This window comes from Moschus berezovskii, chromosome 13 (genome assembly GCF_049115385.1).
Source record: "Moschus berezovskii isolate FMDL1 chromosome 13, NW_MosBer_1.0, whole genome shotgun sequence".
NCBI lineage: Eukaryota > Metazoa > Chordata > Mammalia > Artiodactyla > Moschidae > Moschus > Moschus berezovskii.
This window is the reverse complement of record NC_142472.1, coordinates 27,014,394-27,158,572: the sequence shown is the minus strand read 5'-3', so window position 1 is coordinate 27,158,572 and position 144,179 is coordinate 27,014,394.

Genomic DNA, 144,179 nt, shown 5'->3' with positions numbered 1-144,179 from the left:
GTTCCCTACTGCCTTCTCTCTTCTATGTCTCGTGAGTCTTTGAGGACTTAGAGTGTTCTGACTTATCTGTTTAGAGGATGAGTCTGTGCATGCACTAGTTATATTCTCTCTGTGTCCTTTTCTTTCTTAGAAAAGAGTCTGTCTTCAGTCGGCCTGATTTTTCCATTTCTTTGTTCCATGAAAAAAGAAAGGTGGGGGGGTTTCTGCTCAAGTAGGTTTTGGATGGGGTAGGACGCTGTAGTCTTAGAGAGTGAGCTCAAATATCAGTGATGAGATCCTGATTACCTTTTTATCATACATATGATGAGAAATAAATGCAGGTTTCAGTTTTAAATAATCAGCTAAACCAAAATTATTGGAAGTCTAAAAAAATAAAAAGAAATCCAAGAAAGGAAATCAGTGTGCCCGGGTGAATATCTCCAGATGTGAAAAGATGGCTATTTTTTGATTTGGCTACCACACAATATCTTGTTAAAGGATTAAAAAGGTACTTTTTTGAGATGAGGCTATTACTACCTTTCTACCCATGGGTTGGAGTGTTTTGCAGTAACTTGGCTAAAACAAGTATAAGTAGTGCCTTTCTCTTCTTTAGAGCTATAGAGCAAGAAATCTCTTTAGAGAAAGATATCAAAAATTCAGAGGCATATAATACCCTCTTCAGGCTATATAAGAGCCTATCTCTTTGAGTTACTTAAAAGAAAAGATATTGAACATAGATCCAAACTGTGAAGGAGTTCATTATCACATGAACTTGACTCTGTGTAGTTTCACCACTTATCCATCTCAGCCAACATTCTAAGCCAGGGAAACAGCTGTCTTTTGTCTATTATGTTTCCAACAATGAGTCCGGAATCTAGTACAATGTCTAGAATATTTAACACACTGTCACTAGACGAATCAATATTATTGTGTGTTTGTGTGAACAGAAAATCTGGTCGAGCATCTGCTTCATTGTCCTAGTCTGTACACGTATAATGATCTGCATATGGAAATGAGTGGCTATTGTGCTTTGCTTCCTGAGTTTTATGTCTAAATTGTAAATTTTATATATAATATTAATATTTTTATATATTTTAGAGGGATCTGTGGGTATATTAATTTTAGACAAACAGCAATCTCCAAACACATTTAGAACATAAAATTCAGAAGAATGGCTCCCTTAGTGCTGCCTGAAAACATCTCACTTGTTGGCAATAGAAAGCTATTTCCCAAAGCACCTTTAACCCAGACTCCCTATCTAAAAACACAAAAGCACATATGCATTCACAGTATTTCACAAAAGTCAATTAAGCTGTTTTAGAAGAACAAGGAAATGAAATGTCTTAGCAATAAAAAAAAAAAAAATGTAAATCAGGTTTGAAAGCAACAGACCATGTTGCAAATTGTAGTCTATTTCAGCCAGACTTTTTGTAGTAGCAAATTCAACACGCTAACACTCACTACCCAATACTTTCAACTTTAGTTTCTACATGTTATCCTTAGTTTATCAATACATAAGCCTCCTTTTCAAGACCTAGAAGAAATGCAACTTATTTCCTGCAGTTTTCCTGCTTCCCCATTTCTTCATATCATTTTAATACTCCATGCTTCTATATATTTGTTCATGCTTTGATTATTACATACTTTAAAAATTTAACCCGCAGTATAATGAATCATTTTTCTCCTTAAACTCTCCCACTTTCATATCATACTCTAAGCTTGCACAGATAATTGTCAGAGTCCTACTCACACTGCTACTCTATTTATCTTTCTTCATAAGCCCAGAATTTTATAGAAGCCTAAATAAGTTGACTGTATTTAATGATCTGTGAAAATGAGAAAAAAGAAAAAATTAGACAATGCTAATATTGATGTTAATAAAAATAATAACTAAACATTTACATGACTATTAAGAAAGAGTTGCAATCAGATTTGTAATTTAATCAGCTTCCCTGGTTGCTTGGGTGAAGAATCTACCTGCAATTCAGAGGACCTGGGCTTGATCCCTGCATCGGGAAGATCCCGTGGGGAAGAAAATAGCAACCAACTCCAGTATTCTTGCAGGGAGAATTTCATGGACAGAGAAACCTGGAGGGCTATAGTCCATAAGGTTGCAAAGAGTCAGAGAGGACTAACCCACTAACACCCTCATTTTTTTGTAATGTTAACAAATTCAAAATAATCAATTTTTTGTGTTAGCCATAATACTGCACATTTACATAATTATTTTAGATCCAGATACTCAGTATAAATCTACCAGGGATTTAGTCACATCACAGTGTTTACACTGGCTTGGCAAAAGACAGCTTTCAATGCACTTTACTGCAACGATTTTGGTTCAAGTTCTGACACTATCTTACAATTCTGTTTGTCTTCTTTTTCTATTGCCTCCTTTCATGGATTCTCTTTGCCTTTTTCTCTTTCCAAACCCTATCACTGAAAAATATCTCAGGAAGAGTCAAATTACTGACTCTAATTTTTCATAGTAAAATAAGAAGCCTACATTTTAATGCTTAAAGCATATATTAAGATGTAAAACTGACTAGTAAATATAATCTGTGACCAAAACTTGTTAATGATGATTGATCAGACAAAAAATTGAAATCCATTATATTTTTGTTCTAATAGGAGAGTTCAAAATATATGAGTTAATCACTGGATACCTCAAAATATTCACAAAATTATATTTTGAGAATATTAAAATCATAGGAATTATTTAATCCTGCCATTTTGTTAAAGAAGAAGTAGATACTGGAGATATCTCTGGGTTGTCAACTTATAGATTTTTAGAATCTTGAACATTATATAGAATTTCAATATAGTCCTTTTACTCCATAAAGAAGGAAACTGGATTCTGGATGCATTAAACACTTCATGCATTTTTCTGCAAGTAATGTATGTGCTGGCTTAGAACCTTCAGGCTGTTCTTCTGGCTTCTGGCTCTTCTTATTACAATGGAATTGTTTTTAGAACAATTGTATTATATTTTTTAAAAAGAAAAATACATCTTTTTTTTTCAAAATCAGAAAATAAGTACATAGAATTTTTGAAAACTTTCCATTCATATATAGTCTATGCTTAAGGTTCTTTCCAGTGGTATTTTGTTTTGCTAAGACAAACAACATTTTTCTGTCACTTGGGAAAGGCAAATTTTGGACACTTCCATCAGATTGGGTCCATGAAATACAAGAAACTTTCTGTATTGACTTGTTTGAATGTAGAATTCACATCTTGCTGTGTTTTATCCTGAATTTATGTTGCCACATCTGTCCATTCTCAGGCTTGCAGTAATGAAGATTTGCAGGATGTGGAGTATTTGAATATGGTTGGTAAAAGCCATTAATTTAACTAGGAAAAGAGCACCATTTGTGTTATTATTGGGTTGATACAAAAGTAATCGCCATTTTGTATTGTTGAAATTTGCCATTTGATATTGGAATGTTACTTAAATAAATGTGGTTATGTCATACATCATTTTAATACACACTTCTTGCTTTATTTTTGTTTGCTAATAACTTGTTACTTGTTGTGTATATTTATGTTAGAATAGGGAAATAATGTTAGACAAAAAGCAAACTCAGAGGATTTTATTATTCGAGTTCAAAATGGGTTGGAATGCAGAGCAGACAACTCACAATATCAGCAACACATTTGGCCCAAGAACTGGTAACAAACATACAGCACAGTGGTGGATCAAGAAGTATTGTAAATGAGATGAGAGCCTTGAAGATGAGGAGTGCAGTGGCTGGCCATTGGAAGTTGACCACTGATCCTCTTACAGCTATAGCAGAAGTTGCTGAAGTACTCAAATCAACCATTCTACAATCATTCACATTTGAAGCAAATTTGAAAGTTGAAAAAGCTTGATAAGTTGGTGCCTCATGAGCTCACTGCAAATAAAAAAAAAAAAATCATTGTCTTAAAGTGTTGTCTTCTCTTATTCTATGCAATAATGAACTGTTTCTCAATTGCATTGTGATGTGTGACAAAAAGTGAATTTTACATGACAACTGGAGATGACCAGCTCAGTGGTTGTACTGAGAAGCTCCAAATTCTTCCCAAAGCCAAACTTGCACCCAAAAAACGTCATGGTCACTGCTTGGTGGTCTGCTGCTGCTCTGATACTACTGTTTTCTGAATTCCAGTGAAACCATTACAGAAATATGCTCAGCAAATCAATGAAATTCCCTGTAAACTGCAAGTCCTGCAGCCAGCACTGATCACATAAAGGGTCCAATTCTTCTCCATGACAACACCCAACCACAAGCTGCACAACCAATGATTCAAAAGTTGAACAAATTGGGCTATGAAATTTGGCTTCACCTGCCCTATTCTCTTGACCTCTTGTCAATGAACTACCATTTCTTCAAGCATCTTGACAATTTTTTGCCAGGAAAATGCTTCCATAACCAGCAGGAGGAAGAAAATGCTTTCCAAGAGTTAATTGAATTCCGAAGCATGGATGTTTATCTTATAGGAATAAACAAACTTATTTCTCCTTGGCAAAAATGTGTTGATTGTAATGGTTCCTATTTGATTAATGAAAATGTATTTGAGCCTAGTTATAATGATTTAAAATTCACGGTCCCAAACCACAATTACATTTGCACCAATATGGATGTGAGAGTTGGACTGTGAAGAAAGCTGAGCACCGAAGAGTTGATGCTTTTGAACTGTGGTGTTGGAGAAGACTCTTGAGAGTCCTTTGGACTGCAAGGAGATCCAACCAGTCCATTCTAAAGAAGACTAGTCCTGGGTGTTCATTGGAAAGACTGATGCTGAAACGCCAATACTTTGGCCACCTCATGCACAGAGTTGACTCACTGGAAAAGACCCTGATGCTGGGATGGACTGGGTGCAGGAAGAGAAGGGGACGACAGAGGATGAGATGGCTGGATGGCATCACCGACTCGATGGACATGGGTTTGGGTGAACTCCGGGAGTTGGTGATGGTTAGGGAGGCCTGGCGTGCAGAGATTCATAGGGTCTCAAAGAGTCGGACATGACTGAGTGACTGAACACAACTGACTGAATGTAAGTAAATAAAATATAAAACACTTTAAGGAAGGTTGATGTAAGTAGTTCCAAAACAAATGTTTGAATTTTTTTTTTAAACAACCCAGCTAACAACATTAAAAGTAGTCTGTGTGCTAAGGTGATAGTTTTTAAAAAGTATTTATGTGTCTCTTTCAATTCTGGTTTCCTTGGTGTGTATGCCCAGGAGTGCGATTGCTGAATCATATGGCAGTTCTATTTCCAGCTTTTTGAGGAATCTCCACACTGTTCTCCATAGTGGCTGTACTAGTTTGCATTCCCACCAACAATGTAAGAGGGTTTCCTTCTCTCCACATCCTCTCCAGCATTTATTGCATGTAGACTTTTGGATAGCAGCCTTTCTGACTGGTGTGAAATGGTACCTCATTGTGGTTTTGATTTGCATTTCTCTGATTATGAGGGATGTTGAGCATTTTTTCATGTGTTTGTTAGCCATCTTTATGTCTTCTTTGGAGAAATGTCTGTTTAGTTCTTTGGCCCATTTTTTGATTGGGTCATTTATTTTTCTGGAATTGAGCTGCAGGAGCTGCTTGTATATTTTGGAGATTAATCCTTTATCAGTTGCTTCATTTGCTATTATTTTCTCCCATTCTGAAGGCTGTCTTTTCACCTTACTTATAGTTTCCTTTGCTGTGCAGAAGCTTTTGATTTTAATTAGGTCCCATTTCTTTATTTTTACTTTTATTTCCAATATTCTGGGAGGTGGGTCGTGGAGGATCCTGCTGTGATTTATGTCGGAGAGTGTTTTGCCTACGTTCTCCTCTAGGAGTTTTATAGTTTCTGGTCTTACATTTAGCTCTCTAATCCATTTTGAGTTTATTTTGGTGTATGGTATTAGGAAGTGTTCTAGTTTCATTCTTTTACAAGTGGCTGACCAGTTTTCCCAGCACCACTTGTTAAAGAGACTGTCTTTTCTCCATTTTATATTCTTGCCTCCTTTGTCAAAGATAAGATGTCCATAGGTGTGTGGATTTATCTCTGGGCTTTCTATTTTGTTCCATTGATCTATATTTCTGTCTTTATGCCAGTACCATACTGTCTTGATGACTGTGGCTTTGTAGTAGAGCCTGAAGTCCGGCAGGTTAATTCCCCCAGTTCCATTCTTCTTCCTCAAGATTGCTCATGTACTCCAATGTTCATTGCAGCACAGTTTATAATAGCCAGGACATGGAAGCAACCTAGATGTCCATCTGCAGATGAATGGATAAGAAAGCTTTGGTACATATACACAATGGAGTATTATTCAGCCATTAAAAAGAATACATTTGAATCAGTTCTAATGAGGTGGATGAAACTGGAGCCTATTATACAGAGTGAAGTCAGCCAGAAAGAAAAACACCAATACAGTATACTAACGCATATATATGGAATTTAGAAAGATGCAAATGATAACCCTGTATACGAGACAGCAAAAGAGACACAGATGTATAGAACAGTCTTTGGGACTCTGTGGGAGAGGGTGAGGGTGGGATGATTTGGGAGAATGGCATTGAAACACGTATGTTGTCATATGTGAAACGAATCACTAGTTCAGGGTCGATGCATGTTATAGGATCCTCGGGGATGGCATGCGGGGATGACCCAGAGGGAGGATAAAGGGAGGAGGGAGGTGGGAGGGGGGAGGGGGGTTCAGGAGGGGGAACTTATGTAAACCCGGGGCGAATTCATGTCAATGCATGGCAAAACCAACCAATATAATATTGTAAAATAATTTGCCTCCAATAAAAAATAAATTAATTACCAAAAAATAAAAATAAAAAGTATTTATGTGTCCTTATTTGGGGAATATTAAAAACTTTAAAAAACTTCAAGCAAGAATAAGGATCAGACATAAAGGCAAATGTGCAAAGGGCTGCTCATATTTATAGCAATACTGACATATGATCGATGTTATACCCCACAAACATGATGACATAAATTATTTGGAGGTAATGACATAAGCATAATAAATCATGCTATAAATCACCATTTTCCACATTGCATTTGAAATGTTGTTACTCAAGGAAAATTCATGATGTATCTTATCTCATGATTGATATCTAATGAATAAAGGAATGATTTAAAATGCTTAATCTTAAGAGTCTCTAAAATCAACACTTACTTGACTCATAAAAATTTAAATCTTGTACCATCAACTAAAAACTTCAGAAAGTTCCTTAAGTGTTTACTCAGTTAAAATGAACGAATCTCTAATTCCCCATCTGAGAATATGGTATGCTATGCAAGGATTTTTTGGATAATCCCACACACTCTTAACAAATAAATCTAATTTAAGGGAGATGGACTCACTTAAATTTTTGGAACACCCACCTCAACAAGAAATTACTTTAGGCCAAAAAAGTACTGGAAAACATCATAAACTGTCTTTCCTGCCTTCTTTGGACTTTACTACAGAGAAAGTTGTCTCAGTAGTATCTTAAAAACTATAAACCTACACCTTCCCCAAAATGATTCTTTTAATTAAATCTTCTATCTTTCTATAGTGTGATTATCTAAGCAGTTGAACTTGACATATTTCTACTATTAAATTTGTTAATATCTTTGTGATGTTTATTATCGTTCTTTGCATATCTCTAGGGAAATTTCTAAAATTCTAGTAGGCAGAGAGTCAATAATTCCAAGATTTTTTACACAAGGTGATTTATAATAAAGGGGAGTTTTTAGTCATTTGCAATAACAAAATAGAATACTGCTGCCACTTCTGGAAATGAAGAAGCCAAACAACTACTAGGGTTTCTGTAATATAGGGAAAGAAAGGAACAGTAGGAAGATCACATTAAACCAAGATGACATATAGCCTCTTACATATGGGGCCCAGAAGACCTGTTTCTATAACATGAAGGGAAAAACTTTATGGACCCAGATAGTATCAATATTTAAACCCAGGTACAGAGATGAACATTTGTAATTGGCAAAAAATAAGAAAAAATATCAATTTTTTTAGCCTAGTTAAAGAAATATCAATGTAATATACTAACATATATCAGTATGGTCTATAATTCTAAGATGTGTGTGAGTTAGACAATTAGTTGAGTCTGACTCATTGTGACCCCATAATCTGTAGCACACCAGGCTCCTCTCTATATCCATGGGATTCTCCAGACAAGAATGCCAGAGTGGGTTGCCATTTCCTTCTCCAAGGAAATAATTCCTTATTTCATAATAATTTATGGCAATCTAATAGAGTTGAAAGATACTAATACAGATAGTTGAGATTTGATGAGAAAATGTTTTAGATAAAAGAAAAGCTGGCAACAACAAAGCATATCTTCGAGTTTTTTTATTTGTCTTTGTTTTTTTAATATAAGGAAAACCATTAACCCATAATCTCACACGTCACTTCAAGGGACCATAGATAATGTCGGCCACCATAAACATTCACTCTGTACCACTTTGCTGCTAGGTTACTAAAATAAATAGATCTATGAGAAAGGAAAGTTGCATTTGTTAACACAAATAGTTATTTGAGATTTATGCAAATAGAGAGGACATTAGGGTCATTTTCTTTAAGTATTCTGAAAGAAATTGCTTATTAAAAAGTTTAAATAAAAAGTTAAAGAAGCATTCCTTCCTTTTTTCTCTCATTGTTTTTATTTTCTTCTTCTGGGAATAGGATCCCAAAGTCCATTGAAGGAAACTCAGAGAAAAGACTCAGACAGCACTGTTTCTCAGATTCACACAAATCAATATAATTTTCTTATTAGATTACAAAGTAAATACTAGGTAACATATACAGTATTTTGAGAAAATATTCTATGGCTTGAAATACACAAAACAGAGCCACAAAATTTGAAACTGGTATAGCATAATAAATAAAATTAATGATTATAGAATAAATACAGCTTCAATCTGATTCAGTTAGGAGGTATAAAGGGAATAGTTTAGCATTTTGTTAATTTAATTGGTAATTTTAATCATAGGATAGGATAATTAACTTGGTGAATTTTAATCACATACTTTTTGCTATTTCAATTTTTAGTAATTAACCATAATAGCAATGGATAAATTGTATAATTTAGATTTTTTCTTCCTTCTAAAATGATAGAAATTTATGACACAAAGATCTTATGGCCAAGCTTCCCAATGGGACTATGAGACAAAATAAAGGACACTCAGTTAAATTTGAAATTCGGATAAACAACAGTGACATTTTTTAGTACAAGTGTGTCCTAAATATCACATGGAATACTTAAATAGAAAACCTGTTTGACATTCATTTCAAAATTAAATTTAACTGTGCAACCTGTGTTTTCATTTACTATATCCTGGCATCCTTATCTTATAAATTCTATGACCTTATTTTATATTTCAAATGCATGTTTTTCTATTTACAGCAAGCCGAAATAAATAAACTGGTTCAGAACTTATAAATATGCCTTCATAGCTGAACATTTCACTATCCCTAAATGCCAAGTTAGAAATAAGAGAAGAAAGAAACAGAGATTTTATCCTTAACATGCAAAAGAGGGTGAAACTGTGCCTGAGATGTACTAGGAAGAGTGGGAGCATAAACAATATAGTGAAGCATCATCAGATAAGAAATAAATGATGCGGTATTGCTTTGTACATAGACCCTATGACATCTTTTCTGCAATCTTAATCAACGTAAAAAATATTTCCTACACCCAGTCATTTTCTCTTAAAATAATCACAAATATTTTATAACAAAATCACATTGGCCATAAGTCCTAAAGCAGGAAAATGAAAATGCCATCAATGTAGCTATTAAGTAAAGGATTTTACCCTCAGTGGAATTCATTTTTTTTTGTTTGTTTGTTATGAATGAATAAATAGGCCTTTGTGAACTGAATTGGCACAGTCAGAGATTACCGCTAAACCTTTTTTTGTGTTTGCAGTATGTCCATTGTGAAGACTGGAAGCTACAATTTGTTTGCATGTCTTTTTCAGTTTGATTTTTTTCCCCTCTTTTCAGGTTACTTCACCACTAACAAGAACAATAATGCCAGAGGAAAAGATAGCTTGAATGAGACTGTATGATTGCTTTTCCAACTAAAATGAGTAGAAAATGAAAACACTTTAAATGAAGTGTCTCAAATAAACATTTAATTTAGGATAAGACAGCAACTGCATGCATACCACCATATCAAATATTGAAAGAGCATTTATTGAAGAATTGAAAGACTCATTTGTTGGAAAATAAATGTAGCTCTAAAAGTGAGCTGCTGAAAGTAAATATGTAAAACCACATTTAAGCAGCATGCAATTAACGCGAATATACTAAAAAAAAATGAAGACCATGATGAGATTTGGAATTACATATTTCAACAAGAAACTGTTTCCTTTTTCATCAAGCATGAGTCTAGCTGTGCACTGGATGCTCTTTAACAAGCTGTAGATTTCAAATTGGAGAAGGCAATGGCAAGCCACTCCAGTACTCTCGCCTAGAAAATCCCATGGATGGAGGAGCCTGGTAGACTGCAGTCCGTGGGGTCGCTAAGGGTCGGACACAACTGAGCGACTTCACTTTCACACATTGGAAAAGGAAATGGCAACCCACTCCAGTGTTCTTGCCTGGAGAATCCCAGGGACGGGGGAGCCTGGTGGGCTGCCGTCTATGGGGTGACACAGAGTCAGACACGACTGAAGTGACTTAGCAGCAGCAGATTTAAATAAACTAGAATATTTTCCATTCACACATTAGAAAAAGTGGATGCACTGTTTTCTCAGACCCATCTGTGTTTCTTTAAATGTCTTTTCCTTATCTCCTCTACATGTTTAAATATCAGTGTCTCCAACCTTCATGACTTTATCCTTCTTAATTATCTTTTCTTAATAATTTTGGCTTTTTATTCTTTCTTCCCCCTAAGTCCTCACTCTTTCTGACATTAATATTTCCTCTGTTCCTTGTTCTTTATAACAGTCTCACCTTGCTCCATCCCTTTATTTCTAGCCACATAATTTACCTTTACATAATGCTGCTGCTGCTGCTGCTAAGTCACTTCAGTCGTGTCCGACTCTGTGTGACCCCAAAGACGGAAGCCCACCAGGCTCCCCCGTCCCTGGGATTCTCCAGGCAAGAAAGCTAGGCATTATAAATGCTTGTGTTGCTACTAAAACTATAACCCTAACAAGGAGGTAGAAAATTACATGTTTTTAATACATACAGAATTGGTATTGTTACTAGAGTACTTTGTAAACCGTAAAGTACTTAATAAAATTATAATAGTTGCTTTTATTACAAATATTGGAAATGGTGAGCTCATATCACACATGACTAGAATAATCATATAATGGTTATACTATATAATGAACTATATTTACAAAACCGTATATAACATATAACTATAACTGTATGTAAAATTATTTTAATTATACAAGCATAGGTCAATCAAATTAAAATATATTCCAGTTCAAAATAGAGTAAGTAGCAAATGCACTGATAAATGATTAGAATGTCAGAATATTAGGCAAGTTCTTCTCTTAACATTACCACTTTTATCAAATAGGGAGGTAGGGATTGTCAATGAATATACTTTTAGAATAAAAGTAGATTCTGTCCTGATTACTTTTACAGACAAAGACATTAACAAAATAGAATTTACAAATGGTTTGCATTCACCATCAAATGTTTTCCTTGCGAATATCAGTTATATTATTTTCTGTTAGTTCAGCATTCAAAAAATCAATTAAATTTAAAGAAATGGAATTAAAAATGATAAAGTGGTTTTAGTTGTCTGATCCATTGTTAAAAAGAGTGAACGTTAGTTACTTTATGCCTAGTTTAATCCTCAGTCAGGATATGGTTTATTTCATTCTTGCATTTTCATACACTAATTTTGAATATTTTTCACCTATATATGATCACAGTTTTTAAACCTTTTATATTGCCTTTAGATTTATGGTCTATTTTTCTAAGGGTTTTCAGTGGAACGTAAATTTCTTATTCAAATTTTTTATTCCTAATGATAAAATACAAATAAAACTCTAATTACAAAGCCTAGATGAAGTGACTATTCTGTCACTTAACTGATTTTGTTTTCATTCTTCCTGAACTTTAATCAGTTCTATATCGAAAAATAAAAGTGTAAACAAGTCTGATGGCTTGAAAGATACAATGGTAAGGGTAAGAATTACAAAATACCATATTGCACTTTAAACTGCACCTCATTTCAAACCATTATGTGATCTTTCAGCTCTATTTACATAATTTTTTACATGATAAATTTTGTTATTCAATTGGAACAAATTTCATTTATTCATTAAAAAAAATCTCCTGATTGATATAAAACTCCTGTTAGTGGACAGAACATAATTTTCCCCATTACAAATGTTTGGAAGCTGTGTTGGGTTCCTTATATATTTCCTTGTATTCCATTTGGACTTGTTTTAACATGCATGCACAGTTGCTGAGTTGTGTCCAACTCTCCACGACCCCATGGAATGTAGCCTGCTGGCTCCTCTGTCCATGGGATTTTCCTGGTGAGAATACTGGAGTGGGTTACCATTTCTTACTCCAGGATAGCTTCCCAACCCAGGGATTGAACCTACATCTCCTGCTTTGCAGGCAGATGCTTTACCACTGAGCTACTGCAGAAGATCCTTGTTTTTCCTTAAAATTGAAGCAGTTATATATTAAAAAGTGCTTATTTTAACAGCACATTTAAATATATAACCACATTAATTTAAACAAAAAGATTTTCTTTGAAAGGTATATTTACACATTCGAGATGTGCTCCCTCAATACATTATTAACAAACCAATGTGATCTTCAATAAATAATGTTTAGTTGCCATTAAGGGGAAAATCCATACTCTATATTAGGAATATTATGCTACTGACTTCTAGAGTTGAAGTAAATCTATGTCAGAGATACTTATAGTCATCAGTTATTTGATTTGAAGATATTAGTATGGAGAGATGAAGAATCAAAGATATTCTTCAGATCAGTCCTTAGTCTATTCAGATCTTCCATCATTATCTAATAGCATCAATAATCATATTTTGGAAGGATTGTGATTATTCTGGCCTGAATGTTTGTGACCCCCCAAAATTCATATGTTGAAATTCTAACTCCCAAAGATGATGACATTAGGAAGCAAGGTCTTTGGGGGGTGATTAGGTCATGATGGGGCCCTCATGAATAAGATTAGTCTTCTTAAATGGTACTAAAAACCTATTTACAAAACTGAAGTTGAATCACAGATGTAGAAAACAAACTTACGGTTATCAGGAAGGAAGGAGATTGGGATTGGGAGATTGCAACTGACATACACACATTACTATATATATAGAATAGAAAACTAATAAGATCCTATACTGTATAGAACAGGAAACTCTACTCAGTACTCTACAGTGACCTATATGGGAACAAAATCTAAAAAAAGAGTGAATATACGTGCATGTATAACTGACTCATTTTGCTGTACAGCAGAAACTAACACCATACTATAAATCAATTGTACTCCAAGAAAAATTAATCAAAAATGTATCAGTCATAAAAGAAATCCCAGAGATCGTTCACCACTTCCACCTTTTGAGGCACAGTGAGAAGACAATGGTTATGACCTAGCAAGAGTCCTCTTACCAGAATGTGACCATGCTGGCACCTTAATTTTGGACTTCAACCCTCCAGAACTTTGAGAAATAAATATCTGGGTTTATAAGCTACTCAGTCTGGTATATTGTCACAGCAGCCAAATAGACAAAGAGTGACAGTCTTCATTTTGAAAATGCTTGTTCTGAAATAGAAAATTTGAACATGCTCACTTCTCAGAGAGTGTATATACACTCCATGGCTTTATCCTTCCTTGCTCTTTCTGCACTTCCTAATACAGATACAAAAGATAAAATATCTGACCTCATCACTGATATAAATTGAAAAATAGCACTTTACAATATAAAATGGAAGATACGCTTCTAGCCTTGGGTCTTATTTTTCCGAACAGTATCATCTATGCCAGGATCTCTGGCCAGTTAAGAGACCTGCCCCCTATGTACACATTCTCCCTGCTTCACTGCTGTGATCAGTCTCTATGTCTCTACCAGTCTCTATCTAAGCCTTTCAATACTTCCCGTGGTGCTGGTACTCTCAGAAGCACTTACATTACCCATGACACTGACAGGAGATCTAATCTAAATCAAGCTTCTCTGCTCGAAGGCAGGTAAGAAAACAGCTCAGGCAAAGGCTTGGAACATAATAATTCATAAATTGAAGCAGAAAAATTTTATTTATTTATTTTTATGTAGTTAATTTATTTTTTATTGGAGGCAAATTATTTTACAATATTATATTGGTTGGTTTTGCCATACATTGATATGAATTTGCCCCTGGTTTACATAAGTTCCCCCTCCTGAACCCCCCTCCCACCTCCCTCCTCCCTTTATCCTCCCTCTGGGTCATCCCCGCATGCCAGCCCCGAGCATCCTATAACATGCATCGACCCTGAACTAGTGATTCGTTTCACATATGACAACATACGTGTTTCAATGCCATTCTCCCAAATCATCCCACCCTCATCCTCTCCCATAGAGTCCCAAAGACTGTTCTATACATCTGTGTCTCTTTTGCTGTCTCGTATACAGGGTTATCATTTGCATCTTTCTAAATTCCATATATATGTGTTAGTATACTGTATTGGTGTTTTTCTTTCTGGCTGACTTCACTCTGTATAATAGGCTCCAGTTTCATCCACCTCATTAGAACTGATTCAAATGTATTTTTTTTAATGGCTGAATAATACTCCATTGTGTATATGTACCAAAGCTTTCTTATCCATTCGTCTGCAGATGGACATCTAGGTTGCTTCCATGTCCTGGCTATTATAAACAGAAAAATTTTAGATTCACATTCTAAGTTCCGTCCTCAGAGCTGTCTTGTTAAAAGATATTCCTAAGCCTGTGTTTCCCATATGGATCAAGTTTAGAGAAATAAACAGCTGGGACCCAAGGCATCTGCATGGCAGGACAAAGCTTTTATCTTTCTCACAGCAAAGAGTTTCCAGACCCCAGCCAGGCTGGCACAGCTCTATAGACTAAAGAAGAGACTTTCCTTATTCATTTACTCACAGAAACCATGCTTTGATATTTTATATATGACTTTTCACACAAAACCCCCCTAGAAAATTACCCTTACATTTTTATACCTGAAAAAAAATGCAGTGAATTTTATTTTAGGGTACAAGTATTAAACTGCATTTGTCACAGATAATAACTAGAAACAGGATCTAAAACCTCATATGCTGGTCAATATGGGCCAACAGAATTAGTTTGTATCACTTTAGGATGGTGTATTATACCTTCAATGAAAATCAAATATCAGAACTAGAGGTTGAACTTCCAAAAGCTTCTAGAAGGTAAAATCTGTATTTCTCAGTGACCTCACAGCTCTTAGGCTGTAAATGTCTAACCTGGGAAGTATACTGACATTCCTTGGATGTAATGGCAAATTTCACCAAAGTCAACCTCAAAATATAAGTATAGAAATCGATTAGAAACCAAGAGCGTATAAGGATATTAGACTCTAGTGATTAGACTCTTACGGTTGCAGCAGTGCCATCCTCAAACATGATTTTGGCCAAAAGTGAGACTCTATACAGGACTAACATTCTCCAGGTATGACTTCAGAGGGACTCTTGAGCCCAAACAACCAATGGGCCTTAATAGCTCTCATTTTAAGGCACTTTGCCAACAGAATTGTATAATCATAGGGATTCGATTTAAGTCATAACTGAATGGTCTAGTGGTTTCCCTACTTTATTCAAATTAAGTCTGAATTTGGCAATAAGGAATTCATTGTCTGAGCCACAGTCAGCTCCTGGTCTTGTTTTCATTGACTGTATAGAACTTCTCCATCTTTGCCTGCAAAGAATATAATCAATCTGATTTTGGTATCCACTATCTGATGTGGTCCATATGTAGAGTCTTATCTTGTGTTGTTGGAAGAGGGTGTTTGCTATGACCAGTGTGTTCTCTTGGCAAAACTGTAACAGCCTTTGCCCTGCTTCTTTCTGAACTCCAAGGCCATATTTACCTGTTATTCCAGGCATTTCTTGACTTTCTTCTTTTGCGTTCCAGTCACCTATAATGAAAAATGACATCTTTTTTGGGTGCTAGTTCTAGATCTTGTAGGTCTTCATAGAACCATTCAACTTCAGCTTCTTCAGCATTACTGGTCAGGGCATAGACTTGGATTACTGTGACAAATAGATTCACGGGATAGACAGAATGCCTGAAGAACTATGGACAGAGGTTCATGACATTGTACAAGAGGCAGGGATCAAGACCATCCCCAAGGAAAAGAAATGTAAAAAGGCCAAACAGTTGTCGGAGGGGGACTTACAAATAGCTGTGAATAGAAAAGAAGCATTGAAACATGTATATTATCATATGTGAAACAAATCACCAGTCCAGGTTCGACGCATGATACAGGATGCTCGGGGCTGGTGCGTGGGCATGACCCAGAGGGAGGGGGGAGGAGGGAGGTGGGAGGAGGGTTCAGGAAGGGGAACTCATGTACACCCGGGGTGGATTCATGTCAATGTATGGCAAAACCAACCAATATAATATTGTAAAATAATTAGCCTCCAATAAAAAAAAAGAAAAGAAGCAAAACACAAATGAGAAAAGAAAAGATATACCCATTTGAATGCAGAGTATCAAAGAATAGCAAGGAGAGATAAGAAATCCTTCCTCAGTGATCAATGAGAAGAAATAGAATGGGAACAACTAGAGATCTCTTCAAGAAAATTAGGATTACCAAGGGAAGATTTCATGCAAAGAAGGGCACCATAAAGGACAGAAATGGTACGGATCTAACAGAAGCAGAAGATACTAAGAAGAAGTGGCAAGAATACACAGAAGAACTATACAAAAAAGATCTTCATGACCCAGATGATCACAATGGGGTGATCACTCACTTAGAGCCAGACATCCTAGAATGTGAAGTCAAGTGGGCCTTAGGGAGCATCACTACGAACAAAGCTAGTGGAGGTGATGAAATTCCAGTTGAGGTTATTTCAAATTCTAAAAGATGATTCTGTGAAAGTGCTGCACTCAATATGTCAGCAAATTTGGAAAACTCAGCAGTGGCCACAGGACTGGAAAAGGTCAGTTTTTATTCCAATCCCAAAGAAAGGCAATGGAAAGAATGCTCAAAATACAACTCAACTGCATTCATCTCACATGCTAGTAAAGTAATGCCCCAAAATCTCCAAGCCAGGTTTCAACAGTACATGAATCATGAACTTCCAGATGTTCAAGCTGGATTTAGAAAAAGCAGAGGAACCAGAGATCAAATTGCCAACATCTGCTGAATCATGGAGAAAGCAAGAGAGTTCCAGAAAAATCTCTACTTCTGCTTTATTGACTAGGTCAAAGCCTTTGACTGTGTGGACCACAACAAACTCTGGAAAATTCTTAAAGAGATGGGAATCTGACCTTGGTTCTCCTGACCTCCTCTTGAGAAATCTGCATTCAGGTCAGGAAACAGTTAGAACTGGACATGGAACCACAGACTGGTTCCAAATAGGAAAAGGAGTACATCAAGGCTGTATATTGTCACCCTGCTTATTTAACTTATATGGAGTACATCATGAGAAATGCTGGGCTGGAGGAAGCACAAGCTGGAATCAAGACTGCTGGGAGAAATATCAATAACCTCAGAGATATGCAGATGACACCACCCTTATAGCAGAAAGTGAAGAACTAAAGAGCCTCTTGATGAAAGTGAAAGAGGAGAGTGAAAAAGCTGGCTTAAAACTCAACATTCAGAAAATTAAGATCATGGCATCTGGTCCCATCACTTCATGGCAAATGATGGGGAAACAGTGGAAACAGTGATGAGCTTTATTTTTTTGGACTCCAAAACCATTGCAGATGGTGACTGTAGCCATGAAATTAAAAGATGCTTGCCCACTGGAAGAAAATTTATGACCAAACTAGATAGCATATTAAAAAGCAGAGATATTACTTTGTCAAAAATTGTCCATCTAGTCAAAGCTACGGTTTTTCCAAGAGTCATGTATGGCTGTGAGAGTCGGACTATCAAGAAAGTTGAGTGCCGAAGAATTGATGGTTTTGAACTGTGATATTGGAGAAGACTCTTGAGAGTCCCTTGGACTGCAAGGAGATCAAACCAGTCAATCCTAAAGGAAATCAGTTCTGAATATTCATTGGAAGGACTGATGCTGAAGCTGAGACTCGAATACTTTGGCCACCTGATGTGAAGAACTGACATTTTAAAAGACTCTTATGCTGGGAAATATTGAAGGCGGGAGAACAAGAGGATGACAGAGGATGAGATGGTTGGATTGCATCACCAACTCAATGCACATGAGTTTGAGTAAACTTTGGAAACTGATGAACAGGGAGGCCTGGTGTACTACAGTCCATGGGGTTGCAAAGAGTTGGACACAGTTGAGCGACTGAACTAAACTGAACTGCCAACAGAACACATCATGCTACTGTCTACAGATGACTGAATGTATTTCAAAACTAAGGTGTCAGTTCATCTTAGGAAATATAGAGCTTAGGAAATATAGGAATATATAAACTACCTACAAGGTGAATAACCAGGCATTTGACCTACTTTAAAGTTACATTTCCACTAGAGCACCAATGGAGTCTAACACATGAGATATGATGAGCTAGTCTATGCTGAATTTACCCCAGTTTACTTTATGGAAACATTTTTATTTTCCAGAATATTTGGCTTTATAACTAGGTTTGTGACCTGCTGAAAGTTCCATTGCTTTTTGCAGCAGGAGATAGTGATCATAATATAATAAACTTAAACCAACTCTGTACTTGAGTGCTAAATTACCTGCACACAAACCATCAGTAATTCTTTTTGAACACTACCTTCAAAATATATTCAGGATCCCAAAATTTACTATAACTTCTAGCGCTACCGGCCTTATCAGAATCACAGTTGCCTTTTGCTTGTATTACTCTAATAGCCACTCAGTGGGTTTCTGGTTACACTTTTGCCATCCTTCCTCTTTAGTTCTCAACACAGCAACAGCATTAATTCTTCTAAATCTTAAACCAGATTTCAAATGCTCCAATGATTCTCATTTTCACTCACAGTTTAAGCCAAGAAATTTACAACTAATTGCCTATGCAATTTTATGCAACTTCGGTTTGGAGTCATTTCCACTTCTTTCAATCTTTATTTTTTCTGCTTTAGCCACACTGTCTTCTTGCAGGTTTAAATATTCTCTCCTTCAACAAGTTGACCTCACAGTTCCCTTGCCTGGAATCTTCTTCTCTCAGATAGCTGTATGATTAATTGCCTAATATCCTTTGAATTGTCCCCAAATACTACTTTTTCTATGAGACATGCTGATTCTCCATTGTTATCCCTATTAAATTTCTCTATTCTTTCCATAGAAGACTTCAATTTCTAACACGCTGTTTAATTCCCTTTTTATTTTGATTGTTTATTATTTACTGTCAATATTCACCTATTATTATGTAAAGTACAACTAGGTAGAAATTTTCCCCTCTTCTCTGATTAATTTTAAGAACTTGAAACAGTGTTTCATATGTATTAGGCTTTTAAATAATTATTTGCCAAAATAATGAATAAATCTATGACATCAGGTTGTACATTATTTACAAACATAAGAATAAATGCCAAAAGAAACTTTTTGATTTACGACTTCAATAACAGAGAAATTTCTCTCCAATATGTGTGGCTTCATCTGTGTGTGAGATATACATGGCTAGGTCTGAATTGTGTAGTGCTCCATCCCCCACTGCTATCCAAATGTTGAAACCCTAACCCTAAACGTGACTGCATTTGGACATACAGCTTTTAGGAGGTAATTAAAATTAAATGAGGGAGAAGAGTGGGCCCTATTCTGATAGGATTGGTGCCCATGTAAGAAGAGGAAGATAAAAAGATACCTCTCCACCAGGTGAGAACACAGAAAGAAGGCAGCCATCCCAAGCTGTGATGAGAGCTCTCACTAGAAACTGAACTCTGTTAGATCTTGACCTTAAATTTTCCAGCCTTCAGGACTGGGAGAAAATAATTTTCTATGTTTTAAACCATGCAATCTGTGTTATTTTTCCTAAGGCAGTCTGAGTTATTTACACATATATGCATATTATGTGTTTGTGTGTGTGTTTGCCAGTGTTGAGATACTCTCATCACCTTATCTTTATTTGGAAGCATTTTTGGTCTAGTATTTAAATGTTTCCTAAGAGCATTGCTTGAGGACTTCTATTTGAGGTAGTGGAGTGTAGCAAATTTAGTCTATCATAAATTAATATTACATCATCATTTTAATTAGACTGTTTGAGTCTGAAAACATCCATTATACTACTCAATAGAAACTCATAAACTCTCCAAAAAACTCATGCAAATGAAAATAACACATTAGGGAGAATAGAATGGTTGCCTTGAGGAAAGAAGAGATGGAAGATATGATACAAAAAGGGAACAGATACATAAAAAAAGAAAGGCATCTGCACATACCAATAACAGTAATATGCCATGAAAACTTGCTTTGAATATGTTAATCTTCTTCACCTGAGGTTAAACAATATATTTATAGTCAGCATGTTATTAAATTTAAAGGGCTTGAATCAATTTAAGAAAATTTTAAAAAGACTTATGGGTGTTACCATAAGCAGTCATCTTGAGCAATACTGTGTGAATGGCTTAATTTGTATGGCTTAATTCGTATGCATTTCTTAACTTAAGGTACCAATACTATGTATTTGTCCCTCCTTACCTGTTGAGACTGACTGTCGTAGAAATATCCTTTCATTGACTCTTCTTGGGACTCACTAACACCTGCGACTTTAATTCTGTTGGTAACTGTGGAATCAAAAATAGAGGAAGAAGACATAAAGAGAAAACTCATGTAATTACAATTTTTCATTGCATGCCTCATCCACCCTCCCCTCCTACTCCAGCCTCTCATGTTAAACGTTGAAAACATATGCACAAGTGAAAAGAGGAGCAAGTTCTGTTTTTATTTCTCTTCTCTTAATGCTTTACACCCATCTTGTTCCCTGTTGTGATCCTATCAAGCTTTTCTGAGCTCTAATTTCTAAAGAGGGCAGGATGTAGAAAAACTGTGAAACATAAGAAGAGTAAAGAGCAGAGCAGAGTAGGTTTTCTCCAGTTGTGCCCATCAGTCAACTCAAATCACATTCTCCTTGACCTATCTATTAGCTTGAGCAATGTAGGACTTGCAATAAATGACTCAAAAATCTCAGTGGCTTAATCCAATAAAAGTTTATTTCCCACCCATACAAAGTTTATTTCAAATGTTTTTCGTTGGGGAACTTGTGGCTTTACTCCAAAGAGTGACTCAGGAATCCAGAATCCTTCCAACTTGTGATTTCACCCTCTTTGACATGTGAACCCCAGTGACACAAAGGAAAGTGAGAGACTGCAAGAGAGGTAAACGGTGACCCACATCATAACTGAACTGGTCTCACTCAGATGTAAAAACACGCTGTCTATTGACACTCCACATGCAGGTCCACAAGTCTTATTTCTGCCACATACCTCATCAGTGATTAGAATTTCGCTTTATTTCAAGTGTCTAGTTGTCCACTGTGTCACCAGTGCCTTTCATCAACCTAGAATTTATGTATAAGCTAATAGCTCCATGTAAAGCAGTCCGTGATCTTGAATGTTTGAATTGCATTGAAGAGATATATTGGTAGGGTTCTATGTTAGGCTCTGGCCACACTTTTTTAAAGAATTATTGGTGAGTAAAATGGTTTGCTTTTATGTTTTTATGAGGACAATAAAATACATCAGGGACATTATGGACCAAATAGGATTTTGTGGAATGGAATTAGAACTAAATCACCTCATGTAACAATTATTATGGTATTGTTGAAAATTTATATTTAATATTAAATAAAGTATATAAATTGATGCCTGAACATAATAATATTACGGAGGAGGATCTAAATGGATATATGTAGGGACATGATGATTTTTTATTACAGAAGCAGAGTGATGTCTGTGAGAGCACAGAACTGCTGCATATACATATATTCTTTCATAGGGTAATTTTTAAATATAACTTTGTTTATTAATTTCCTTTGGGAAGACAGCATTAGATTTTTTTTCCCCTACAGAGAAGAGACTATTTTATCTTGATGAGCTCAGGTGATAGCACAGTGTTTAGCTTATCCGTGGAGTCCAACACTTGCTAATTTGAATGTAACCCTTGGAAAGGGTTTTATTTGGGTTCCCATTGGCAGAATACACTGCCAATGCCAGAGATTTAAGAGAAATGGGTTCAATCCCTGGGTCAGGAAGATCCCCTGGAGGAGGGCATGGCAACCCATTCCAGTATTCTTGCCTGGCAAATCCCATGTAAAGAGGAGACTGGTGGGCTACAGTCCATGAGGTCACAGAGTCAGACAGGACTGAAGCAACTTAAAACACATGTATGCAGAGAACAACTAAGGAACACTGAAGAAAGCTCATTGATTTTCATAGGTATAATAGAGGAAGATATTCTGAATCTATTTATCTGATAATGCAAACAAACAACACATGAAACTAACACTGCAACCAGTAAAACAACAACAAAGATCATTTTAAAGACATTCTCTAAGGAAGCAAAGAAATTTGATGGAGTCATTTATTTAAGGGGTAAAGAGTCAGATATGACTGAGGAAGTGAACAACAACAACAAATCTATGAACTCTATGGTTTCTCTGGTAGCTCAGATGGTAAAGAGTCTGCCTTCAATGCAGAAGACACTGTAGACTAAGGTTTGATCCCTGGGTTGGGAAGATTCCCAGGAAGAGGAAATAGCAACCCACTCTAGTACTCTGTCAGGAGAATCCCATGGACAGAGGAGCCTGGAAGGCTACAGTACATGGGGTCACAAAGAGACAGTATATGGGGTCACAAAGAGTCAGTACATGGGGTCACAAAGAGTCAGACACGACTGAGTGACTAATACAAGCACATGCTGTTTTTCATTTTTTAAAATATATTATGGCGCTGGTATTTTTATGCTTTTCTAAAATGTTTTCTGATTATTCAATGATAATTGTATTCTGTATTTGCTCTATTTATACAGTGTGTTGGATTTCATGGTAATCCATACTTTGAAAGAATTCACTGCATTCATTATTATTTTCTACTTGCTTCTATTATATTGCTAATTTTTTAGAGCTTGTTTTGTGCCAAGCATTGTAGGCTGAAAGGAAAATGCACATGATTCCCTGGCTTCCAGAATGTAGGAATCCATGACAAGAGAAGAAGAAGAACAAAATTCACTATGATAAGGGCTTTATTATACATACAATAGTAGAACACACATTATATTCAATATGAGAAAGATAGTTACTGCTTGAAAGTGGGAGAGGAAGATGTAATAAATGGTGAAAAATACTTGAAAAGAGACTACATCACAATGTAGCTAGCTGTGTTACATGGTACCTTTTTATCATTGGTTTATTTTTTTATGTTTAGACAATTGAATTAATTAAGGGGTCAAAAGTAGGACTTCAGTTCAGTTCAGTTCAGTTCAGTCGCTCAGTCATGTCCGACTCTCCGTGACCCCATGAATCACAGCATGCCAGGTCTCCCTGTCCATCACCAACTCCCGGAGTTCACTCAAACTCATGTTCACAGAGTCTGTGATGCCATCCAGCCATCTCATTCTCTGTCGTCCCCTTCTCCTCCCACACCCAACCTTTCCCAGCATCAGAATCTTTTCCAGTGAGTCAACTCGTCACATGAGGTGGCCAAAGTATTGCAGTTTCAGCTTTAGCATCAGTCCTTCCAATGAACACCCAGGATTGATCTCCTTTAGAATGGACTGGTTGGATCTGCTTGCAGTCCAAGGGACTCTCAAGAGTCTTCTCCAGCACCACAGTTCAAAAGCATCAACTCTTCGGCGATCAGCTTTCTTCACAGTCCAACGCTCACATCCATACATGACCACGGCAAAAATCATAGCCTTGACTAGACGGACCTTTGTTGGCAAAGTAATGTCTCTGCTTTTTAATATACTATCGAGGTTGGTGATAACTTTCCTTCCAAGGAGTAAGCGTCTTTTAATTTCATGGCTGCAATCAGCATCCGCAGTGATTTTGGAGCCCAAAAAAGTAAAGTCTGACACTGTTTCCACTGTTTCCCCATCTATTTCCCATGAAGTGATGGGACCAGATGCCATGATATTGTTTTCTGAATGTTGAGCTTCAAGCCAACCTTTTCACTCTCCTCTTTCACTTTCATCAAGAGGCTTCTTAGTTCCTCTTCACTTTCTGCCATAAGGGTAGTGTCATCTGCATATCTGAGGTTATTGATTTTTCTCCCAGCAATCTTGATTCCAACTTGTGCTTCTTCCAGCCCAGCGTTCCTCATGATGTACTCTGCATATAAGTTAAATAAGCAGGGAAACAATATACAGCCTTGACGTACTCCTTTCCCTATTTGGAACCAGTCTGTTGTTCCATGTACAGTTCTGACTGTTGCTTCCTGACCTGCATACAGGTTTCTCAAGAGGCAGGTCAGGTGGTCTGGGATTCCCATCTCTTTCAGAATTTTTCACAGTTTATTGCAATCCACACAGTCAAAGGCTTTGGCATAGTCAATGAAGCAGAAATAGATGTTTTTTCTGGAACTCTCTTGCTTTCTCCATGATCCAACGGATGTTGGCAATTTGATCTCTGGTGCCTCTGCCTTTTCTAAAACCTGCTTGAACATCTGGGAGTTCACGGTTCACATATTGCTGAAGCCTGGCTTGGAGAATTTTGAGCATGTCTTTACTAGCGTGTGAGATGAGTGCAATTGTGTGGTAGTTTGAGCATTCTTTGGCATTGCCTTTCTTTGGGATTGGAATGAAGACTGACATTTTCCAGTCCTGTGGCCACTGCTGAATTTTCCAAATTTGCTGGCATATTGAGTGCAGCACTTTCACAGCATCATCTTTCAGGATTTGAAATAGCTCAACTGGAATGCCATCACCTCCACTAGCTTTGTTCGTAGTGATGCTTTCTAAGGCCCACTTGACTTCACATTCCAAGATGTCTGGCTCTAGGTCAGTGATCACATTATCGTGACTATCTTGGTCGTGAAGCTCTTTTTTGTACAGTTCTTCTGTGTATTCTTGCCACCTCTTCTTAATATCTTCTGCTTCTGTTAGGTCCATACCATTTCTGTCCTTTATTGAGCCGATCTTTGTATGAAATATTCCCTTACTCATTTACAAAACCCTAGTGCAACAGTGTCTGACTTTGACTCATATTAGTTGATCTAAAGGATTATGCTTCTGTTGAACTGGCAAAAAGAAATTACCTGATCTATTATGATGTACCCCGTGATCTTCTGATGGATGTTTTCAGGGCTATTGTGCACCGATCATAGTGATAACAAATATTATAGAGATGTCATATTTCTCTTTTTGCATTTATAGTTGTTGTGGACTTAATTATGAACCTAGTTTAATGCTTTTATAATCTTATTTAAACTTATAGCCTGTGCATTGAGGTAGATACTATGGCCACCTAACTTTCATACAAAGAACACTGAATCGTAAAAAAATTAAATGACTGACTTAAGGTGATGCACTTCGAATCAGGGCATAAAAAAGATATCATGCACTCTATCCTTATCTCTTAACTACAACTTTTCTACCCTTTACTTTTTTCCCTTTCGAAAATCATTTTTAATAGTGGTAGTGTTTTGTTAAGGTTTTATTGTAACAGACTTAATTGTTCTCTCAATATGTTCTGATAATTACTTCTCTGCTAGTAAGCATTGCACATCTAATGACTCAGACTTATTATATGACCTCAAAGGTTTGTTCAATTGTTGCACAAACTAAAATACATCTTAAAGGTGTTTTTACAAATATTATCCTTTGTATCATGCCCTAGACATGTATATATTCATTGATAGTATATCTATTAAGGAAATGGTAGAAAGCTATTTGTGAACTGTGTAATGGTAAAGTCAGAAAATAATGTAAAGTAGTTTTAGAAAATAATTAAAGGTATCACTTACTGTGATATTTACTTTATAATGGGACCCATGATATAAAAGATGCTTGCTCTTTGGAACAAAAGCTATGACCAACCTAGACAGCATATTAAAAAGTAGAGACATCACCTTGCCAACAAAGGTCCGTCTAGTCAAGGCTATGGTTTTTCCCGTGGTCATGTATGGATGTGAGAGTTGGACTGTGAAGAAAGCTGATCGCCGAAGAACTGATGCTTTTGAACTGTGGTGCTGGAGAAGACTCTTGAGAGTCCCTTGGACTGCAAGGAGATCCAACCAGTCCATCCTATAGGAGATCAGTCTTGGGTGTTCATTGGAAGGACTGATGTTGAAGCTGTAACTCCAATATTTGACCACCTGATGTGAAGAACTGACTCATTTGAAAAGACCCTGATGCTGGGAAAGATTGAGGGCAGGAGAAGGAGGGGATGATAGAGGATGAGATGGTTGGATGGCATCACTGACTCAATGGACAAGAGCTTGGGTAAACTTCGAGAGTTGGTGATGGACAGGGAGGCCTGGTGTGCTGCAGTCCATTGGGTCGCAAAGAGTCAGACATTACTGAGCAACTGAACTGAACTGAATTGAATGAGTATGAATACAGTAAGGAATGTGAAAGAGATTAAGAGCAAGAATTACAGAACTACTAAGACTGGGTGGACAAAAATATGGATACATCTACAGCTACATTCCTATCTATATACACACTTTTCACCAAAGTTTGGGGGGGGGGGTTTCCTAAATTTTCTCTCCAATAGACTAGCTTTTTCTTCCTTTATATTCTTACATGGAAAAAAATTCTCACCATTTATGTATTTTAGAGTTTATACCATTTACAGAGTTTAATTTCCTCTCTGGTAATCCCATTTCAAATTCTTAAATTTGATATCTTCCTGATTAAATCATATGTAATTTCCAAGAATTTTCAGTCATCCAGTCATTGTGGAATAAATGTCATGCAATGCACATATTGCTGCTTGCTGCTGCTGCTGCTAAGTCACTTCAGTCATGTCCGACTCTGTGTGACCCCATAGACGGCAGCCCACCAGGCTCTGCCGTCCCTGGGATTCTCCAGGCAAGAACACTGGAGTGGGCTGCCATTTCCTTCTCCAATGTGTGAAAGTGAAAAGTGAAAGTGAAGTTGCTCAGTCATGTCTGACTCGTAGCGACCCCATGGACTGCAGCCTACCAGGATCCTCCACCCATGGGATTTTCTAGGCAAGAGTACTGGAGTGGCTTGCCATTGCCTTCTCCGATATTGCTGCTTAGGAAACAGCAATAGGAAACAGCTTAAGAAATCTATGTGAGTGGATCCTATTGTGGTTTAGTCATTATTGCACAACCACATGGACTATAGCCTGCCAGGCTCCTCTGCCCATAGGCTATGCCAGGCAAGAATACTGGAATGGGGTTGCCATTTCCTTCCCAACCCAGGGATTAATCCCAAGTCTCCTGTGGCTTCTGCATAGGCAGCTGGGTTCTTTACCACTGAGCCATTAGGGAAGCAGTTCTCAGAAAAATAGAACCTACTCATAAGATGGGTTTTCATGATATTACATCTCTTGATTACTGGGTGCACACATCTTTTTTATCTAAATATGCATCTCCACTGATAAAATATTTTATCAAGATATAATTACCTTCAGTAAAATCTCAAGAACACCTCCACTTTAACAAGGCATCTCAAAATCTAACCAATCTATTGCATTCATATGCTCTGACACGAAGCCCCTCTTCTTTAGGCCCATGACACCTAGGTGACTTCCATATTTTTATTAGTATACTCTCATTTTTATACAAGTATTATGTTTTTATTCTGCAGGATATGGATACTTCCGATACTCCTAACATAATCATTAACATTGTTAAAGTGAGAGTTCCATATAGAATCAAAAACGTGCAAAGAAATAAGTTTCATATTGTAAATTGGCCAATGGTCTAAAATACGTAATATGCCCTGTTTTAGATGGAAAACAGTGTGCATGATAACATCAAGTATCAAGACCATCTATCAAACTTCCTTGGATGTCATTCTGGCTGCCATATATTTTCCTGGCCCAGAGGTTTTGAAGACCACCTATGAGAAAATAATCGGGGTGTGTGTATGTGTATGTGCGTGCGTGTGTAGGGCATATAGAGTCTGATATGATTGTTGTGTTTTCCTTTGAATCTGTGAATCAGGTGTCTGAATGCTTTGATTTTTTTTGGTTTGACAGTGATTTGTTTTCATTACCTTTTTTGTTTGTTCAGTTGCTTTTCCCATTCTTGACTATCTAAACTTGTGTTTAACTACAGGGCCAGTTTTATTTAGAGGAAGGGGGCAAATTGTTAAAAGCCAATAAAATTTGTACATATAAAGACTACCATTAATGCACTCAAATTTGAAGATGCTAGAGAACTGAATCTAACTGGCTTACCTCTGGTCAGATGCCCATCATTTTTCTTTTCTGTCAGTTATTGTCAGGAAGGCAGGTTAGGCATCAACCTTGTGGTTGTTAAGGACCTACCCTATGAACAAGCTGGAAACTTATCATTGAAGTATGGATGGGAAGAAATTCAATATGTAAATTCAGTAAAAATTCTAATACGCTATCCACTAAGACTGTGTAACTATTGATTAAATATGCAAGTAAAAGAGGCCACCCTGTGAATTTCCAGTGAAGAATTTAGCAGAAAAACTATAGCTCCTCATTTGATATTACCATTTACCACTTTTTCTTGAAAATAACAATAATTGCTGGGAAGTTATTGGGCAATCTTAGATATTACTGATAGTCTAATAGAACTTTCAATATTCTTTGTGGAACTGAAGTACAAATGGAGGAACCAAACTGATGGAGAAGCTAACACTAGAACTGAATTAGAAAGAAATCATGGCTGTTTTGGGGTATCACAGGAGAAAAGGCATGGTAGAAGATTCCGAGAAAACTATCAAAAATAACAATGCGATGTATTCTGTGTCCTTAGGACTTTTAAAGTTCAATCCTTGAAGTAAGCAAAACAATTTATCTTCTTTCTTACTATTTTATCTATCATTTTCTCTCCTCTATATTTTTTCTCTTGTCAAAAAAGAAATACTTTTCTTTACTGACGATATAGAATTTAAACTACCTGGACCCAAAGTGTCCATTGTGGAAAGCTTTATAGCTGACAGCTATATTTTAGCCAATGAAAGAACAATAAAATACTGGCTTCACTCCTCCTTTGGTCCTACTTTCAAGGCAGTGCACACTACAGTTTGAGCAGTAACCCAGCACACTCGCTATCAGTCTGTGCTGTTACTTTGGCCATCTTTCACTATCCTTTGGCTATCTTTCCATTTATATATTGGGAAAATGTTAATTATATGCAATCACCTACCTAATAAATTACAGTGGAATGATATAATGGAATTGTATAGGACTAGTAAAAACAATGAGAGAGTTCTAGAGACACTAACAAGAAAAAAATTCAGGGTATAATGTCCATTGGGGAAAACTTGTGTTGTAATTTTTGTATACATACATTTATAGTAAACTGCATATTAATATGCAAAAGCATAGATCATATTTAAATACTGTGTCTCTGGGTGATAACATGTCATGACACTTTCATAGCCCTGTGCTATAAGTGGTCCTCTCTGTGTATTTATATGTAAATTAGCATTTATAGTGTAGTGATTTTACTATGAGTGTGTTATACTTTTTGAATCCATAAAGTCATTTTTAACAAATAATTGGCTATAGCTTTTGTAACAGTTGTTCAATCTTTTCTACAAAATACATTGATAACAATACAGAGTGATGTTCTTATGTGTGGGCAAGGAAAAAATATAAATAAATGTAGACTTTTTTACTGATTTTAAATTTTTATTATATTTTTATGCTCAAAGTTTAATATTATAGAATCACAAATAACTGAGTTTGAATGAAATTCTTAAAAACATAGCTACATAATTAATTTACCACCATATGCTGAATTGCAACATAAAATGTTTTAAAGATATTATGATATAATATAACTGTGTGAAATAATCATAAAAACCTAAAATATGAATTGTGCTGCACTAATATTTTGATTCACCTTTCCAGAATAATAAACACTTTAGGCTGTCTATTTAGCTATTTCTCATTTTCCTTATTGACAACTCTATAACTTCACCCATTACCTTGCGACTTGGGAATATAGGCTGTGTCATTTGGAATAACACTGGTGATTTATCTAGTCTGGCATTCTCTGTTCTAAAAATAAATCTTGAAGATCATTCTCCCCTCTGTGCTTAAGAAGACAACATGGTTTAGAATTTACAAAAAAGGATAGAGATTAATCTTAGGCAAGAGTATGCCAATTGCATGTGACATTTATCCTCTCCAGCCAGATGGCAGTGGGATGGAATGTGGGTCTTTCTTTTTCCTTTATGTATTATTCACAAGCTAATTCAATGTTCAAATGATAAAACCAACAGCAAGCCTGAGCAATTTCACTGTGTAAGCCAGATCTTTCATTGAAAAGAAGGAAAGTTTCTTGTCCATATATTATTAGTAAAGTATATTTTAATAGTTTTAATGGCATTAATAACCAGAAATATATATATATATATAATGCTCTCTAGCAAACATTCCATGCGGAGAAGGCAATGGCACCCCACTCCAGTACTCTTGCCTGGAAAATCCCATGGACGGAGGAGCCTGGTAGATTGGAGTCCATGGGGTCTCGAAGTCGGATACGACTGAGTGACTTCATTTTCATGCATTAGAGAAGGAAATGGCAACCCATTCCAGTGTTCTTGCCTGGAGAATCCCAGGGACGGCGGAGCCTGGTGGGCTGTCGTCTATGGGGTTGCACAGAGTTGGACACGACTGAAGTGACTTAGCAGCAGCAGCAGCAAACATTCCATGAGCTGTTATATAAAATTAATGTTGTTTGTTAAGGAACTTTGAATCTGCTGGTCAGTTCTGTTACCTTCTTCCCTATCTAGAAGAAAAAGTAACCTTTGCTTTCTAAATGTTTCGAAGTGTTCCAATAATGATGGAACTATTAGTAGAGGCTGTCTGACTTGGTAGTAATATCACTGAGAATGAGAAACTCAGATACAGTAAAGAAAGTGGCATCTTTATAAATGAATTTGGCCCAGAATATATTAGAACAAGTGTGAGATAAGTTGTCAGCACAACTTTCCTGAGAAATGTATATTTTTGCTGTAATTATTTAGACAACTCAAAAGATTAGTTGCTGCAAAATATGTACTCAGGAAAACAAAAATGAAAAACATTTCAAATTCTTCTTTTAAAAAATGGACATTTAGTAAAAATATAACACTTCAGAATAATGATAAATATCTATGGAGTTGTTAATATTGAAAGGAATATATTAAATTTTTCAGTCTTCAGTAACTTCATGAAATAAATGCTGGATTTATCTTCCCATTTTAAAGGAAAGAAGAGTTTTAAAAGCTTCTTCAGAGACGTATAAGTAGTTAGCTGAAGAGTCAGGTTTGAATCAAACATTCTTGGTCTAGGGCCTGTGCTCTCACCAGTTTTCTTATCTTGCTTTTCAATGAAGACTGAGTGTTCTTTTAAAGGAAAATAACATTTCCAGAGGTGAAGGCATCGTCATTAATCCCTGGACTTTTGAGGGACTAAGAGGACACGTGAGAGCTAAATGGATTCTTGGATGCTAACGAAAAAGCATTTTGTTGTTTATACTAAATCAAGTTCTGAGGATGCTGACAGGTAGCATTGAGTCTGTTATGATATCTGGAATGAGGGAGCCACTTCATGACAAGTGCATTCTAGAAAATTAGACAGATATGTTGGGGAAAGAGGAATAGAGATAAATGAAGGTGAACGTGATCTAATTTACTCTATTAGGAGGGTCTCAGCTAAATTAGAGAATCTTCTACTGGTGATTCTCTGCCTATGGATAGCTCAGAATTTTATATCAGATATTTGGAAGAGGTCTTATTCCTTTGAGGAAATAAGTCAAATGTTGGTATATTATGGAAGAAGAAATTCCATTCAGACTCCTTTCAAGCAGCAGTTAAGGCTTTGAATAGTGTGCTCCTTTTACCTGACTGAATACATTTTGCCAAGATATGTTGTGGCCAGGTCAAAGACAATAAGCACCAAAGAAACTGTGTGTATACCTGTACTGGTCTTCCCAGGTGGTGCTAGTGATAAAGAACTTTCCCGCCAATGCAGAAGATGTCAGAGAGGCGGGATCAATCCCTGGGTTGAGAAGATCCCCTGGAGAAGGGCATGGCAACCCACTCCAGTATTCTTGCCAGGAGAATCCCATGGAGACAGGAGCCTGGTGGGCTACAGTCCATGGGGTTGCACAGAGTGGGACTGGACTGAAGCGATATAGCATGCTTGCCAATACTAAACCCATCATTTCTCATGTTATGGGAAGTATACTTTTCCCTCCCTCATTCTTCACCCTACATAAAATCTGCTCCTAATCCTTCTAATTGTTTCCCTTAATTTCACTTTCCCAGCAGTATCAGCCTCCTAGATTGAGCAACTGTGTGTGTGCTCAGCCACTTAGTTGTATCTGAGTGTTTATAACTCCCTGGACCACAGCTAACCAGGCTCCTCCATCCATGGGATTTCTCAGACAAGAATTCTGGAATGGGTTGCCATTTCCAATTCCAGGGAATCTTCCCTACAAGAGATCGAACCCAGGTCTCTTGCATCTTCTGCACCACAGGTGGATTCTTTAAAACCCTGAGGCCAACTAGGAAGTCCAAGAGCAACCTGAGTGTGTCTCAATTCTAAAAATAGCTTCCTCCATGCCTTGGCACCCATTCCTCTTGGGAAAGATTGAGGAAACTATTGATAAGAAAACCTTCAGTTTCAATAATTGTTAAAACATTATGTTATGTCAGCCTTTCCCACATAATTTGTTTGCATACCTTTGAAGGGGCTTCCCAGGTGACTCAGTTATAAGGAATCTGCCTGCCAAGCAGGAGATGTGGGTTCGATCCCTGAGTCAGGAAAATCCTCCAGAGAAGAAATGGCAACACACTCCAGTATTCTTGGCTGGAGAATTCCATGGACAGAGGAACCTGGCTGGCTACAGTCCATGGAGTGGCAAAGAGTCAGACACTATTTAGAGACGAAACAACAACAACAATCCCTTGGAAATCCTAAAAGCTCCTAGGTTAATAAAGACTATATCGATGTCTTATATAGCCTCTGGGTTAGATGCTTAAAGGTAATGAACAAAAACAGGGAATATAGTACAATAAACATTAAAGAATTTCTTTAATTTTAAATGTGTCAAGATTGAGCTGCTTATGAGACAGCTGTATAGAGGGTGTCTCATAAGTACTTAGATAAATGCAGTTAGAGCCCAGAACAGAGAGAATGGCAGCAAAATATAAATCAGAATCATCAGCCTAAAGATTCTACCTCAAGCTAGAGGATTTACATGATTATCTAAAGCTCACATCTGTATTTCTTCGCCTTTTTTTTTTTGAGTCCCGTATAGAACTCATTGTCTCTATTCAAGTTACAGATAAATTGAGAAGTAGACAGCAGATGTAGCAATAGACAAAGACCAAGAGAGATCATCTTTATGACTTATAAAACTAGATTGGAAGACACACGCTTGATTTAAGTATTAGTGGACTTGAGATCTCCCTAATTATACCAGAGTCTACTCAGGATATCACATTCAAGCAGAAAGTAGGGTCTGAAAATTATACCTCTATTTTGTTCTGCTGATTTAGTTTGAGTAAGAAGAAAGGAATAAACTGAAATTTCTGTGTCTAAGTATGTTCCTAAATTAACGGTCGTTAACAACTTTACATTAATGTTAGCTGGGAAAATGAATGGAGTAATGAACAAAGGAGGAAAACAGAAACTTGTGATAGACTGTACAGATTTTAGAACCAGAAATCTCTCTAATGGATCAGAGGTGTGACCTCTGATTAATTAACTAAATCTACTTCAAAATTCCCTGGTGGCTAAGAGGGTAAAGCGTTGGCCTGCAATGCAAGAGACCTGGGTTCCATCCCTGGGTCAGGAAGATCCCCTGGAGAAGGAAATGGCAACCCACTCCAGTACTCTTGCCTGGAAAATCCCATGGACAGAGAAGTCTGGTAGACTATAGTCCATGGAACACAAAGAGTCGGACACGACTGAGCGACTTCACTTCACTTCACTTCAAAATTCACACATTATTCAAGATTGAGTTTCTCAAATTATCTGCAAAATGTTCAATGTGGCCTATTATAAGTTCTTCAATGAAATCAAATGTCATTATGAGAAGTACTGAACTGAAAAATAAATAAATAAATGTCATTCACATAGTCATGTTATATATTAAGAAATCTCCTGGAGTAAAAGTAAATATCCAAAACCAAAACTGGTGGATGAAATTGGAGCCAATTATACAGAGTGAAGTAAGCCAGAAAGAAGAACATCAATACTGTATATTAACGCATATATATGGAATTTAGAAAAATGGTAACCTGAACCCTGTATAAGAGACTGCAAAAGAGACATAGGCATTTAGAACAGTCTTTGGGACTCTGTGGGAGAGGGTGAAGGTGGAATGATTGGGGAGAATGGAATTGTAGCATGTATATTATCATAAGTGACCAGTCCAGGTTCGACGCATAATTTTTCCTCTGTTCATTTCTTTGCATTTGTGCTTTTTTAATAAAAATACTTTTAACTGTAAAGAAAAAAAAATTATAAAAAAAAAAACAAACCAAAACTGTCTTGCCAGTTAAAGCTCAAAAATACTAAATGACAAATATTTAAACCTGACCTAAACCTATCTTGCATTTGTCTGTCAAAAATCCAGAAATTTGAAATCATCCCAATTCCTTATACAGATTAGTTTTAGTTTAAAGGATTTTCAGATTTAGGCAGAGTAGAAGAATCATTTAATAGCTTTAGCTTTTGTGTATTTCAGAGATCAAAGGGTTTATAGAACATACAAGATTTTGTTCAGTGCTAGCTCCTTTAGATGATTTAAATCAATCCCTAAATCATTTGCATTCTTACTAAGTCACTTCAGTCATGTTAGACTCTTTGTGACCCTATGGACTGTAGCCCACCAGGATCCCCTGTCCACAGAATTTTCCAGGCAATAATACTGGTATGAGTTGCCAGTTCCTCCTCCAGGGGATCTTCCCCACCCAGGTATCAAAGCCACATCTTTTATGTCTCCTGTATTGACAAGCAGGTTCTTTACCATCAGAGCCACCTAGGAAGCCCAACTCATTTTCTCCAGGCAAAATTACATACTCTGAAAATGGTGTTAGAAAAGACCTATTTCATTTTGTTTCTAACGGAAAACTGGCCAGTTCTTTCCTGAATCCATCTGTGTAACTGGTCAAAAACAGTCAACACACAACATTAGATTTCAGTTTTCTAACCACTGAGCTTCTGGTCAAGCAGATAGGTAATACACATTTCCAGTTACTACGAGTGACAGTTTTACGAAATATTTTGCCTCCTACTGCCAACTCCTCTTATTTTAGGCTTTTGTTATGGCAGAAACCTGCTTTCAGTTGTTATCCCTATTAATTCCCCCGCAAGTTTGTTATTTCTATATCTTCTGGCTCAACTGAAAGTTTTGATAGAGAAATAGTGACTATCTTTAGTAATGTCATTTTAAAGACTACTTTATTATTAAATTACCTGTGTCAACTTCCCTTTGGTTTGTATCAGTATTTTCATCATATAACTATTTTATTTGTTTTTTACTGTTCAGCTCTATGTGTTCTTGGACAAAATATAACTTTGGTTTTGAATTCAACTGATATCATCTTACAAGAATTGACTACAAAATTTATATTGATTTACAACTCTATGATTATATTTTGTGTTTTCTGTTTGTCCATATTGCTCTATGTGTTTTTTTTCATGGTAGACCCAAATAACAAACTTTAAGGGGAGCTAATCTTATTCTTAAACTGAAACTAAAAAGGGCAGGCACTGAGAAAAATAAAAGGCATCAGCATCTGCCTGTTTTCAAGAGAGAATTGTGAAGCTATAATATTCTCCTCTTCAACATAAACAATTTCAGAGAACAATGACCTTCTATAAAGTCGCTGTGATTATGATGGCATAGGACAAAAGACAACTTTATAATAATGTCTGAGCACACACAGAACTGAAAAGAATTCCTAACATAGGTTTTTGTTTCTTCATGACTTAGAAAATACTTGGCAAAATCCTTTCTCAGTGTCTTTAAAGATGTAAATTTTTAGATTCCACATGTAAGTGGTACAAGGGGACAGGGAGGTGGAGGGACAGGCTGGCTGCTGTTCAAGGGAAAAAACTTTGCAGAAAGTAATAAAACAAGTTACAGATCTCATGCACAGAATAGCAATATGGATAACGGCACCGTATTACAATAATCAAATTTTATAAGAGTCTAGAACTTTATTTCAACACTAAAATTAAATAATTGTGTTACATGCTAGAGATCCTAATTACTGCTATGACAATTATATTACAATATAAAAATGTATCAAATTGATATGTTATACAGCTTAAATTTACATACTGTTATATGTCAAATATATTTCAATTAAAAAAAAAGCAGCATCTTTTTTGTTCAGTGAATCACTGGCTTTGGATGGAAGCCTGTAGGCTACTGTTTTAGCTCATTTTTGACATTATTTATTTAACTTTTCCTGTCATCTTTTGATTAATTTGGAATTTATGTTTCTACCCTGTTAACGATCCTTCCAGAAATTTGGATATGTCTGTGTTTAAAAATCTAACTTGTTGCTTAATTTGTCTTACAATTAGCATTTTATTAAATATGTATTTCATAAAGTGTTAAGCATATTAGGGCTAATTTATTTTAATCTTATTTAGATATTTGCTGTAATGTTTTATGTATTCAATAGATATACCTATTTTTGGTGTAATTTTCTTTGTGTATTTATTACATCACAGAACTTCATTTGAAATTATATTCCTTCTCTGTGAATCATAACTTCATGCTTTCTTTTAATATTTAGCTTTTGGTAGCAAAGTCAGGTTTTATTAATTTCTAAATATCTTACTTTTACCCTTATTTTTTGAGTATTAAGCTGTAGGTTGAAAGTGATTCTATCTGTACAGATTTTTATGAAATGTCTCTGGCTTCTTTTATTTTTTAAAAAAATAATATTACCTTTTAATTTAATTGATATTTCATTCTTGGTAATCTGTTCTTTCTTTCTGAGGGTTTATATGATTTCCTAATCATATAGGTATTAGATGTTCAACAGATTTAAATAAATATGTCTAGGAGTTGACTTATTTTTATGGATTCTGCCTTTTTTGTTGTTGTTGTTCTTTCTGAATATGAAAATGGGTCTTGTTTACCATTTGAGGAAATATCTCAGATACTATCTCTGGAAAGCCAGCTAAACACATTAAAATTTTCACTTTAACCACCTTGGCCCTTACTCTGCTAATTAAATATTTTTGCTTTTTTTTTTTAATGATCTTCTACTTAACATTCTCCTCAGCAGTGTCTATTTTGCTTTTAATAATTCGCTACGCTGTTCATTTATAGTATCAATACTTTTTGGTTCTTTATCAGTCAATTTTGGTAATCTCTTATTACCTGTCAAAATTTCAAACTCCATTGACAGGGCTGATATACCTTTTTGCTTGCCATTAATTTTGGACTGTCTTCACTAGTTGACATCTGAACTTCATGTAAACTTCCTGCACTGTAGCTCTGTTTCTCCATCTCATGCTCAGTCCTCAGTCCTCAGTCCTACCAACCGATGGTACCCTTCTCTGTCACTGCAATATTTGATGCAGTTTGTTGCTTAATGAATCTCCCAGTGGTTTTTACTGTCCACCTGCCATCCTCCCCCAATTCTATCAACCACTACCTTCCCAAGGTCTCATCTAATAAAATCTTTGCTGACAAGAGGCATGATTCATGATGGATATTTTTTCCTTAAGCATTTAGTAACTTTTAATGGAGAATATTATTTTCCTTACAGGGCTTCCCAGGTCGCGCTAATGGTAAAGAAAAGTGAAAGTGACAGTGAAGGATACATGGACTGTATCCTACTAGGGTCCTCTGTCCATGGGATTTTCCAGGCAAGAATACTGGAGTGGGTTGCCATTTCCCTCTCCAGAGGATCTTCCCGACCCAGGGATCCAACCCGGGTCTCCTGAATTGTAGGCAGACGCTTTACCGTCTAAGCCACCAGGGGAGTCAGTGGTAAAGAGCCCGCCTGCAAATGCATGAGATGTATGAGAGGCGGTTTCCATCCCTGGGTCAGGAGGATCCCCTGGAGAAGGGCATGGCAACCCACTCCAGTATTCTTGTTTGGAGAATCCCATGGACAGAGGAGCCTGGTGGCTACAGTCCATGGGATCACACAGAGTCAGACACGACTGAAGCGATTTAGCACATTATTTTCCTTGTTAACGTTCTCTTAAAAATAATTATGTTTATGTTATATGTTATATGAAAGCGAATTCTGTTAGAAGGTTTTTGGTTTTAGGTTACTGATGCCTGAGCTCTGTGTGATCCAGATTTTAATTTTTTAAATTGGAATTTCTCAGGCAACACATAAAATGTGAATTTTGGGTTCCATACTTTTAATAAATGATGACATATGGTTATTCTCCAGAACATTAGCACACATTCTCATATGTTCTGTCCCATACAGAGTACAAATTTAAACATACCAGTCTCTTTTTCTGCAATTCTGCAGGACTTTAAAAAATTCCCTCCCTTTGAGAACATGGCCTAATTGAGACCCAGATTTTAGGTCTGAGTGACCACACGACTCTTCACATTACCCCTGTCACCAAAGTAAATTATGATACCTAGCTTCCAAGTCTTCAAAGATTGACCATATTGTAGGGTGTGGCTATTCTGCAACCTGTCTTACTCCACTAAAAGAGCAAGCACAATGTAAAATAATGTTTTAAAATCTATCAGTGTTTTTAGAGAAATATTGCTAAAGAAGTTTTCTCTATTTTCATCCAGAAGCACAAGTCTAGAGTTGACTGAAATGAGGAAGCTATTTTCTGTATCTGTCTGATGCCCTCATCCTTTTAAATCTATTACTAACTTCTTACATTTAATTAGATGCTAGAAGTTTCAGTGACTAATGGTTCTAGTTAGATATTTTTCAGAGAAGGAAAATTTATCAAAATATCTCTTCTAATAATAAACTTCCCAAAAATACCTCTCTTACTTTGCATTTCAGTATGCTGAGATACACTAAGATTAAAATTATTTTAAGGATATCTTCTGTATGAAATGTTTTTAAAAAATCACAAGGTATAAAAACTGATAAGCAAAATTTTAGTTATCTGATACAGTATAAGTTTATCTCTTTGAACTTAAATTACTAGTGCTACAACTCAAGATATATAATAATCTAGTTTAGATATGTTGGATTTTCTGCATGAATTATTTTTATAATACTATATATTCTTTTCATGACTTTCCAGGTGGCACCAGTGGTAAAGAATCTGCCTGCCAATGCAGGTGATGCAAGAGATATGGGTTCAATCCCTGGGAGGGGAAGATCCCCTGGAGTAGTAAAAGATAACCAAGTCCAGTTTCCTCACTAGGGAAATTTCATGGACAGAGGAATCTGATAGGCTACAGGCTACAGTCCATGGGGCTGCAGAGAGTCACATCTTTCTCTTCATGAGAGGCTTTCAAATTGCAATGCCATCTATAATACTAAAGTTTTGCTAATTTATCAAGTTAAATAGAATTGTTTAATCACTTCCAAAATCATGATCATGCATGTGAGACGACATATGTGTGCATATGTACTAAGTCACTTCAGGTGTATCTGACTCTTTGTGACCCCATGGACTGTAGCCTGGCAGGCTACTCTGTTCATGGGATTTTCCAGGCAAGAATACTAGAGTGGGTTTCCATGCCCACCTCCATGGCATCTTACTGACCCAGGGATTGAACCCTCCTTTCTTACGTCTCCTGCATTGGCAGGTGGGTTCTTTACCACTAACACCACCTGGGAAGCCCAAGACTATATATATATATATCTCACAAATGCATGTATATGAATGCATAAAGGCAATGCTTTTAGTTGTTGAAAATATAGAAGTGACATTTCACAAAAGCTATGCTACGCTACTTATATTTTACCAAGATCTTAACGCCTTTAAGCTGGTCAGAATGCTCATGGATAACTCATAAATGTAGATTATACTGCATAGAGCATTTCCTATTTCATTTTAACTTCAAGTCTCTAAACAATTAATTGAGGAAAACGTGTGCAGTAGATATTTTAAATTAAGTGTTATTGCGTCTATTAATAAAGATTTCATACTAATTGACAAAAGAAATTGTATCATTGCTGAGAAAAACAAACAAAAAATCACATATCAAGTAAGTATAAGAGTGATGTTAACGTTAATATGAAGAAAAAAAGAGCCAAAATGTGAAATGTGAAAAAAATTGAGACTATTCACCTATCAAATTTTGGTCATTTTTTTAATGAAAAAATTCAGGGATAACCAGGAAAACACTGTCTTATATTTCAGAAAAAGGTATCAATTGCTGCAACATTTAAAAAGTAAGTTAGGTAGTTTCTATTGAGAACTATTAAAGATTGTATTACCAAACCAGGTTTTCCTGCTGACAAGCAGCAAGCCAAACACAGAAACGCTGAGGTTTGTAGCACAGGAAGGGTTTATTCACAAGGTAACCAACAGAGTAGAGAGAGAATAAGTCTGAAACTCATCTCCTTGAAGGTGAGGTACTCTGAATACTTACAAGTGAAGAGTATAGTGTGGCTGGAGCTATGGTTGAAGGTAAAATGCTTCTTTATGGATACATGTTTAGAAAATGGTGGCATGAGCACGCTCTGAGGGTAAAGTATTGGCCTCAAATGACAAAAGGTCATCTTTCAGACAAGCAAGTCTATTCTGCACAGACTCCAGTAACCACATCGTTGTTGTTTGGTTGGTAAGGAGTGTCTGACTCTTTTGGACCCCATGGACTGCCGTACGCCAGGCTTCCCATCTCCCAGAGTTTGCTAAAGTTCATGTGCACTGGTGAAACTATCTAACCACCTCATCCTCTGCTGCCCTCTTCTTTTGCTTCTATCTTTCCCAGCATCAGCGTCTTTTCACATCAGTTGGCCAAATTACTGAAGAGTCAGCATCAGTCCTTCCTGTGAATATTCAGGCTTGATTTCCTTTATTTATTTATTTATTTTTTAGGTAATTAATTTATTTTTTATTGGAGGCAAATTATTTTACAATATTATATTGGTTGGTTTTGCCATACATTGATATGAATTTGCCCCGGGTTTACATAAGTTCCCCCTCCTGAACCCCCCTCCCACCTCCCTCCTCCCTTTATCCTCCCTCTGGGTCATCCCCGCATGCCAGCCCCGAGCATCCTATAACATGCATTGACCCTGAACTAGTGATTCATTTCACATATGACAACATACGTGTTTCAATGCCATTCTCCCAAATCATCCCACCCTCACCCTCTCCCATAGAGTCCCAAAGACTGTTCTATACATCTGTGTCTCTTTTGCTGTCTCGTATACAGGGTTATCATTTGCATCTTTCTAAATTCCATATATATGTGTTAGTGTATTGTATTGGTGTTTTTCTTTCTGGCTTACTTCACTCTGTATAATAGGCTCCAGTTTCATCCACCTCATTAGAACTGATTCAAATGTATTCTTTTTAATGGCTGAATAATACTCCATTGTGTATATGTACCAAAGCTTTCTTATCCATTCGTCTCCAGATGGACATCTAGGTTGCTTCCATGTCCTGGCTATTATAAACAGTGCTGCAATGAACATTGGAGTACATGTGTCTCTTTCAGTTCTGGTTTCCTTGGTGTGTATGCCCAGGAGTGCGATTGCTGGATCATATGGCAGTTCTATTTCCAATTTTTTGAGGAATCTCCATACTGTTCTCCATAGTGGCTGTACTAGTTTGCATTCCCACCAACAGTGTAAGAGGGTTCCTTTCTCTCCACATCCTCTCCAGCATTTATTGCATGTAGACTTTTGGATAGCAGCCATTCTGACTGGTGTGAAATGGTATCTCATTGTGGTTTTGATTTGCATCTCTCTGATTATGAAGGATGTTGAGCATTTTTTCATGTGTTTGTTAGCCATCTGTATGTCTTCTTTGGAGAAATGTCTGTTTAGTTCTTTGGCCCATTTTTTGATTGGGTCATTTATTTTTCTGGAATTCCTTTAGGATTGACTGGTTTGATCTCCCTGCAGTCCAAGAGACTCTTGAGAGTCTTCTCCAGCACCACAGTTTGAAAGCATCAATTCTTCGGCCCTCAGCTTTTTTTATGGTCCAACTCTCTTTAAAAATTAACCCATGTTAGTTCCACCTAGTTTCAACCATTTTGCTGTGCTACAAGGGAGTGTTTTTAACTAGCTGTTCTCTTATCTGTTGTTCTATAAGACAAGCTCGAGAATTTATGTTAATCATCGGTTTCTCTTAACATTATGAAGTGTAGTTTCAGGATTTTTTTTAACCTTTGGGGTATGGTTTCAATGTCATATATACTGACATAACTGAAGGTTTATGTAATATTTTTTACAATGGTTATTTTAAATTAAAATTTTTTAACTATTTAAATATCCAATAACATGTAAAACTTAAATAAATCCATAGATACATCTTTATTGAGATATTATTGTTATATGTCCTCAGTCACATATGATTATTGAGTAGAAGTACTACCTTTAAAAATTCATGGGAGATAGTATTAAATGAATAAATTGGGATAAAATATATATGTTATAGGAGTTAATTAGATAATTATCAAACACATACAATAGGCAAGGCTAGGAGAAAATATAGCATTATATGCCATTATAGCTCAGTTGGTAAAGAATCCGCCTGCAATGCAGGAGACCCAATTTGATTCCTGGGTTGTAAAGATTCCCTGGAGAAAGGAATGGCTACCCACTCCAGTATTCTGACCTGGAGAATTCCATGGACTGTATATTCCATGGGGTGGCAAAGAGTCGGACAGGACGGAGTGACTTTCACTTTACTATGGCTATTTTTAGGTGAAGTGTTGAAAGGTGATCTTTTATTTGCTTTTGTAATTTTTTATCTAGAATTGCTAAAAACATGGAATGAAGTAAATAAAATAGTTCTTGTCTTGTCATGTACAATGATGCTAGAATATTACCTTTTTTCCTACCATGCTGACAAAGTCCTTAAATTGTTAGGAAACACATTTAATTCATGGACCAAGATAGGTATTGATTACAAAATAACTATGGAATCTTAAAAATGAATGCCTTTGTATGTAATATAATGTGATATCAATAAACTTAAGCTAAGGCATAGTAAAAGAAAAATAACTTATTTTAGTAAGATAAATATTTATAACCCTGTATAAGAGACTGCAAAAGAGACATAGGCATTTAGAACAGTCTTTGGGACTCTGTGGGAGAGGGTGAAGGTGGAATGATTGGGGAGAATGGAATTGTAGCATGTATATTATCATATACCAGTCCAGGTTCGACGCATAAATTTTCCTCTGTTCAAAAAAAAAAAAAAAAAGATATCTCATTTAATATGACACTGAATTGGGTCCATCAAGAATACAAAGTCATAGTCATCCCAGATATAACTAAGAATTGAGATTGCTCAAGCACAGAAATAAGTATCCCACATGAATAAATAGCTTGTGTTCATAAAAGGACAAAGGTGAACATAGGCATTCAAGTGAGAGGGCTATGTCGCATTGGTGAAATATAGATGGGACACAGTAATAATCACTTTAAAAATTTTCAAACAATTTATTTTCTTGTAATATTTTAAAACAAGTAGAGAAAAACTAAAAATTGTTCAAATGTGTCTAATGAATGCTCCTAGTGGTAGAGTTATGATTGAGCATTGATAGTAGAATTTCTGACTTCTAAAATTACTGCATATAACTTTATATCATTAAATAGCTGTTTTTAAATCAACTTATGCCTAGTTAGGGCTTCCCCAGTGGCTCGGTGGTAAAGAATTTGCATGCAGTACAGGAGATACAAGGGATGTGGGTTCAATCCGTGGGTGGGGAAGATATCCTGGAGGAAGGAATAGCAACCCACTCCAGTATTCCTGCCTGAAGAATCCAATGGACAGAAAGGCATGGTAGGCTACAGTCCAAGGGTTTGCAAAGAATTGGACATGACTGAAGTGACCAACCACACACACATGCCTAGTTTACCAACTAATATAAAATTTTCTCTTCTGTACCGCTTCTACTTCTTATTCTGCTGCTCAGAGGTACTTTTAATTCATTCCTTTTATTTAGTTTTCAAATTTCTTTACATTTTATTAATATGTCACATGTTACAACTATTCATTTATATCTGTTTCAATTCAGATCACATTTTGTGACTAACTGCATGGGAATAAGTGATTTAACTTTTTAAAAACCTACCCCTTCAACATCCATTCAAATATACCTGATATAATTTTGATATTGTGAAACAGATGAGCAATTAGGGCTTACTATATTTGGAGTATAAAAATATAATCAATAGTTGAGCCATATTTGACTGATTTTTTTCCTTTGATAAACTATCTCATATTTATGTGAGACTATATGTATTTATATAATTTTTAATGTGCTTTGTGCTTATCAGTATTTTTTCATTCAACTCTGCTAGAAGTGATATTAACTACTGAAATTATACATTGTGTGTGTGTGTGTGTGTATTCCTTCCTGGAGCTATGCCTCACCCAGCTCCCCAGTTGTCAGATATTTAGGCAGAGCTGATATTCTGAGATGTACCTTGAAATTTCCTCTGCCTCTTCTCTCACTTGTGTTTCATCTTCGTATTCTCGGTCTTGTTTAATTCCTTCATTGTAGTAGAACATATATCCAGTGGGACTTTCTGATAAAATGGGCCAAATAAGAACAATTTTTTGATTCTCAAATGTCTAAAAAAGTCTTCCTTCTTCTCTCCGACTCTCCTTCATATCTATTTTATACTTTATTTTCTCCTTAAATTGCCCTAACCTTACTCTCAGATGATGATAATCTTGATCCATACATCACTAAGAGAATTGAAACAATCAGAAGACACCTTCAGTCTATCAGCTTCCATCTATCAGCTTGAATCTCAGCTGACAAACTGTTTCATCACTCTTGTTACTGACGATGCATTGTTCTTATTTCAAGCAAAGGTAAGCTCTCCATAATTGCCTGGTATGTCTTAGACCCAATTTAATCTCAAACTCATAAAGATATTGCTCCATCAATTTTCCCATATTTTTATCATCATCATCATTTCTCTCTCTCTCACTTCTGGGTCATTTTCATCAGCATACAACCATGCTATTATTTCTCCCAGAAAGAAAAATTGCCCTGATCTCTCTCTTCTTTCAACTACTATCTCATTTTTCTTCTCTTCTATGGAACAAAACTTTATATGTTTTTAAAACTTATCATATCTTGTTTATGTCAGCCTATTCTCTCTTAAACTGACTACAGTTAGATTTCTGCCCCATCACTTCATAATTACCAGATAAACTTCCTTTATCAAATCAGCAATGATTTTTTGTTGTGAAATACAATGAACTTACTTCAGCCTTCCTTTGTTGAAAATCAGTGGCATTTGACACTATCAATTAACACTTGTTCTGAAACACCTTCTTCATTTGGTTTCTGCGATATTCTTCTAATCTAATTTTCCTTTTACCTTTCTGGTTATTTTTTTAGCTGGTCAGTCTCTTGAGCTGGTTCATCTCACCAATGTAAAAATGTGCTTCTAGGCTTGGTTCTTTATTTTCTCTCCTTGCTCACTCCCTAGGCAATCTTAATGTACTTCCCTTATCTTCAGGTACCATGTACATGATGATAGGAAAACTGATGGAGTAATATTTTTAATAAATGAAAAGGAATGTGATACAAAACATACTAGGCAATCATGAAGAGTTTACCTTTTTCTTGGAATAAGGACAACACATTTTTTCTATGCTCACTACCTATGCAATCATATGCATTTTTCTTCTCTTTAACTACCATGCACATTATGATGACTATAATCAGACCTTCTCTTCTGTCTTTCCATATCTACATTTATAATGACCTTCTTGACATAGCCTCTTCAATGATAATCAGGCATTTCACATATACTTCTTCTAAATGGAGATAATGATGGCTCAACAAACATGTACATACTGTGATTGTGTCTATTCCACCAGAGGGCAACTTTATTATTTCAATTGTTCAAATTAAATATCTTGACATTATTTTTAACAGCTTTCTTGTTTTCACACTCTGGATCTAGTCCATCAGCAAATTCTAAGAGCTTAACCTTCAAAACCTGGCTTTCTTCTAAAATAGCCAGGATTCACTCATGTTTCCTCACTCCCATTGCAACAACTCGGTCTAAAGTCACCTCTGTCCCTGACTGAACCATTGCAGTACCCTCTTAACTGATGTCCTTCATTCTGTCCTGCATCATATTTGTGCTAAAATTTATGTCTAAAAGGTTCAAACTCTTTTCCAGCTTTCCATTTCATTCAAAGTTTACTCAAAATCTTTAATATGATCTTCAATATTTAGCATATAACCCCAATTCTACCCTTAGTTTGCTGATCTCTTGCCTTGATCCTCTTTTCTCTCATAGCTTAAAGCATACTAACTTCTTCCTATAATTTGGATATGCTATATCATATGTACAGTTCAAGTTCAAGCCTTTTGTTCCCTGTAGAACTCTTTGGAATACAATTATCCAAATTCTATGACTAGATTACTTGTTTTGTTTACTCAAAAACCCATTTTCTATGAAGACTTTATTTGTTGTACTCAGCACTTATCAAGGTCTAAAATTCTCTATTTTTACCTATTTATTTTGCCCCTACTATTAAAACATAAACTATGCTAAAGGATTTTAGAACTTGTTTTTCTCTTTAGCACCTATAACAATGACTGAGGATAATTTTGCTATTAATTGTTCAGTCCCTAGGTTGTGTCCAACTCTTTGAAACCCCATGGACTGAGGCACACCAGGCTCCTCTGTCCTCCACTTTCTCAAGGATTGAAGCATTATAGGTACTCAAAAATGCTTGGATAATAGGATAAGTACATGAGTAAATTGGGTTAGTAGTCTATATAATTAATTAAAGTTCAGGCATTTGATGGATCAAAATTTTGAAAAAAAGTGCTTCACTATCTTCTAACTTATGGTATTGATGTGATGAAATAAAATGTGTCATTTCTCCCCCTATTCTTAGATGATTTAAGGGCTTTCTTCTAAAATTTGAATGACATTAGGGCTTTAATCCTAATATTCTAATGTTTATATCAATGCGGGCTTTTCTTTGTTTATCCACACCCACCACTTAGTGGTGGGCAATTTTAATCAAGAAATAATGAAAATACCTTCTCTGGCATTTCCTGTACTCCCTGTTTTGGGACCTTTTAATAATCACATGGAACAGTTTCAGCACTGATTCTCTAATTTTCTTATCTCTTCTCTGCTATTTTCAATTTCTTGGTAGCTTTGTTCTCTAATATGACTTTTTTTTTTTCAATTTTATATCCTGATACTTATCTTGATTATTTTCATTACTGTCATTTTATATATATATATATATATATATATAATTACCAAAGATTTATTTACATGTCCTTGGAATATTTTCCTTTATACAGACTTTAGAGTAGATGGATAGAATACCATTCATAGAATTTTTTTTAATCTTTTCTACTCCATATATTGTCTGTTTCTACGGTAGTCCTTCATTGTGTTAGTATTCTTTCATATTGGAAGATTTCCTCAGTTGTTTAGTGATTCCTGCTTCTTTGTCTATAGTTGATTGTTAAGAACTCTAAAATCTATCAGAATCTCTGTGCGGGTAGCAGGGCTTTGGATGGGAACATTTCTGTCCTTTCTGTGCTCAAGGATGCAAGCTTCTACTCATTTCTCTGCTTTTCAGCATGTGTTACCATCAGCTCCATCTGATTCTTCCAACACGATTCCTGTTGAAACTCTTAAGAGAGTAAACCTCTAGCCTGGGTGTACCACACAAGGAAATTTTAGCTCCAGAGATATCTGTACTTTCAAGAGTACCAGTGCCAAACTTCCTGTGGATTTCTGGGATACTGCCCTGAAAATGGGTTTGTTCCTAGGCATGCTTATTTTCCTGCCAGTTTAAGTCTCAGTTTTTCCTTATCTGATAAACCAGTTGTCACTAGTGCACTTATCACCAGCTTCCAACATTTTGGTTATGTTGCTTTTTTTCCTGTATCTTTGACCTTGTGAATTTTGCTCCCTATCCCACTCTGCCTCTGCTTTTTAACCTTCTTTTTCTTACATTATTGGAATTTCAGGAAGCAATAGATAAAATCTATGTATTTACTGGCTACATTTTACCAAATTTGAATCACTTACAATCAGGAAACAAAATGCTTATTTCCTGCCCCCATACCCAAAAGAAAGCAGTGGTCATACACAAGAAAGTTAGAGAAGCTGAAAATTATATTTTAAGTCTGAGTTGAAAGAGTTAAAATTTCATACTAACATATAATGTTTATACCTGAGCAAGTGACTCTGTCCTATTTTTCAGGCACTGTGATAAATTTGCAAAAATTTTTATACTATATTTAGTCAAAATAAAACAACAGTAATACATAAAACATAAAAAACCAGAAACCGATAATGTAGGTTAGTGTTGATAATATATTATGGAAAAAAAAAGAGAAGCTGATAGTTATAAAAAAGAATTCTAGAAAATATATTTTTTATTTGTTGCCCAAATAGTAAACATGGGCCTTTATAAAGATTCTCAAATGACCATCTTGTTCCCCCTAAAGATACTGAAAGAAAAGCTCACTTCATAGCATACTGTTATGGTATTATCTTAGATAGTGTGACTTTTTGTAAACTGACCTTAATTTTTGGAGTCTATCCCATTAATACATTAATGACTAGGTTGAATTCAAAATTTTAATTCAGTGCCAAATGTTCTGTGTTAAATCTAAGTTGGCAAAATATTTTCTTTATAAAGTGGGAACAATTTCTAAAATTAAATATGAAGGTCCTTTGGTAACCATGAAAGTGTTCTTACCCTAAACAAAATTTGAATATTGTTACCGATTGTAAGAACTTGCTTTTCAATGGCATCATCAGAAAACATTATGTTCTTTTACTTCAATATCATGTAAGTACCAAATTGAATTTTCTGATGTAATAATACAACTTAGTATATGTGGCTTTATGGTACATTTAATGTCACAATGAGCAAGTAAACTAATGAAAAAATAAAAGCACCAATTTCATATTTTCTTTGCATTTTCACACTTCCTTAAGGTAGGGCAGCTCTTTTTAAAGCACATTTGGCATGACATCATTTTATTTTGTCATTAAACAAGACTCTAGAGTTGACAGAATAGTTAGACTGCATCCTAGCTTATAGAAAGATATATTAAAAAATAATAATATATAAGAAACACATGGCTAAATTTGTATTAGTTACAAACTTTAAAAAATTAATTAGCCCAAGGTTCTTTTCAATAATGTATCCACATTCCTTACTACATATTTTAATGTGTACATTCTATAATTCTTAGAATTTTATACACAATGGGTAAATATGCTTTCAAAACCTTAAGTATTTCCCAGTTTTCTAAATATACACATTTACATCCTTTGTGGTTTGGTTTTTAATTATAGCAACTTTAGTCACCAGCATATCAAGCATTTAAAAGAGGAGACATTCTGATGCTCCAAAAAGGCAGAATTTTAATCTAGTGTTTCTTTTTTTTTAATTTCATTGAAACATGTAAGGCAAATTTCAATTTCCTCCTTAGATCCTCTGCATTATTACCATTCTACGGTAGCTTAAAACGTAAGGTGAAAATAGTTTCACAGGTCTAGTGAAAATTTATTTGAATTCCTTTCTATTTTTTTTAATACTTATGGTAACAGTGACATACCCAGGCTCCAATAGAGGCTGCTGCCCTTGGGTCAGTCACATCTTTTGATGTGGAAACCACCTCCTTAGGATCAAAAGGAAGCAGCACAGCCTTGGGTTCAGATTTCTGTGCATTTCTCCTATTGAGAAGTCCCTTTATGAAATACCTATGGTTCAGTAGGGATTTGGAGGAAATACAGAACATTTGTTTTAGCACAAGTGCTTAGCCTGCCACACTAGACTAGCTCGGAGGGACTGAAGAGTCACTAAATGGAGGCGCTTCACAATGTGAGTTATTTAGGGCGGCTTAGAAAAGAACACAGAAGACAGGACCCACTTGGGCTTCCTGCTTACTCCAAAATACCTTCCATCATCTGCATGAAAAATATTTCAGAGCGAGTCAAGGAGAGGATAGTAAAGAAACAAACGCAGAATAAAGGCTCAGGAAAGCATACCAAGATAGGCCAAGATAGAAAACCCAATCTGGGTGCCAGCATGGCCCTCTGAGTCTCAGTGAAAGGATGTTTAACTTAGGTCAGCAATTCCATCGGTACTTTCTATTTTTCTCTGGCCACAGGCTACCTGACATAGATGCAGTGGAGTCCATCAAACATTTCTAAAGAGGTAAAACTTCAAAAGAGAATGGACAAACATTTTATGAAATTTCCTTTTACAGGTGAATTTTAAAGGCTGAACAGGGAGTGGAGGTAATCCTCCCAGGCTGCATCAGAAAGCTTGAACAGATGAAGTGAAAACACATCCTTTTGAGATTAAAAAGAAATCATTGCTGCTGTCTTGGTTACTTAATATTTTCTCCAATAAAAATCATTTTAATCAATTCACATTCGGTTACTCCTGAAATTCACTGTTTTGTAGCATAAAGAGACAGAGAGTATCCACTGGCTTTGCATTACTTCTATCACTTTTTTCTTATTGTTATTTTTGGCATTCCTCATATATATGATATGTGAAATTTTTAGTTTTCAGTTTTCCAAAACTGATTTCCCCACTATTTTCAGATTAATGATAAAAATTATTGATGCCAATTTTTTTGTACTAAGTTGATCAAAACAATTACCTTAAATTTCTATTTATTTAAATGAAGGACTGAAATCAAGAATCCATTAAAATAGCCCTCATTCCTATTTTTAAAGGCTACAACACAAATGTTTCTATTATAAATATTTGCAACATTGTAAACAATAACATAATTAGACACCTATAAAATTCTGATTTATTGATGTAGCAAAATTACAACACTCCTTACATTCTGGTTGAGGTAATACAGTTTCTATTTTCAGTTCCGTTCAGTCAGTCAAGTCCCACTCTTTGTGACCCCATGGACTGCAGCATGCCAGGCTTCCCTGTCCACCACCAACTCCTGAAGCTTGCTCAAACTCATATCTATTGAGTTGGTGATGTCATCTAACCAACTCATCCTCTGTCATCCGCTTCTCCTCCTCTCTTCAGTCTTTTATAGCATTGAGGTCTTTTCCAATGAGTCAGTTCTTCAAATTATATGGCCAAAGTATTGGAGTTTTGCCTTCAGAATGAATCCTCCCAATGAATATTCAGGACTGATTTCATTTAGGATGGACTGGTTGGATCCTCTTGCAGTCCAAGGGACTCTCAAGAGTCTTCTCCAACACCACAATTCAAAAGCATCAATTCTTCCGTGCTCAGCTTTCTTTATAATCCAATGCTCACATCTACACATGACTACTGGAAAAACCATAACTTTGACTAGATGGACCTCTGTTGGCAAAGTAATGTCTCTTCTTTTTAATATACTGTCTAGGTTGGTCATAGTTTTTCTTCCAAGCAGTAAGTGTCTTTTAACTTCATGGCTGCAGTCACCATCTGCAGTGATTCTGGAATCCAAAAAAATAAAGCTGGTCACTGTTTCCTTTGTTTCCCCATCTATTTGCCATGAAGTAATGGGACTAGATGCCATGATGGTTTTCTAAATGTTGAGTTTTAAGCCAACTTTTTCACTGTCCTCTTTCACTTTCATCCTGAAGCTCTTGAGTTCTTTTCACTTTCTGCCCTTTAAGAGTGGTGTCATCTGCATATCTGAGGTTATTGATATTTCTCCCAGCAATCTTGATTTCAGCTTGTGCTTCATCCAGCCAGGTATTTCACATGACATACTCTGCATATAAATTAAATAAGCAGGGTGACAATATAAAACCTTGTACTCCTTTCCCTATTTGGAACCACTCTGTTGTTCCATGTCCAGTTCTAACTGTTGCTTCTTGACCTGAATACAGGTTTATCAGGAGACAGGTCCAGTGGTCTGGTATTCCCATCTCTTTCAGAATTTTCCACAGTTTGTTGTGATCCACACAAAGGCCTTGGCATACTCAATAAAGCAGATGTTTTACTGGAACTCTCTTGCTTTTGCTATGATCCAACGAATGTTGGCAATATGATATCTGGTTCCTCTGCCTTTTCTATATCCAGCTTGCACATCTGGAACTTCATGGTTCACGTAACTTTGAAGCCTGGCCTGGAGAATTTTGAGCATTACTTTGCTAGTATGTGAGATAAGTGCAATTGTGTGATTTGCTAGCATGAGAGATGAGTGCTTATATTTTCAAAACCTCTTAAATTAGGGGAGTATTTGTTCCAGATGATTAAAATAAGCTAGGATAGAATTATTGTAAATGCCAGTTCCACTTCCTTTTGAGAGATTAGAAAATAACATTCACCATTTTAATCAATCAGTCACTACTCATCCTCTGCTAAAATGTGTCTATTTTATAATGCATTACAATGTCTTTAAAAAGCTCATTTCAAATATTATTATCAGGAAAAACTCAGAAGTACTTTAAGTCTCACAATTCTTTGGTTATCATTAGATAAAAGGGAAAAAAATGCCATCTATTGACTTGGCTTTTTCTTTTTTTGTTGTTGCCATTGTGAATTTTTTTTTTTTTAAATAGCTTTAGGCATGGTGAACTTTGTTAATTTCAAGAAGTACTCCTTGGTGAGTTAGGTGGCTCAAATGAAATAAGTCAAGAAAGTGAAAAATGTTCATGTTGTGTTTGATGCTTTTGAAATTTTCTGTGTCAAGATAGTTTGCCTATGGACATAGTTTCGCAATTTCTCTAAGTTGTTTTGCCACATCTGCCAACTAATTCCTTAGACACATTTCTCTTTATGGTGCTTTTTCAAAATGCATTGCTTAGTTCAGTTGAAACTTGTAAAACCTCTTAGTTTTTTTTTTTTAAAGAAATTGCCCTTTAACTTTATTTTGTTTTAAAGTAAAAAACTGATATATCACTTCATATATTTCACATGTTATCAAGCAAAGTTTTGTACTTTCCTCATGACCATATGAGCTCAGTCATCTAATCATTGCATTTGGAAAAACAATTGGTTATAATGGGATTTTTAGTTCTTCCTTTTTTCTTTTTCTGTTTTTTAATTTACCCTTAGGAGATATGTTAATTACCTTTTGTGTTTTTAACCTTCAGCAAAATATACTTTATTTTCTGTAGTGAGACAGCATTTTCTGTATTGTGCCTTTCATAGATATCATATATTTTTACTGTATAGGGGAAAGTATAGCATTTATTTACTGCCTACTCGTGACAAGCACCATGAATGATTTGAAATGCATACTCTCATTAAATACTAAGTGTATTACATATTAAACTTATTTAAGAATTAGAAATCTAAGGTACTGAATATGTAAAGCAATTTTCCAAAGTCATAGAATTAGTCATTGTCAGGGATAAATCTTTAAGTTAACATAATTGCCCAAAGTATATAATTTTTCTCGACTTTATAGTATTACCGATGTGGTTCAACCTGTATAATACTAAGCATGAAGTGACTATGTAAGAATATCTCCTGAGCTCCAAGACCCAAAGGGAGTAGATGCTTAATGGTGATACACAGAAGTGATGTGTTTAGTGAAATAACTCTGAGCTTAGACAAAAACAAGAAACTGATTCTTCTCATTAGAATCTCATTTAAGCATATCCTTCTTATGTAAAATCCCCCAAAAGAAGACACATAAACATCAAGAAAGAACAGAAAAGCAAGCACTGAATAGAGCAGAATTTAGTTTTTAAGTAAACAGTCATTCTAAGTGAAATAAGTAAAACCAAGTACAGTGGATCCTCACTGTTCATCGATTCTATGTTTGAGAATATATCTTTTCACTAAAACTTCTGTGTGACCCTCCCAGAACAATACTCATGGGATTAACATTTACAAACAACTATGCATAAAGTATGTAACCAACAAGGACCTACTGTATAGCACAGGAAGCCATACACAATTTATTTAATACCTATAAGGGAAAATAATTAGAAAATGAATATATATATATATATATATATATATATGCACACACATATATACAAAATACACTTATGGTATTGTATAAATTATGTTTGTGTGTATATATATGTGTGTGTGTGTGTATGTGTGCATAACTAAACCACTGTGTTGTATACCTAATGCAATATTGTAAATCAAATATATTCCAATTTAAAAAAAAAAAAGTAAACCAGAAACAACCACAAAACACTTGTGGTGTTTTCTGGTCATTTGGGGATATACACAAAATGACAAAAGTTCAAATTACTCAACACACATTTCCAGCTGACGTCAAATAAGATGACAGATTACCTTCTTTTTTCAGTTCTCATACTATAAACAATTGTTCTTTTTGTAGTCTATTTAGGTGCCACAGTTCTATTTTTTGTGCTTTTTTGTTGATTATTTCACTTTTATAAATTGCCCTCAAGGGTAGTATCAAAGTGCTGTCCGTCTACTAAAAGTGCAGGAAAGCTCTGATGTACCATCTAAAGAGAATACATATGTTAGATAAGCTACATTCAGTCATTAATTACGGTGCTGTGGGCTTTGCATGTGCGTGTGCTTGGTCGAGCAGTCATGTCTGACTCTCTAACCCTGTGGACTGTAGCCTGCCAGGCACCTCTGTCCATGTGATTTTCCAGGCAAAAATACTGGAGTGGGTTGCCATTTCCTCCTCCAGGGGATCTTCCCAAAACAGGGACTGAACTGGTGTCTCCTGTGTTTCCTTCATTGGCAGGCAGATGCTTTACCACTGAGCCACCTGGGAAGGCCATTGACTGTGAGTTCAATGTTAATAAAGCAATGTTGTATTAAATAAGGTGTCTTTCAAATAAACATATATAAAACAAAGCTATGTTTTCATTTATGGACAAAAATGTCAGGACTAGAAGCTTGCAGGAAACTAATTCTGTATTTCACTTCAGTTGTGTCCAACTCTTTGAGACCCCATGGACTGAAGCCCGCCAGGCTCCTCTGTCCATGGGATTCTCCAGGCAAGAATACTAGAGTGGGTGGCCATTTCCTCCTACAGAGGATCTTCCTGACCCAGGGATCAAACCTTTGTCTCTTACATCTCCTGTACTGGCAGGCAGGTTCTTTACCACTAGCACCACCGGAGAAGGCTCTAGGAAAGATGGATCAGTATTCACTGAATAGTGAATGATTCAGTTTTTGCAGAGACTTTATAGAACATAATTACTGGGAAAAACAAAAATTGAATATAGTTAGCATTCTTCCAAAACATCAGAGTGGGTAAATCTAGATTTGCAAGATAGTTTAAAATCATCAGCATTTTATAGTCTTTATAAATGCTAGACTATAATACTTTAGTCAGTATCAAGAGATATCACAATACAATATTATCTCTCATTTACTAGAAACAAAGTCATTCTGAATTTCCAATTGTACTTAATGTTAACATCTAAAATCATTTCTTGATATTTAACAATTGCTTTTCTAAAGGCAGTAGTATACCACTGTACTAAAAAATGAATTTTTATTCAGTCACTCCTCTTTGGAAGATTTTCTTATACTAGAAAAGGCAAGCAATCCTAAATATAATTTTCTGTGAATGCATAATAAGGTAGGTGATAATCTTTAAGTACCTTTGAAATTTTTCTTCAAATTTATCTATTAATTATTTCTCACTTATGTGACGTTGCTGTGTGAAATCATTTTATATATACTTTTATGATAATAAAACTTTAAACAACAATAGTAAATTAACATAAGCACTGATACATAAAAATGTAATTCTCACTCCGTGCATCCATAAGAGAAACTATTAATGATTTTTTGCAGAATGTAGTTGAATAAGATAATAAAAATTAATAACACATTTCCCTCTAGTTCTACTGGTGAAAAAAAAGTATTTAAGACAAATCTACTGTGATGCATTAAACGCACAGCAATGGTTCTATTTTAGATAAGTTAGTCTAGATATATTTTGGTAATTATTTTAAAAATAACCATCTATTTATTCTTGGTTCTTTTCATAGCTTTACACATAATTGAATAAGAGAAGACTAGTTCACAGCTTGCAGATAAACTATTGTTTGGAAGAAACTTGAATCATGAAAGGAAACATATTTGGGCAAAAAATAAATGTGTATATGGATTTTTACAAAATTTATATACATGATTCATTTATCTAATAATACACACTTTTTTATTTATAAAAATTCCAAGGCAGTATATTTTGAAGCAAAGCCTTTGAACAGTCACAAATAGTTATTTCAAATTCTATATGTTTAAGCCCTGAGGAAAATATAGAAAGATACATATTTTTTCCTTTTAAGATGGGAATTCTCTGGTTGAGTTAAGGTATAGTATAACAAAATTATTAGCAATTTTTTTAAAGTTCCATTCCGTTCCTTTCTGTCGCTCAGTCGTGTCCGACTCTTTGCGACCCTGTGGACTGTAGCCTACCAGGCTTCTCCGTCCATGGGATTCTCCAGGCAAGAATACTGGAGTGGGTTACCGTTTAGGAAGATATATAAAGAGTCAAGTTTTGGGAAAGTCACATAACTTCTCTGAATTTTTGCTTTCTCATCTATAAAATGGAGATAATAACCATAACCATTATGATTATTGGTTATGGGAAGCTAATATGGGAAGCTATTGGAAGCTAATTGATAATCATTATGACTAATATTTAATAATTGCTTAAAGACTGTTTTATATTATAAGCCATTGTTATCAACACTGGATGCTCTGCAATACAAAATGAATTTAAATTTAATATTACAATGCAATTTTTTCTAAAAGAGACAGAGGAGATGGCTACCAAATGAAACTTTTGAAAAAATGAAACATTTTAAGATATTATTCTCTTTATTCGTTATGGTTCCTTGACAATACTGTATATATTTTCATGTTTGAGGATATAAAGAAAAGAAAAAAGGCTGAAAAGGCACTGAGTAAAGATGATTGTTCTCATGTTCTTTTTGTTGAACAGTCACTAAGTCATATCTGACTCTTACACTCTAAGTGTAATAATTACACTACGTCCATAAGTCAGATACAACTTATGGACTGCAGCACGCCAGGTTTCCCCACCCTTCACTATCTCCTAGAGTTTGTTCAACTTCATGTCCATTGAGTCAGTGATGCTTTCAAACTTTCTCATCCTCTGCGGCCTTCTTCTCCTTTTGCCTTCAATCTTTCCCAGCATCAAGGTCTTTTCTAATGTTTCACCCTTCACATCAGGTAGCTAAAGCATTGGAGGTTCAGTCATTCTAGTAAATATCCAGGGTTGATTTCCTTTAGGATTAACTGGTTTGATCTCCTAGCAGTCCAAGGGACTCTCTTCAAGACTCTTTTCCAGAACCACAATTCAAAAGCATCAATTCTTTGGCTCTCAGTCTTCTTTATGGTCCAACTCTCATATCCATACAAGACTACTGGAAAACCACAGCTTTGACTATATGGACCTTTGTCAGCAAAGGGATGACTTCAGTTCAGTTCAGTTCAGTAACTCAGTCGTGTCCGACTCTTTCAGTTCAGTTCAGTCGCTCAGTCGTGTCCGACTCTCTGCAACCCCATGAATCACAGCATGCCAGGCCTCCCTGTCCATCACCAACTCCCGGAGTTCAATCAGACTCATGTCCATTGAGTCGGTGATGCCATTCAGCCATCTCATTCTCTGTCGTCCCCGTCTCCTCACACCCCCAATCACTCCCAGCATCAGACTCTTTTCCAGTGAGTCAACTCATCACATGAGGTGGCCAAAGTTTGGAGTTTCAGCTTTAGCATGAGTCCTTCCAATGAACACCCAGGATTGATCTCCTTTAGAATGGACTGGTTGGATCTCCTTGCAGTCCAAGGGACTCTCAAGAGTCTTCTCCAGCACCACAGTTCAAAAGCATCAATTCTTCGGCGATCAGCTTTCTTCACAGTCCAACTCTCACATCCATACATGACCACGGGAAAAACCATAGCTTTGACTAGACGGACATTTGTTGGCAAAGTAATGTCTGTGCTTTTTAATATACTATCTAGGTTGGTCATAACTTTCCTTCCAAGGAGTAAGCGTCTTTTAATTTCATGGCTGCAATCAGCATCCGCAGTGATTTTGGAGCCCCAAAAAATAAAGTCTGACACTGTTTCGACTGTTTTCCCATCTATTTCCCATGAAGTGATGGGAACAGATGCCATGATCTTCGTTTTCTGAATGTTGAGCTTCAAGACAACCTTTTCACTCTCCTCTTTCACTTTCATCAAGAGGCTCTTCCTCTTCACTTTCTGCCATAAGGGTGGTGTCCTCTGCATATCTGAGGTTATTGATATTTCTCCTGGCAATCTTGATTCCAGCTTGTGCTTCTTCCAGCCTAGCGTTCCTCATGGTGTACTCTGCATATAAGTTAAAAAAGCAGGGTGACAGTATAAAATCTTGACGTACTCCTTTTCCTATTTGGAACCAGTCTGTTGTTCTGTGTCCAGTTCTAACTGTTGCTTCCTGAACTGTGTGCAGGTTTCTCAAGAGGCAGGTCAGGTGGTCTGGTATTCCCATCTCTTTCAGAATTTTCCACAGTTTATTGTTATCCAAACAGTCAAAGGCTTTGGAATAGTCAATGAAGCAGAAATAGATGATTTTCTATTCCCTTGATTTTTTCCATGATCATGTGAATGTTGGCAATTTAATCTCTGGTTCCTCTGCCTTTTCTAAATGCAGCTTGTACATTTGGAAGTTCTAGGTTCACATATTACTGAAGCTGCGTTGGAGAAGGAAATGGAAACCCACTCCAGTATTCTTGTCTGGAGAATCCCAGGGATGGAGAATCCTGGTGGGCTGCCATTTATGGGGTCGCACAGAGTCGGACACGACTGAAGCGACTTAGCAGCAGCAGCAGCAATGAAAGGATTTTGATCATTACCTTACTAGCATGTGAAATAAGTATAAGTGTATGGTAGTTTGAGCATTCTTTGGCATTGCCTTTCTTTAAGATTGGAATGAAAACTGACCTTTTCCATCCTTTGGCCATTGCTAAGTTTTCCAAATTTGCTGACATATTGAGTGCATCACTTTAAACAACATCATCTTTTGGGATTTTAAGTTACTCAGCTGGAATCCCATCACCTCTAGTAGCTTTGCTTTTAGTTAACACTTACTATGGCCCACTTGACTTCAAGTTCCAGGATATCTGCCTCTAGGTGAGTGACAACACCATTGTGTGTTCATATATATATATATACTGAAACCACCATTTCAGAAAGAAACAAACTGATACACAGAGATGTAAGTCATATATATTCAATGATTTTTCTTTTCAGGAAAATCAGTAGTTAAATGAATGATTTCTTTTGCTCTCTGTATGGAAAGGAATTTTTCAACTTGTCTAATTGATTAACATCCTGTATATAATGGAAATACATAAGTTCCAACTTTCTGTTTCTGTAGAAAAGTTGGTTAAAGCTACTCTGGCATAAAGTTTTGCCTGGCAGATTATTGCACTCCACAGGTCCTTTGAAGTAATGACAAAGATGTAATTAATAGGTCACTTAGTTTGTGAACCTACATAAATTGCATTAACAGCAATGCTTCTAAAAACTTGTATTTATAAATCAACTGCAGATGTTGCTAAGCTGAAGTGGGTATGGTTTGGGACCTGAAAAGTGTGCATTTGTTACAACTTCCCAGTTGGTGTGGATGCTACAGTTCTGTGAACTAATATTTTGATCAACAAAAGCTTAGAAAATATCATCAAGTAGTAGAATCAGATTGGTCTGAGCCCAGCTTGAGCTCCAGTATCCTTTTCATGTTCAATAACTTAGAAAAAATAGTTGCTGCTGTTGTTCAGTCACTCAATTATGTCCAACTCTTTGCAACTCCATTACTGCAGCATGTCAGGCTTCCCTGACCTTCACTATCACCCAGAGTTTGCTTAAACTTATGTGCATTGAGTTGATGATGCCATCCAACAGTCTAATCCTCTATCATCCCCCCCTTCTCTTTCTGCCTTCAATCTTTCTGAGCATTATGTTCTTTTCCAATGAGTCAGCTCTTTGCATCAGGTGGCCAAAATATTGGAGCTCCTGCAACAGTCCTTCCAAAGATTATTCGGGGTTGATTGCCTTTAGCATTGACTGGTTTGCTCTCCTTGTTGTCCAACGGACTCACAAGAGAAAAAAAATACATGCTTACTGTATTTACACATTCTCTTTTTTAATAATTCATATAATTTTTAGTATTTAAAAATTTGGGCTGTACTGAGTCTTTGTTAATGCATATGGGCTTTTTCTATTTGTAGGGAGTGGGGGCTACTCTGTAGTTGTGGTGCATGGGCTTCTCACTGCAGTTCAGTTCAGTCGTTAGTCATGTCCAACTCTTTGTGACCCCATGGACTGCAGCATGCCAGGCATCTCTGTCCATCACCAACTCCCAGAGCTTGCTCAAAACTCACGTCCATTGAGTCGGCGATACCATCCAAACATCTCACCTCTGTCATCCCCTTCTCCTCCTGTCTTCAATCTTTCCTAGCATCAGGGTCTTTTCCAATGAGTCAGTTATTCACATCAGGTGGTCAAAGTGTTGGAACTTCAGCTTCAGCATAAGTCGTTCCAATGAATATTCAGGACTGATTTCCTTTAGAATGGACTGGTTTGATCTCCTTGCAGTCCAAGGGACTCTCAAGAGTCTTCTCCAACACCACAGTTCAAAAGCATCAATTTTTGATTCTCAGCTTTCTTTTTAGTCCAACTTGTGATTCAGCTGATAAAGAATCTTCCTGCAATGCAGGAGACCTGGGTTTGATCCCTGAGTTGGGAAGATCCTCTGGGAAAGGGAAAAGCTAATCACTCCAGCATGCTGGCCTGGAGAATTCCATGGACTGTATAGTCCATGGGATCACAAGGAGTTGGATATGACTGAGTATTCTTCTCACATCCATACATGACGACTGGAAAAACCATAGCTTTGACTAGACAGAATTTTGTTGGCAAAGTTATGTCTCTGCATTTTAATACTCTGTCTAGGACGGTCATAGCTTTTCTTCCAAGGAACAAGCATCTTTTAATTTCATGACTACAGTCATCATCTGCAGTGATTTTGGAGCCCAAGAAAATAAAGTCTCTCACTGTTTCCATTGTTTACCCATCTATTTGCCATGAAGTTATGGGACAGTGTGCCATGATGTTAGTTTTTGAATGTTGAGTTTTAAGCAGCGCCTTCTCTTATGACAGAGTACAGATTCCAGTGTTCACAGGCTTCATGACTGCAGCATGTAGGCTCAGTAGTTATGGCTCCTATGCTCTAGAACACAGATTCAATAGTTGTGGTGCATGGGCTTAGGTTCTCTGCAGCTTGTGGGACCCTCCCAGGCAAGGGATCAAACTGGTATCTTCTACATTGCCACATGGATTCCTTACCAAGGAAGTATCTTTTTTAGTTTTTATATTGATTGGTTAAAACAAAAATAACAACAACAAAAAAACCTGTAGCCTCAATTGGGTAACCTCTTTGGTTGCTAAAGATAATGGTAAGTGATCCAAGTTACAAAAAACATTAACCAGGTGTATTTTAGAGTAAATGATATATGTATCTGCCTCAAATACATTTTGGAATATGTAGAACATTATGTAATAAATAGAGTTACTTGCTGCATTTTAAAAATAGTTCAAATATATGTTTCTACTCTAGTCTAAGAAAATCTGGGGTGTGTTTTAAGTCCTACTAATTGACAGAATTTGGAACAGTCCTACAGCTGAGCTGGAATTCGAGGAAGGACCATAAAAATAAGCAGTTAAATCCCTGAAGAAACTAGAGTTAATCTATAAAATGAATGCTTGGTCATGTTTTCCAGACATTTCAGTTCTAGGTCATCAGCCAAATAAGCAGTTGATGCTAGGATTGTTTAGGTGCTATGTTTTATTATTTTAGGACAAGAGATGACTAGGCTTAAGTAGATTAAATCATTTGTCCAAATTCTAAAAGCCAGCAAGAGCAAAGTTAGGCTTCAAATCCAGGTTGTCTAATTCCAAGTCCCTCATTCTTCTGACAAATATCCTGGTGGTTATTAAAAAGTCTTCTGATACACTGATGCATTGAATTTGGCATTGGTAGCTTCCAATTTGATTTCTGAGAAGATTTTGGGGCCAAAGTTTATGCTTGTTTTAGGTATTTTTCTTAAAGCTTTATTTTATCTTAATTTATGACAACTTGAATAATATAATTTATTTTTTAACAAAGCATTTTAATCTTATAGCCCTTTTATTGCATCCAACACCAAATCTCAGTAAATTTAACATTGGAAGTGAATATTTGTTTTAAATTTTGTCTTCACAAGCAATTATAATAATACATTTCCCTGAATTCTTGATCTCCTACTATCTCCATAACAGATCAGTACTGACAAAGATAACTTTTAGCTTCAAATGAAGTAAGAATGTAAAATAAGTTCATTTCATATTTTACAATGCACTAGAACATTTTTGGAGTATTTAAAGAAAATAAAAATTCTAAGAATATTTTTCCCCCTTATGGGTTTTGTATGGATTTCATATATTCCAAAGTAACATAATAGTTTGCCATCTCCTTTTATGTCACAGTAACTGTAATTGAATCAGAAATATGAATACTAAAATTCTACCCATTTATCAGTGTTAACAGTGATGGATTTTTCCCTTCTTCTCACAATATAGAGACTTAGTGAAAAAGAAACTTTGCTGCAGTGCAACAGAGCTCCACATTTTTTTTTTTCATTTTCATTTGTTCAGAAGGGATTTTATTCAAAGATCTCATTCTTTACTGTGGAAGGGAAGAATATAATAGTTATTTCCCACATATCTGACCCAGAGAATTAAAAAGTTGATCTTTAGTGTGTAGTCAGGAAAAGGAAAAAAAAAAATCTGTGGTCTTCAGCAAAGGAAAACCATTCAGAATTCATGTGCTTTTACATTGTAATTGGAGCCACGACCTTAGCATAGAGTAAGAGATAAATACATTGACTTCCTTCCATGGAAAAGTTGGTTTCTAATGCAGAATATTTCTAAGTACTGGCTATCTTCAGATGCCCACCTTTCTCTAGCAGTAGCATTAACCCTGCTAAAAGTACTCCTTAATGCAGTCTAATTGACAGCCTTAATGTGAGGCCGAGCCACCTCATTGCCCCTTCTGCTAACTATCCGGGGTTTTGTTCCTAGACAGGGAATAGTCGACGGCTTCAATTATGCTGAGGTCATAAGATCATTGGCTGGTTACTTTTCAAATGATCACAATAACGTTTCCAAAGGTTCAGTCGTATAACTTTATATGGGAAGCAATCACTTACATAGGAAAGTAAGACAAGTATGAACTTAGTCTTTTCATGAAGCTAAAAATACTCTAGAGAAATTAAGAATTTGATGAACTTACATCGGAGAAAACAATCACATAAGTTATCATTGTTTATTTGGGGAAGCCCCTAATTATATCTGATCAGGAAAACTTATTTTAATAGTAGTACTTTCATTTTTATTGTATCCACCCTATTTGTATATCTACTTGTACATTAAAAAAAAAGTTTTTAAGAAGCTAGGCAGCTTTTTAAACAGTAGGTCATCTCTTTTTACAGAAATAAAGATACTTTATTTCTATATTACTGGATATATACATATAAATTAAGCCTTAAAATTAACAATTAAAAATAAGGTTTGAAAAATTTATGAGAAACATTTAAAAGTTATCTACATATCCTCTTTTTAGTTCAGTCTTTCATCAGATACTTTGGCATTGTAAAATTGTTTTAATTAAATACTGTAGGTTTTCTTAGTCATCACCAGTAAGTAGTAGAGGAAATCTCAACTGTGTTTATAGGGAGGAAGGTAGATCATTTGTTTATTTCATATGATGAATTCTTCTTTATAAACCACAAGTAATGTACTTCTAGTTGAAAAAACATTTATCACAGTCTAAATTTACAGTGCCATCTAGTGATGTATAAGAGTTACATCAGGTATAGAATTCAGGAAATATTACTGCTTCTAGAATGTTAACTTCAGTATAGATTTATGCTTTAATCTGGGCAATATGACTTATATTCAATATTAATCTAGTGTACAACATAACTTCATAAATTCTAAATTTTAAGACATTTTGTAACTTGAAAAATATTTAAAACTCAATGAAAATGTTTACCCTTGGCAACAGAGAAATTATTTTCATTGTAGATTAAGAATCAAATAGATTGCACTGGTCTTTACATTTAAACATTTGCATTTAATTAACACTAAATGACCATAATCAGGGTTACAAACACTCCCCAATAAATCTTTGTTGATGGATTAAATCAGAGAACACATAAAGAATACATGTTTTAAAATATATTGTTTCAAATGTCAATAAAAAGCAGTAACAGCAACAGCTTTAGAAATAAAACTCCTATTTTAAAAAGTTTTGTCAGTTTTTAGTACTTTTCTCTTATAGGTGTTTGATTTTTTTCTAGATTATCAAACTACACATTAAGTCTTTAATATTAAACATAATAATTCATGAAAAGAAACCCAAGGAACATAAAGTTTGGCAAAGGAGAGGAAGAAAGGGGAAATGAGAATAAAATAAAGATCAAGGAAGAGAAAGCAGGAGAAGACAGGAAGGAGAAGAAAGCTTTATTGAAGATCTCTGTGCCAGCTCCTGTAACAGATGCTATAACACAGGTAACTTCATTTCTTTCTACCCCATTTTAGTAGGAGGGCAACCAAGACTTGGTTAGGCCAAGTAACCTATTCAAGTTATTTTTTATACTAATTTTATTGTTTTTTGCAAGTGTTAAATATTGTTTATCATCAAAATATATATCATAAATGTTTCAATGAAGCAGTTGTAACAATGATAAATAAGATAATAAGCAATAACAATAAAACTAAATAAGTATAACTTATTTAGAAGTCTAGATTACATGTCAAAAGATCTACATTAGGATCATAAATTTATTGCCTATTTACTTTTCATAGGATCTTGGAAATTGACTAAAGCATTTTGGAAAAATAGCAAAGGTTACAATGTTCAATCATGTGTCTATTTCAAATCTAGTTTATCATATTAAATTAGTATTTAAGCTCATTCATGGCGGTCTAGTTATCCTCATGTTGCTTGATTATGATATTTGTCCACAAACAAAATGATTCTTTTGCTATAGATTAAAATCAATGAACCAACCAAAGAAACACAAAAAAATAAAAAGCACATAAATCATCCCAAAAGAGTCAAGATGGTTCCCCTTTAAGTATAGGATCTTCCAATAACTAGTGTCTTCCCTTTATAATCACTCAAGTTATTATGGGGAAAGGGCAGAGGTTTCAGGGGATTGCTGTGGATCTAACAGACTCTGGGGCCCCTTGATTCCACTTGACACAGTAGCTATATTCTAAATCAGTATTCTGTTATAATCACTGATTTTAACACTATTTGTGTTCATTTGTGGATTCAGTGTAGAAGGTGTTTTTCTTAACCAAAGCCACATGTTTTTAATAAATGACATGGATTCACATTATGTCCTCAAATAAAGAATACACTTCTTTTTTATTTTTAGAATTCCTATATCTGACCAAGATTCTGAAAGAACAGCATAGTTAATGCTTTCAGGGAGTTACTTGAAGGATACTGATACGAGATCTATTATATGCCAGAAACATGGCTTCAACTCCTATCAAGTCAAATAGCATTGTTTTAATTTAGTATCAACTTCAATGTGATGATGTTTCTGTGGAGATTTGCCAATTACCTGCTGTCATCATAGGAAGTGACTCTGGCTCAGGTATTTAGTCAGGGAGCAAGTCACGGGGGACATTCTAAAATGAGCAAGGCAATCTCTGTCATCAAAGACATGGAGAATTTTCTGTAGACTATGAGTTTGTGTGTTTCACCTTGAGAAAAAGAAGGTCATACTAAATGTTTTGCCTTAGAATGCACTGTTTTCAGTATATGAATCAGGGATAACTTGTAAGTAAAAATTGGCCATGAGCAAATTTTATTCCCTAACATTAGTTGTTTTTGCTGTTTTACAGTTCTCATTTCTAACTCCAATTTCCATTTGGAGAATCACTGCACCTCAATTTGTGTAACCTTGATAGAGTTGTAAATCTCAGTGCCTATTCTCACAGTGGAGAATCCTAGGGGAGTCCCCAGAGGGTCCCTCTATTGGATCAACCCTTTTCCCAATGCTTTCCTCCACTTCCAGGTGATAATCAGCACTTAGTCAATCAGATTCTCTAGCTGAGGATCTTAAATGTTTACCCCATAACCATGAACACAAAAAAAGAAATGGCTTTGAGCTCATTATTTGCAAATAAGAAACTCTGACCGAGCTTCCCCTCTCAACTGCATGATCATGACTCCTTACTGATTACACAGTTTGAACATGAGCATTGAGACTTGGGAATGAATTATTTAATCAGAAAATGACTCACTAGAACCCACGGAACCTCACTTTGAATAATTTGTAGAGTTCCTGGAAGTAGGCAATACACCTTCTAAGGGACGAGAATGGATATTAACAAAAAGTTATTTTCAGAGAGTTAAGTTTTAATAATTGTCTGCCAAATAGTTCTGACTTACAGACTCCAGAAATATGATATGGTTATACTTTTTGGCCCTTCTAGAGTTGATGGGGCCTCATGAGTAAGTGTGCGTGAGTGTGGTCAGAAGAGATAAGTGCCATGTCTGGGTCACACTTTTTAATTGCTAATGCAAGATCCTCCAGGACATACTTTGCCTGTCACTTAGTAACCAGCAAAGCTAAAATGGTAGCTCTTCTGTCAATTCAGGTCCCCCAGGGACTGTGTTGAGCAATAATCTGATGCCCCATGAAGGATGTGTCAACTTGGTGAAGAATAATCTTCTGTTGCTTTGGCTACTGAGATTTAGGGGCTGATATTTCAATATAAAACATCATAACACAGCATACCCTGACAAAAACAATCAGCTATCTTCACTAATAACATATGTCAGGGGCTCAGCTGAGTTGGAAAGAAAGACCTGAGTTGTCAGCTGTCAGTGAAAACAACAAGCCAAACTGAGAGTAACAGTTAAGCCTTTAATCACTAACCATGATATTTTAAGCTGGAGGTTAAACCAGAGAAAACACGTATATTTCCTCTTCCAATTTCCCCCTATTGAAGGTCCATTGGATCAGTTCAGTCATGGGCATGGTATCACAGAAGAGAGAGCCTGGAACAAAAGTTTCCTATAGTTTTATGAACTCAGGTGCCAAGAGCAAGGGAAAGGGAATGTCTAGGAGTGGGAAAGTACTGAGAACTGAGCCAGAATCAAGAAGTGTCTTCAAAAAAAAAAGAAAAGTGTCTTCAAGCTTTCCCTCCCCTCTCCCCTGTTAGAAGGCCTCAGAAGAGACACCTGAGGAAGGTCTTGGCCAAAGGCCCCAGATAAAAAGGATTCTGAGTAAGGAAATTGGGCTAGGAATTGCAGATACAGACCAGAGTATGGCCAGCAAGGAGGTCTGAGTTCTTGACTGCAACTCCCTTCAGAGAATGCAGTGAATTGACTCTGTGCTAAGCCAGTGTGGGGAGGACAGCTTTCTTCTATGATGCTACTGATAAAGACTTGAAATTACCTATAATCAGGTCTGAAAAATCACTCCTTGGATTTTTGGCCAGGAGCCAAACTTCTGAATATACACTTACAAGACCAGAAATGTATGTGCTTTGACACTAGAAGTAGGGAATTGATCATCATTATTATTTTTAATGACCAGAAATTTTTAGCCAATTAACTTTTTAAAGTTATAAGTTATCTAAGGTTTATTTAAGTTATCTAAGGTTTTGTAGGTCTTCCCTATAAATGGTGGCTCAGATGATAAAGAATTTGCCTGCAGTGCAGGAAACTTGGGTTTAATTCCTGGATAGGGAAGATCCCCTGGAGAAGGAAATGACTACCTACTCCAGTATTCTTGCCTGGAGAATTCCATGGAGAGAGGATCCTGGTAGGCTATAGTCTACGCGGTCTCAAAGGGCTAGGCATGACTTATCATCTAACATACAGTTGGCTGTGTAACAAAGTGCTCCAAATTTTAGTGGCATAAACAGTCATTTTAATTTGCTCATGGTTTGAGGGTAAGGAATATGGAAAGGACTAACCTGAATAGTTTATCTGTGATCCTTTTGGTGTCAGCTGGGGTAGTAGTGTCTGAATGATGACATTCTTAGATATCCTCTCCATTCACATATCCGCTGCCACGGTGTTTGTTAGTCTCTCTCTTTCTCTCTCTCTCTCTGCAAATTAAATATAGTTATGATAGCTTATCTTCCAGGGTCTTCCATGTGCTGTGATTTCTATGATTTCTCACAATTTGGTGATTCCAGGGTAGTTAGATTTCTTTTATGGTGGCTGGCTTCCAAGAGGGAGAAAAAGAAGCTAACAGGAGGATATCTAGAACTAACACAGAAACGTGTCTGCCCTTTATTTATTTATATTTTCTTATCAGTGTAGTCACAAAGCCCACTTAGTTTTAAAGTGGTTAGAAAATTAAACTCCACCTTTGGCTGGAGGAATGGCAAATCACCTTGTAGCAGCACATATGGAATGGGAGACATTGTTGTAGTTACCTTTGGAAAACAAATCTGCTGTGTATCCCATGTTGGTGAATTTAGGAAAATTGGAATACTAACTAGTTCAAAGAACATCTGTAGCAAAGCATTTATATGTCCTAAGAGCAAAAATATATACGAATTACCAGAATCAACATATACATATAATATGTTGTAGAAGAAGAAATAGGATGAAATGTTTATTTTAAAATGTAATGCTTATTTCTAAGGGAGGCTTTAGTTTTTTACTGCTTCTATAAAATTTCCCACAGACTCAGGGCCAATGGCATCTTCTATTTTGTATCTCACAGGTCTTAGCTGGTTTCTCTGCTCTAGGTCTTATAAGGCCAAAATCAAATTAACCACAGGTCTAGGTTTCCCACTAGAGACTGAGGAAGGATGCATTTCTTAGCTAATTCAAGTTGTTGACTGAAGTCAGTTGTTTTTTTTTTTTTTTTTAGTTATCAGATTGAAGTCCCTGTTGTATTGCCAGCTGTTAGTTCAGACCAGTTCCTTATACTTTCTCTGTGGACCCCTCCAGCAACAAAGACTTGAGTCATTGCTGTGCTTTCAATCCCACTAGCTTATTCATTGGCCAACTCTCTTCAAGTCCAGGTGAAGATGTGCTCGTCTTTTAAGAGCTCATGTGATTATACTGCACCTACCCAAGTAATCCATAATCATCTCACTATTTTAAGGTAGGAAATGTTAAGTATGTTTGAGAAACCGTTTAGCCATGTGACATAACACATTCTTAGGCTATAAGTATTAGGGCATGGATATAATTATGAGGATATTCTGTCTATCACAGAAACAATAAAAACACATTTACCTGGTCTAGACAGATGAAGAGGATACTTTAGTGCTACAGAAGTTGAAGATGTGACAGAAGGTAGACTACCATGAATTTATGCAGAGAATTTTGAACTAAATCTGGGTTGACTAGAGTTATAAGAAAGTCATTAGAGCAAAAAATAATAAGATATTCTTTGTATTTTTAACAGATAAATTTACTGCAGATGTGGAAGAGTATTTAATTAGAGGAAACTGATTCAAGTTTCAAATATCAGGAAGAAAAATAATATTATATATTGTGGCTTAATCATAAGCTTGAAAATAGAAAAAGAACATAATTTCAAGGGGGTACAAATGAAAGTATTTGGTGATCAACTTCTTTTTTAGTTATGAGAGAATCTCAGTTGACATACACTTTGTAAGTGTATCTAAAAAGATGAGAATGGCATGGAAAAATAATACTTTTGGTTAAAATCACTGATAATGATTTTGAGATGTGGTACAATTCAGTTCAGTCACTCAGTCCTGTCCGACTCTTTGGGACCCCATCAATCGCAGCACGCCAGGCCTCCCTGTCCATCACCAACTCCCAGAGTTCACTCAAACTCACGTCCATCGAGTCGGTGATGCCATCCATCCATCTCATTCTCTGTCGTCCCCTTCTCCTCCTGCCCCCAATCCATCTTAGCAACAGGGTCTTTTCCAGTGAGTCAGCACTTAACATGAGGTGGCCAAAGTATTGGAGTTTCACCTTTAGCATCAGTCCTTCCAATGAACACCCAGGACTAATCTCCTACAGGATGGACTGGTCGGATCTCCTTGCAGTCCAAGGGACTCTCAAGAGTCTTCTCCAGCACCACAGTTCAAAAGCATCAATTCTTTGGCGATCAGCTTTCTTCACAGTCCAACTCTCATATCCATACATGACCACGGGATAAACCATAGCCTTGACTAGACGGACCTTTGTTGGCAAAGTAATGTCTCTGCTTTTCAATATATTATCAAGGTTGGTCATAACTTTCCTTCCAAGGAGTAAGCATCTTTTAATTTTATGGCTGCAATCACCATCTGCAGTGACTTTGGAGACCAAAAAAAATAAAGTCTGACACTGTTTCCACTGTTTCTTCATCTATTTCCCATGAAGTGATGGGACCAGATGCCATGATATTGTTTTCTGAATGTTGAGCTTCAAGCCAACTTTTTCACTCTCCTCTTTCACTTTCATCAAGAGGCTCTTGAGTTCCTCTTCACTTTCTGCCATAAGGGTGGTGTCATCTGCATATCTGAGGTTATTGATATTTCTCCCAGCAACCTTGATTCCAGCTTGTGCTTCTTCCAGCCAGTGTTTCTCATGATGTACTCTGCATATACGTTAAATAAGCATAAACAGCCTTGACGTACTCCTTTTCCCTTTTGGAACCAGTCTGTTGTTCCATGTCCAGTTCTAACTGTTGCTTCCTGACCTGCATACAGGTTTCTCAAGAGGCAGGTCAGGTGGTCTGGTATCCCCATCTCTTGCAGAATTTTCCACAGTTCATTGTGATCCACACAGTCAAAGGCTTTGGCATAGTCAATAAAGCAGAAATAGATGTTTTCCTGGAACTCTCTTGCTTTTTCAACGATCCAGCAGATATTGGCAATTTGATATCTAGTTCCTCTGCCTTTTCTAAAACCAACTTGAACATCTGGAAGTTCACGATTCACGTATTGCTAAAGCCTGGCTTGGAGAATTTTGAGCATTACTTTACTAGCGTATGAGATGAGTGCAATTGTGTGGTAGTTTGAGCGTTCTTTGGCATTGCCTTTCTTTGGGATTGGAATGAAGACCGACCTTTTCTAGTCCTGTGGCCACTGCTGAGTTTTCCAAATTTGCTGGCATATTGAGTGCAGCACTTTCACAGCATCATCTTTCAGGATTTGAAATAGCTCAACTGGAATTCCATCACCACCATTAGCTTTGTTCGTAGTGATGCTTTCTAAGGCCCACTTGACTTCACATTCCTGGATACCTGACTCTAGGTGAGTGATCACACCATCGTGACTATCTGGGTCGTGAAGATCTTTTTTGTACAGTTCTTCTGTGTATTCTTGCCACCTCTTCTTAATATATTCTGCTTCTGTTAAGTCCATACCATTTCTGTCCTTTATTGAGCCCATCTCTGCATGAAATATTCCCTTGGTATCTCTAATTTTCTTGAAGAGATCTCTAGTCTTTCCTATTGTTATTTTCCTCTATTTCTTTGCATTGATTTCTGAGGAAGGCTTTATTATCTCTCCTTGTTATTCTTTGGAACTCTGCATTCAGATGTTTATATCTTTCCTTTTCTCCTTTGCTTTTTGCTTCTTTTCTTTTCACAGCTATTTGTAAGGCCTCCTCAGACAGCCATTTTGCTTTTTTGCATTTCTTTTTCTTTGGGATGATCTTGATACCTGTCTGAGATGTGGTCAGGCTATCCTTAAAGCGATATCATTGAGATAACCAGATTTATTAATAGATCATGAGTTCATGAAAGACATAAAATAGGCAGAGGTATTTATGGTTTTGTATTGCCTTTCCGTTCCGTCGCTCAGTTGTATCTGACTCTTTGCGACCCCGTGGACTGTAGCCTACCAGGCTTCTCCATTCATGGGATTCTCCAGGCAAGAATACTGGAGTGGGTTACCGTTTCCTTCTCCATGTATTGCCTTTAGATAGTAACAATTATTTTATATAGAATATATTTAGAATATTATATTTATTCATATATATATTCTTATATTTAGAATACCTATGCCTTCTAGAAGTCCTAAGGACACTTTGGAAAGTGTTTTCCATTTTGTCTTAGTCCATTTGTGTTTCTATATAGAAATGCCACAGACTGGGTAGCTTATAAACAACAGGAATTATTTTTTCACAGCTGTAGAGGCCGGAAAATCCAAGATCAAGGCAGCAGCCTTTCAAGGCAAGGACCCTCTTCCTGGTTCATGCCAGCAGCTTCCCACTGTGTCCTCACAAGATGAAAGAGGCAAGAGAAATCTGTAGGATCTTTTTCTTTAAAGCACTAGTCCCATTTATGAGGGCTCCACCATCATGAGCTAAGAGCTTCCCAAAGACCTCATCTACCACTAACATCACTTTTGGGGCTTCACTGTATGATTTTATTGTATGAATTTTGAGGAACCATGAATATTCGGACTATAGCACTCCTTTTCACAGAACATTTCTTCAACGATATATTACATACTTTTCCTTACTAAAATAATTGTGTTTTCTTCTAATTGGCTGGTTTTAATAATGTTTGATCAAAAGCATGTCTTCAGGTTTTTATAATTTATCTTTTTAGCATTTAAGTCTCCTTCTTAATTGGTAACTATGATTTTAGTTACAAAATCAGTGTTGTCTCTAGAAGTTTTATTTTGCAACATAAATAGAACTTGTCTATTGGAATTTACGCAAAAATGGAAAAAGCACTGTCAAGTGGGATTAGGCAAGATCTGAAATAAAGTTGATCTCTATACATAGGAACATACACACACACATATACCTCATGAGTTTAAAATTGTGAAAACGTAATAAAAAGAAGTCACAGAATTAATGAAACGCCAAACAGACTTATGTGGTCAATAGAATTTTGTAGTAGGAAATTATTTTAACCTTTTTAGCCTATTCAAACTGTCCTCAAATCAGGGTTATTCTGACATAGATGTTCAAAAGAAAGGTCCTAAGGAAGGCTATTGCACTTTTATAACTAATTCTATTGTTTCCATATCCAATTATTCTGCTTGCCTGTTTCCACATTTGTAGAGCAGTTATTTTAGGACTTTGTTAAACTTTTCCACAAGACTTTCTTTTTGAAGAGCATACTGAATAGAAAAATGGTCTATGTTGTAAGATCTGATATGTATGTATGTATATATACATATATATCAAAATATATATATAAAGATTTGAGCTGTATTGGACAGTTTTGTCTTAGATAAAATGGGTTATTACAGGAATTATTTTTATAGTGGTTGCATTTGATTTCTTTTTATCCTTGTTTAGTTCTTGTGAATTATAGTTTTATTTGAATTTGTTTTCCTGCTGGTTTCTGTATTTTTTTTTTTTTGAGTATTACTATTTTACAATGTGAAGAATTTCAGAAAGACCACTATGAAGTTTATAAACAACAATAAATAATGAATTAATATCCAAATTAATACAATAATTTAAAATTGGAACTTAATAGGTAAGGTCTCTAATGGACAAGAAAACAACAACAATGAGGGTATCATTTACTGACAAACTCATTATTGTTGACTTTGCTATTTGCTAAATGTCTCCAAGTCCTAGGACCCTGGCCTTGGTACACACTCAGGTATTTGCATGAGGACTATTGTAAAATGCTTGTATTGATTAATAACATTTAACACAAAATAATATCAATTTTGGACACATTGCCTGCCCATCTATGTTTGGTTTTCACATAATGCCATCTAATTTTGATTGCAGATTTGTAATTATTGATCAAATTTTGACTAATTCTATATCCACTTCCAAAATTTTCTTACATTTTATTCTATAATAGTGGGATTCATTTTTGCCTTTTTGCTCCCATTTCTAAATTATAAAATGGTGCCTTATTTCTTCTACTCAGGGAATTCTGCTTCACATTCTCATTCTTTGAGTGGACTCCATTTATTTACTGAAGTAGTTTCTTAATCTCCTGCAAAAAAGAGAACAGAGACAGAACTTGATTTGCACTATATTGATGCACACTTGACATATGACGGTTTATTTGGTTTACAACTGGATACAAACAATAACATCAAAATGCAGGGCAAAAATATATTGGCAATATTGGCTATTATTTATACTGAACAACAGTTTTATTTAGACATTAGGAAGAAATCAATATATTACTTGAAATTCAGTAGAATACATTAAATCTCTTTTTGTTTATTTTGGCAATAAAAGTAAATTGCAGAATAAAGAAAAAAAAGCTCTGCAGTCAAACACTAATCCACTTTTTATCTAAACTTATACATATGCATTTACACAGCCACACAAATCAGTCACATATGTAAGATATCTAATGATTTTCTGTTGCTTAAAATCTAGAATCCTATTTAATTCATAGAACATTAGAGCTAGGAGAACCTTAAACATTACATCATCTGAGCCTGTCTTTTCATTGCCAAGGTCATAGAATGAAAATGATTTAAAGTAGAGTCAATTCATCTTCCAAGCTCAGTTTCCATTTTACTAGAACAGTTTGTCCCATCTATATAGAAGACTAAAAAACAATATAATAAAAGCACATTTCTAAAATCCTAAGATCATTTTAAGGGATAATGTTTCCTCCCAAGTTCCGGAAACTTGTTATCTGACTTTTGATCCTCAACATATTAGAGGCTTTGCTAACATCTCTTCTGGTGCTAAATCATCCAACACAAGCAAGTTTTTCCCTTTAGTGTGTGAAGTACTTAGAATGAGTTCAGAAAATTAAATGCATTTGGTGAAAGTGATACTTATTTAATATTTTTAATATAGACATTTTATATAATATCCACATTTAATTTAGAGGAATATGATTAGAAGAAAAACATCTTTATTCTATCTATACTTGTAGAAAGAAACCACCTGTATAAGTTGCTGAATCATGAAATACTATAGGAAAACATAGGTTGAATGAACTGAGGCTCCATTTAAGAGTATTATACTTAAAACAAGTCTAAGTCCATAAGACATTTAAATTCGTTTATAATATATTTTGAAGTTAAGAAACTTTGCCAGATGAGCTCTATTTTGAACCACTCTACAAATTATTCCTTAATTTATGTATTGAATATTTCTTTAGTGCATTCTTAGTTTCTGACATTTTTATACGTTATTTTTTTGGACAAAACAAACTCTCTCCCATTGAGAATTCTGTTCCTGTGTCTTAGAAACTCAAACCTATAGCTTTTTTAAATTGAGCAAGAGCTGGATAAATCGGTAAATAAAATATCTTTTTAGTCAATTTACTTAGTTTTTTTTTTCCATCTGATGTAGACAGAGTATTAAATAACTGTGATTTACAAGTCGATGTATAGTTGACAGGATTCACCATGAAGCAATCAGAAATGAAGACTCTAGAGCCAGTCGACTTGAGTTCAGATTTGAGGACTGCCAAAGGAAATAAACCCTGAATATTAATTGGAAGGGCTGATGCTGAAGTTTCAGTACTTTGGCCATCTGATGAGAAGAGCCGACTCATTAGAAAAGACCCAGATGCTGGGAAAGATTGAAGGTAAAAGGAGAAGACAGCGGCAGAGGATAAGATGGTTAGATAGCATTACTGACTCAATGGACATGGATTTCAGTATCTCTGGGAGATACTGAGGGACAAGCAAGCCTGGTGTGCTTCAGCCAGTGTGGTCACAAAGTGTCAGAATGACTTACTGACAACAACAACAAAATTCCAGCTGTGGGAACAGATGATGCTGGGCATGAAGAGGCTAAATGACAGTATGGAATCATAAAGTTATCAGACTATTAGACAAATGAAGAATTTTAATTTATAGCTTTTAGAGGAGAACATGCTTTAGGCAGAAAAACTGGTTAGGAGTTTGTAATAGCCTAAGATAAAATTTAGGTAATTTTATCTTCTCCTTTTACCTATCAGTGGGCTCCTCTGATAGTTCAGTTGGTAAAGAATCTGCCTGCAATGCAAGAGATCCCGGTTCAATTCCTGGGTTGAAAAGATCCGCTGGGGAAGAGATCTTCCCCAGCCTTCCACTGGAAAGGAAGGCTACCAACTCCAGTATTCTTGGGCTTCTCTTGTGGCTCAGCTGGTAAAGAATCTGCCTGAAATGAGGGAGACCTGGGTTTGATCCCTGATTTGGAAGAACCCCTGGAGTAAGGGAAAGGCTACCCACTCCAGTATTCTTTCCTAGAGAATTCCATGAACTGTAGGCCATGGGATCACAAAGAGTCAGACACGACTGCGCATTCAGATTTAAAGATAAATTTTACAAGACTTTAAATAGAAATCTTAAAAATTTTAATTTGAAAACATTAACAATTTTTGAGCCACTTTTACTAAAACTTTTATGTATAGAGTCACTGAATCTACCCTATGAGGTGTCAATTATTATTATTCCCCATTGGAAAAAGATAAAGTGCAGTTTGGAGGCTGTATTAGTCAAGGTTCACCAGAGAAACAGAACTAATGGAGGATCATCTGTATCTGTCTATCTATCACCTATTTTATCATCATATACCTAGTGAAATATCTTGCTACCTATCTAGCTAAAGAGTTTAAAAGGAATCAGCATATGTGATTATGGAGGTTGACGAGTCCCAAGATCTTCAGGAGGTTGAAGACCCAAAAGAACAGTGTGAAAGCCAGTAGGCTTAAAACTCATCAAGAGCCAATAATTCAGGTAAAGTTCAAAGGCAGGAAAAAAAAATATTGTCTTCACTCAAAGCCAGTGAAGCAGAAGAAATTCTCTCTTGATGTTTTTGTTCTGTTTAGGCTTTCAACTGTTTGGACTTCTACTTCAAGTAGAAAATGCTTTGCTCCAAAACACATTCATTTTACAGAATAATATTTGTAAAATGAATTTCTCTCTCTCTTTTTATATTGCAACATGTCCTGTGCTTTGACTGACATTTTGGGCTCACATATGTAAAACGGTTGTTTAGCAATATTGAAAGCTTTTGGAAAAGTAGGAATTCAGTAATAGCTACTAGAAATAATAGTTTCTGCAGTACAAAATATTTATAAAATTTTTACTAGTTCTACTGAAGCTCTTTAAATAAACACTTCTGGATGTTCACATAACTTTTAGGCAGAGGGAAAGAAAATTTTACTTTGATACCTTAAGCTACAGTCAGATTTGGGATATGATATAATCACAACAGAATTACTATAAGAAAAAAACCAGGCCAAAATTTTTGACTTGGACCTGAAGGTATCTGTCACGGGCACACATCTGAGAGAATCAGGGCCATGACAATATTAGCACATTTATTGAGCACTTCCTTCTCCAGGGATCTTCCTGACCCAGGGATGGAACCCACATCTCCTATATTGGCAGACAGTTAGTTTACCCCTGAGCCACCAGGGAATCTCCTGAATCTCCTAAAGCTAGCTACCCACATATGTGTGTGTTCAGTCACTCAGTCATGTTGAATTCTTTGCAACCCCATGGAGTATAGCCCACAAGGCTCCTCTGTCTATGGGGTTTTCCAGGCAAGAATGGAGTGTGTTGCCTTTTCCTACTCCAGGGGATCTTCCCAACCAAGAGAATGAAACTGCATCTCTTTTGGCTCCTGCACTGGCAGGCAAATTCTTTACAACAGTGCCACCTGGGAAACCAGCTACCCACACACTCTGTACGTTGACTCATTTTACCTTTATTTTGGAAATATAGAAATGGAAGCAAGATGAATTTGTAATTTCTTCATATCAAAGTCACTGAGATAATAAATGTTGGAAACTGGATTAAAATTCAATTTCCAATGTACATATGCTACGGTGGTTGCCTTTTAATAGGAATGTGAGGACCAGACATAGATCCAGTATTGGCTAGGTTGAAGATGATACTATCTTCTTTGTATTTCTTTTCCCAATCCTTACTTCCTCTTTTTATCCTGTTTTCCCAATTCACTCTGTTTAGATCAGAAACTAAAAAAACAGTGTTGGGACAGCATCTTCAGAGGTCTATTTTCATAGTAACTAGAATTGTGAAAGGTACCATTCCAGTGAATACTCTGGTAGAAGTCAGATGAAAAGAAACGAAAAACAGAAGTTCTGAAGATATGGATTTCTCCAATGAATATAAACTGTGACAGGAAATAACAGGACATTCCCATTCTCTATATTGTCGATATCTAAATGGGAAGGAGTGTTTAAAACCAAGGCCAGTTGTTGTCAGATCTTCAATGTGGCAAACTGCCAGTACTTTTAGGATCTTAAAGTTCAGACATTTAACAACCTGCTCTCCATTTAGGTAATTTAGTTCTTGTGAAAGGAAGATTGGCAGGAAGGAAAGAAAGTAAAGCACTCTGTTTATCTGAAGAAAAATAGATCCTGGGCACTAAGTGCACAATCTTCTATCATGTTATCGTGACAAGACACTTTTCTCTACACATGGAAAGAATCATTTACAGGACAAAGGGTAATTGAGATATTGACCTTAACCACTCCTGGATCTTAGAAACTTGTCCACTTGCTATGTAGTGCCCATGACAGCTGCACCTACTTTATTAGTCTTTCAAAAAGAAGTCCCCTCCGATTGTCAAAGATGGAGTGTCCACACAATATGAAAATCACAAATACATACTTAAGATAAATTCTGAACTAGTGATGACAGGCATTTAACACATTTAGTAAGTGTTAGAAATAAAGTAAAAGCAACATGGAGTTGCTGCTTGTGAAGAAGTTACTTACATCATTATCAACTGATCACTTACCAATCCTTTTACTCATGTTTTTGATCATAAGTAACAAATCAAGTGCAATTTTAGTCTTATGTTCTTAAGAATAAGTTAAACATCGTGGGCCACTATAAAACCATATAACATTTCATTTTCAACCCTGAGTTGAGGAAGAAATAATCTACAGTATTTAAAATGGCTCTCTTCATTAAGTATCCATTAAGTTAGAAGGAAAGAAAATATATGTATTTATTCTTAAAATATTAGACAGCATGTCCATTGCTAAAAGAGACATGGATTTAAGTGTGATGTAATAGCTCGAAAGTTTTCTTTAAAAAAATCAGAAGAGAATGCTTTTTAAAGCAAAGACAGAAATCAGAGACCTCAATTATTTGTGTAATATTTTTAAAAGATTAAATGATGTGTGCATATGCATGCTTGGGTGGGCCTGGAAAAAAATGACTAATATCTATGTGGCTGTGGTTAATATAAATACAATGGCAATGGAAAACTATTGATTGAGATTTTATATCATGTGCTAAGAACTTGAATGGAATTCTGTATAGTTTTTTTCTCACTAAATCCTCACAGAAGACCTTTGGTGTACTGTGTATTACCTGATTTTTATTAATGGGAGTAAAGGAGCCTGAATGATTAAATGTATTTTACACATCACAGTTCACTGAAATTCAGAACAAGAGTCTCTCACTTTAAAGCCTGTATTTTTTCTCTAGATCATGTATTGTTATCTGTATCATGTATCTTTCATACCACTGCTTCAGTCAGATGCCTACACCACTGTTTAGTTAGTGCAAATCTTTGAAATGATATGCTAAAAAAAGTGAAACTGTACTTTAATCTCACCATTTTTCCTATTGTAAGCTGGAAGCAATTATCCATAGCCTGTCAACATTATGTAACTTCATACAGAAATTATGATAATAGTATGAAAAAGTATAAGCATTTTACAGGTTCTAAGAAGATGGGAAGTGATACTTAAATTATTTGTTTTCCTTTGTTGTCATACTTAGAACTGCTTCTATTATTTAAAAGAATTATACAAATGATGTCTGACCTGTGTTCCTGCCACGATTCATAAAAGTCTTATTTGGGTAAGGTATTTTCCACAACACAATAATCATAACAAATAAGGCAATAAAGGAGAAAATGGTTTTCTGGTATTATCAGCACTTTAAATATTTTATTTGGAATATATATCTTTAACTTGGGCTTCCCAGGTGGTTCAGTGGTAAGGGAACTGCCTACAATGCAGGAGAAGCAGGTTCAATCCTTGGGTCAGGAAGATCCCCTGGAGAAGGAAATGGCAACCCACTTAAGTCTTCTTGCCTAGGAAATCCCATGGATGGAGGAGCCTGGAGGGCGACAGTCCATGGGGTTGCAAAAGAGTCAGACGTGACTTAGTGACTAAACACAACACTTGTCTTTAATTTACACTCCTACATGCCATAATGAGGCTAAAGATGATGAACTTTTCTGCCTTTTCATAGTTTATTCCATAGCTTCTATTTTTGTTGCTATTGTTTTATTATTAGCTCAGCTGTTGCTTGCTTGCTTAGACTAGCCACTATTGGTTGACATTTAAGAAACAGTATTTCATACTTCATTGGTGAGAAGATAATGTGGAACAAGCTTTTTCAGTTTGGGAATTGGACAGTATGTACCAAAAGCTCAAATTATTTGCCAGGAGATATAATTTCCATGGGGACAGAGACTTTGGCAGTATTTGCCAGGGAACTGAGATGGATACCAGCCACTATACACTTGGCCCTCCATATCTGTGGGTCACATTTCTGAAGATCCACCAAAGCATGGGTTGAATTTATTTTTTAAAATTCCAGAAAGTTAGAAAAAAGCAAAACTTGAATTTGCTGCATACTGGTAACCATTTACATAGCATTTTTATTGCATTGGCAACTATTTTTATAGCATTTACAGTGTAAACTGCCTGCCTGCTAAGTTGCTTCAGTCACATCTGACTCTTTGCAACCCTATGTACTATAGCCCACCACGCTCCTCTGTCCATCGGATTCTCCAGGCAAGAATACTGGAGTGGGTTGCCATGCCTTCCTCCAGGGAAGCTTCCTGACTCAGAGATCAAACTCACGTCTCTTATGTATCCTGCATTGGCTGGGGGGTTCTTTAACACTAACGCCACCTGGGCTAATCTAGAGATGACAAAATATATGGAAAGAGTACAAAGGTTATACTCACTATTTTATATAAGGGACTTGAATATGCATGGATTTTGGTATCTGAGAAGGTCTTAGAATCAATCCACCTCATGGCTTTGAGGGATGACTGTACACGCATGCACTAAATAAATGTTCTTTGAATAAATGAGTTTGAATATCCCAGTTCGAGTAATCCCAATAGTAGAAAAGCATTTTAAGAAATAAAACTGCCTTGCATAAATGATGTGCAAAAGAGTGCTAAATTTGGCCTTTCCAAAACTGAGAATGGAAGCAACATATATATTCCAAAATGTCATACTACTGATTAGATTATATTTTCTTCATACAATGGGGATAGTATTTACTGAAAACAGTGATATTGAGAAATATAGGGAAATGATCATGCTAGAAGAAAGAGCAGTTTTCAAATATTATACCTAATATGAGTTTAAAGTAGTAAAAACACTCTATTTTATATTACTAATATAAAGTCAATGGCTCAGTTCAGTTCAGTTCAGTCGCTCAGTCGTGTCCGACTCTCCGCGACCCCATGAATCACAGCACGCCAGGCCTCCCTGTCCATCACCGAGCATTAAATAGTACTCTGAGGTTAATTTCATCCTCACAACCGATTAACTAATTTAATTTTAGACAACTTCAAGCTTATGAGGTCACTATTACTAATAAAGTTTTAATTAATTATTTTAAATCTCACACCAGCCCTATGAGGTCAGAACTATTTGATTCCCCTGGAGGCTGAATCAGAGAAAGCTTAATTACCTTGCTTTAAAATGCACATTAAAGGCTGGCGGAGACAGGGTTTGAACCCAAGGAATCAAGCTCCAGATCCATTCATCTTAAATTTTCTGCTCTATGCTGAAATTATATGTCTTATAATCTATTTGGGTTTCACCTTGTGTGTTGAACTACAACAATATTTATTTTTAATGAGCATTCATTACTTTCATAATAGGAAAACCAGAGCAATATTTTTAGAGTGTTCTAGATAAATGTTTGCTTAAATAAATAGGAGGTGAAAAAGAAAAAAAAAAAAGGTTTGAGGTAATATAGAGACCTTTGGTTTCAAAGGTGAATAGTTTGCAAAACAGATCACAACTGCAGAGGAATCACCATGGTTAGTAACATTACTACAGTCTGAGGTTAACAGTGGTATAGTATCTGGGGGTATTATGTCAAGGAATAGAAGTTAGAGGAAGCATTGCTATTTTTATGAGCTCTTTATTCTTGTGGCTAATGTTTCAAGCTGTAGCTGACACTTTGTGTTCTCTCCTCCACATGTCTAATATGCCAGCCAACATAGGAACAGGAATTTAAGGTAACAAGATCAAACAATATATTATTTTGATTTTAATATATCTTTTAAAGTAAAGGGTATAAATTATTCATGGGTAAAAATATGAAAAGTCACAGAGCACCTGATTTCAGCTCCATGTGTCATGCAGCAAATTTCCACTGAGTATCTAATTTTACATATGGTAAGGTATATGTTTCAATGCTATTCTCTCAATCGATCCCACCCTCTCCTGTAGTCCATACTACTAAGATCAGCCAGTATACTACTTTGAAAATAAAATCATTTTTCTGCTCAAAAAAAAAGAGAAGGAAAAGAGAAAAATGCCTTCCTGATATCAAAAATAAATGGATTAAAAGTGGAGAAACATTTATTATATCAGTTGAAATTTATTCAGAAATGAAGTTACTAGAATGCAAAACCCACGTGATTGAGCATCCTTAACACCCATTGCATTCAACAAAATGTCAGATTAAATGTTTTTTATATTTCCTTCCTACATTCAGGACTCATTATATTGTGCTAAACTTTAATTTTATAAAGATGTATCTATATAAATAATTGGCAAATGTTCTATAAAACATTCCATAGTCAAATATTAGAAATATTTATCAAAATTAGTGTTAATAAATTCATTTCGGCACTGGCCTTTTTTAGTGAGTCACTTTACAACCCAAATATCAGTGACTTGTTAATGTTTATATACTTATTCAGAAATTGAATTCCAACAAAAATGTATTGTATTTGGAAGTAAAATGCAAAAGAATCATTGGTTCTGAAATTAGGATACTATTTATCTTTATTTACTTTAATTGGCATATAGTTATTTCATTAGAGGCGTTTCCAAATGTAGTGTTTGTAGAACTGTCTTTATTTTATAATACTTAGAAGTGATTGAAAAAAGCAAAATTCTCTTTTATCTGCAACTTAAATAATGTACCAGAGATAACACAGGGTGTAACACAAAGAAGATATTCCAGCAACTGAGAGACAGTTTCAGATTTCACTCATTGATATTTCTATATATATTTTAAGTGGGTTTATATATTTATATATATAAGTGAAGAAGAACTAAAGAGCCTCTTGATGAAAGTGAAAGAGGAGAGTGAAAAAATTGGCTTAAAGCTCAACATTCAGAAAACTAAGATCATGGCATCCGTGGTCCCATCACCTCATGGCAAATAGATGGGGAAATAGTGACACACTTTATTTATGGGGTCTCCAAAATCACTGCAGATGGTGATTGCAGCCATGAAATTAAAAGACACTTACTCCTTGGAAGGAAAGTTATGACCAACCTGGACAGCATATTAAAAAGCAGAGACACTACTTTGCCAACAAAGGTCCATCTAGTCTAGGCTATGGTCTTACCAGTGGTCATGTATGGATGTGAGAGTTGGATTATAAAGAAAGTTGAGCTCCAAAGAATTGATGCTTTTGAACTGTGGTGTTGGAGAAGACTCTTGAAAGTCCCTTGGACTGCAAGGAGATCCAACCAGTCCATTCTAAAGGAGATCAGTCCTGGGTGTTCATTAGAAGGACTGATGTGGAAGCTGAAAGTCCAATACTTTGGCCACCTGATGTGAAGAGCTGACTCACTGGAAAAGACCCTGATGCTGGGAAAGATTGGGGACAGGAGGAGAAGGGGACGACAGAGGATGAGATGGTTGGATGGCATCACTGACTCAATGGACATGAGTTTGGGTGGACTCCGGGAATTGGTGATAGACAGGGAGGCCTGGCGTGCTGCAGTTCATGGGGTCGCAAAGAGTCAGACACGACTGAGTGACCGAACTGAACTGAACTGAACTGAAATAAATAAATAAATATATTTATATATAATATATGTATTTATTTTCCGATAAATACATATATATATATATGAATAATGGAGTGCAACCTGAATCATACCTTGATATACATTCTTCAAAGTCCCTGAAAATGTTATAGTTAGTTCCACTCCATCAGTGTAATGAAAAGAAAGAAAAGCTGTTCTCAGCTATTAAGTAACTGCAAAGAGTGCTTTGCCCAAATCTCAGCAGGGGAGTGTGAAATTCTTTAATACCTAGATTCGTAACAGCAGAGTTCTATCAAATCTTGACAACAGTAACTAAGAACATAATAGAGGGTGTCTTTGAACGCTAATATTTATCACCTTCAAACAGAAAGATGGAAAGTTAAAGGGAGAATTTTAATTCTTATGAGGAGACAGAGCATAACCTAGAATAACTGAAACAGCCGGGCTTCCCAGGTGGTGCTAGTGGAAAAGAACCCGACTATTAAAGGAGGAGATAGATGCAGGTTTGATCCCTGGGTCAGGACGATCCCCTGGCAAAGGGCATGATAATTCACTCCTGTATTCTTGCCTGGAGAATCCCAAGAACAGAGAAGCCTGCTGCTGCTGCTGCTGCTGCTAAGTCACTTCAGTCATGTCCGACTCTGTGTGACCCCATAGACAGAAGCCTAGTGGGCTACAATCCACAGGGTCCCGAAGAGTCAAACAAGATGGAAGCAATTTAGGAAGCACACATACACTGTAAAAGAAATGAGCAGACTTTTAGAAGAAGAAAAAAAAAAAAATGGAGTTCTTTCCTGCACCCATAGAGCTAAAATTTTTATGAAAAGGTAATGTTAGAGGATTTGCATTGTGACTAAAATCATTACATTTTCTCAAATTTAAATTTTGCTAAAATTAAGATCTTTCAAGATACTTGCTTATTAATATTCTTAAAATAATTATAACCCTTGCCCATTATGCCAATACATTTTATTGAAAATTACACATTATTTGAAACATTTAATGAGAAGAATACCATTGCTTTATACCTTACTAGAAAAGAGCTGGGTTCTCATTTTCATTCCTGCATTCACTCTGCTGCAATAAGTTTTTCATTTTTTTCTGCTTGAAGATTACCAAAATAAACCTAGAAATAATATAGAAAAAAATGAGAAGTATTTTCATAGTCTTTTTCAGATACTTGTGGCTATTTTTGATTCTATACTCCAGCTTGACAAGAGGTAGTTTTTTAGTGATTCAGATTTAAAATCTTTAAAGATTTTAAAGATTCAATGATTTAGTTTCAGTAGAAATCTGAAACCATATCGATAAATCTTTCGTACTTGAGTAAAAGTCATTACTATCTTTGAATGTGTCTTTTGCCCATATATGAATTTGTATCATCATATATTGTTCATTTGGAAAATGCTTCTTCCATTAATTATACAAATCTTCCTAATATTGACATAATTTACTATTCAAAAATATATCCATTAACTTATCAACAAAACCCTAAAGTCCTGAGAGGATATAAACTCATGGAGATGGACACAGGTTTCTACATTTCCAATACCTGGTTGAAGTATCATTATTTCTTTAACTGTAAGTTTGTCATGGTGAAGAAAAGTAACTATTGCCATAATTTGGTGTCCCTACCTTGACTTGTACTGACACAAAAAGTTTCCCTCACTATAATTTCTGCACCAAAAATGCAACTGTCAGTACAATTATTGTAGGATAAAAAGGGACCATTCAAAGGGTTATTTAGCACTTTGTATATTTCAGCATTACTTGTGTTTACTGCCAAGCACTTCATACATTTTCTTCTATGATGGCTAGCTTACACTTATTTTGTAACCTAGGTAGCATCTTAAAAAGCAGAGACATTACTTTGCCAACAAAGTTCTGTCTAGTCAAAGCTATGATTTCTTCCAGTAGTCATGTATGGATGTGAGAGCTGAACTATAAAGAAAGCTGAATGCCGAAGAATTGATGTTTTTGAACTGCAAGGATGGTGAAGACTCTTGAGAGTCCCTTGGACTGCAAGGAGATCCAACCAGTCCATCCTAAAGGAAATCAGTTCTGAATATTCATTGGAAAGATTGATGCTGAAGCTGAAACTCCAATACTTTGGCAACTTGATGTGAAGAACTGACTCATTGGAAAAGACTCTGATGCTGGGAAAGATCGAAGGCAGGGGTAAACAGGGACAACAGAGGATGAGATGGTTGGATGGCATCACCGACTCCACAGACATGAGTTTGAGTAAGCTCCGGGAGTTGTTGATGAACAGGGAAGCCTGGAGTGCTGCAGTCCATGGGGTAGCAAACAGTCAGATACGACTGAGTGATGGAACTGAACTGAACTGACACTTATTTTGGACCAGTGCAAACAAACAAGTACAGCCACATCTGTATTAGTCAATACGTAAGTCAAAAGTACAATCTTAAAGACAAAATGCTGACTTCATCTTCATGTTTTCAGCTAAATTATTAATTTGAAGATCTACTCCCTCATTGAAAAGTACATTGACATGATTTCTTTTTTATTTTTTAACTGGAGGAAAAACATTTTACAACCTTGTGTTGGCTTCTGTCATACAACAATGCAAATCAGTCATAATCATGCATATATCACCTCCCTCTTGAGTCTCCCTTCTGTCCCCCATCCCACTCCTCCAGGTCATCACAAAGCCCCAGGCTGAGCTCCCTGTGCTATACAGCAATTTCTCACCAGCTATCTATTTTACATATGGTAGTGTACTCTTGCCTAGAAAATCCCATGGATGGAGGAGCCTGGTAGGCTGCAGTCTGTGGGGTCACTAAGGGTCGGACACGACTGAGCGACTTCACTTTCACTTTTCACTTTCGCACATTGGAGAAGGAAATGGCAACCCACTCCAGTGTTCTTGCCTGGAGAATCCCAGGGACAGGGGAGCCTGGTGGGCTTCCGTCTATGGGGTCACACAGAGTCAGACACGACTGAAGTGACTTAGCAGCTGCTAAGTCTGTGTGACCCCATAGACGGAAGCCCACCAGGCTCCCCCATCCCTGGGATTCACCAGGCAAGAACACTGGAGTGGGTTGCCATTTCCTCCTCCAATGTGTGAAAGTGAAAAGTGAAAGTGAAGTCGCTCAGTCGTGTCCGACCCTTAGTGACCCCACAGACTGCAGCCTACCAGGCTCCTCCATCCATGGGATTTTCTAGGCAATAGTACTGGAGTGGCTTGCCATTGCCTTCCCCGATATATCGATACTACTTTCTGCATTTGTCCCACTCTCTCCTTTCATTACTAACTTCAACAGACAGGCATTTACCAGTGTCAACTGTTCAAGACTTTTTCAGTCTCTCAGCCTTCATGTACCAGTGAATTACGAAAATTTACCCCAGAAGAAACTGTATGACTTTTCAAATGACTTTCATCTTTCAGTTCAGTTCAGTTGCTCAGTCATGTCTGACTCTCTAAGACCCCATGGACTGCAGCACGCCAGAACTCCCTGTTCATAACCAACTCCCAGAGTTTACTCAAACTCATGTCCATTGAGTCGGTGATGCCATCCAACCATCTCATCCTCTGTTGCCCCCTTCTCCTCCTGCCTTCAATCTTTCCCAGCATCAGGGTCTTTACAAATGAGTCAGCTATTTAAAAGAGCTCAAAAAGCATTCAAGCTTTTTTTTTTTTGAACTTAGAATGATCGGTTTACCTGACATATAATACTATTAAAAAAAAATCTGTGCTGTAAGACAAGTGTCATATGATTAACATCTTATAAAGCTGAGAGAAAGATGGTCTTTGTCACATTTTCTTTTCTTAGTTACAGTTGGCCCAGTTTATTTGGACTAGTTTCCTTATCCAGTGAGTCAGAATACTCACTGAAATGTCAAATTCATCTTTTTCAGTACCTGCAATCATAAATGGTGAAGCTGTAGGTTGAGAAAACAGGCTGTTGAATATCCTTTTTGGAGGGTCAACCTGCCAGCACTAACTATAAGAAAAACACATTATAAGTAAACTTTCTTTTATTTTGGAGACAAATGTTTTTATTCTAAAATATCTATTTCAGATGAAATCTAAGCATTTGGAAAAGTTCTGGAGTAACATTTTCAAAACGCACAGCAAGAATCCATAGTATACCTAGCTATGTTTCCACATATTTATATTTACCAGTGATTGCTCAAATATTTGGAGGACTTTTAGCATCTTACTATTTATATTCTCTGTCTTATCCTTTTTCTGATTCTGTTTTACTCTTTCCACGTTGCCTATTTTTGAATGAGATATTTTGTTGTTTTATCTTCACTTTCTCAATCAGCTTATTATTAACTCATAGATGCTGCAAATATTTCTTTCCTTTAGATATTTGAAAAGGATTGACTTCAAAGAATACACTCACATTAAGCTTTCTTTTTGAAGGCAAAGTGGTCATTATGGTAAGAGAAAAATAATGCAGGAAAGCATTGGTAGACCAAGTCTAGGAGATGCTGAGGCTCCTAGGAAGTCTAAGACCCTTGGCCATTTACCACTAGGCTTATTAAATCAGTTAGGCCAGGACCAAACCAGCAGTAACAAAACTGATCACCAGTGGATGTTTGGACCTTAAATAACACATCATAGATTTATGGTCCTTATCATGACGAACAGTTAAGAACTGAACATTCAGATCTCCTCAGATATGAAGACAGAACATTAGTTCATTTGCCAGTCAACTCTTATCCCTCCCATCTAATTTAATATCTAAACTTAATATTATTCTCGTCTTGACTTCAATGAAAATAAATAAATTAAAAAAATATTATTCTCTTCTTCTTGAAAAAATACTTTATATTCTAGCCTCTTTCCCTGACTCCAATGGATAAGTCACTATTATTGTTCTTTTAATTGGTCAGGATCATTATACTTTTATTTAATATTAGTTACATATTTTTACAGTGCATTTTCTATTTTTATTATGCAGTTAACAGTTTTCAATAAATCATTCTTATTGAAATTAATTATACTTTTCTTAACTAAAAATATTCTTCAGAAAATGCTAAAAGTAGAACCTAAATAAGATCCCACTCTTAAGTTGAATTCAAGTTACTTTTATTATAAGAATAACACAATTTTAGAAATATTTCTAGAGCAGGATGGCCGAATGTTTTTTACACTACCATAGCATATATTATATATTATCTTTATTAAAGTATGGATATTAAAAACTGCAAGTGCCCTCTGACATTTCTTCTATGAGCATGTGTTGTTGACTTCTGATTTGTAAAGAAAACTATTCACTTTTCCCTTGATGTCAATGAACATCATTAAACTAGCATTTAAAAACTGATGTTACTTTCAATTTTTCCTATTTGTTAAACATCTACATTTATGCGTAAACTTTTAAAATTCCAATTATTTTCCAAAGTTATTAACTTTCATTATGCTAATTTAGATAAATGTATTGCATCTTAATATAAAAGTCTTGATTCAGTTTTTCACACATGTATCATACATACACCAAACTTAATTATTTTTGTTTACCTTAGTCAACCAGTTACTGCCTATGACTTCATATTGGTTATTTATTTTTAGGTGATGGTACAATTAAAGCCACTTAGACATATGCATGTCAAATTTTGTTTATCATATAAAGATAATAAATAATTCAAAATCCTAGGATTTTCCAAGACCAGCCTGAGACATATTAAAACCATCAAGTGCCACAGATGCGTGTTATTTATGAAGTACAAAAGAATGCCTATTTTTCTCTATATTATAATCAGACATTAATAAACCATGGATCATGACATTACAATGGCATCACCAACTCAATGGACATGAGTTTGAGAAACTCCAGGAGATGGTGAAAGACAGGAAACCTGGTGTGCTGCAATTCATAGGGTCTTGCTCTTATCTCTTTTGTATGGCAAACCTATTCATCTTGGCATCCTTCAAAGTTTAATTTTTGGTTCTTTAAATTAGAAGACCCTTGAAAATGAAAAGCTTTTCATTTTGAGATTATTGTCCCTGCTTTAAATATTAAAAAATCTAATTTGGAAACAAAGCAACTTGTTCATTCTGTTCTTTCTGAATTCATTTTGGGCCTCTCTTAACAGCATGTTCTTCAAAGCAATGAATGTTTCTGATTCAACTGCAGGAATATGGAATATGAAGGGAAAGAAATAGATATGGAAGTAAAAACTTGGCTTATAGGTCTAAATTTTATTACAACATACATCAATTTGCACATATTTTCTTATTTTTTTCAACTTCAGCATAACATATATGCAGAGATTTTTTCATATTTTAAGCATGCATATACCATCCAAGTAAGGAAAGGGTACATAACAGTATGTCAGAGCTGCCTGTATGCCAAAAGTTAACAACTATAATGATTTCTAACAGATTAATTCACATTATGGTTTTGACTATGTTTAAAATTTATACAAATTAACTGTATACAGTTTTTCAGGTTTTGCCTCTTTTGCTCAAAATTATGCATGTGAGATTCATGAATATCACTGACAGACTCTAGCTATGCCACTGTAAGTTTTGTACATTATTCTGTTGAGTACATATATTCAAATTGATAATTTGGGATTGATACTTCAGTTTTCCAGTCTGGAACTTTTATATATCATTTTGCCATCAATATTGTTGTCTGTATCTTTTGTCAAGCATGTGCACACAATTTGGTTTGAAAATTATTTGTTTCCAGCATCACTAGATGATTCCAAAGAATTTTCCAAGGTTATAAAAATTGATTCCTCCTCAAGAAATGTGTGAGCACTACATCCCTACCAACATTTAGAATGGTCAGATATTTTCTTTGGTTTTATTCTGTTTTAAAAGTCATTCTTAGAAGAAAGGTGGGCTTCCCTCATAGCTCAGTTGGTAAAGAATCTGCCTGCAATGCAGGAGACCCTGGTTCAATTCCTGGGTCAGGAAGATCCACTGGAGAAAGGATAGGCTACCCACTCCAGTAATCTTGTGCTTCCCTTGTGGCTCAGCTGGTAAAGAATCTGCCTTCAATGCTGGAGACCTGAGTGTGATCCCTGGGTTGGGAAGTTTCCCTGGAGAAGGGAAAGGCTACCCACTCCAGTATTCTGACCTGGAGAATTTCATGGACTGTATACTTCATGAGGTCACAAAGAGTCGGACATGACTGACTTTCACTTCACTTCAGTAGAAGAAAATGTCTTCAAACTGATACAAGGTAACTGTGAAAATCTCACAGCTAACATTATTTTTCACTTAAAATCAGGGAATAGGCATGGATGATGATTTACTATTTCTCTTCAAAATTTTACTGGAAATTTTAGCCAGAATAATAAGAAAATAAATGAAATAAAAGCCATTACAATCCACTGGGAAGAAGTACATTTATTTTATTTGCAAACAAAGTGATTTTCTATCTTATCTTAGAGCACGCTGCAAAATTTACATAAAAGCTACCTGAATAAATGAATTTAGCAAGTTTGCAGGAAACTCATTGAGTGCATGCTAAGTTGCTTCAGTTGCAACTCTGTTCTGTCCATGAGACTTTCTAGGCAAGAATACTGGATTGGGTAACTATGCCCTCCTCCAGTGGATATTTCCAATCCAATGATCGAACCCATGTCTCCTGCATTGGCAGGCAGGCAGATTCTTTACCACTAGCACCATCTGGGAAGTCCACAGGAAAAATGGCCAATATACAAAAATGCCTAGATGTTAACTTTCCTTCTTTAAGAGAAATTTTACAGAGTATACATTTGACACAGTTTTCAGCACTACTTTTAAACAGTGGGGAGAACACAAATAATCAACCAAGCCAAGAAGTTATATTTTACCAATAACAATGTTGAGAAATTCCAGTGCTTTATGATACAAAGAGCAGAGTGGTTTCTATTCAGATCTGCTATATATTTAAATTTGTTTAGACAGTGAACATACTTACTGCCTGTACATCCTCCTTGTACACTGTTGTTGTTCAGTTGTTAAATCCTGTCTGACTCTTTGAGACCCCGTGGACTGCAGCATGTCAGGCCTCCCTGTCCTTCACTATCCTGGAGTTTGTTCAGACTCATGTCTATTGTGTTGGTGATGTCATCCAACCATCTAATCCTCTGTCAGCTCCTTCTTTTGCTCTCAATCTTTCCAAGCATCAGGGTCTTTTCCAATGAGCTGGCTCTTCACATAAAGTGGCCAAAGTATACTGGAGCTTCAGCTTCAGCATCAGTCTTTCCAAAGAATATTCAGGACTAATTTCCTTTAGGATTGACTGGTTTGATCTCCGTGCAGTCCAAGAGTCTCTCAAGAGTCTTCTCTAGCACCACAGTATTCCATTAGTATAAAGGTATTATTCAATGATATCCAGCTTCCAAAAGTTTTGCTTAAAAGCAAGTGCTATTTTTAATTATAAATGTAAATGTAGGTAAATACTCCCCTTTCCCATCTTATTGGTGCTTTATAGATAGCTCTGTGTGTTTGGTTTTAGTATGTGTGCATTTCATTTTATATTTGTATTTTTCCTCAAGTATTTGTTACAGCAGCACTTTGATCATTTTAGTAAAAACTATATTAGTCTCAGGAGAAGGCAATGGCACCCCACTCCAGTACTTTTGCCTGGAAAATCCCATGGACGGAGGAGCCAGGTAGGCTGCAGTCCATGGGGTCGCTAAGAGTTGGACATGACTGAGCGACTTCACTTTCACTTTTCACTTTCATGCATTGGAGAGGGAAATAGCAACCCACTCCAGTGTTCTTGCCTGGAGAATCCCAGGGACGGGGGAGCCTGGTGGGCTGCCGTCTATGGGGTCGCACAGAGTCGGACACAACTGAAGCAACTTAGCAGCAGCAGCATACTAGTCTCAGGGCTGTTATAAAGTGACTGGCTTAAAGCAACAAAAATGAATTCTCTCATAGTTTAGAAGGGCAAAAGTCTGGTAACAAACACCTAAGAAAATGGAAAATGGGTTTGGAAATGGGTAATGAGTAGAGGTTGGAAATTTTTTGAAACTCTTAATAGAAAAAGCTAGATTGCCTTGAAGAGATTGTTGATAGAAATATGGCCATCAGAGAAAATTCTGAGAAAGAATAAGAAAGAGGTAAGAGGAGTTGCATACAAAGCTTCTGTTTCTTAGACAATACATATATTGTCATGAAGAATGCTACTAGAGATATGAACATTAAGGGTACTTCTGGTGATGTCTCAGATGGAAATGAGGAATATGTTACTGGAACATGGAGGAAAGGTGATACTTAAAAAAAAAAAAAAGTGGCAGAGAACTTGATGAAATTATGCTCCACTAGTTTGTGGAAAGTAGAACTTGTAAGTGACAATCATGGATTTTAACAGAATAACTTGGAATAAAGTGTGAAATGTGTGATCTGAACTCTTGCTGCTTATAGTAAAATGCAAAGGGTAAGAGATAAGTTGAGGAATGAACTCTTACACAAAAAACAAAACAGCAGTTAATGATTTGGAAAATTCAAATTCAATACAGACAGTACACTCTGGAAACAGGCCTAAGAACGTGGCTGGACAAACATTTGCTAATGAGACAGGTTATGTGAATTGTGGCTCCAGTCAACTCTCAGAAGACCTGGGAATATAGATGTCAATAATCAGGAATGATATACTGAGTAATTTTCTGTTTGATGGTTTGGACTTCCATGAATTGTTCAGAAGACTGATAAGATTCTGAGAATTATGCAAGAAGAAACACGGCCAGCCTGGCTTGAGAGGGTCAGAGACAGGATGCAATAAAGGACTCTGAGGGTGGAACCATGGATGAAGCAGCCAGAGATGACAGTATTTCCCAGGGCAGAGAGGATAAGGCTGCACTCCAGTGGGCCAAGAGAGCTGACAGAACAGGGAACTGAACCACATGGTATTATTCTTAACCTTTGATATCTAATGGAATCTGCCCTGCTTGTTTTCAAAGTTAGAACCTGAGACCATTTTCCTCCAATCTTTACCTTATGGAATGAAAATGTCTATCCAATATGTGCCCCAGTATTTTATTTTAAAAGATATAACTTGTCTTGTAATTTCACAAGTCTATAGATGACAAGAAATATTTTCTCTAAATGGACCATACCCAGTGCCTCTCATGTAACTAATTTAAGTGAATATGAGCTAATTGTATTTATGTGAATTTTGGACATTTAGATAAACTGGAATGGGCTAAAACTTTGAGGATGTTGAGATGCAGTGAACGTATTTCACACATGGGAAAGACATGAATGTCAGAGAGGGTAAAGAGTGGACCCTTATGGTTTGAATTGTGTTTCCCCAAAAAGATATGTTGAAGTCCTCAGATTAAAATACACTCATGTATAAGCCAGGGGCTTCCTAGGCAGCACTAGTGGTAAAGAACCTACCTGCCAACGCAGGGGACATAGGAGACATGGGTTCAATCCCGGGCTTGGGAAGATACCTTGGAGGAGGGCATGGCAACCCACTCCAGTATTCTTGACTGGAGAATTCCTTGGACAGAGAAGCCTGGTGGGCTACAGTCGACAGACTCACAAAGAGTCACACAGTCTAGAGACTGAGCACATACACACACATGTACAAGCAGAAAGGCATGCATAACAGCTATCTGCAAAGTGACTTTTGTTCTAAAACTCAGTGTGCATGACCATCAGGACAATAAATAGCAATCAGTTTGGTTATTAATGTAAATAAAATTGCTACAGAGGCTTGTCCATCTCCATACAGTTTACATTATCATTCCGAAGATAAATTTTATTATAACCATTTATTAACATAATCAATCAAATAACATAATTTATTAACATAACTATTCAGTTTGATCACCGTAGCAAAGATAAATTGTCTGGCAGCTTAAAATCACTATAGCTAGAATAATTTCACTCAAAACTTTTAGGATACTTCAGGCACACACCACCTGCCAAATTTGTAATCCAGGACAACCTCGAAGCAGTAACCAAGAACCAAGCCTCAAAGTGTAATTTGAAATTTAAAAATGGTATTTTGCAATTGCTTCCCTCAAACTGATATGAATATATTTTTAGTATGTATTTTCAAAATGACCATAAGATTTTATCTGCCAATGGCCACTGCATTAACAACTAGAAAACAAAGAAGGTAAAAACAAATGAAAAATAACAATCAGCCTCCTAGACTTTGTATTTTCAACTTGGTCCATTATGATCCATTTTATTCAGAGATAGAGGAAATTATTTCACAATAACTGTATATGATACCTTTCATTATTTAGAAACTCCATTGTCTTTATCATACTCTATCAGTAGTGAAAGACAAAAGAACAATAATGCTTGGAAAATTATTTGAAGCATTCACTGCCACTACCTAAGGTATCATCCTTAACTTCCTCAACTATCAAAAATTCACTGACTGGAAATCATAGGCCATCATTCTCTTAACTCTAACCTGGTGATATTAGCAATCATAGATCCAACACCTGACTGTCATTTTTTACAGGTTTATTGCAATATACAAAAATTATCACCAACAGATCTAGGAAGCTTTACTTTCAGATGTTCAAGCTGTTAAGGCAGAGGAACCAGAGATCAAATTGCCAACGTTCACTGGATCATAGAAAAAGCAAGAGAGTTCAAAAAAAAACATCTATTTCTGCTTTATTGACTATCCCAAAGCCTTTGCCTCTGTGGATCACAATAAACTGTGGAAAATTCTTCAAGAGATGGGAATACCAGACCACCTGAGCTGCCTCTTGAGAAACCTGTATGCAGGTCAGGAAGCAACAGTTAGAACTGGACATGGAGCAACAGACTGGTTCCAAAAGGGAAAAGGAGTACATCAAGGCTGTATATTGTCACCCTGCTTATTTAACTTATATGCAGAGTACATCATGCGAAATGCTAGGCTGGATGAAGCACAAGCTGGAATCAAGACTGCCAGGAGAAATATCAATAACCTCAGATATGCAGATGACACCACCCTTATGGCAGAAATTGAAGAGGAACTAAAAAGCCTCTTGACGAAAGTGAAAGAGGAGAGTGAAAGAGTTGGCTTAAAGCTCAACGTTCAGAAAAAATCCGGTCCCATCACTTCATGGCAAATAGATGAGGAAACAGTGGAAACAATGGCTGACTTTATTTTTCTGGGCTCCAAAATCACTGCAGATGGTGACTGCAGCCATGAAATTAAAAGACGCTTACACCTTGGAAGGAAAGTTATGACCAACCTCGACAGCATATTAAAAAGCAGAGACATTACTTTGCCAACAAAGGTCCGTCTAGTCAAGGCTATGGTTTTTCCCGTGGTCATGTATGGATGTGAGAGTTGGACTGTGAAGAAAGCTGATCGCCGAAGAATTGATGCTTTTGAACTGTGGTGTTGGAGAAGACTCTTGAGAGTCCCTTGGACTGCAAGGAGATCCAATCAGTCCATCCTAAAGGAAATCAGTCCTGGGTGTTCATTGGAAGGACTGATGTTGAAGCTGAAATGTCAGTATTTTGGCCACCTGATGTGAACAGCTGGCTCATTTGAAAAGACCCTGATGCTGGGAAAGATTGAAGGCAGGAGGAGATGGGGACGACAGAGTATGAGATGGTTAGTTAACATCACACACTCAATGGACATGAGTTTGGGTAAACTCTGGTAGCTGGTGATGGACAGGGAGGCATGGCGTGCTGCAGTTCATGAGGTTGCAAAGAGTCGGACACTACTGAGTGACTGAAATGAACTGAACTAAAGGAAAACCTCAGAAACAATGTAAAAATAATCTTGAACCTCTTTGGAAAAGATCACACCTGGTCTTACTAACCCAGCAATTATCCAAGTCACAATGCATCACAGGCCCATAACCCAGCTGTCCACAATGTTTGGAAATGTAAAAGTGACACTCTTTGGGGATTCTCTAAAAGCAGACAGCATCATAAAGAATCCAGTTTTTCCAAAAATTTTGAGTCACATTTCTGACTCCTAAGACTTTCAGACACAGATTCTGAATACAAGAGAATCCTAATTGCTGTCTCTTTCTCCTTTTTTTTAAAATAATTATCCTTCATCATTGAAAAGTCTACAAACAATAAATGCTGTAGAGGGTGTGGAGAAAAGAGAATGCTCTTGCACTGTTGGTGGGAATGTAAATTGATACAGCCACTATGGAACACGGTATGGTGATTCCTTAAGAAACTAGGAATAAAACCACCATATGACCAGCAATCCCACTCCCATGCATATACCCTGAGGAAATCAAAATTGAAAAAGACACATATATCCCATTGTTCATTGCAGCACTATTTACAACAGCTAGACCATAGAAGCAACCTAGATGTCCATCAAGAGATGGATAAAGAAGTTGTGGTACATATACACAATGGAATATTATTCAGCCATACAAAGGAACACATTTGAATCAATTATAATGAGGTGGATGAATCTAGAGCCTATTACACGGAGTGAAAAAAGTCAGAAAGAGAAATAAGTATTGACATATATACGGAATCTTAAAAAATAGTACTATAGAATTTATTTACAGAGCAGCAGTGGAGAAACAGACATACAGAATAGACTTATGGACATGGGGAGCGGGTAGGAGAGGGTGAGATGTATCGAAAGAGTAACATGGAAACTTACATTACCATATTTAAAATAGATAGCCAACAGGAATTTGCTGTATGGCTCAGGAAACTCAAACAGGGTCTCTGTATCAACCTAGAGGGGTGGGGTGGGGACGGAGACAGGAGGGAGGTTCAAAAGGGAGCAGATATGCTGATTCATGTTGAGGTTTGACAGAAAACAATTCTGTAAAGCTATTATCCTTCAATTAAAAGTAAACATTTTTTAAAAAGCTAAAAAAATAACTATCTTTAAACAATCTGTTGCGGTTAAAATTATAAAATTTAATAAGAATCAAGGATGAAAATTTTAAGATTTTTCCCTTTATTTATAAAACTTTGTTTAGTTGCTAAATGTTTGGCAGTTGACCTTTGACAGATAGAATAAAGAAGTAAAGAGAAAGAAATGAAACCTTGGAACCTGGCCACTGTGGCACTTTCTAAACTGGGGAATTCGGGGTTAGGATTTTTAATTTTTTTTGGTGAGCATTAAGAAAAGTTAGTATTTCTAAAGGAAGCACTTCAAGATGTATTGAGGATCCACTTCTTGTATTCCTTAGCATTACAATTCTGTATTGTATCTTACCCAGAACCGTGAGTGTTTTTATCTGAGAACTAGCCAGTATCTGATGAGTGAATTCACTAGGAAAAAAAAAAAATTACACTTGAAACTCTAACATTTCTTATGCTCATGGGCTTCACTTGTTCTTCAGACTTGGATACCTAGTTAGAGGTGAGAAACTGGACTCTGACATTCAGCATAAAAATGGTTTCCCTGAGGCAAATGCTGGTAAAGAAGAATAACTGTAAAAGTCTCTAAAAGACTAAAACTGTTTCACTATGACCCCTGAAAAACTTGTCTCCAACTATTCCTTCCCATCAAAATTTTGCTAAATTCAAGATGACCTAAATTCAATAGCTGATAAATTGCAACCACAGCTTTGCTGCTCTGCCCTCCTGTCCTATAATTAATGATACTTTAATTTTCACAAATATTGAGAATTTCCACAGTGGACTTAGAACAAAACTAAAATTGTACTTATCTCGTTCTCTCTTTCAAACAATATATTTAAGCATCTTGCCTACCTCCCTCACATTCATAACAAAGTTGATCTCATTTAGCAATATTTAGTATAAACTTGACCTAATGATTTGGCTTGTTTTTCTCCTTTCACAATAGATGATGGCCATTTGGGTTGGTCACCAGGAAGAACAGCAGAAAAATGAACGAGCAACAAAGAATTTCAGTTATACAGCAAGGCGAAATATTCCATTACCAACTCTCCAAAGTAGATAGCCTAAAGGAAGTTCAGAAAGTACATTCTAAACAGAAATCCAGTGTACATTGTGTGGGTTTGGCTTTATCATTGCTAACAGGCTAGGACGGTTAAAACCCATTGGGACTGGGTTTTGTCTTGATGCAGAGTTGTAGATCAAAACAAGGAGAGAATGTACTTATGGATGAAATTTTTATTGTCGATTTCTGAAGGACTATACTTATAAGAAATTGAAAAAACTAAGCTATTTACAGAGGTAAAATTTAACTAACTTGTGTTATACAGATGATTTCGGAAACAGTGAATGATGGCTTGAAGATATATTGGAAGAAGACAGTGTAGGGGAAGATGATGTACACATGCTCGTGGTGGTGTTTCAATGAACTGACACCTCCCTATACTCTAAATTTGAGAGCTAGCAAAGATCAGGGGGAAAAGAATAACCCAGAATCCTGTCTGGGGATGATCTGTTCTCTTTGCAATGGGGCTGAAACTTTTTTGAGGAACAACAATTATATCAAGGCAATAGTCCTCATGTTTCAGAAAAGTGTTTGTTGGCATCCTGTGGTAAGGTGCAAATCCAGCCTTCATCCTCATACCATACTGAGTGTGGGGAACTTCGACACATTTGCTTCATTTTTTCAAGTTCAATGGCCTTAGGCAATGCCTCTTTAGCCAATATCTGCTGTGTAGAGCTGTTCCAATTCTTTTTTCCCCTTGAAAATAAATCCTGCTTAATAACTTATTTCATAAGTTATCATATATTATTATTTAAGGCGTCATATATTATTTAAGGCAGTATATCATTTATCTGGGAAAATAAGTTGACTTGTTAATATACTCACTTTTAGAAAACAGTTGGCCCTTATATCACAGCAGTACTTCTTGATCATGTCTAAACTGTATAACAATCCACCTGAGACTTTATTGTAAGATTGCATGTACTAGTTTTAGGATCACAATCAGTGACTGGATAATTTATCAAATCAATTTCATCATTTATAATATAGGAATAATTTGATATGCAGGTATGCTTATATACGGGCTTCTCAGGTGGCTCAGTGGTAAAGAATCTGCCTGCCAATTCAGGAGAGCAAGAGACACAGGTTCAATCTTTGGGTCAGGAAGATCCACTTGAATAGGAAATAGCAACTGACTCCAGTATTCTTGCCGGAATAGTCCATGGACAGAAGAGCCTGGCAGGCTACAGTCTGTGTAATCAAAAAGAATAGGATACAACTGATCACATGAGCATACATGTATATAAATTTATATACATAGCTGTTTATAAAACTATTTTGGTAATGAATGCTAAAGAAATGTTTAAATGGTTTATAAAAAATATCGTGGTAATGGGTGCTAAAGAAATACTTAAAAGGTTTATAAAAAAATTATTTTTGCATATGCTTTTTTTAATTGCAATAACCTTTTGCAAACTAAATAGAAAAATACCATGACCTCTGAACTGAGAAAAATCCATATGTTCAGCTTTAAGGATATTCCATTATATACTACAACTAGAATTATGAATAACCAGTTGATCATATTTATAAAAAATAATTCTGTATATATATTTGCTCAAACTACTCCTGAAATATAAACCTAAAATTTCATTTGTGTTTGTAGGCTTTTTTTGCTAATTTAGAATATGCTCTACCTTTACATGCACAATTTTTAACAGTATCACTTGTGTACATATGTATTCAAATCTCTGTTTTTCTCAGTTCTTAAAATATTACAAACATATGTCTCAAAGTCACTAATTCATGACTACTTGGGAATTTAGATCATGCTGCTTCTTTCTGCCATTGGGTGTTATTTTATACACAAAATTTTCACTGAAAAGAATTGGTTTTAGTGCTCTCTAAAGGTACTGTAAAAATTTCATGTTGTGATAATCTTTCAAAATTATAGGTAAAAGACTTATTAAAGACCCTGAATGTAATGACACATTTACTTATTTGAGATGGATTAGTAATTAAAGATAATAGGAAGAGTAATGGAAAGAAAATATTTACTTGGATATTTAATAATGCTTGATACACATAATAAAATAATGAATTATACTATTTAACAAATAAATCATAAACACCACCCTGAGTCAAGAAATAAAATATCAACAGCAACTCACGGTCCTCTTCCTTCACCTCAGAACATTTTCCAGGGACAAACTTAGCTACTCTTAGAAATTACCATTACATTGACTCTTGTGATACTCATTTTCCTACTTGCCTCTATGGTTTTCCTGTGTATTTATCCTTAAAATTTTAGAGTTTAATATTGTCTATTATTGAACATTTTACATATAGATTCCATACTCTAGGCAATCATTTTTCTTTGTCCTTTCAACTGACAACATGTTTTTAAATCTCTTTCAACTGTTTTATGTAACGAGTTTATTTTCACTGAAATGCAGTCCTGTTTGTTTTTAATTATCTTGATATTTATGAATAAGAACTAATATATATTTTCCCTATTTGAGAATCCTCCTCTAATTATTCTTATACATCCATCCTCATACTATCAGTTCAGTTCAGTTCAGTTCAGTCGCTCAGTCGTGTCCGACTCTCCGCGACCCCATGAATCACAGCACGCCAGGCCTCCCTGTCCATCACCAACTCCCGGAGTACACTCAAACTCATGTCCACAGAGTCGGTGATGCCATCCAGCCATCTCATTCTCCGTCGTCCCCTTCTCCTCCCGCCCCCAACCTTTCCCAGCATCAGAGTCTTTTCTAGTGAGTCAACTCGTCGCATGAGGTGGCCAAAGTATTGCAGCTTCAGCTTTAGCATCAGTCCCTCCAATGAACACCCAGGATTGATCTCATCTAGAATGGACTGGTTGGATCTCCTTGCAGTATAAGGGACTCTCAAGAGTCTTCTCCAACACCACAGTTCAAAAGCATCGATTCTTCAGCGATCAGCTTTCTTCACAGTCCAACTCTCACATCCATACATGACCACGGGAAAAACCATTGCCTTGACTAGACGGACCTTGGTTGGCAAAGTAATGTCTCTGCTTTTTAATATACTATCAAGGTTGGTCATAACTTTCCTTCCAAGGAGCAAGCGTCCTTTAATTTCATGGCTGCAATCAGCATCTGCAGTGATTTTGGAGCCCAAAAAAATAAAGTCTGACACTGTTTCCACTGTTTTTCCATCTATTTCCCATGAAGTGATGGGACCATTTGCCATGATCTTTGTTTTCTGAATGTTGAGCGTCAAGCCAACCTTTTCACTCTCCTCTTTCACTTTCATCAAGAGGCTTTTGAGTTCCTCTTCACTTTCTGCCATAAGGGTAGTGTCATCTGCATATCTGAGGTTATTGATATTTCTCCCAGCAATCTTGATTCCAGCTTGTGCTTCTTCCAGCCCAGCGTTCCTCATGATGTACTCTGCATATAAGTTAAATAAGCAAGGTGACAATATACAACCTTGACATACACCTTTTCCTACTTGGAACCAGTCTGTTGTTCCATGTCCAGTTCTAACTGTTGCTTCCTGACCTGCATACAGGTTTCTCAAGAGGCAAGTCAGGTGGTCTGGGATTCCCATCTCTTTCAGAATGTTCCACAGTTTATTGTGATCCACACAGTCAAAGGCTTTGGCATAGTCAATGAAGCAGAAATAGATGTTTTTCTGGAACTCTCGTACTATAAACTCTGCTAAATTTATTACGCTGCTACTGCTGCTGTTTAAACACTAAATTGTGTCCAACACCTTGCTACTCCATGGAATGTATCCCATCAGACTGCTCTGTCCATGGGAACTTCCAGGCAGTAATACTGGAGTGAGCTGCCATTTCTTTATTATGAGGCGTGGAATAGCTTGGTTTTAGGGAATTCACATGTTCACCACTCCTGTATAAAGCCAAACCGTTACCAATTTAAGTTTCTACTATTAGTGCATACATGTTAAAATATTTCTGCTTTCTACCATACCAGTCTTGGGCTTGTCAGTACTTTTAAATCATTAGCACATCAACATACATGAAAAGGAATCTTAACAGTTTTTATCACAGGAATTGCATTTAATATCCTAAAGCTGTAAAACTCTAATTTGAATTTATACCTGCTTAACTTCAGTCATATATAAAACTCTGCCTCTTCATTACTCGTTACACTTCACTTTCAGTCACCAATGCCACATCTTGGATCATTTTCCTTTCTTCCCCCTTAGTATTAACCAAATAGTGATAAATGTCTCTCTTCTTAAAGATAATTGTGTGTACTAAAAATGGCCAATTTAGGAATGACTTTCTTTCAATATACTAAATATATTATCCCATTCTCTTCTTCTTTTACTATAGAGAAGTCAATGTAGCTGGTACTTCTAAAAAAAAATTTTTTTTAATTCTTTGGCTTTAAGATTTATTTTCTCTTCTCTTTTGGGGTTTTCAGACCACTTGCACTCTGGAAATAGTATGCAATTTATTGGAAAAGTCATTCAACAATGAGCTTATAGTCAAGCTATTTGATGGAAATTCCATGCTTCCCATTATCTGCAGGAATCTGCTACTGTTAAGTGTTGGAACAGTTTTCTTACCAATTAGTTTAAACAGGTTTCTACTTCACCTCTTCTTAACTTACCTCATTAGACTAAGTTGATCATTGAATTCAGCTATTTTCAGAAAGTGACCATCCCATCTCAGTTAGAGACACATGAGTGGATTCTATCCCATCCATTTCATTCCTAGAGATGATACATCTCTCTACTACCACCAACCTCAGACCAGCCTGGTTGACACACTCTTCATATGAAAACATAGTCAAAAGAAGGCAAGTTGACTCAACATTACTTCCAATTATGCTTTATGAAAATGATGCTTTCTTCCATCTGACCCTTTTTTGTTAAAAGTTTAGCTGTGAGCAATTTATTGGAGAAAAAATTATAGATACGGAAATGTGACACATGGATAATAACTAATATCTGTCTTCGATAAAGAGGACAGATTGCACTCACTGACCTCAGGCAGTCCCTCCAAATACAAGAACTAGGTTCAGTTACACAAACTGAGTAACTGGTTATTACAAAGTTTACCAGTTGGCTGGGAGCCTATGTTGACCGCACTATCAACCTGTGACCTGCATCTGATTAAATCCCAACAAAATAAACATGCTCTTCATAGAGTACCATGTGCACCTTTCGAATCATATTTCTTTTGGGAAAACCAATCATTAATCACCCTTCTTCCCTAAACACAATTATTTCCACCTTAGAGAAGACATTCAGTTCAGTTCAGTTCAGTCGCTCAGTCGTATTAAGAGATCTCAAATAATCTAACAAATTAGCCCATGTAAATCAATTATCCCTCAGTTGGCTGGGAAAATCTATAGAGAATATGATTTTGTTTGTTTACTTGGGGAAAATTCCTAGAAGGATAACAGATTCATAATGTGTGTACCCACTATGGCCATTATTCTTGACAGTGGTGGTGGTTTAGTCGTTAAGTCGTGTCCAACTCTTGCGACCCCATGGACTGTAGCCTGCCAGGCTCCTCTGCCCAGGGGATTCTCAGGACAAGAATATCAGAGTGGGTTGTCATTTCCTTCTCCAATTCTCTACAGCAGAGCCATCCAATCAGAAAAGATGGTATAAAATCTATCCCTTACTATAGCTTAACAAGAATTGGGTCATTGAAGGCATTCAGATCAACTTCAAATCATTGGCTAGGATTCTGATGAGTGATAGAATTGTGCTATACTTCCTCCTCGGAAGCTAAAGTAGAGTTTGCACCATTATAAACATGTTTTACTGCATCTTGAAAAATGGCCCAGGCCAAGTGGAAAGATCAATACAGAACTTTAAGGAAAAAGATACCTGAATTTCCAAAGTAGATGCTGATGATTTATGGTTGTTCAGCTGGCTGTGAGTTGTTATGCCTTTTTCTAATATAATATTTCTGGAAAATCCTTAGTTACTGTCATTTCTAATATTGTCTCTGTTCCCTGTCTTTTTTGCCTATAGCTCCCATTAAACAATATAGACTTCATTCTGTCCTGCACATTTTCATTACTGCTATCCCACACTTTTATTGTTTTGAGTCTGAATGCTCTATCTAAATGATTTATTTTGACCTAATGTTCAATATCTAAAATACTTTTTTTTGGCTGCACTTCACAGAATGCAGTATCTTGGTTCCCTGACCTGGGATTGAACCCATGCCCCTTGCAGAAGAAGCACAGACTCTTAACCACTTAATATCCAGTGAAATTCCAGTCTGCTGTCAAAATTAATCACTGAGTTTTGATTTGGTCATATATTTTAAAAAAATACTTCTACAAGTTTTATTTGAATATTTTTCAAATCATCTAATTCTTTTTCTCTGCAGATACGGCCACGGTTTGTCTTTTTAACGTCATAAAAATTATGTTTTTTTTACAATCTGTGTCTGACAGTTCCAGTAGGCACAATGATGATTTAGACACCTCCTTGACCAGATTCAAAATCTGATTTCCCTTGGTACTTCCAGAATGTGTCCTTAGGGTATTAAATCATATGGAAGTCTATATTTGTCTTTAAGTTTCTGAGGATTGGGATGGGGTATATTTATTTCTGGTTCAAGTTTACCCTAGGAGTGCAACCTTAATTTAGAGAATTTGCACTTGGCTTAGTAACCTTACAAGGCTTTATGCTTATACTTCAATCTCCCTTGCACTATTAGATTCTCAAAAGCTCAATTACCGCAAGATTGTCATATGAGCTCAGGCTCTATGTACAACTTAAGAGTGAATTCTTGCTTTCTGTTATATTTTGCCTGTAATTTCTTTTTTATCAGTCTTTGATTTCTCAGTAAGATTTGTAAAGGTATTTTAATACAACATCTTTAGTTATTTTCAATGGATAAATTAGTCTGAATAACGTTGAATGCCATTAGAGGAACAGTTTGCTAGAAAATGATTTCAGTTCAGTTCAGTTCAGTCGCTCAGTCGTGTCCGACTCTCCGCGACCCCATGAATCACAGCACGCCAGGCCTCCCTGTCCATCACCAACTCCCGGAGTTCACTCAAACTCATGTCCACAGAGTCGGTGATGCCATCCAGCCATCTCATTCTCCGTCGTCCCCTTCTCCTCCCGCCCCCAACCTTTCCCAGCATCAGAGTCTTTTCCAGTGAGTCAACTCGTCGCATGAGGTGGCCAAAGTATTGGAGTTTCAGCTTTAGCATCAGTCCCTCCAATGAACATCCAGGATTGATCTCCTTTAGAATGGACTGGTTGGATCTCCTTGCAGTATAAGGGACTCTCAAGAGTCTTCTCCAACACCACAGTTCAAAAGCATCGATTCTTCGGCGATCAGCCTTCTTCACAGTCCAACTCTCACATCCATACATGACCATATTATTTGATTATTGGTTTTAGTTTACCATTAACTGGGCACTTACCACACACTAGGAATTGTGCAAAGCAGGCTTCTGTTCTTAATCATTGCAAAACTCTATGGTATAAAATTTTAAAAAGAGCCTTTGCCGAATGTCAGTATATGCATAAAGAAAAAAACCTACAAGGAAAAAACACATTTGAAGTATAAAAACATGCTTTGTTTAGATTTCTCAGTTACTCAATTATCAAAAGGATACATATATATGTATGCATACATTAAGTTCAGTCACTCAGTCATGTTTGACTCTGTGGGACTCCATGGACTGCAGCACGACAGGCTTCCCTGTCCATCACCAACACCCAGACCTTACTCAAACTCATGCCCATCGAGTCAGTGATGCCATCCAACCTTCTCATCCTCTGTGGTTCTCTTCTACTCCCGCCTTCAATCTTTCCCAGTGTCAGGGTCTTTTCCAATGAGAAGGTTCTTCACATCAGGTGGCCAAAGAATTAGAGTTTCAGCTTCAGCAACAGTGTTTCCGATGAATAATCCGGACTGATTTCGTTTAGGATTGACAGGTTTGACCTCCTTGCAGTCCAAAAGACTCTCAAGAGTCTTCTCCAACACCACAGTTCAAAAGCATCAATTTTTCGGCACTCAGTCTTATTTATAGTCTAACTCTCACATCTATACATTACTACTGGAGAAACCATCGCTTTGACTACACAGACCCTTGTTGGAAAAGTAATGACTCTGTTTTTTAATATGTTGTCTAGGCTGTCATTGCTTTTCTTCCAGGGAGCAAGTGTCTTTTAATTTCATGGCTGAAGTTACCATCTGCAATAATTTTGGAGGCCAAGAAAATAAAGTTTCTCATTGTTTCCACTGTTTGCCTGTCTAGTTGCCATGAAGTGATGGGACCGGATGCCATGATCTTAGTTTTCTGAATGTTGTGTTTAAGCCAACTTTTTCACTCTCCATATTCACTTTCATCGAGAGACTCTTTAGTTCCTCTGCACTTTCTGCCATAAGGGTGGTGTCATCTGCATATCTGAGGTTATTGATATTTCTCCCAGTAATCTTGATTCCTGCTTGTGCTTCTTCCAGCCCAGCGTTTCTCATGATGTACTCTGCATATAAGGCAAACAAGCAGGGTGACAATAGACAGCCTTGGTGTACTTCTTTCCTGATTTGTAACCAGTCTGTTGTTCCATGTCCAGTTCTAACTGTTGCTTCCTGAGCTGCATACAGATTTCTCAGGAGGCAGGTAACATGGTCTGGGATTCTCTCTTGAAGAACTTTCCACAGTTTTGAGAACTACACAATCAAAGGCTTTGGCATAGTCAATAAAGCAGAAGTAGAAGATTTTCTGGAACTCTCTTGCTTTTTTGACGATCCAGTGGATGCTGGCAGTTTGATCTGGTTCCTCTGCCTTTTCTAAATCCAGCTTAAACATCTGAAAGTTCATGGTTCATTTTGTTGAAGCCTGGATTGAAGAATTTTGAGCATTACTTTGCTAGTGTGTGAAATGAGTGCAATTGTGCGGTTGTTTGAACATTCTTTGGCATTGCCTTTTTTGGGGATTGGAATGAAAGCTGACCTTTTCCAGTCCTGTGGCCACTGCTGAGTTTTCCAAATTAGCTGGCATATTGAGAGAAGCATCACATTCACAGCATCATCTTTTAGAATTTGAAATAGCTCAACTGGAATTCCATCACCTCCACTAGCTTTGTCTGTAGTGATGCTTCCTAAGGCCCACTTGACTTTGCATTCCAGGATGTCTGGCTCTAGGTGAGTGATCACACCACTGTGGTTATCTGGTTCATGAACATCTTTTTTGTATAGTTCTTCTGTTTATTCTTGTATATATGTATGCATATATATCCATATATACCCATATATGGATATCCATATATATCCATATACGTATGGATATACATACATATACAAACATATCTATATATATCCACATATATGTATGTATGTATGTATACATATACATATACATATATGTAGCCTTATATATAAAAGAATACTTTATAGGGTACACCGTTATGATGAGTCCTTTCATTGGTCTGGAAAAACTAATATTTGAAACTTTACTTATTAAAACAAATGAAAGATATTAAAACATATTCAAGATATTAAAAAGATATTAAAACATATTGACATAACAGTGGCAATAAGTAACAGCAAAGTGCAATATACAGATAGAATATGTAATTAGGAGACCCATCATACTAAATTGAATACTTAGTTATAGAGCATCATTCAAGTTACATAACCTATGTGTAGCCACTTTTTGCCAATTGTAATATTGGTTTTAGGCCTTATTATATAGATAAAATATTCATATGGTAAACATCAGTATTAAACAGATTTTGCCATACTATATTCAAAAATCTAGTTATTAATATTGTTACAGTGCTACTTTATTATTTATGAAATATGAATGAGTTCAGATAATGTTTTGGTTTATAATGACTCTGAAGTGGTACCAGCCAGGGAACTCTCTTAACTGATTGCTACTGGCTTACTACTACTAAAAAATTCTTAAAAATTGTGATACTCATACTGAGTCAATCATAAACCAGCAAAAATTATAATTTACATAAACTGAAGGTGGGGACCTGTATGAAAAAGCAAAACAGATAGCTTCCGTTGAAATAAAACTAATGGAAAAAGTCCTGAAATTACAATAACTATCAAATGAGTGAAATTCAAACACCAAAGCACTTTGGACAACTGAAAAAACATGATTTCATTAAAAATATATAGACAACTTGAAAGAGAACGGTCCCTACTATGAAATGAATTAGTGTTCAAGAAAAAACAAGACGAAGAAACAGTAGTCAAAATAATTAAACAAATTAACAGTAAGAACAACCACACAATCCTGAAGCATGAGATCAAAGAAACAGAAATGATTATAAAAACAAAAATCAGGTAAAAGGTAGATCCAAGAGATGAATCATATGTATAAAAGGAATTTCACAAGACAGGTAGGTATAACTGGAGTGATACTCTACAGAAAGGCTTAAATCCAGTAACTGAATGGATAAACCAAGTCTCTAGCAAAACTAATGACAATAAAATAGAGATACATACTCATTTCCTTTTAAATTCCTAAATATACAGGTTAAAGTGGGAAAACAAAAAAAAGCATCTCCTATGTTTTTAAAAATCTTGGTACAGAAAGAAAATCAGTCTTTTCTGTTCAGAATTCACACTGGTAACCGGAGAAAAAGAAATCAATAAAACAGTGTTTTAAAGACAAAGGTACCTGATTTTCAAGTTATTATTTTTCATGTTTAATGATACAATAAAATCCTGACAAAAATGCAAGATTTCATAGCACAGCTTAAGATTTCATAGCACACTCATTTGTCTACTCTGTGAATTGTCTTTGGCATGTTGTAATACACAAAGATCTTGAAGAGCAGACATTTATTTTATGAAAGAGAAGATAAAAACTCCCTGGAGCAGGAAATAACCATGAGTACTGACTGTTGGTCATTGTTTTGATGAACGAAAACACACACACATACAAATGACATTCTTGACGCAGAGAAACATAAAAAAAAAACTTTTTATTGACCTAAAATTAAGGCTTAAACACCATGACAGCATGAGTTAGGGTATGAATAGGGGTTAGAGTTGGAAAGTAAATGCATTCTAGACTCTCTAACCTAGCAACAGACTCATAGAAGATGCCAAATAAATTACAGCTATTAAAAAAAAAAAGCAATTGTAACAGAAAGTTTCTGTGTGACAGTAAGATAGATATCATTTCCTGGGTAGAGCAGATGATTGGAGAATATATTTTCTCTTGCTTTATGAGTAGTGGTCTCTACTGCTACATACTTGATGTTTGCCATGGAGAATGTCTGACCTTTTAGCTAATTTTGACAGGGCTCCTAAAGTTCCTTTTAATATCAGCATTGATTTTGATGACATCAAGTTCGAACATCCATCAAGGTCTTCAGAGATGTATTAGTAGAAATTGAGGCGTCTGGATTGCAAATATTCAATTTCAAGTTGTTTTTGTGTGAATTCACAAAGATATTTTAGTAAGCCAAAGCTAGCTAAACATAGCATTGACTAAACCCATGCCATATATTATTTGTAAATTTTGTAAGGTACATTTTTATGTATGTACACACATGTCAGTTTTACCACAGACACACAAACATATATATGTGTATTTTACATACAATGTATAAATAATTAATCTAAATATATGTGTGTATTTATATAGACCTTAAGTGTATATTCAATTATACTAAACAACTTTCACTTTACTTCCTCAGTAAGAGCTTAGTTACTCTAAACTTAATTTTTTTCTATATTTTACACTTGAAATTTAGAAGACTCCTGTTAAATACATCTATATGTACACCATATAGACCCATGTCAAGATTATTAGGTAAACAAACACCATCCCAAATAATTACTTACTCCCATTGGGTGTTTCCTTTTCAAAGAAAAGGAAACAAACATTACAGAGTAAGTATGGGTGCGTGCTTGCTAAGTTGCTTCAGTCATGTCCAACTCAGTGTGACTCTATGGATTATAGCCTGATAGGCTCCTCTGTCAATGGAATTTTCAGGCAAGGATACTGGGTTGCCATTTCCTTCTCCATGGGATCTTCCTGACCCAGGGGTCGAACCCATATGCCTTATGTCTCCTGCACTGGCAGATAGGTTTTTACCACTCCTCCACCTGGGAAGTCCCACATAGTAAGAACAATGCAGAAGAAAAAGGCAGAAAACAGCCGATTTTTGTATGATTCAACTGAGAGAAATTCAATAACAAATGCTAAAACTTATTCCCATATAGCTACAATTCAAATACATTGCCACTAAATATAATTCAGCCCCATCTTTATATTCTCATATCTAGAATTAAAGTCTCATTTCCTCCTGTAGCCACTTTAGAGAAAGACAAAGGAATCTAGTAGCATCAGGATATCTTGAAAAGTCAGGATGTTTTACTAGCTGATTTAATTTTTTGCAGGATAACTTTAAATCCATGTTAATTGAATACAAAGAAATTATGGCAGTAAAAAGGATTCAGCTTCACTTCAAATAGAAGTCTTATATTACTAGGGGAATGGATGGAGCTGTTAATTAAAGATAGCACTGACAAGTGTGCTTTAAATGATCTTGGAAGGCAACATGAGTAATCATTGTATTTGCTTCCAATGACCATAAGAGATGAACCCAAATGATTCGCAGGGTAGCATTTTTGAAGACCAGTATCAATTGACAGAAGTTGTCCATGAGATTAAACTTATTCACCATCCTGATTAAAGGTGTTAATGCTTCCTTGATTTGGCAAAAATTTTAAACCAATGCCATTGGTTTTCATTTTTCTTTGCCTTTAAATTTTAGAAGTAGTAAGGGTTTGAAAGTAATGCAAGTATTTATTTAAATGTTCCACATGAAACTAGTTAGTCTCAGCTCTTGTTTATTATTATATTCCTCATTTCAACATGTCATATGGAAAATACTTAATCAAGACTTACTTTTGTCGATAGAATGGATTTCCTTAGGAAATCTCTATGGATCCCTACTATTTTCTGTTACAATAGTATTGTCTAGCTATTGAAACTGAAAAGTAACCTACACCTGTGTGTTCCCACAATATACCTGTACTTATGTATTTGCCACAAATGATACATCTGACCTCATAGACAAAACATTTTGAGGACAAACTTTATAAAAATAAAAATTATATATATCAAATGACCCATGATATATATCCTTCATTTATCAAGTGACCATATCAGTGAAAGAAGTGTCTCCTATTGACATATGATATGTTTAGCCTCTATCTGAAAAATTCACCAACAATTCCTACCTAATGAACCTAGACAGTGAAGAATATTTTAGGTTAAAGCACATCAAATTTAAACATTCAAACATTTTCTGTCAAAAAAAAAAGCTTTGGAATTTTTTATCTCATATTAAAATTGAAAGAGTTATACTAAAACTCAACCCAAAACATTAGTTATTAAAAGATTACTTAGAATCAATAATTATTGGAGAAGGAAATGGCAACCCACTCCAGTGTTCTTGCCTGGAGAATCCCAGGGACAGTGGAGCCTGGTGGGCTGCCGTCTATGGGGTCGCACAGAGTCGGACACGACTGAAGCGACTTAGAAGCAGCAGCAGCAGAGTCAATTTAAAATATCTGAGCAGTTTTGGAAAGAAGTAGTATTTGTTTTAAAGATTTTTTTAGATGTCATTCATTTTTAAAGTCTTTATTAAATTTGTTACAATATTGCTTCTGTTTCACATTTTGGTTTTTGGCCACAAGGAATGTGGGATCTTAGTTCCCTAACCAGGTACCAAACCAGCACCACCTGAATTGAAAGGTGAAGTCTTAACCACTGTAAGGCCAGGAAAGTCCCAGGAAAGAACTTATTATTGAAAAATACTTTGTATCATAGTTAAGAATAAAGCAATTGCAAGTATGTCTTCATTGCTACATGAATATAGTACCTCATTGCCTTCCTTTATTTGTTTCTCTTTTGCTTTCATGTGGTATGTATCTGTGATTTGGTTTCCGACAAATTTTCACATTTTTAACAAGCAAGATGATTTGCATATGGAAATCTCATGTTATGTATTTTCATTCTACGTACAACATATACTACATTAAAAGGGAAATTATTTAGAAAGAATAAAGTTTTCATAATTGCTACTTCTCTTATAAATATAAAACCTGGTGACACCAAGAAAATTGTATTGCAAGCATTATTATACACATCCCTTATTCTTTAGCAAAAGGATATAGAGTTCTCTGGTTTCTAAATCAGTCTCATCCCATCTGACCCCATTAAAACACAGTGCAACAGATCTAAGCATAAAAAACTGAGACATTTGCATTGGTTTGGAAAGAATATATACCCACACGGGAACAGACAAGTGAGGTTTTTATAGTTCCAAATACATTTTCTTATTGAATTTGCACCTGCTTAAAGCCCAGCCAAATTGTGGTACATGGGCCAGTTCTGTTTTCCATTTTCTTTGTGAATTAAAAGTAAAATAAATGTGCAATTGAGCCTAGACAGCAGATGGTCCGCAATAGGTATAAACATATTGTACCATATGTCTGAATGGCACTTTCAGAAGTACTTGGCACTGCTAGAATATTTCATTTTCAATAGACATATGAATATACATACACTACTACAATTAAAGATAAAGTGACTGATTCACATCCTACCATTCGGGAGAAGAGCAGCATAGGAATAGGTTGTGTGCTCCCTCTGGGAAACAGCAGTTTTCAAGCTGATCCCTGATGGGACAGAGAAAAGCAAAGCCAACATAGGGTGGTAAGCTTGTGGAGAATTTTGTACCTTTAACAAGCCATGAACAAGTAAGTACATGCAAATGAGCCTCCCTCTGGTTTCAGAACTGTCTCTGGGGTAGCTGGATATCCTGGGGAAAAAGCTGAAGCCCTTCTTTTTGATTCATCTGATTATCTTATCTTTGTCCCATTCCTATATACTTTCCTTTCTTCACTGAATAATGAAGAAAAAAAAAAGGAACTTTTAACGTGACAAAGTAGATACTTTTACAGAGAGTGAAAACTGAAGTTCAGAAACGTTACCTGCCTTGACTAATAGGACCTATTATGGCAGTCAACTGCTGATCCAGGTTTTTAAGCCCATATTCAGAATGTTACCTATGCTGTACCTGAACTTTCTAAAGATACATAATATGTACTTCAGTTCAGTTCAGTTCACTCATTCAGCCGTGTCCGACTCTTTGCGACCCCATGAATCACAGCACGCCAGGCCTCCCTGTCCATCACCAACTCCCAGAGTTCACTCAAACTCATGTCCATCGAGTTGGTGATGCCATCCAGCCATCTCATTCTCGGTCGTCCCCTTCTCCTCCTGCCCCCAATCCCTCCCAGCATCAGAGTCTTTTCCAGTGAGTCAACTCATCTCAGGAGGTGGCCAAAGTATTGGAGTTTCAGCTTTAGCATCAGTCCTTCCAATGAACACCCAGGATTGATCTCCCTTAGAATGGACTGATTTACCTCTGTACTAAGGAATGTGTTAGTTTCTCTTCTTTTAGATGATAAGTGAATGTATAGGTATGGATTTTTCACTTTTTTTTCTTGTAATTTTACCCCTGGGTGAGTTTAACCAAAGATATGGCTTCAGATATTACTTCCATGAAATCATTACTCATTTACAATCTAGACCTAAATATACAACTAACAGTTATACATTCACTATGACTGTTCCATCAACAGATGTCACTAAACTAACAGGAAAATGGTGCATTTTATTACCACAGTGACCTGGAGAGCCTTATTCAATCTAGACTCTGATGGTATAGATTTTGGCCCTAATATGCACACAAATCATGAATAAACCTTTAGTCGTCTTTGTCACTTACCTCATTTCCAGCTGCCAATTCATGGGTAGTTCTGTCACTGGCAAAGCTGACTGGTGTCCACGGGTGAAAAAACAAGATGTAATCTGGGTGATGAGGTCTAACCTCTTCTTTTGGGTTTAGTCTAGTTTAATTTGGGCTTCCCTGGTGGCTCAGTGGTAAAGAATCTGCCCGCCAGTGCAGGAGATGTGGGTTTGATCCCTGGATCTGGAATATTCCCTGGAGAAGGGAATGACAACTCACTCTGATATTCCTGCCTAGGAAATCTCATGTACAGAGGAGCCTGGCGGGCTGCAATCCATGGGGGTCACAAAAGAGTCGGACATGACTTAGCAACGAAACAATAACAACTGATTTTTCTTGCCTATAGTGGGTTGCCTGCAGAGGCCTTGCAAGTAACAAGTTGAGTTAGAGTTTCCATAGAGGAACTGCTGCACATAACACACCAGCGCGGTGTGCCCGCAGGAGAAGCGCTGTGCACAACGCCTCAATTCAAGATGGCGATGGCCCTGTGAAGAGAAGCTGGGCCAGGCCCCCGGGTCTGGGGCGGTAAGCAACACGCCTGCGCCTCATAAAGAACCCCGCCCGCTCCTCACTGACAGAAACCTACGAAACAGTCCCATCCACAGCCTCTTGAGGACAGCGTGTCTTCTGGAGCAGGAGTCCCCAACCTCCAGGCTGACTGGGTCATGCTGCCAGATCAGTGGTGGTATTAGATTAGAAATAAAGTTCACAATAAATGTAAATGCTTGATCATCTCTCAACTATCCTCTGGAACCCTTGGTCCCTGTCATTGCTCTAGAGCAGGTGTTTGCACTTTTCCATTCTTTGATAAAGGTCTCCTTTGCCTCTGAACTGAACTCAATCTCATTCCATAGGCTCAAAAGACAACTGGCGGAAGGACTCTTGCTGGGGGTGGACTCATGGGGGTGGACACCAGTTCCTTCTGTGCTATTGTAATGGCTCTCTAATGTGCATTTTCCTTAGCACTTCCAGTTCTAGTTTCCAGTCTTGTTCTAGACTGTCTACTCTATAATATTAAATAGCTAATTAACCTTCTAAATGCTCAACGCTTTTTTTACATATGTTTTGTGCTGCTTAAAATTGTGAATTTGCCGATTTAAATGTTCTTTCTGAATTACCTAACATGAATTTTAAAATATGCTTTAAAATGTGGTAAGTGCAAGAGAACATAAGTAAATGCCTACTGTATATGTCTGCAGGCATTTTAAAATATTTTTGGGGGGTCCAGTTCAAGGGGTTACTTAGGAGGATCCTGGACTCACCTCTTTTCAGAGACTCAACAAATCTCTCTTAAAAAAAAAAAAAAAAGTCCCTCTCTCTAAGAAAAGAAAAATTCCGAGCAACTTCTACTTGAGTCAATAACAGAAAGCTCATATCTATTGAGGAGGCTGGGACACAATCTCTCCATAAACCCCATCCCTGGCACAGAGACCCATAATCAGGAGGGAACTCCACACTGAGAAGTGAAAGTTTTGAACCGCACATTGGACACCTGATCCTGCTGGTGACGCCAATTGTGTTGCTCTATCCACTGCCCGCACTGTTCGCTGAATCCAGGGTAGGCAAGGCACCAGCTAAGAGGCTAAAGGAGACTTCAGGAACCCTAGAAATCACAGACACACTTATTCTCTCCTGGCCAGCATGGCAGCCATACCACAATTCTCTCCTCTCATGACTGACCCCACAGACACTGCCGTGACGCAGCAGTAATGCAGCTGCTTTTTTGGGTGGAGCTTGCCTATACCTAAAGGAGATCAATCCTGGGTATTCATTGGAAGGACTGATGCTAAAGCTGAAACTGCAATACTTTGGCCACCTCATGCGACGAGTTGACTCACTGGAAAAGACTCTGATGCTGGGAAAGGTTGGGGGCGGGAGGAGAACGGCACGACCGAGAATGAGATGGCTGGATGGCATCACCGACTCTGTGGACATGAGTTTGAGTGTACTCCGGGAGTTGGTGATGGACAGGGAGGCCTGATTCATGGGGTCGCGGAGAGTCGGACACGACTGAGCGACTGAACTGAACTGCCTATACTTAAAACACTGTGACCCAGTGAGTACCTCTTGAGGGGCATGCGCAATTCTAAAGGTGATCTCAGTTGTTACGTAAACCTCGTGACGTGCATGCACAGCGCTATAAGTGATCTCAGCTGTTACATATCATTATTTACAAAATGTGGGGCAAAAGCGAGAGTCCATGGGGTGAGAAAATCTGACCAAGCCATCTTCGCTGATTTGCTCTTTCCCTACAACACCTCGGCTTTTCAAACCTGCTTCTAAAAGATGAACCTGTAGTACATATAGCTTTGAAATCCAAAGAGGCAGACTCAAGTCTGCAAAATCCCAAGGCTGTAATAGTGTGAGAAAGGACTTAAATGGCTTACAAGATCAGGCTCCGTAGCCTTAGGGCACAGCTTGGAGACAGTAGATGGAGAGGCTTATTTGCTAATCTTAAAATATTAACCTGTGATGGAGGCATCTAATTTTCTGGCATATTGGAACTAGTTCCCAGACCAAGGGATCGACCAGGGGTCAAACTTGCACCCCTGCAGTGGAAGCATCAATTCTTAACCACTGGACCACTAGGGAAGTCCTGGGAGGTATTAATATCTAATTTAATACACATTAGAGGCTGGAAGGCACCATCATCATAGTCTTCCTCTGCCGCACTACAGCATACTTACATTAATAATTTCCAGAAAGAAACTTACACAGTCATCTGGAGTTACAGTTTTTGCAACTGATACCTAGGGATCACCTTCAGACCTCCCAGTTGCCCAGTTCTAGAGGCCAGCATGGCTTATGCTTGTAGTCCCACAGGACTGTATACATTTGTACACTTGAAAAGCCGCTGTCTGAGCATGTGTTCCCAATCAGGCTGAATCTAGATACAGACTGAGATCCTCTCTTCTGGGAAACTGAAAGATCTAGGCATCCCCTCAACTACTGAGGGCCATTAAAAATAAAATACGCTGCTTGGCCATTCTCAGAGGTTTGAAGGACAACCAAGAGCTAGGCCAGGATTAAATGATAAATATTATATCATGCATGAATAATGAGTAATGTTTCATATAAAATTAACAATGAATTTTTTTCTTACTATCGTTTTACTTTGCTTTCAAAGAATTACATTACCTTAGATTATACCTCTCTCTCTCATAATTGAAGAAACTGCATGTCAGACTATCATCACAGATAAACTTTTTTTTAATGTTGCTGCTGCTGCTGCTAAGTCACTTCAGTGTGACCCCATAGATGGCAGCCCACCAGGCTCCGCCGTCCCTGGGATTCTCCAGGCAAGAACACTGGAGTGGGTTGCCATTTCCTTCTCCAATGTGTGAAAGTGAAAAATGAAAGTGAAGTCGCTCAGTCATGTCTGACTCGTAGCGACCCCATGGACTGCAGCCTACCAGGATCCTCCACCCATGGGATTTTCTAGGCAAGAGTACTGGAGTGGCTTGCCATTGCCTTCTCCTATTTTAATGTTACAATGTTCCAAATACTGTTTCATGAAAATAACTGTCATACTGTCATACTGTATACCGTACGAATGATATAATGATTCATTCATTAGTGTATGGACTAGACCTCATGAAGAAATCACATAGATTATGCTAGGCTACAATAAAGCAATCCTGTTGTTACTTCTTCATCAACAATGTATGAATTGTTATACCTGTAAAAGATATTTCTTTTTTATAAAAATTTAATGTAGTAATATATGTATCTGGAGAAGGGAATGGCTACCCACTCCAATATTCTTGCCTGGAAAACCCCATGGACAGAGGAGCCTGGCAGGCTACAGTCCATGAGGTCTCAAAGAGTCAGACATGACTGAGTGACTAACACACTGCTGCTACTGCTACTGCTAAGTCACTTCAGTTGTGTCCGACTCTGTGCGACCCCATAGATGGAAGCCCAACAGGATTCTCCAGGCAAGAACACTGGATTGGGTTGCCATTTCCTTCTCCAATGTGTGAAAGTGAAAGTGAAGTCTCTCAGTCGTGTCCAACCCTTAACGACCCCACGGACTACAGCCAGCCAGGCTCCTCCATCCATGGGATTTTCTAGGCAATAGTACTGGAGTGGCTTGCCATTGCCTTCTCCGAACTAACACACACACACACAATATATTTATATCATCTACAGTGTTTCATGGGGTTGCAGAGAGTTAGACACAACTGAGCGACTGAACTGAACTGAACAGTGTTTTATATCATAAAAATCAATATTGATGTAGGTATCAACAGGCAATTCATCTTATAAATAGACAATGTTAACTTATGATATTAACAAATAGAGTATAGTACTATAAACAATTTTTCTTCTTTATGATTTTCTTAATTTTTCTTTTGTTTAGCTTACATTATTGTAAGAATAAAATGCAAAATACATGTTAACTGCTTATAAGTAAATCTTCCAGTCAACAATAGTCTATTAGTAGTTAAGTTTTGGGGGAGTCAAAATTGTGCATGAATTTTTGACTGGGAAGGGGGAGGGGTCAATGGTCCAACCCCTGTGTTGTTCAAGTGTCAACTGTACCAGAGACAAAATAGTAGTATTCTTTTCCTTTGTACAAAAACATACTTCACTAGGGCCATGGCTGAACCTCTTCTATCAGACCACTCTTCCCATAGATAAAACCTATAAATTTTGGTAGACAAAAATAAACCTGAAGGCACAAAGCATAATCAAAAGCGCTCAGATACTGGTTAAACTGAGAATAAAAAATAGCACTAAGTAGAGTTCCCTTTTTCACAGATAGTTTCTTGACGTTCAACCTTACTCATCTCCATCAGAAATAATGCAAATTCTGTTAGAAAAAAAAAAGACTTAAACATTTGAAGAACTAGAAGAAAGTTTGTACTACCAGAATCAAAGAAAACTGAGAGGGAAAATCGTGGAAATTAAAGGACCAGAGAGAAAAAGACCCACATCTATTTATAAAATTTGCCAGATTCTGACTTACCCTTGAAGTCTAAATTACTGAGGCATATTATAAGAACTGCAGAAAAGGCTAAAAAAATTGAGATTTGAACTTCTGTACCCAAAGAGTGACAAAATTGTCATTCAGGAAAATTGAATGTTTGCTTAAAAAGCAAAGTCATTATTCATAGGAGGAACAGAAAGAACTTAAAGTAGAAATTCCAAAAATATATAAAATAAAATATTTATCACTCAATGTCCAAGAGTCAGACACGACTGAGCAACTGGACAACTACTGTGTCAAAGATAGTAGTCAAAATTACTCAACAAATAAATACATAGGAAAATATGGCTGACTGTCTGGAAAGTAAGACAACCAACAAAGGCTAACATGAGATAACCCAGTCTGGAAATTACAGCAGAGAAAAAAAATATATATATAAAAAAAAGTTATAATTCTAGAATGGAAAAGTAGAATATCTAAAAGAAAGAAAAACTTCACTGGGTGGACCTAGCAAATGAAAAGAAATAACAAAATAGAGATCCAGTGAACTAAGCATGCTGCCTCTGCTGCTGTTTAGTCACTCATTGATATCTAACTCTTTGCGACCCCATGGACTGTAGCCTGCCAAACTCCTCTGTCAGTGGGGATTCTCCAGGCAAGAATAGTGGAGTGGGTGACAGTACCCTTCTCCAGGGGATCTTTCCAACCCAGGGATAGAAGCCAAGTCTCCCACATTGCAGATGGATTCTATCCATCTGAGCCACCAGGAAAGCCCTAACATAAGCAGAGCACTCAATGGAGTGCTATGAGCAATGGAAATAATTCTTTCTGAAGAACAGAGAAGGAAAAAAAAAAAAATAGCATGAAAATCTAAAAGCTAAATAATGCCTTCAGGTTAAAGCGTCTGCCTCCAAAGCGGGAGACCTGTGTTTGATCCCTGGGTCGGGAAGATCCCCTGGAGAAGGAAACGGTAACCCACTCCGGTATTCTTGCCTGGAGAATCCCATGGACGGAGAAGCCTGGTAGGCTACAGTCCACAGGGTCACATAGAGTCAGACACGACTGAGCGACGGAACGGAACGGAACAAGAAAACATGAGATCCTATGGTATAAACTGAATCATGTTCCCCAAAATATGTATGTTGAAATCTTAACAAATAGGTCAGTGGAAAACAGTTAGAAATGGATCCACTTTATATAATGATGCCAAAGTCATCATTGGGGAAAGATAAATCTTCAAATCATCGGAGCTGGAATAACTGGAAAAATTTTTTATAAAGAAAAATTCTTACTTTGATATTTTCTTCACACATTACAAATTTATAAAAATCAATATGAAATGGATTATATATATTATCACAAATTTGAAAACTATAACTTTTCAGAGGGAAATCCAAGAATATATTTGCACAGTTTTGGAGAAGCAAAGTTTTATTTGATAGATCCAGAAACAATAGCCTTAAAAATATATATTGTAAATCACAGAAATTATGTTCATTGAAACATTAAGAAAATAAATTTTAAAATAATTTTAAATTTAAATTTTAAAATTAAGTCCAAGAAAATATTTGCAAAACATAAATTTGAAAGAAGACTTGAACCCAGAATTATGCAACTAATTTCTACAAGTCAATAATGAAATAACAAGAAATTCAATAAAAATGAGCAAAGCATTTTTATTTTGATGTGTAAAAGACATCATAAAATAAAAATGCATCATAAAATAAAAATGCATCATAAAAAAAGTGCATAAAAAAATAAGAAAAATAAAAATGAGCAAAAATTAGAACAGAAGCTTCACAAAGGACTGAATATCTAAGAATGGAAAAATGCAAACTAGGAAGGCACAAAAATAAGTTTTTTTTAAAGTACTCAAGACACACTATTCCTCAAGGAAATACAAACTAAAAACAAGATGCCAGGTATCTCTCACTAGATGGTTAAAGAGACTGATAAAACTAAATGTTGCTGAAAACATAGAGAATTCAATGCCTGTATATTATTATACATGGTATATTCACAACAGGGATAAAAATGTTACTCTCACTTTAGAAAAAAAATCTCAAATTTTCTTATAAAAATAAATACCTGTCTACTCTATCACTTAGAAATTCCATTTGTGGCTATTGATATATTTTAAATAGAAACGTTTTTCCATAAGAAGATTTCTTGAGAATTTCATAGTCATTTTATTAATAATAATCCAGTGCTGAAAGTAGCCCAAATATTCTTCATTAAGCAAATGGATAAACAAATCTCTTGAATCCCCTACGTGTTATTAAAATTGCAAAATGGCTTTTCTCTTCTAAAAAATGCAAAATGTAAAGCAATTATGAGTTCTAAACGGGAATTTTATGGTTCAGGACAAGATTATTATTAATTCTGTTAAGAAATAATATAAAATACCGTTAGGAAAACTCAGAAGATATTGAAAAATAGAGAATCCTGGCTTATCAGTTATTAAGGGATATAAACAACTATGAGTTTAATATTAGTACAGGAATAAAGAATCATAGACAATTATAATAGAGTAAGGAAATGGAAGAGACATAAAATGAAAAGCAATTAGGTTTTTTGTAAGGTCATGTCAAGTGAATGAGTTTATGTGGACAATTTAAGTAAATATTATTAGAGTAATTGTATATACATTTTCAAGGAAAATAAAATTTTATCTCCACAAGTTACTTGTGGTTCATATTCGGTTCTGGCACTAAAATAAAATACCATAGGCTTGGAAGCTTATAAACAACAGAAGTTTACTTCTCACAGTTCTGGAGGCTGAACAGTTCAAAAACAAAGTGCCAGGAATATTTAGTATGTTGTGAGAGCCCCCTTACTGGTTCTCAGCCACTTTTTGCTGAGTCCTTACTTTGTGAGAGGTCCTGGCAACCCACTCCAGTACTCTTGCCTGGAGAAGCCCATGGACAGAGGAACCTGGAGGGCTACAGCCCATGGGGTTGCAAAGAGTCGGACACGACTGAGTGACTAACCACAGCACAGCACTTGGTGAGAAGGGCAAGCCAGATCTCTGAGGTCTCTTTTATAAGGGCACTAATTGGGCAAGAAGAGAAAAGGACAACAGAGGACGAGATGGTGGGGTCACTTACTCAATGGACATGAGTTCGAGAAAACTCCGGGAGATGGTGAAGAACACGGAAGCCCAGCATGCTGTAATTCGTGGGGTTGCAAAGTGTTGGAAAAGACTTCGTCACTGAACAGCAACAACAATTACATTTATGAGAATTCTATCTTCATGATCTAATCACCTCCTCATAACCTCATAACCAAAACCCATTTCTCTTCTAATAAGAAGAATTATGAATTTTTTAAGTGACAAATTAAAAAATTCAAGAGTAATTCTTGTTACAACAAAGGGTAAACGTCAGCACAAGATCACATGCTTCCATTAATGCCATAATATTAAATTAGCAGAGTACAATGAAATAATTATAGTATTGATAATGAATAATTCAATTTGAAGGCCAGATAGGCTGACATTAGCCTTAAAATCTGTACTAGAACTTTCTTGATGATTAGAATCTAAAGTGTTAAGGTTTTTTTTTGTGGAATGAATTTCATGTCATTATAAAAATAAGAAATATTATCCTTAGCAAGTACTCAAAAGGTAGACTTCATTATAAATCTTTTTACTTGCCATCAAAAATTACTTCATGAGTGAATTTTCTTCAGTATAAAATATTTTATGAATCCTTATTTTTATGCATCTGGAGGATATTTTCATAACTATCAAATGCATCACTTATGTTTAAGGAATAGAAGATCTATTGGAAAAGTCTTAAATTTCCTAAATCAGAGGGACCTAACTCTTTGTGCATCTGAATTTTGGTTGTTTTTCTCTGTAGGACAGATCCTAGTGTTTCTAGAAATGCCAGGGGTTATACAGCTTTTATAGTTTCTCCATATAAACTGGCTCTTAGTTGTAGCTTTTACAAACCAGAGGAAACAAAATTTACTGTTTTTACTAAGAATATAACACATGAAACATTTAAGGCTTTTAATATTTTTGTAAAAGCCCACAAGTGTTCTATGTCTTGCAGACATATTCTAAATGATCAATAACAATAATAACCGGTGTCTTTAAATAGTCTAATCTGCTACAAACATAATCTATTCACTTTCTTAGGCTTTCTCACTTTGTTCATTTCTCCAAAACTTTTTTTTTTAATTATATTTGAAATTACCCTGAAATTTCTGAGCAGTGAATCTGGAAAGCAAGTCACATTTTATGCTTCTACAGACATGCATTCAAATTCACTTGGCTGTTTTGGAAGTATTATTTATATATTAAGTATTATATTTTTTAACACATGCTTCTGTCTACACACATGACTGGGAAGTATTTCTTCCATGGGCCTTTCCAATCCATATTACATTTTTGTAGGTATCATCTGCGTTGATGAAAGAAGCAGTATATTTTAATGTATTAAACTCAATTACCAGAAGACTTAAAACTAACTCTCAAACACCTACTTGAAATAAGATATTGAGCATAACATTCCAGATCTCAATCACATCATATATATATAAAAATATTTGTATGTATTATATATAAATATATATTATATATGAAACTTTAATTATATTACCTTATATTAAATAATATAATTAATATTTATTTTGTATTATAATAATATATAAATGCAGTTCAGTTCAGTCGCTCAGTCATGTCTGACTCTTTCCAACCCCGTGAACTGGAATACGCCAGGCCTCCCTGTCCATCACCAACTCCCGGAGCCTACCCAAACTCCTGTCCATTGAGTCAGTGATGCCATCCAACTATCTCATCCTCTGTCGTCCCCTTCTCCTGCCCCCAATCCCTCCCAGCATCAGGGTCTTTTGAAATGAGTCAGCTCATCTCATCAGATGGCCAGAGTACTGGAGTTTCATCTTCAACATCAGTCCTTCCAATGAACACCCAGGACTGATCTGTTTAGGAAGGACTGGTTGGATCTCCTTGCAGTCCAAGGGATTCTCAAGAGTCTTCTCCAACACCACAGCTCAGAAGGATCAATTCTTCGGAGCTCAGCTTTCTTTATAGTCCAACTCTCACATCCATACATGACTACTGGAAAAACCATAGCTTTGACTGGACGGACCTTTGTTGGCAAAGTAATGTCTCTCCTTTTTAATATGCTGTCTAGGTTGGTCATAACTTTCCTTCCAAGAGTAAGTGTCTTTTAATATCATGGCTGCAATCACCATCTACAGTGATTTTGGAGCCCAGAAAAAATAAAATCAGGCAGTTTCCACAGTTTCTGCATCTATTTACCATGAAGTGATGGGACCAGATGCCATGATCTTTGTTTTCTGAATGTTGAGCCTTAAGCCAACTTTTTCAATATCTTCTTTCACTTTCATCAAGAGGCTCTCTAGTTCTTCTTCACTTTCTGCCATAAGGGTGGTGTCATCTGCATATCTGAGGTTATTGATATTTCTCCCAGCCATCTTGATTCCAGCTTGTGCTTCCTCCAGTCCAGCATTTCTCATGATGTACTCTGCATGTAAGTTAAATAAGCAGGATGACAATATACATCCTTGATGTACTCCTTTTCCTATTTGGAAACAGTCTGCTGTTCCATGTCCAGTTCTAACTGTTGCTTCCTGTCCTGCATACAGATTTCTCAAGAGGCAGTTCAGGTGGTCTGGTATTCCCAGCTCTTTCAGAATTTTCCAGTTTATTGTGATCCACACAACCAAAGGCTTTGGCATAGTCAATAAAACAGAAATAGATGTTTTTCTGGAGCTCTCTTGCTTTTTCGATGATCCAGCGGACGTTGGCAATTTGATCTCTGGTTCCTCTGCCTTTTCTAAAACCAGCTTGAACATCTGGAAGTTCACGGTTCATGTATTGCTGAAGCCTTGCTTGGAGAATTTTGAGCATTACTTTACTAGCATGTGAGATGAATGCAATTGTGTGTAGTTTTAGCATTCTTTAGCATTGCCTTTCTTTGGGATTAGAATGAAAACTGACCTTTTCCAGTACTGTGGCCACTGCTGAGTTTTCCAAATTAGCTGGCATATTGAGTGCAGCACTTTCACAGCATCATCTTTTAGAATTTGAAATAGCTCAACTGTAATTCCATCACCTCTACTAGCTTTGTCTGTAGTGATGCTTCCTAAGGCCCACTTGACTTCACATTCCAGCATGTCTGGTTTTAGGTGAGTGATCATAACATTGTGATTAACTGGGTCATGAAGATCATTTTTGTACAGTTCTTCTGTGTGTTCTTGCCACTTCTTCTTATTATATCTGCTTCTGTTAGGTCCATACCATTTCTGTCCTTTGTTGAGCCCATCTTTGCATGAAATGTTCCCTCAGTGTCTCTAATTTTCTTGAAGAGATCTCTAGCCTTTCCCATTCTATTGTTTTCCTCCATTTCTTTGCATTGATCACTGAGGAAGGCTTTCTTATCTCTCCTTTCCATTCTTTGGAACTCTGCATTCAAATGGCTATATCTTTCCTTTTTTTCTTTGCTTTTCACTTCTCTTCTTTTCACAGCTATTTGTAAGGCCTTCTCAGACAGCCATTTTGCTTTTTTGCATTCTTTTTCTTGGGAATGGTCTTAATCCCTGACTCCTGTACAATGTCATGAACCTCTGTTCATAGTTCATCAGGCACTCTGTCAGATCTAGTCTCTTAAATCTATTATATAAATATATGTATTTAATATATAAAAAATATTTATACATATATGAACTTTCAACTGTAACTTAAACTAGTAGTAAGTCTTATCTGTGACTGATTAAGCAAATCAACTCCATATAGATTAAAGAAATATTTCTCTTAATCCAGGATAACACCTATTTCAACTTGTATTAAAGGGAACATTTCAGCATTTTTGTATCAAGCACTACAAAGGAATGCATATTCGAAGTGAGTTGTATGCAAGAATACTGGAGTAGGTAGCCATTCACTTCTCCAGGGGATCTTTCCTACCCAGGGATCATACTCAGGTCTCCTGAATTGCAGGCAGAGTTTCATATTCTCTGCATCTCAGAAGCCCTAAATACAGAACACATCTGTATTAAGATAACCATAATTTTCAGTAAAGAGTAATCCTCTGTTTCAAACATAAGCTATTCAGTTATGATTTTTCCTACTTCCGTAGTATCTTTTGTCTTGTAAGTAAATCTATATTCTAGGTATTGGTAAATAAATAGCATGTTTTATTATTTGGGGTATTGCTTTATTATTGTTGGCTCATGAAAGTCACAAGGAGTAAAGACTTCAGGAGAGGTAATTCGATAACTCAACAATGTCCACAAAGTCCTCAACCCCTCCCCTCCAGATACTGAAAGACTGAGCATCTTTCAGTCTCTGTCTGGCCAACCATTATGTATCCTGAATATATCCACATGGTGCCTTCTTATTTACATGCAAGATGGCTGCCATTAGCACTTGGGGCTAGATAATAATTCATTGTTATTCAGCAAAACTGAGAGGTTGCGTTCTTATGGATTTCCTTTAAGAACTAAAATTTAACAAAACTCTATTCTTACAAGCTCTTGTTACACTTCGCTATTGCCATTGTTGTGTTCAGTCCCTCAGTCATGTCTGATGCTTTGCAGCCCTATGGACAGCAGCACACCAGGCTTCCCTGCCCTTCACCATCTCCCGGAGCTTATTCAAACTCATGTCCATTGAGTAGGTGGTGCCATCAAACCATCTCATCTGCTATTTTCCCCTTACCCTTCTGCCTTTAATCTTGCCCAGCATCAGTCTTTTTTCCAATGAGTCAACTCTTTGCAGGTGGCCAAAATATTGTAATTTTAGCTTCAGTATCAGTCCTTCCGATAAACATTCAGGACTGATTTCCTTTAGGAGGGACTGGTTGGTTCTCCTTGCAGTCCAAGGGACTCTCAAGAGTCTTTTCCAACACCACAGTTCAAAAGCTTCAATTCTTAAGTACTCAGCCTTCTTTACAGTCCAACTCGCACATTCATACATGACTACTGGAAAAATCGTAGCTTTGATTATGACTGTGACTATGGACTATAGACGTTTGTCAGCAAAGTAATGTCTCTTCTTTTTAATATGCTGTTTGCTGCTGCTAAGTCACTTCAGTCGTGTCCGACTCTGTGCGACCCCATAGACGGCAGCCCACCAGGCTCCCCCGTCCCTGGGATTCTCCAGGCAAGAACACTGGAGTGGGTTGCCATTTCCTTCTCCAATGTGTGAAAGTGAAAGTGAAGTCGCTCAGTCGCATCCGACCCCCAGCGACCCCACGGACTGCAGCCCACCAGGCTCCTCCATCCATGGGATTTTCTAGGCAATAGTACTGGAGTGGCTTGCCATTGCCTTCTCCGAGTATGCTGTTTAGGTTGGTTATAACTTTTCTTCCAGGGAGCAAGCGTCTTTTAATTTCATAGCAGTAGTCACCATCTGAAGTGTTTGGAGCCCAAGAATGTAAAGTCTCTCACTGTTTCCATTGTTCACCCATCTATTTGCCATGGAGTGATGGGACCAAATGCCTTGATCTTAGTTTTTTGAATGTTGAGATTTAAGTCAGCTTTTACACTCTCCTCATATCTTTTACTGGCTAAAAGTTTTATGAAAAAAAATCTCCAAATAATTATAATTATTTTAGACCAATTAGGTAGAGAAAATAGTTGTTCATCAGTTGGTCAGGATTTTTATTAATGTCATCCCAAAATATTTGTGCTAATAATTTTGCTTTCTTCTAGCAAATCAGACATAGAATCATTACCTCTCTTGGTTTCTTTAAACACTAGTGTCTTAGTCATTGCACAAAACAACATACCTTAATTTACTTTCAAAAATAATTCTAACATATTTTTGATAGTGAAAAGCATCCTTTTTATAAAATATCTAGTTATAATTTTTACCAGCAAGAGTTTAGAGCAAGTATTTACATAGTTTTGTACTTCTCAAATGGAAATAGGCTATCAAATGTTATTTGAGTCTGAAAGAAACTTGGGTAGTTGAACTGGGAATAAAGAAAAAAAAAATCTAGATTTTCCCCCCAAATCTGAGACCAGTTAGCCCAACCTTAAATTTTGCTTGTTATTTAAAAAGAAAGTCTATTTCTTTACTGATGTATTTGGGGTTTCACTATAAATTTACCACCAGCTCTAAAATTCTATGACTCTCTAGACATGTTCTGGCTATCTCCCTGGCTTCATATGGGTGCAGAAAATCAAATATCTTTTAGATATGAAGGACCATTTTGAATTGAAGTACAGAGGTGCTTTTCACCTGAACCATGGGTTACCAATATTGGCATTTAATTTTTTATGTTACCTACTATGCCAAAGAGACTGGTAGGCTCATATGAATAAACCTTCTAACTGAGATAAGGGGTGCATGCTTTTTTTCAACGAAGTGCAAATCCAAGTGTAAACATAAGCATCATGAAAAATTAAAACAAAAAAAAAATGTAAGAGCTATACACTATTTATGGGCCTCCCTGGTGACTCAGATGATAAAGAATCTGTCTTCAACACAGGAGACTGGAGTTCAGTCTCTGGGTCTGGAAGATCCCCTGGAGAAGGAAATGGCCAACTCACTCCAGTATTCTTGTCTTGAGAATCCTATGACTTAGTGACTAACACACACACACACATAACTTTTAGAGGTATGTGGACTATGTGTGTGCTAAGTGACTTCAGTCACATCCGACTGTGATCCTATGGACTGTAGCCCACCAGGTTCCTCTTTCACTGGGATTCTCCGGGCAAGAATACTGAAGTGGGTTTCTACGCTGTCCCCCAATATCTTCTCAAGCCAGGGATTTAACCTGTGTCTCTTACGTTTCCCACATTGGCAGGCAGGTTCTTTACCACTAGTGCCACCTGGGAAGCCACAGACCATAATTTTGGGTTAGGAAAGAACTTGCATATGCTTTATTTCATTTGCCACTGATAACTTGATGATTTATATGAGGTAATTGTTTTAACTTTATGTATATTTTTCTTTGTAAGAAGTGATTTTCAGATTGATGAGGTGAATAAATAAATATTCTAATTCTGTTGACTCATAGAATTAACATATTAACTCGTGTGCACTGATTTGTATAGTAGAACAATTGACTGTTTTTACTGATTGTGACTGAGTATAGTTATTGGCTTCTTTCTCTAATTATGTTGATAAAGTCTGCAATGTTCTTATTCAGTGATAGAGTATATATCAATCTGTATGAGCAGGGATTTTGTAAATAAATTAATACAACTAAAACCTAATGTAACCTTATATTCGTGTATAAAATATTTTCCTTATACTTTCTGTATGTGGCTAAAAAAGCTTTGAGATTATGAAAACAGTAGCAGAATTAAAGATGAGTGAAGAAAGCCAGAGAGTTATATTTTGATGAAATAGTCAGTTATTAATAGATATTTTGATTGGCTTTCAAAATGGGATTTGTGACAGTTGAGAAGACTATCTCACAAATTATTAAAAAGAAATGGATATGTATATCTCAGTCCTATAAAACAGGCTACCGCGAAGCATGTTGCCTTGAGTGTCTGAACAAAATATCATTATTACCCAGGATTAGAGTAGGGAGAAAAGGTAGAGACAATATATTTTGGCTGAGAATTCAGAAACTAAATTTCATCATACCAAGTTCTGAATAAAATATTTACTTATTTGTGGGTGTGCAAAAGTAGTAAATAATTCTATTACATATTTAACCCAGATCCCCCAGCTATTAACAAATCATCTGCCTTGATAGGTGAAATTAGAAGGTGCTTGCTCCTTGCAAGGAAAGCTATGACTAACTTAGGTAACATATTCAAAAGAAGAGACATTGCTTTGCCAACAAAAGTCCATAGAGTCAAAGCTATGGTTTTTCTAGTAGTCATGTACAGATCTGAGAGTTGGACCATAAAGAAAGTTGAGCATTGAAGTAATGGTTATTTTGAATTGTGGTGCTGGAGAAGACTCCAGAGAGTCCCCTGAGCTGCAAAGAGATCAAACCAGTCACTCCTAAAGGAAATCAAACCTGAATATTCATTGGAAGCACTGATGCTAAAGCTAAAGCTCCAATAACAGCTCTGAATCAGAAGACTACCTTCAAAATATATTGTGAAATTGTCATTGTTGTTCAGTTGCTAAGTCAAATTCAATTCTTTGTAACTGTATGGACTGCAGCATGCCAGGCTCCTCTGTCTTCCAGAGTTGAACTATCTCTTGGAGTTAGTTCAAATTCATGTCCATTGAGTTAGTGGTGCTATTAGATCATCTCATTCTCTGCCACCCTCTTCTCCTTTTGCTTGAAGTCTTTCCCAGCATCAGGGCTTTTTCCAATAATTTGGCTCTTTACATCAGGTTGCCAAAGTATTGGAGCTTCAGCTTCAGCATCAGTACTTCCAATGAATATTCAGGGTTTATTTCCTTTAGGATCGACTAATTTGATCTCTTTGCAATCCAAGGGACTCTCAAGAGTCTTCTCCAGAACTACAGTTTGAAAGCAACTATCATACCTGTACATAACTACTGGAAAATCATAGTTTTGACTATAATGGACTTTTGTTGGCAAAGTGATGTCTCTGCTTTTTAATATGATGTCTAGGTTTGTCATAGTTTTCCTTCCAAGGACCAAGCATATTCTAATTTCATAGCTTCAGTCACTGTCTGCAGATTTTTGGAGCCCCCAAAAGAAAGTCTGTTACTGCTTCTACTTTTTCCCCTTCTATTTGCCATGAAGTGATGGAACTGGATGTCATAATCTTAGTTTTTTAATGTTGATTTTTCAAGCCAGATTTTTACTCTCCTCTTTCACCCTCATCAAGAGGTTCTTTAGTTATTCTTCATTTTCTGCCATTACAGTGGAATTATTTGCATATCTGAGGTTGTTGATATGTCTCCCCGCAATCTTGATTCCAATTTGTGATTCATCCAGACAAGCATTTCACCTGACATACTCTGTATAGGAGTTAAATAAGCAGGGTGATAATACACAGCCTTTTTGTACACCTTTCCCAATTTGAAATTGTTCCACATTTGGTTCTAACTCTTATTTTTTGACCCACATACAAGTTTGTCAGGAGGCGGGTCAAGTGATCTGGTATTCCCATCACTTTAAGAATTTTCCTCAGTTCGTTGTGATCTACATAGTCAATGGCTTTCTTGTAGCCAAAGATAAAGAAGTAGGTTTTTTCTAGAATTCCCTTGCTTTCTTTATGATCCAGTAAGTGTTGTCAATATTATTTCTGGTTCCTCTGCCTTTTTAAACCCAGGTTTTACATCTGGAAGTTCTAGGTTCAAGTACTGCTGAAGCCTAGCTTGTAGGATTTCGAGCATAATCTTACTAGAATTGGAAGTGTAATTGTCCAGTAGCTTGAACATTCTTTACCACTGCCTTTCTTTGGAATTGGGGTGAAAACTGATGTTTTCCAGTCTTGTGTCCACTGCTGGGTTTTCCAAATTTGCTGAACTATTGAGTACAGCACTTTAACAGCATCATCTTTTAGGGTTTTAAATAGCATAGGTGGAATTTCATCGTCTCTACTAGTTTTGTTTCTAGTAATGCTTCCTAAGTTCCACTTGACTTCACACTTCAGGATATCTGGTTTTAAGTGAGTGACCACACCACTGTGGTTATCTGGGTCATTAAGGTTTTTTTTGGTACTGTTCTGTATATTCTTGCCACTTCTTCTTTATCTCTTCTGCTTCTGTTAAGTCCTTACCTTTTCTGTCCTTTATTGTGCTCATCCTTGCATGAAATGTTCCCTTGATATCTCCAGTTTTCTTAAAGAGATCTCTAGTCTTTCCTATTCTGTTGTTTTCCTCTGTCTCTTTGCATTGTTCATTGAAGAAGGCCTTCTTCTCTCTCCTTGCTATTCTCTGAAACTCTGTATTTAGTTGGGTATATCTTTTCTTTTTCCCTTGCCTTTTGCATCTGTTCTTTCCTCAGCTATTTGTAAAGCCTCCTCAGACAATGACCTTGCCTTCTTACATTTCGTTGTCTTTGGCATGGTTCTGGTCACTGCTTCATGTGCAATGTTACAAACCTCTGTTCATATTACTTCAGACACCCTGTCTACCAGATCTAATCCCTTAAATCTATTTTTCATCTCCAATATATAATCATAAGGAATTTGATTTAGGTCATACCTGGATGGTCTAGTAGTTTTCCCTACTTTCTTCAATTTAAGCCTGAATTTTGCAATAACGAGCTGAGGACCTGAGCCATAATCACTGCCCAGGTCTTGTTTTCACTAACTAAATAGAGCTTTTCCATCTTTGCCTGCAAAGAATATAATCAACCTGATTGCAGTACTGACCATCTGGTGATGTCTCTTCGGTTGCTGGAAAAAGGTGTTTGCTCTAATCAGTGAGCTCTCTTGACAAAACATTGTTAGCTTTTGCCCTGCTTCATTTTTCACTCCAAGGCCAAACTTGCCTATTATTTTGGGTATCTCTTGACTTCTTTTGCCTTTCAATCCCCTATGGTGTACAGACATCTTTTTTGGTGTTAGTATTGTAATGTATAGTAGGTCTTCAGAGAACTGGTCAACTTCAGCTTCTTCATAATCAATGGTTGGGGCTTAGACTGAGATTACTGTGATAATGTTGAATGGTTTGCCTTGGAAATGAATGGAGATCATTCTGTCATTTTTCAAGGTTGCACTGCATTTTGGATTCCTGTTGACTATGAGGGATACTCCATTTCTTCTAAGGGATTCTTGCTGACAGTAGTACATATAATGTTCATTTGAGTTAAATTTGCACCTTCTTGTCCATTTTAGTTCACTGATTCCTAGGATATCATTGTTCATTCCTACCTTATCCTGCTAGACCACATCCTATTTACCTTGATTCATGGACCTTATATTTCAGGTTCCTATACAATATCGATCTTTGTAGCATCGGACTTTATTTTTACCACCAGTGAAAAAAGTGAAAGTCTTGGCCACTCAGTTGTTTCTCACTCTTTGCAACCCTGTGGACTGTAGCCCGCCAGACTCCTCTGTCCATGGAATCCTCCAGGCAAGAATAATACTGGAATGGTTTACATTCCCTTCTCCAGGGAACCTTCCAGACCCAGCAATCAAACCCAGGTTTCCCACATTGCAGGCAGATTCTTTACTATCTTAGCCACCGGGACACATTCATTTCTGAGTGCCACTTCTCCTTTGGCCCAGTTGCTTCATTCTTTCTAGAGCTATGAGCAATTGTCCTCTGCTCATCCCTGGTAGCATATTGGACACCTTCCAACCGTGGGGGGGGGGGGCGGTCATCTTCTAGTGTCATATCTTTTTGCCTTTTCATACTGTTCATGGGGTTCTCTCAGCAAGAATATTGGAATAGGCTGTCATTCCCTCCTCCAGTGAACCACATTTTGCCAGAACTCTCTACTATGACCGATCCATTTTTCATGGCCCTGCATGGCATGGCTCATAACTGCATTGGGTTATGCAGCCCCTTCACCATGACAAGGCTGTGCTCTATGAAGGGGATATTGTGAAACGGGCAGTACTATAATGACTTTTGCTTCACTTTTTCTGTAGCTATTACTTTGTCCTTAATTTTTGCTTCATCTTTACTGTGATGGCAGTAGTTTTATAGGTAGAGATAGATAAGCTGCTAACAAAGAAGGACATTGCCATTATCAGCAAGATTTAGTATATGTTGTAGAATGTTGGGATATGTTCACTTATTTATTCAATAAATATATATATAATATTATAGATGTATTTTGTACATGAAATAAAATATATAATTATATAAATATACATGTGCCTGCCTATAAGCATATATCTATGTGATGTGTATGTTTTATATAGAAACATATATATATATACATATGTATTCATTCATACTTTGTTAGTTGTGCTTGACTCTTTGCGACCCTTTGGACACTAGTCCCTCAGACTTCTCTGAAAATGGAATTTCCTAGGCAAGAATAATAGAGGGGGTTGCCATTTCCTTCTCCAGAGAATCTTCCCAATCCAGAGACTGAACCCACACCTCCTGTGTCTCTTGCATTGCAGGCAGGTTCTTTACCCACTGAGCCATTGAAGAAGCCCTTACCATTCGGTTCCGTCGCTCAGTCATGTCTGACTCTTTGCGACCCCGTGGACTGTAGCCTACCAGTCTTCTCCATCCATGGGATTCTCCAGGTAAGAATACTGGAGTGGGTTACCGTTTCATATATACATAGAAAGCACAAGAATAAAGGAAAGAGAGAAAGACAGAGAGAAATATATTGCCCATCTCCTACTTGCCAGGACCTATGTTAAGGCTTATAAAAGAATATATATACTGCCTACTATATACATATATGCATATATATATATATAGTATGTGTATATAACTGATTCACTTTGTTGTGCACTTGAAGCTAACAAATCATTGTAAATTACTATACTTCAAATTAAAAAATTAAAAATAAAAAAATGTGAATGTGTGTACATTAAAAGAGTTTTCAGTTAAAAGTAGAAAGCTAAAAAGCAACCAACTTAGTTTCAATAGAGATGTCATACTCTAAACACTACTCTATAGTGTTTGAATGTTGACATATTTTATTTTAATGCTTCATATTTACTTCCATATTTATATCTAATAATTAGTGATATTCATATAATATCATGTATGTTATAATGTTTGTATCTTATTGTGCCTAAATTCCAGGGATCACTTTAAAAGTGCATACAAAATTACTTCCCTATCCAATATATTTGATTTTTTGTTTGATAAAAAAGGGACAAGTAGAGGAATACTATACAATAGCAGAATACTGTTACTGTCTATTGTTGAGACAGAGTAAAATAATAATGACAATGGTAATGATGAAGATAATGGAACAAACTTTAAATCGGTTCTCTTTGAAGAAATTAATTGAATCAACATTGGTTATCTTGACAAGAGATCTACTGAGCACCTTTGTGCAGGATCACATAAGAATAGCTTATTGCCTTCCTTATTGTTCATTTCCTCTTCAAATAGGCAGGAAATTGTTATCAATATAGATAGAACTCAGTCTTCAAAGATAATTTTAATCACCAATCACACATATAGTTTGTAAATTACCCTGAAGTACAATTCCACAGTACATAAGAATTTAATAGAACTCACAAAGGCAGGTCCTTAGTGTCAGCTAAAATACAATACATTTAGATGAAATTACTTTCTAAGCCAGAGCTGAGGAAAGGGTAAGTAATTTCCTACAATTATTATTGACTACTCTGACAGTAGCATGATGTTAAAAAGAAATTTATTACTCTATTTTAGGTCTCTGAATTTTCAGTTTATAGGCTAACACCATTCGTATATCTATTTTCTATTACGCTGGGAGATGAAAGAGATTGTATGTTCTCAGAGTCATTAAATAGTAGTTTAGATTTGTTGTTAATTCAGGCTTGATATATTAAAATACTATATTAAGAAAGACTATTTAGAATGTTTATTGCATTTTTCTGTCTTGTTTTTAATTTGGGGGACTATGTTTTTTCTATTATTCATCTAATGTAATTATGTAGTTCTCATGTTGATTAATGATTACTATAATGCCACAAATAACTAGATATTCTAGTTTATCATACAGAATTTTGAAATTTTCAGTTTGAAGATTGAACAGTGATCTACAAATGTGTTACAGTTTATTATGAGATATCTTTTACAAATATAGTTTTTATTTGCAAAGTATGTGATAATATGTAATAATGACCAGCAATAATACTGAGAAACAAATAGATGAGTAGCCTCTGTTTATCATTTATAATGTGTGAGGCACTGCTATAGTTTTTTTGTAAGCATTTTACTCATTTTGTAGAAAAGGAATCTCAGGCTTGTCTGAAGTTACATAACTAGATTTTGAGGCTGAGATTCAAAAATGATCTGTCAACATGATAAATATTACTTAATACATAGCTGTTTAGCATTGAATAAGTACAGGAATAGTTTTATATGATATAGCTATGGCTCAGAAGAGTGCTTTTAATTTATGTTTCATTTATGTGTTCCTAGATAGATATTACATTTCTGAATTTCTTTATTTCACTCACAAGAACTTATTTTGATTAACTATATAGATTGGTTATATGTAGCTGTTATGAGATACCATCGTAAACTTCAGTTCAGTTCAGTTCAGTCGCTCAGTCGTGTCCGACTCCTTGCGACCCCATGAATCGCAGCACGCCAGGCCTCCCTGTCCCATCACCAACTCCCGGAGTTCACTCAAACTCATGTCCATCGAGTCAGTGATGCCATCCAGCCATCTCATTCTCTGTCGTCCCCTTCTCCTCCTGCCCCCAATCCTTCCCAGCATCAGAGTCTTTTCCAGTGAGTCAACTCGTCGCATGAGGTGGCCAAAGTATTGCAGCTTCAGCTTTAGCATCAGTCCTTCCAATGAACACCCAGGATTGATCTCCTTTAGAATGGACTGGTTGGATCTCCTTGCAGTCCAAGGGACTCTCAAGAGTCTTCTCCAGCACCACAGTTCAAAAGCATCAATTTTTCGGCGATCAGCTTTCTTCACAGTCCAACTCTCACATCCATACATGACCACGGGAAAAACCATAGCCTTGACTAGACAGACCTTGGTTGGCAAAGTAATGTCTCTGCTTTTTAATATACTATCTAGGTTGGTCATAACTTTCCTTCCAAGGAGTAAACGTCTTTAAATTTCATGGCTGTAATCAGCATCCGCAGTGATTTTGGAGCCCAAAAAATAAAGTCTGACACTGTTTCCACTGTTACCCCATCTATTTCCCATGAAGTGATGGGACCAGATGCCATGATCTTTGTTTTCTGAATGTTGAGCTTCAATCGTAAACTTAGTGGCTTAAAATAATGCAAATGTACTAACATTTTCTTATAGTTATCTTATAGTTCTTATCATTTCTAAACTATCTTATAGTTTCTAAACTATAGTTAAACTATTTTATAGTTTCTTATCTTATAGTTCTGTAGGACAAAAATCTTAAATGGTCTTCACTGAGCTAAAATCTAAGGCTTCCTTTGAAAGGCTTTAGGAGAGAGTCTATTCCCTTGATTTGTACAGCTTTTAGAGGCTGACTGTAATCCTTAACTTGTGATTACTTCTGTCTGCAAGCCAGCGATTATGATGGATCTCTGCTTCCTGTGCTTCCATTGCCCCATCTTCTCTGACTTGGGCCCTCCTGCTTCCACTTTGTTAAGCTCACATAATTACACTGAACTCATCTGAATTATTCAGTACAATCTCCCTGTATGAAAATTCTTAATTTATCTGCAAAGTCCTTCACTTGTTAGAGTAAGAGGGCAACAAGTGATAGCATTGCAACGTGTCAACTAAAAGTACATGACACAAATGTATACAATGGAGATGATATACTTTCTAAATATTCAAAGATCACATTTAAAAATGTGAGTCACACAAATAAATCATAGTAAATATATTCTTTTCAAAAAACTCACAGAAAAATAACTTTATTCTGTTGAATTTAAGTTTGTCCTTTTAGAACTTAGTAATAAAATTCTCTTCTGATGAAAAAATGAAGGTTTTGAGAATTACCACAACAGGTGTCAAATTCCCCAAAGAACACAGAACCTATGATTCAAGAAAGAAAGTGAGGAGAGGTAATTGTTGAAGGATTATTTAGTATGAAAAACACAAAAGAAGCCCTGCATTTTATGTTCTGTATCCATCTGTATTCAGAGAAATTAGATGACTGAAGATTTTTACAATTTTTGGTTAGGGTGCATTATAGCTAATCTGTACACATAGAGCCCTATAATAAAGTCTGATAGATAAGGGTATCTTATAATCATAGTTATTACATTTCTCATTGTGAATGGTTAAACTTGAATTCTGGTTTATAGATAAATTTCTTCTGAGGCTTTTGTATGAAGTTATACATAGGGATTATAGTCATTCTCAGTGTATTTTGAAATTAACTTTTTTAAGCCTACAACCTTTACAGATTTGTAAGTTCATGATGTTAACACTTGGAATGTTAGCTAGGAGATGACTTCTAACATCATACTTACTTTACCAGATACGTTTTAATAAAAAATATATACCCTTTAATTTAACAATCATAACAAATAATGAAATTCTCTTCATATTTATTTTAGATAATTTATCTGATTTTCTTTTTGTTGTTGTAATTCAAAAGTCCATGCTGTCAAGGGTTGATGTTCAGAGTTGCGGAAGGAGAATGAAGGAAAGTCTTTCAACTTTATATTTTCTGTTTCAATTATTTGGGTTTTTTAGACCCAGTTCTTCCTATTAATAATATGCATTTTTATAAGCTCTCCATATTACAACTAGCTTTACAATTAGTATCATTCTAGACTATAAATTCCATGGTGTAGGTAATATGTCTGTATTTTGTACACCATTGTGTGTTTACAAATGAATAGTAACTGTTCAATTAGTACTAAATAATTGTATATATATAATATATTATGTTTATGTAATTAGATGTATATTTTATTTTATACTTTATTTGAAATATATTAGATAATATATATAGGCTGACCTGGTGGCTCAGTGGTAAAAAATCTGCCTGCAATTCAGGAGACCCAGGTTCAAACTCTGGTTTGCAAGGATTCCCCTGGAGGAAGACATGGCAATCCACTCCAATACTCTTGCCTGGAGAATTGCACTGACAGAGGAGCCTGGTGGGCTATCATCCACAGTGTTGGACAGAGTTGGACATGACTGAAGTGACTAAGCAGCAGCAGCAGATAATATATATATATATATATAATGCATATATATATACACAAAAAGTAAATATTCAATGCCAATTTATTATTTACTGTTCATATATCAATAATTCATTATCCATTTATATATATATATATAATACATATGGATAAAAATTACTAAAAGAGTGTTTTCAATTGCAGACAATTTCTTGGGAGAGTCGTCCTTTGGAACATAAAGCACTTGCCGTGAATTCGTTTGCAAATTCAGATCAATCTCTTATTCTCTGCATCTGTTCAAAAATCCACCTAAATCTTCAATTTTATGTTCCATATTAATTTAAGGCATTTCTATTGATTTTAGAGGCTTTAGGGTTACATGTTAATATAAGGTATTGATTTGAGGGTCCTCAGTTTACTGACAGCAACATTTGTTTCAAAGGCTAATAGCAATTTTGCTTTGCACTTATCAAAATAAGAAATGGATTTATTTTTAAGTTTCTGCTATGTGTCCTTAAATTAAAAGACTTCAAAATGTTTAGCCATCCACATTACTGCTCAGTTCCACTTTTTTTATTAGGATAATTTTTTGAAGTGCATTTTGTACCTTATTCTTAAGAATGCTGGCATTTTTGTGCAATTTATTTGACAACAAAGATTTCAACTTTATTATCACTTGTATACTGATCCTTTAGGGTGTATCTCAAGTGGAAGTCAGAACACACAGCAGTAATAAAACAAAATAGACACATTAAATTGTTTATACTTTAGTTGCATTTATCAAATAAAACCTTAGTGGTGAAAAGATGCTCACATGGTGAAAGGGGTACTTGCATGGACTTGATTTCCATTCCCATCTTATATACTGAACTCTAGATCTTCTTGTATCTTTGCTTCTTGGATATATTCTTCATATCTCAAGTAAAGATTTTCCTGAAGTTTAGATGTTTTAATATCTTATAACTAAGGCTGATGCCTTGCCAGAACACTGCCTACAAGTTGTCAATAATGCTGGACATTGATAGTGCTCGGATACACAGGTACTAGAAAACCACTGAACTCCATTTATGATGTTATCCTCAGGGATAGTGTTATTACAAAGTGATGCAATCTAATGTTCTCTTTAAAATGTGTGTGTTTCATATTTTTATTTTTTAAATGCAATTGTCAGCTTAATATGAAATTTATTCAGTACAAGTAACATTAATCTTAATATTTTCACAGGTAAACTAAAAATATTTTAAAGCAATATGTTTATAAATAATTATAAATTAATATTATTATTAAAGTAAATGCCTTTAAACATTTCTATAATTTGAAGTTTGATATAAAAATACTTGTCCAAAACTTCCAGAGCAAGCTTGACATTCAAGTATTTCATTATTTGCCTAACAAATAGAAACTATTAAGTTACACATTTATTTGTTAAATTATGTTTAATGAGCAAATTTTATGGAAACTAAATATGCTAGGAAAATCAGTTATGTTGATGGCATGTAGTAACATATTGTGTCCAAGATATGCTCATCAAACTATAATTCTCAAAAGTAAGGCAAAATGCAACTGACAAAACATGCTATAATGGCATACTTTCAGTTAATACTTATGAAAAATCATAATGTTTCACTTCCATTAGAATATAATCACAAAGTTTAGGAACATTGATGTACTGATATTAAAAGGCAACTCTCCACATTTAGAGAAATAAATAATTTTTATAGTAGTTATAAAAGTCCTACAAACATAGACAATTTGAAAATAGAATAGTAAAGCATTTTAAGGAAACAAAAATGCCAAAGAATTACAAGGGTCTTAAAAAAAAAAGCAACCCTAAGGTACTTATACATGCCATTATTTTGAAAACATTTAGAATATTGAGTCATTGAAAAAAGACACACAAAAAAAATTTTCAACATCTACTTGATCATGAATCAATAAAGCACCAGGGAATCTAGCTTTATTGTATGCTGCTTCCACCAACAAAAGCAATTTGTAGGCTGTGAATGAGTTGTGGTGCATCGGCTGCCTAAACAAATTGCAGAGGCAATAATCCGAAGTTCACTTTTGAAGATGTCAGTGTTTTATTCTGAAGTTAAATGCAATGAAGCCTATTACATTTGTGTCTTATTAACCAGCTTCAAATTGAGCTACAAAGCACTTTGTTCTCACTTTAAGGGAAGCCTTAGAGACATTCTTTTGCTGTGAAAGGATTTGTCTTTGCCACATTGTTTGATAAATTTCCATGTACTGCAATGAATGAAATAAGGGGAATTTTGGCATGTGTTTAAAAGGAAAAGAAACATTTGTATAGTGTATGTTTTCCCTTAATTGGACAGTAAGAAATGGATTAAAATATAAATGTTATGGGTCTATTTGCCCCTGAGAGGCTTGGGATTTAGAATGGACAATTGGGATTAAAGACTAAAACTCTCTAAATTAAATGCAATTTTAAAAATAATGAATTTGCTTCACACTTGGTAAACAGAAGTTAAAATATGAAATGGTCTATATAACTGATAATTATCTATAATACAAGGTAGAGATAATAATATCTTTACAATTGTGCCATTTTAAAATAATATTTGATTGAATATTTTCTGAATCAGCAATGAAAGCACTCATTCCATTGCCCACAATACAAGATACCTCATTGCAAGAACTGACTTTGCTTCCTAAGAAAACTAAAACAAGTTTAGAAAACAACAAAAAACAACTCCTCAGTTGTTTCAGGTTTTATGAGATTTCAATACAGTGCTAAAAGCATGAGTGTAAATTCCAATCTACAGGAGCACATTAATGTATTTAAGAAATTGGTGAAATTTTAGATCAGTATTATCTGGCAAAAATTTCAAACTTAGCAGCTTCTTGAAAACAGTTCAGTCCAGTTCAGTAGCTCAGCCATGTCCGACTCTTCGTGACCCCATGAACCACAGCACGCCAGGCCTTCCCGTCCATGACCAACTCCCGGAGTCCACCCAAACCCATATCCATTGAGTCAGTGATGCCATCCAACCATCTCATCCTCTGTCGTCCCCTTCTCCTCCTGCCCTCAATCTTTCCTAGCATCAGGGTCTTTTCCAATGAGTCAGCTCTTCACATCAGGTGGCCAAAGTATTGGAGTTTCAGCTTCAACATCAGTCCTTCCAAAGAACACCCAGAACTAATCTCCTTTAGGATGGACTGGTTGGATCTCCTTGCAGTCCAAGGGGCGTGCAAGAGTCTTCTCTAACACCACGGTTCAAAAGCATCAATTCTTTGGTGCTCAGCTTTCTTTATAGTCCAACTCTCATTTTCATACATGACCACTGGCAAAACCATAGCCTTGACTAGACAGAGCTTTGTTAGCAAAGTAATTTCTCTGCTTTTTAATATGCTGTCTAGGTTGGTCATAACTTTCCTTCCAAGGAGTAAACATCTTTAAATTTCATGGCTGCAGTCACCATCTGCAGTGATTTTGGAACCCAGAAAAATAAAATCAGCCACTGTTTCCTCTGTTTCCCCATCTACTTGCCATGAAGTGATGGGACCAGACGCCATGATCTTAGTTTTCTGAATGTTGAGCTTTAAGCCAACATCTTCACTCTCCTCTTTCACTTTCATCAAGAGGCTCTTTACTTCTTCTTCATTTTCTGCCATAGAGGTGGTGTTATCTGCATATATGAAGTTATTGATATTTCTTCTGGCAATCTTGATTCCAGCTTATGCTTCATCCAGCCCAGCATTTCTCATGATGTACTCTGCATATAAGTTAAATAAGTAGGGTGACAATATACAGCCTTGATGTACTCCTTTTCCTATTTGGAATCAGTCTGCTGTTCCATGTCCAATTCTAACTGTTAGTCACAGAAATTCATATGGGTTAAATAACCATATTCCTTGTTTAGAGAGCTTATATATATTATATATATATATATATATATAATTACATATATATTTAGTATAGTACATTGTATGTTTCATTTCAACCTGTGTCTTCAGAGAAGTTATTCAAGTATATTATTCTTTCCTTCTATGCACTATAATATATCTTCACTAATAATGTTTCCTTGGTATTCCAAATTTGGGACCCATGCTTTATTTCTTTTTATATTACTAATATTAGGAAATTGGACTGCAAGAAGATAAAAAAAGTCAATCCTAAAGAAAATCAGTCCTGAATATTCATTGGAAGGACTGATGCTGAAGCTGAAGCTCTAATACTTTAGCCACCTGATGTGAAGAACTGACTTACTGGAAAAGTCCCTTATGCTGGGAAAGATCAAAGGCAGGAGGAGAAGGGGATGACAGAGGATGAGATGGTTATATGACTTACCGACACGATGGACATTAGTTTGAGCAAGCTCTGGGAGTTGGTGACGGATACGGAGGCCTGGCATGTTGCAGTCCACAGGGTTGCAAAGAATCAGACACAACTGAGCGACTGAACTGAATGTTAGAAAATATATTTTCATTAATTATATATTGAATGAATAAGTAAATGAATCCATTGAATGAATGACTAAAATTTAAATTTTATTGATCTTTAGAATACAATGTAAAATACCCTAAGAATAATTGATGTAGTAATTAGTACATCTACATTTGCTTCCATTAATCCTTCAAAAAGCAAAAATGACAAAAATCCAACTAGGATCTACTGTCATAAAAAGTACTGTTTGTGTTGAACAAGTTTTTATTTCTGTAAACGTTCAATAATACTAACTTGAAAAATATTAACACCCATTCTGGGTTACTTCTATGTTTCAAAAAATGCAAACCACTGACTTAGACAAGCTATTTCATTTAGTAGCTGAAGCTATTTGGGTTCAGAGACTTTAAATCCCTTTCTTTTGCTCACACAGTTAATTAATGTCAGAGCCAGGAACTCTTCCAGACTTCTAGAA